Source organism: Scatophagus argus, chromosome 3 (genome assembly GCF_020382885.2).
Source record: "Scatophagus argus isolate fScaArg1 chromosome 3, fScaArg1.pri, whole genome shotgun sequence".
In the NCBI taxonomy this organism is placed as follows: Eukaryota; Metazoa; Chordata; class Actinopteri; family Scatophagidae; genus Scatophagus; species Scatophagus argus.
In genome coordinates, this window is record NC_058495.1 from 19,916,240 (window position 1) to 20,052,391 (window position 136,152).

At 43.0% G+C, this 136,152-nt stretch overlaps 2 protein-coding genes across 3 annotated transcripts; one reads left to right on the top strand and one right to left on the bottom strand.

The window, feature by feature from the left end:
* The first annotated feature begins 29,160 nt into the window (after positions 1-29,160).
* On the top strand, positions 29,161-64,303 carry lrig1 (leucine-rich repeats and immunoglobulin-like domains 1). Its single transcript, XM_046384556.1, has 18 exons — positions 29,161-30,242; positions 41,192-41,263; positions 42,256-42,330; positions 47,699-47,836; positions 48,146-48,289; positions 49,304-49,447; positions 50,022-50,165; positions 51,859-52,002; positions 54,185-54,265; positions 56,091-56,162; positions 56,674-56,745; positions 56,933-57,096; positions 57,348-57,701; positions 58,310-58,591; positions 60,096-60,530; positions 61,103-61,237; positions 61,458-61,739; positions 62,201-64,303. The coding sequence occupies exons 1-18, from the start codon at positions 30,040-30,042 to the stop codon at positions 62,395-62,397; spliced, it is 3,138 nt and encodes a 1,045-aa protein (XP_046240512.1). The 5' UTR covers positions 29,161-30,039; the 3' UTR covers positions 62,398-64,303.
* On the bottom strand, positions 55,877-115,275 carry slc25a26 (solute carrier family 25 member 26). 2 transcript variants are annotated; one of them, XR_006843014.1, is made up of 11 exons: positions 115,102-115,275; positions 113,458-113,614; positions 111,892-112,010; positions 105,565-105,669; positions 105,240-105,287; positions 83,309-83,353; positions 79,311-79,380; positions 76,020-76,084; positions 72,344-72,417; positions 66,529-66,932; positions 55,877-55,895 (listed from the first exon to the last, which is right to left on the bottom strand). XR_006843014.1 is itself a non-coding variant. In XM_046384557.1 (10 exons), the coding sequence occupies exons 1-10, from the start codon at positions 115,132-115,134 to the stop codon at positions 66,836-66,838; spliced, it is 813 nt and encodes a 270-aa protein (XP_046240513.1). In that variant the 5' UTR covers positions 115,135-115,275; the 3' UTR covers positions 66,483-66,835. The 2 variants fall into 2 exon arrangements, 1 of the variants encoding a protein (XP_046240513.1); XM_046384557.1 differs by lacking the exon at positions 55,877-55,895 and having other exon boundaries at positions 66,483-66,932.
* Between the last annotated feature and the right edge of the window lie 20,877 nt (positions 115,276-136,152).

Sequence of the window (136,152 nt, forward strand, 5' to 3'; positions counted from 1 at the left end):
GATAGATACGGAGCAGGGCAGAAAAAAGGTAGATGGGAGAATGTAATGCACATGTCCACGAGTGCCTATGCTAAAATGTCTGTCCGTCTCCTTAAAGCACATATGTCAAACCGGTCCACAGGAGGGCCGGTGTGGCTGCAGGTTTTTGTGCCAACTAACCAAGAGCACACCGTTTGACCAATCAACTGTCTGAAGACGTTGATCAGTTGATTAAATGAGTCAAGTCTGGTGTGCTGCTACTTGGTTGGAAAGAAAACCTGCAGCCACACCGGCCCTCCTGTGGACCGGTTTGACATGCCTGCCTTAAAGCATTTATGTCTTATGACAAATAGGAAACTTCCAGCTCCAGTGCTCCGCGAAAAGTACGTCTGCTTCCTGCCATTTAAGAGCAAGACAAATTGGCGCGCGGTACTTTCACAATTCAAAGTGAACAACATGATGGATTCTGGCAGGGATTTCCTCCAAATCAATAGTCATGGGTTTTTCAGATGGAATTTAGCTGGAACATCTGCTGCCCTGAGGTCTGACCAACAGGTGCTGCAGAGCGGCACAGTGTCGTGAGAACTGAGAGCCCGCTGGGAGCAGGGCAAGGCCAGGTGTTCCAGAGCCCATGTTCATCTGCAGGGGGAATCCACTTTATTAAACCAAGCAGAACTGCAAACTTGATCCAGGACAGAGCAGAGTTTAACACAGGGCCAGCTCGCCCACGCAAGCCTCATGAGGCTCTGCACAGATAGGAGACGGGCTACTCACCAAGCCTATTCTAACTCCCTCATACCCCTTTCTGTCACAACTGCTGATGCAAAGCAATCAAAGAAAGAAAAAAAAAGAAGATGTCTAATAATGCAGAGGACAAATACTGAAACTTTTGCAGGGAAACAGTTTTGTCTGGTTACATAGTCTGCATACTGGAGGGAAATTTACAGAGGGAAAACTATTCAGAGGGAAAAATAACTCAAACGACACATCACCCTGAAATGTTTGTTTTTCCCATTTTGGCGGTATTGACATAGCTGTTCCTTCGTTCCGGCCTGTCCTGTCCTTTCACAAACACACCCAGGTGCATGTTGGGAGTGCTGCAGTCAGCCAACCTTGTTGCTGCAAGCCTTCACCACAGCAACAAGCCCAGCGGAATTGATGATTTTCAACACTTCACCCCGAGGGAGTGTGGAGATCACTGACGGTGGGGACTGCAAGGTGTGTCTACATCAATGACTAAACACTATTTACACACAAAAATAAGATTAATAACTGGATTGTTATCACATTTTCTCAAATCAGGTGAAATACTTCACAAACCCTGGGATTTTAACACAATGCTGACAGTTGCATGTTCCTCCAGCAGTCAGTGCTCAGACATGCTGAGCAAATCGTTTTGTTCATTTGGGTTTTGGTGCCAGAAATGTGGTGTGCTGTTTCACCAAGAGGGGAGAATTGTAAAGTCCAGCTGTTGGGTTTGACAGCTTTAGGGCACAGCTGGTTTCAGTCAGTTCCTGTTTATGTATATATGTGTGTGTGTGTGTGTGTGTGTCTGATAGGTGGGAACGAATGTGTGGATGTGTGGCTGTTATGCAGTTTGTTACTTATTCAGTGGCTTGTATCTGTTACGTCCATTCACTTAATTTTTGCTAAATTAATAACTGACATGATGAGCTTTGATGTTCACCAATTAATTGTGCCTTTGAAATTACGTGCAATTAGGTATGAAACATTACTGAGAGATAAGGAGGTATAAAATCACTGCTTGAAATTTATCATTATGAATAATGACATGGACTTGCAGCTCTGCTGAATATAGCCAGGCATATCAAAACCTTGCTCTCCTTGCTCTGACCTATGGGACTCCAGTGGATGGATGGAGGGAAGGAGGAAGGACGTGTGAGGTAAGAGGTCCTGTCCCCTGGGTGTGGTGGGGAGGTTAGATGAGCCTTGGCTAAAACCCACAGGGATCAAAGGCAACTCAGTCAGACCCAAACACCACCCTCTCCTGTGCTCCTGTCTCCTCTTCTCTCCTCTCCTCTCCCCCATTGTTCTCACCTCTCTTTCTTATCTGATCGGGCATCCACTCTCTCCTATTTGCAATTCTAATGAAAACCAGACACCTGCCCTGCCAACCTTCGCCCCTCTCTGCAGATCCCTGCCACAACAACAAGGAGGAAAAGACAGAGAAGAAAAGAGGCAGAAAGAAAAGAGAGTGGGAAAGAGCCCCTATCAGAAGAGGGATATTATGTTACTAGTAGATTGTATTGTCCGATGGCACAGTGAGGGGAGGAAAAAATGTTCTCTTTCATTCTGGGTTGCTATGACAGGGATCTCCTCACAGTGAAAGGATCACAGTATGATGTTGGCTGTGTTTGAGGGACCTAATCACCCCCATGGGGGGTCTAACATTGACGTGATCCTGGCCTGTCATCCCCTTCCATGTTGGAGGGAAAAGGTGGTGATGTTATGTTAAGCCCACAAGGACTGTAAAGCCATCATCACGGAGGTGCATCCGCAAACCACCAGGTAGCACCTCCGGAGTGACATTTCGACTGCGTCCCCCTAAAGCTTCGTTTATCACTTAGGGTGAATGCATACTATATAATGTTACAGAATGTGTAACGCCTTTTAAAGACACTGTCCCCTCTGAACAAAAGTTCACTGTGTATTCTCCCCGTTACCTTACCTCATCTATCACCACACACAATCTGCACCTCTCCCTGGCCCTCACTTGCTGATAGCCAAAGGTTGAGAGTATCAGCAACCCTAAATGGGGCCTTTAACAGCCATCAGACTAAAGAGAGGAAAAGAAGCAGGTGGGGATGGAGGGAGGTCAGGATGATGCTATCAGTCCATTACAGACCCCTGAGGACAAAAGTAACTTCTCTCCTTTTCAGTCTGGCCTAGTTGTGGCCGGTGCAAGATCACTGCTCTCTACATATGGGTGCCCACACAAAGAGGCTTTAATACAGGTGTCAAGAAGTGCCAGTCATTTCAACTGGTCTGAGGAACAAAGCAACAGAGGACTCAAATGGCCTACCTTGGCCAGTCAAAAGAAAGACCATTTTTAAGTAGACCACATCACGTGTAAGGGTAACAATGCATTGGAATTCAGATGGTTGAATTTAGACCCTAATATCTTGTGGCATTTGCTGTAGCCATAGGAAAGCATGTGTGACAGCCATAAAAAGTTGCAGCAATCAAATTTATTTCAGCTATGAGCCAGCCACTTAGTTTGTTTGCCTCCCAGTAACCCCAGTGCTACTTTACTGGGACAGAGAGAAATGTTTTTGTGTGGGGGCTTAGGGAACAGCTAAGAAAAAAAACAACACACACCTGTTTCCCCTCTTTTAATGCCTTCCACACCCCCCATCCCCTCAGAGCACCCACTGGGACATGGAGAGTGGAGTGTACCGGTTCTTAATCCAGACGAGGAAGGACAGTGGTATTGTCACCCATTTAGAGAGTGAAGGGGACACGTGTCTCACCCTTTAGCACGCTTGAGGGGGTATGCGTGAAGGCAGGCTGCGGGCCGCAGTGGCAGGTGCTGTGACGGATGTCCTGTGGAGTGCCAAAGCAAACACAGGGAGGCGAGGTGGGGTCAGGGTGGGGCACTCAGAAGGGTGAAACAAGTATGGGGAGATTAGTGTGCCATGGCCCTGCCCTTTACAGAGAGGAGAAGGGGAGGGAGAGGTGCGGACAGTGAAAAAGTGAGGAGTCAGGACACGGGGTCACATTCTGCTGCATCATGCCTGTGTGTTTTAAAGCAAGGTGCCAAAGGAACGACCTCAGAATAGAGTTGAGCATGAAACAATGCAAGACACAAAATGAGAAGTCAGCTTTAATATCTCAGCCAAACAAAGAGGCAGTGTTTGAGCAGCAATCAACTCTTCAGCCGCTTGGAACTGCGAGACAACTTTGAAGTTCAGCTTCAACTTGCAGCAGCAGCAGCAGCAGTGGGAGGAAGTATGAATCAGGTAGAGTTTCACTTGCCTCATGTCCTCTAATGGCCCACCCAATCACCAGGACATGAGCATTACACAGAACATGTGCACAGGAAGCTTGGAGGTATTGCTGTTACACAACAGAAACTGGATATGCCTTGTTCGCTAACCTTGGGTCCTTGTCCTGCCCTCAGCCCCCCTTGCGCCATTATAAAGGCGACGAAAGAAGGGCACAGAGAATGTGTGAGCTTCAACCTATTCTGGACCGAACACTGGTGGGCTGTTCCATTGGCTGTAAGGACATATTTGTTAATGAAAGGTTGCATGGAGGTTGTGTAGTGTTTGTGCTGCTAGCCAAAGGTCCTAGAAACATCTGGAAAAGTCTTTAATGTTACCATGGCAATGACATGCAGGGCGTTGAGTTAAGCATGTCTGAAAGGGGAGCGGGAAAACTGGAGAAGTCAAATGTTTAGTCTGCAGGCTGTGATTTTGATCAGGAAGATGTTGGTGCTGAGACAGCCTCCGAATTGATCTGGACTTGTGAGTGTGGGCCTTTCTGTTAAATCGAAAGTGGATAAAAGAAATGGCTGATTAATATTGTTCAAATACACTGTGTTCTATACTGGTGGCCAGGACAGTCATCGCAGGGGGAAACAGGAATGAGAGTAGCAGGTGGTAATATAAATTCCTGTTGCCTTGACCTGACCATGGAACTCAGGGAGCCTCTTAGTCCATTAATAATTTTTTATGTTGTTTTGTCTTCCATATGATAGTCTGGCTCTCTTGCCATTCCCCACTGTAATTTCCGGAGGATGCTTGAGACAAAGCACCACCGACCCTGTCCGGAGGCAAAAATGTTCATAGCAGCTCCAAACAGTCACATACAGAAGGGTTTTAGGCACTGTTCGACTATCTGACAAGCACTTCAGGTGAAGCATACTGATGCCTTTATGTTGTATCCTTTTTGATTATGTATCCATCGTGTACTGTTCCAAGACCAGGATGTCCAGTCAACCAAGCAGTACATGAGCGGTAAACATGAGCCGAGGAATGTCTGATAGAAGTTCAGAGGTCAGAATGAAGCATGCCTTGGCAGGGACAGAGGGACATAGCCACCTGGTCATCTGAGTTAATTATAAATGTTGCAGGCCACAAGGGGGGAAGATGAGCTGGACAGCTGTCTCTCCGGACACACATACAAACACACACACACTCAGGATCACAGCCCATATGCAAGGCCTGCTCTGCTGAGCACCAGATCCCAGGGGCCCGTCGTGGCTGAAAAGCGCTCCGCCGCAGCCAGGTGGAACTGGGGAAAAGTTCACATCACTGCCGCCAAACTCTTTTTTTTTCCACTCTCTCTCAGTCTCTGTTTCTCTCTTAGAGCCTCCCACGGAAATACAAGATGAAGTATGTTCTTTGGATTCATCTACTGTAATTCTCTGGTATTCTCTTGACTATTCTGATAGGAAATAGACCTCAGAGGGCCTTTGGAACAGAGAAATTACTGTTTTATTAAGAGTTAGACATCATTGATTGGGTGATGAAATGAACAGAGTGTAGATCAGTGCTCGAGGGGTGAAATTCTTGCTATTCATACCTTATGAAGTTGAAAAATTCACTCTTTTGTCTCAATGTTAATTTTGACTAGCGTACGGAGAATTCTTTCCAGTAATATATTCACAGGGAGGGCTGCACCTCCTTGTCCCCAGACTACAGTCACAGATAAACAAACACTGACAATGTTCTTCCATTCAAATAGCAATTTGTCGCAGCTTCCCCTCAGCTGTACCCATGGGGATCTGTGCCAACAGGTCGTGCTCAGTTTAATTGTGAAATAAGTGTTTCACCGTGCACAGGCAGAAATCTGAAGCCCCACAGGTGCACACCAGCACACACGCAGTTTGATCGCGTCACGATGATGAGCCACACAGCAACAGAAAGAGGATGCAGAGGTACTGACACAGAGGAGGGAAGATGAAGAGAGAAGAGCAAAGTGATAGGAGAAGATGATTAATGGTAAAGGTGACAGGGAGGAAAAAGTGATGGATAGGAATATGTGTTAAAGAGACACCAAGAGAGTGAGAAATATGAAACTGAACATCAAGCAAGAATTGGAGTAGGGGCGATCATTTGCTGTTACCAGGCATATGTCTTCCTCACAGGTTATGAAATCAGACACACGTCAGATTATGAATATCAGTCACATTCAGCACCTGTGTTTTTACTTGATAATATTTCACTGGCTGAGTGGTGATGAAGGTAAAATGATCAGGGCTGATTATTTTTTGCTGATCTTGTACATAAAGCAAAACGCACTGTCAAGACATCAGACACGCGGACACTGAAAAGTCATGCCGTGGTCCCAGCCAATAGCAAGTTCAATGAAATATGTCTTGGTTTTCGCTGCCAGAGAGAAGAGATCTAGAAAGCAGACAGAGAGTCAAGCTTGAGTTTTTGTGGAGGTATTGTCCAGAAAAGCGCTGACAGCTGAGAAACTGTCCCCTCCATGAAAGAGCTTTACTGTATACAAGTGTCTAGTCACTGGAAAAGCCATTGCAGTAAAGTGGAGGAGTAATTCTGGCAGGGCCTGTCTTTTCACTTAGGAAACCCATAAGAATCCAAGCCCTGAACAGAATGCCTCCCCTGACACTCGTAGCTGAGATAGCAAAGACTGCACGAGGGCCACTGCGTTTGAAATTAACACAAAACATGCTAGCTTAATCACCTTCAAGGTAACAAGGGAATACTTGTGCGTCTGTATGCTTGAGCGCTACGTGTGCATTTTAAAAAATAGTTGAGGTTTCATGCAAATCAAATTTTGATTTGAAGGACGCATGAGAGCTTCCTCGTTCAAGGACACATCACGTTAATACAATACCCTTCCTCCAACCGTCTTGTAGAGTGAATGCCAGGCCATAAAAAAGAAAAATCTAGCATTCATTTCCACTATGCATTTTTTGATTGCCATACCAATCTGCTTCTTCTGAAGTGTAATCCATAAGGATCAGCACAGTTCACTCTAATGTTGTTTGTCAGATCCAAGCAGAGGAACATGCTTAGCCTTTGATTTCCAGCTGCACAGTGACAGCTGGGGACAATCTGCTGTGTATCAGCCATGCCAGCGCACTTCTTCTCACAGGCATCTGCCTTTGAGAAACAACAATGTCACCTGCCACTCACGAGCGCCATTAAACCAATCAGGTCCGCAGGAGATCTGATTAGGTGGGCCTGCCAGCATTTAACTGACTAAGAAAATTAAATGCCCTGCTGTTGTCCCTGCTTATTGTGGTTGAAACCTGCTGTCAGCAGCACACGGAAATTGGCCAGAAAGACGAGATGGATAAGAAGTCCCTGAAGGTAGAGATGTGGACTGATAGAAATGGATGTATGTATTAACTTAATTCAGAAATGTATGTGTTTTTGTTTAATTGTGCAGTAAGTAAAGATCAATAAAGTAATTTACTTGATGGTAAAATAATTTGCTGTGTTATGACTGTTGAGTGTCATCACGCTTGTTTGTCCTGTTTATATGAATTTCAGCAAAAGCAACAAACTTATGAAAAGTGCTGTAAAGTGGAGTCTGTCCTTCAGCTCAGCACACATGTTTCCAGCTTAGCAAGTCTTTGAATTACAGCCAGCCTCATGGGCGCTCTGTAATCAACTCAGAACTTTGAACTTCCCACAGTAAAAAGAGATGTTCCCTGTGCAAATCCTTATAATTACTTTAATCTATCTATTAACATTTTGGAGATGAACACTTTACTTGTGTCACAACTGTCACAAGCTGGCCTTGGTCCCCTGATACCCAGCTACAGCATCCAGCCAGACCCAAACAAAGCAAAAGTGCCGATCAGCTGCAAGTTGAACCCAGTTGTTGCTGGGGCTGGGAGACATGGAGCAGAGAATAAGGAGGGGCAGTGACTAAATGTCCAGTGCTTGGAGACGGGAAGGGGTGGAGGTAAGGTGGCGGCGGTAGGAGTGCAGAAAGGGAATACAGGGGATGGAAGTGATCAGGCTGGAGTGTTGGATGTGGGATCGGGTGATGTTTGGCCAAAGCCTGAGGAAGTATCATATGTGACACCTTCATGCGAGAAGGTTACTCTGGGCGAAGGGAGCCTCCTGGACCACAGGCCCCAGGAAAAGCTGACGGATACACAAAAGTCCACACACACACACACACACACACAGACAAACTCTCTCTGATCACACACACAGATATTCCCTGCAAAAGTCCCATTTGCCATCACACACACTCATTGATTAGTCCATATGGGCTAGCACAAACACAGCAGGTTCTAACAGCTGAGTGGTGAAATTGGAGGGCTCCACCCAAACAAAGCTTAGCAGGTTACAATCAGTTCAATAGTCTGCTGTCCCTCGCAGGGCCTCGGGACCACAGGAACTCTGCACCATGTGCAAAATCCTAAACAATCATTTATAGTCTCATCAAAAACACTTACACTCACGTCATAGCAAATATTTGAGCAGGAAATAATAAGATAATATAAAGCAGAAGTCTCTCAGAAAACAACTGAAACATTTGGCATATCAAAAGACAGGCTTTCCATATGATGCAGGAAGCATTCCTAATGCAACAAGGATAAAAGAATCACATTAATCACGAATGTCAGCACATGTGCATCCATCATTATGTCAAAAGATGAAAAGGAAACTTTCTGTTTTATCTATGTATATATCACTCTTTTATCCACCTATCCGTATTGGGTCAGCTTTAGCACAGCTTTAGATTTAGCACTCAGATTGTGTATACAAAGATAATTCTGCTAAGCTTACAGAAACTCCTCATCCTCTAAGTGTCCAATCAGCAGGTGGTGGTCTGGCGATTGACATCCAAGCGAGATGTGATCACAAATAGCCCTGCCTCTATATTCCACCTGGAGCTGGCCCGGCACTCGTGACTGACAGCTCTTCTCTTAATAATTCATCCGGCCCTGGGTGTCTGAAGGTCAGAAGATCATCTGCTTGGGCGCTGAGGAGAGGTGGCACTGTCATCAAATATTCATTGACCTGCTGTACTCCCAATACACTCTCAAAATACACAATCTCCTTCACTAAACACAGCACAGATTCACACCCAGCAGCTTCAGTGGAACAGCAACAGCACTAATACTGTCTGCCTGTGTGTGAGGGTGGAAGCAGGGTACTAAGGCTGAGTGGCTATGAGAGTATCTGAATGTGTGCCCTGTCTGTGTCTGTGATGGATTTACACAAGGGAAGTGTCCAGTCTGTATTTTTCTCACATTTCTGCGTATTGGTCATAACAGTTTTCTCCCTCCCTTTGCATTCACTTGGGAAACGTTAAGTCACATGGATGCAAGAGTGGTGTCACTCGTGGAAAGGAGGTTTTGAGTGCAACAGAGATCATCTCAGGTCCATGAGAATCCCTGCGGGTGTTGAAGCAAACTGCATAGCAGAGCAGCAGGAAATTAAACATACTAATATTTAACCCTGGCTTATCAAGTCAGGGTGTTAAATGGTACTAGAGTGGTGAATGAGATGTTGGGTAGTTGATTCGGTGTCAGCTTAATTGGAGTTTGTTTGTGTTTGGGTTTTTTTTTTTCCATAATGGCACATGAATTTAAAGAAATGTTAATGGCCAAATCTAACATTACAGTGGCAAAAAAAAGCCAGAGAGACTTGTTGGCAGCACATTCCTGACAGGCAAAATTCATAAGTGATGTTTTTGTGTCCTTGTTGTATGTTCCCTAGACTCTTTTATTGTTTGTAATAAGACTGAGATGCAAGGTAAAATGGTGTATGAGGGCAAGTGAGGATAAAACTGGAGAGAACTAGAGAGAGAGGTAACATTCAGAGAAAAAACTCAGAATGTCTGCCATTAAAATTTACATGAAAAAAAAATCACAGATTTACAAGAATAAAACTTAAATATTTTCGACATTATAGCCATAAATTTACAAGAAAAATATAATTTTATGTCTGGGAACCATATCCGTTTACTTTGCATCTGTTTAGTCCAACATTCAGTCTGGCTCAATGGCAAGTGAGCTTATTTTTGTTTTGGAAAACTATTGATTATCCCTTTGCGACAAATGTTTAAAATGCTGTAACAAACACCGGAATCTTCCAGAGGCATCAATCAACTTTCACATCTTTTCTTCGGAGTAAAATAAACCTCCAAAAAGCTGAAACTAATTGTCTGACACATTACAACTCTGAAAGTCACATCTCTGGTTCCAATTCAGAGCAAACTGCTGTTCATATGAAATATTTTGTGAGCAACAAGAACCTCCATATGTGGACATGTCTCCACCAGTCAAGCCCAGCAGCTGTAGAGACGCCAGCAGAACTGATGACCTAATGCTAGTCCTGCTTCATCATGATCACTCCTGAAGGAACACACACACACACACACACACACGGAAATACACAGCCTCTCTCTGAAGCCAAGGCATTACGCTCCACTCACTCCCAGATTTCAGGCAGGTGCTGCTGTTGTTTGTCGGAACTTTTGGCAGCACAGTCTTGGATTTCAGCATTTCGGTGCATCTGTATCAGCTTGATACGAACAATTACATGTTCGTAGTGGTATGCTGCAGACCTAACTCACAAGACCTAACTGTTCCAGTACAAGATTTCTCAATCTGAATGGGAGAGTCTATGAATGCTTCACGCCTCGAAGTTCAAAGTTCAGGGTTGATTACAGAATGACTGTTTGCACATGACAGAAAAAAGCTGCATTCAATATCTTTGTGTGCGCGCTTGTGTCGGCAACTGCATGTTGTTATGGACTTACGTGAGTGCACATGCAGTATGTGTGGTCCTTCAAGTGGTTATTCCACAACACCAAGGTGTGAAGGAAAATAGCGGGTTTCCAGGAACGAGCCATGCACCAACATTTTGAGGTTCTGCTGCTGCTTGCACACCTGCAAATCACACTCAGCAGCTGAAGACTGAGATCACGGGAGAGAATATTGATTCACTTAATGTGTGTGACTGGAGTAGGAGTGCATGGTTGTGTGCGCATCTCTCTAACAATTATAGTCTGACTGTAAGAATTTTCCAATGTAAATTACTAAGTTGATTATTTATTTTATTCATGAGGCAAGACAGGGATTGTTCATCATGCAGTAGTTGAGTGAATATGTGCCTCAGATTGAGTGTGCTCATGCGTGAGTGTGGAGTAATTTTCTCCTGCTTAGCGGCTGATGAGTTGCGCATGTTTGACTAGAGGCGTGCACATTGGAGGTGGATGTGTCTGCAGTGACACAGTTGGTGTGGTGCCAGCGAGTGGAAGTGTGTTTGGGGGAAGAATGAATTGGAAAGGAGAAGACAGGATGGAGTAGTCCAGCTGTCTCATGTTCAGAAACACAGTCTACCTCAATAAACCACTGGGGGCACATATCTGTATCGCTTCAATACCTCCAATGAGGTCTCTAAGTTTATGTGAAGGATTCTCATCCCACATATGAAAATCAGCCAACACAGCTCTGTTCACACCTTTTATATAAACATTTGTCAAGCAGGGATTAGGTGTTACAAGCTAGTTGTATACATCGAAGTATTAGGTTGATGTTACTTTGTGAAATTTATGTGGCACAGTATGATGTAATGTGCTGTCATTACATATCCAGGCCATGTATTCACTATTTGGCACCTGGTTGGAGTTGCCACAGTTACATTACTTGGTTTGATGAATACAAAAGCAAATTTGCAACCAAACAAAAACATTTGTACATTGAAATTGCTAGCTGGTAAACCTGTGTGACTATGCATAACAATTTCTGAGGCATGCAAAAAGTCACAAGCTCACAATACTGCAATACTGCAAGTCCGCTCGTAATACATGTAAATATAATGAATGTGTTTCATTTTGTTCTTGTTTGTCCAATCTGAAAAACTCACTCATCACTCATGTGGCTTATGTCATTCTCACAAAAATCTAACAAATTCTCTCTGCATTCAGGTGTCCAGAGAACAAGCGTGACAAACGACTGCACATTGTGTGAGGATAAATGGAAGATATGAGCAGTTGTGTCGAAGCTCAACGGATGGAGCCACAGGTGTTAAACAGCTAAGCGCTTTAGCTGCTCCGGGGGAAAAGATGTTATTGAACCAGGAAGGCTTCTCAAACAGCCCCTCTCTGCAGGGCAACTCAAAGCCCAGGGGTCGGAGGTCACCGTGAGCAGCAATGGAAGCCATTTGTTTGGTTGTCATGGCTCAACAGGTGAGCCCTGGGTGGGGGACCGGGCTTCTCAAAACATCTCACCCGGCAAGAAAAAAAAATAGCACCACAGGCTCAATATCAGGAATGTCCACCACACATGGTCACTCACTCAGCACACACGTCACAACAACCCGTGTTTACCCTTATTCCACCCCATGTTCACACTGCTCTGTTTGCTTTGAGCTTTGTGAGGGAAGGCTGCCCCTCTAAAAAAAAAAAAAAAAAATGCTGAAGCAGAGAGAAGGAAAAAAAAATGAAAGAACAACCATGGCCACCATCGGTGCACAGCTCAGTGCTTGTTTTTGTTTGAATGTCACAGGGTCGAGGTTCTTTTTCCCCCCACTCTTTAGCTAAGGGAGACGCCGAAGCTGCACCTGTGCTTCAAGTGCCTCCGGACTGGTAGCTGCCCCTGTAGCTGGGTTGTTTTGTGTAGCCTAATCACACGCTGAACATGTTGCCGCACACATCTCTCCTCCCTTCAGCCTATTGTACAAACTGTGTAGCCAGTGAAGCATTTTCTATAGAAGCTGCACAGTTCATTTATACGGCCTCTGGGTGACTTCCATGTCTTCACAATGAGGCCTGATTGCTTGTTGGCCACAAGTCATTTAAAGCCAGTTTTAAATTACTACTTTTAAGGGCAAATGATTTTGTGTCAATGGTTGCAGGCTCCATAGGTCTATAATGTCTTTAAGATGGGGAATACAAAATCTTGAACAAGTAGAAAACCTAAAATACCTGGTCTATACAACATTTTAGGTGTTAAACTACAAGCAATAATAGGATGTAACTAAATACACATACTAAAGTACTTAAGATATTAAGAGTTGACTCACAAAATACTTTATCACTTAATAAAATGATTCATTGAAACACATTAAACAATCCATCAGCATGTAAAGGACTTCAAACAGCTATGATATTAAAATGCTGCTTACATCAGTAATAATGTATGATGTTTAGCACTTTTCATTGATACTAGATTTTAATATAAATATAAAACAAATAGACAAATAGACAAATCACTGCATGTAATAGATTCTATATAGTATTACAACCTGATGTTTGTACCCACCTGGACATTTTGCTCCACTTTTACTGGTCCCTGTAGGCTTTCTTACTTTTTCAGGTGTTAGATATGTAGTAGTAAATATTTATAGTAAATATAGTTATGTTAGGTGTTAGATAGATAGAGTGGTCAAACAAATTCACAATGACGACAGTATTGTGATATTTATATTTAATATATCTATATGTTCTAAATTCATCATTAACTTAATTTATGATGTGTTTTGTCTCTTTTATGGCAAATGAATTATATTAATACGAGTGTAGAGAAGTGGAGGGCAAGTCTGTAACCATAACTCTAATATATACACTTAATCAGCAAAATTTTGAATACCTTACTTTTATTTGTATTGAAGGTTTTTATTTTTTCATTGCACAATTGCTAGCATTACTTAAACCAGTTATATGAGTACTTGTTCCACCGCTGGCAACCAGCTGAGAAAGTACGTTCAAAGACACCAGAAAGGCTGCCTAATGGTTAACTCCACATAGCCTGCGCTTTCAGACAGCAGATCAGTCGACTAACAAGCGTGAAGTTATGGTCCGGAGCAGAACACGACAGCGTCTTAGATGAATTATCAGAAGGGGCCGTGACTATTTCAAAGCTGTAAAAACAAGGCGGTACACATGAACACATCTGTTGTGAGTGAGTGTGTGTGTGTGTGTGTGTGTGTGTGTGTGTGTGTCTGAGCGAGAAAGTGAAAAATTTAACAATTTCAGACCAAGAAAAATATGTGGAACATCATCATCATCACAATTTTCCAGCAGTCCCCAGGCACAGCAGCACATATGTGGACACACACACACACACACACAGATGTCCTCGCCGTCGTCTCGTCTCGATGGGCTCTGCAATAGAGATAATTATGTTTAAACACAGCCGTTTAAAGATAAATGAGCAATAGTAAGTAATGATGGCTTGTTTCCCATCTGTCTGCTCATCGCTCTGCAGCTGAGCCTTGTGAATGAACATCAGTGTTCTGAACGCACAGAACTACTTCAGAGCCTCAGTTTGTCTCACTCATTACAAGCACTCAATATCAAGCAGCGTGTGTGGGTGTGCCGCACACTCACAAAACCACCCCGAATGCCATTAGAAAAATCTCACCTTGAAAGAGAAAGACGGAGAATATATTTTCATGCTAAAAAAAAAAAAAAAAAAAACGTGGAGCGAACGCGAATGAGAAACAGAAAGGATGGACTTGTTGATCTTTGTTACCACAACAGTATTCCTGGTTCTGACTCATGGGCCTGTAAACCAGATAGCGAGAGAAGAGTGTTTAAGGAGGAATGCTTTGCAGGTTGATTGAAACCAGGCCATCGAAAAGCAGGAGAGTGTTGTTGGGTGATTGAAAAAGCAACTGTGCAGAGGGAAAATAAAAGAAGGTCCTGGGTCGAACAAGGGAGGCCCTGAAAAACATCCTGCACGCACTCTAACAGAAACTTTACAGCTTGTCCCTGAAAGAGCGTGGGAGAAAATGGCCGCCTGGAGCCCCAGCCACCTGCGTTGATGCGTTTGTCTGTTTTTGTTTGACTTGGTTTCGTCTCTTTAACCGTTTGTTTCCTCTATATCTTTCTCCCTCCTTCACCTTTTCTTTTTCTGTGGTGTTTTTTCTTCCTCCCCCGTCTTTTCACGCACACAAACATACACACGCCAAACAGGTCTTGGGCGTGCAGGTGTGAAGGTTGTGTAAGCAAATTATCCCAGGTGCAGATCAAATGTTTCTGCCACGACAAACGCTGCACTGCATTTCCACATTCCAGTACATTATTAACCTTCTGTTTCATTCTAATGGTTTGAAAAGTCAGGCACTGAAAGGTGGATTTGAACATCTGATACATCTGTTGTTTGTGTCATTCGATACAGAGGCTTCAGAGATTTCTTGACAAGGTTAAGCTGGCTGTAAAATCTGTTTGGAAAGAGAATGAAAAACAGTCACTTAACTTTCCAGATCAGCTAAGTTCGAGCGAGGCTTGTGAAGCCACCAAATCAAATCCTTGCATTGCGCTTACCCTGCAACTGGAAAGCACATAGTTAGCAGAAAATTTGCATTTGATGAAATTAGGTGAATTTAGATGCTTAAATTGTCGCACAGAGAAGGGCAGGCAACTTTTTTGTCTGCTGAATCAGACCTGCGTTTAGAGGAGCAGACCACAACGTGATTGATAATCTTCTAAAGAGGAATAAGATCGAAGAGGCAGGCTTGACTTAGACACACAGGCTCCCATCTGACAGTGTCTTCCACAAAAGCCCATATAACTGTCCCCAGACGCAGAGTTTTCATTAACCCTTGTATTATGTTACGGGTCAATTTGACCCATTTCAGTTTTCATGTTGACCAAAGTACTGGTTATCCTTTCTTTTTCTTCCTGCAATTTTGTGACTTTTCCTCATCTTGGGTCATGAACTGGTGTGTAAAATCTGGACTCTTTGATGTGTAGTAAAATGTCTGTGCAGAGTTTGTATACGAAGATGATGTTGCGGGTCATTTTGACCCGGACACTTTAATGTGGGTAAATAGCTGTTTAGATCCAAATTAAACACTTTGATCTCTTTGATATACTTTGTTTAGATTGCCAAATTATTTGTATTTTGAAACAGAGGCCCAGGTGTGAGTGGAGGAGGAACTTTCTCACCCTTGTGCTTGTCACTGTTCTCATGTCATCTCTTTGACAAACGCACCAAAAATGAGCTCCAGAAATTTACAGTTGAAGAAACTGTGGCACTGATGTTGAACTGGGATAGTGATGCAGAGGAAGAGATTTCAGAGACAGAGGATCTTTCAGAGACTGAGGACAATGTTATTGATGATCCAGATAGTCAATTTTCTTCCGATGAGGATTCAGAGGACGAGTCTGCCGTTGGATCTCCATCAGCTGAAAACCAAGGAATGCAGCAATCATCGTCCACAGAGGGGACATGGACATCAAAAGATGGTAATATAAAATGGTCAACATCACCACACCAAAGCCGAGGTAGACTGTCATCTTCCAATGTCATCAAAATGACTCCCGGTCCTATACGATTTGCTGTCACACGAGTTGATGATATTCAATCAGCATTTCAGCTCTTCATATCGCCAATAGAGAAGATTATACTGGACATGACCAATTTGGAGGGGAGGCGTGTATTTCAAGAGAAATGGAAGCCACTGGATCAGACTGACTTGCATGCTTACATCGGAATTCTGGTATTAGCTGGAGTGTACAGGTCAAGGGGAGAAGCAACTGCAAGTTTGTGGAACGAAGAGAATGGAAGGCCAATCTTTCGAGCAACAATGTCTCTGGAGACATTTCACATGATATCTCGTGTGATCCGATTTGACAACTGCGACACAAGAGCTGGTCGACGTGAAAGAGACAAGTTAGCTGCGATCAGAGATGTATGAGATAAATGGGTTGAAATTCTGCCTTTGTTGTACAATCCTGGTCCCCATGTTACTGTTGTTCCATTCAGGGGGCGCTGTCCTTTCCGACAGTACATGCCCAACAAGCCCGCCAAGTATGGCATCAAAATATGGGTAGCTTGTGATGCAAAACACAGCAACATACAGCTGCCAGCGCAAGACTGCCCGTTGGCCCTTGGTGATTTTCTATAACATTGTGGATGTGTCTGCTTACAATGCCTATGTCCTGTGGACTGAAATCAACCAACAATGGAATGCCGGAAAATTGTTCCGACGTCGGCTTTTCCTGGAACAACTCGGCAAAGCACTTGTTACTCCTAATATGCAGAGTCGAGCCAGGCCACCTAAAACCCCAGCAGCTGCGGCTGTCATTGAAAAGGTCAAGCTCACGTCACCCAACCAATCTGTAATGGATCCATTAGATACAGGTGTGAAGAAACGGAAGAGATGCCAGGTCTGTCCCCCCCGAGATGACAGTAAAACAAGTACCTGTTGTGTGAAATGCAAGAATTACATCTGCAGAAAGCACACAATTACATTCTGTCCATCGTGTGGAGAACAATGAAAATGTTGAACATTGAAAATGGGGAAAGTCAAATGACAAACAAAAGTGTTCGTGAAGAGAGGAAAATTAAAATAAAGATGTTATTGGTTTTAAAATTAAATAGTTCTTAAATATAGTGTTGGGATTAAAAATATATTGTATGTCTCTTTTCTATATGTTCCTATAATCTAAAATAAAGATGTTATTGGTTTAACCTGTTTTTGTTTTACTGTTAGTTGATTTACACAGTACGGGTCAAAATGACCCGCAACATAATCAACGTCATTTTTTTTCAACATAATACAAGGGTTAAGCCCTGTGGAGTTATGGATGACAAACTGGCACTGTGGTGCATAACTCTCTCACAAGGAGAGGAGGAAGGCAATATGTTTCATAAATTCAGTGGTGAAGCGAACTTCTATGTGGCTTAATGGACTAATTTCCCGTCACATGTATTTAAATTGAGTATTAAAGGTTCAGTTACAGAAATTTGTGATGCGTATTTTGAAACCTAGTGCAAATAAAACCAAAATTACATCGGTTTTAGTAGCACTTCGGGTAGGTAACAAGAGTTGTTGTTAGCCACATTAGCAGTGTAGCTCCATCGATGGCAATCTTTGTCTTTTTGCTTGGTCAGTCAACCGCTTTATGAGAAGACAGAAATTGTGTGGATTGTCCACACAATTTCTCCAGGACATTCACTGTCCACAGAGCATAAATCTTAATCGCTTTTATTATCTCCTGACCTTTCTTTTAGTGCAACAAGGAGTGAAATATTTCTACACCTCCTGGATGAATAACCACAACATTTTGTACAGACATTTTTGGTTCTCAGACAATGAATCCTATTAGTGTTGGAGATCCCCCAACTTTTCCTCTTCATGTGTGGTTTTGAGTGAAACATCTCAACATGTATTAATTGGACTGCCATGAAATTTGGTACAGACATTCATGTTCCCCTCAGGAGGAATTGTAATAACTTTGGTGCTCACTAAACATTTCATCTAGGACAAAACTATGATTATTTCTCCAAAACTTTGGTTTCTATCCAAATATGCGCAAAACCAATGAAATTCCAATCAGCCTCAGATGTTGTTTGTCTCTTTGTGCCAACTACCAAATGTTAGCATGCTAACACCCTGAACTAAGATGATGAACATGGTTTTTTTGTTGTTGTTGTTGTTGTTGCTGCTGAAAAAAAAATCTAATAGGATATAGACTGTAGGGGGAAATATCTCTTTACCTTCATGCATCTTCCCACATTTCTTCATCGATCGAGCAGGCATTTCCTGTCCAATCTGTCAAAGCCACTGATGGAGGGACAGCAGTTGACTGACCGTGTCTGCAGGCACGCACACACATATTCACACCTGCAAATGGGTCAGAAACCCGCAGACCAAATGTTCATTCGCATGCCTGCATGTATGCATTCATGCATGTTGACATATACACACGCATAACACGCAGGGAATGTGGAGAAACACAATATGGCAAGCATGCATGGCCGTTGAAACCCAGCAGACAGCAAAAGTAAACATACTGTACACTCACATTGGGATCGAACTCATAAACAACATTATATAAGCCACAAATAGATGTCTGTTGTAATTAATTTTAACTCTTTCTGGTTCATTCAAGCTAAATGTGACACTGGAAGCAGGGGAGGCCCCATTCCAAACACCTCCAAGATGAAATCTGAGATGAATGTTTTTAATCCAAGAAATCAATCTTCTCTCCTCAGTGACTGCCAGACTTCAGCTCTCTGCATCTCACATCAGCTCCCAGTTTGATTTCCACTGCAAATTTCCTGTTATGGTCAATCTTTAATCAACCACGGTGTGTTTGACTTGGACGCTCGTCACAGGTGTTGTGAAATGGATTAAGCTGAGGAAACAGTCCGAGATATCCAGCAGAGGCTGACGTGCTCAAAACAATATTACCATTCGTTAGAAGATTACTGTAAGGTTTATATGTTTAAAGAAAGAAAGCAGGCTATAAAGAGAGAGCGAGAGAGAGAGACAGGGATAATTTGAGCGTCTGCTTGGAGTTAGACATGCGGATCTGTGGTACATCTGCCTTGTCATGCTCCTGGCCTCAAACTGCCTGAGGTGCCCATGCTAAATAAGCACAACAAATTCAGCACAGGAGGGGGCAGGGTGTGTGTGTGTGTGTGTGTGTGTGTGTGTGTGTGTGTGTGTGTGTGTGTGTGAACAGGAGTGGGGAACATTGGGCAAGTTTGACATGTAGCAGCAGTTTACCGGCAAAACTAATCACCTCGTCATGCCTGGGGTGCAAAAGGTTAAATTGATCTGCAGGAGTGAGTCAAGATGGAAAAGATCCAGACTTGTGTGAATGACAATCCTTCAGCTGTCAGTGGCTGTAATGAGCTAATGAGGAATAAATGCAACCTGTTGAATGACTTCAGTGGTGAAGTATAGCAATGCTTACAACACACGTCTCAGATATCCATATTTCACTATTAACCTGATTTTAACGCCTCTCGTCCTGCACAAATTCAGCCATCTGTTGTGCGTTAATAGTTACTGTACGTATTGAGCAACCCAAACCACCAAGAAACTTCTAATTCATGGGTGTTTTGCAGCCTTTTTGCATCACTCCAAATGCTACCATCCAGTAGAGGACTCAGTTTTGAGTGTGACATATGGAAGACATTGTCAAGATCTTGTGCAATGCTAGACGTTAAATTATCACATTTGATGGAATGGCAAATTGGATTTTGCAAACTCGTTTTGCATGAAGTGTCAAATTAGTCAAGGTGCTGAGGAATGTTAATTTAGATTGCATGGATGGCTCTTACTTTTGGTTTTTGAATGACAGATTTATGATTCGCTCTAATGAGTTTTCCTGTCTGTCCAATGACGTGCATATGATGCTTATCTACGTATGCGTAATAGAGAGGCAACGTTCACTCATGCACAGGCTCATGCATTATGTACATCTATGTGAGTGTGTGCATTCGCATGTATTTTGGCTCTACATGTGAAGTTTTTCACGTGAGTTTAGCGTGTTCAGCGTATTGGATTTCTTGAACTCCAGCATTCTTCCAGCACCAACTCCAAAGAATCAAGTGGAAGCGCATGCTAAAATGCTATGAGAACTTTTCCAGCTGGATGAAAAAAAAAAACCCTGATAGTTTCTGGCTTTCCTTTCACTCCACTTTATCTCTGGTGCTTACTCTTTTAAGGGAGAGTCTTTTTCCCCTCATACCTGTGCCTTGCTCTTTAACTTTGACAGTATTTTCAGGAAGGATGATGCAGGGCTTGCAGGCCTCAAAGCTCAGCTGTGTGGCGAGAGGTCCCCCATGCTGTAAGGGAACTGGACGGACATCAGAAGCAGTGAACATCTGCTAGGTAGTTTCAACTGCACCTTTAAAATCTGGACCAAACTCAGAAAAGCTCAAAAGGCCTTTTGTTATTCTCCATTTGCTTTGTAATAAACAGATGTAGATAAATGAACTATATTTTCTATACGCTATAAATCTCTATCTCACCCCCTTCACCACTGAAGAATTTAGAGAAGTCAATCATAAAAATGTCAGCAATTTCCCATTAAATTTCTTAATTTCTTATCTACCATTAAAGATTCCTGGAAGTTTTTATATTGATTGGATATAAATTATAATATACCCTTCAGTACCCTTCAGTTTCACAACTCAAGCTATTTTCTGAATATAATTTGATACAATTCAACTTGTTTCATTTTGCATTTGTAGTTTCAAGAAACTCCTTTCAGTCAGTTTAAACAGTTGTCAAGAGATTAGTAACCTCCTGATTACACAGTATGAATTACAGTCCACAACAGCCCCAGCGCTGAGTGACTGTGGTGAAGGGTGAGTACTGTAGTCTCTGTAGATGAGGCCTTAAGCACCTTTAAATAACTGGGTTTCTAATAAAGCCTGAAAGAGAAGAAAACTGTGAACGTGTTTGCTCTGTAGGCTTTAAAATATTTAATGTCCCAAGGAATCCTAAAAGTAAAAGCTAAGTGTGGGTAATTTTCTTAATCCTGATTTTCACTCCCTGTCTGATCCCTGCAAGCGATTTTACATAGTTTTAAACACATCCTGTGCTCCCAACAGCCCAACGATGAAGGCAGGCACACACACACACACATGAACATAGCCCTCAGTGCTGCTCTGTGGGTCTTAAGTGTGCATAACATGGCAGCCATTATCCTATTAGCAGCAGCAGAAGCCTGGGGGCACAGAGAGGGGTGGGGAGGGTGGAAGAAGCAAAGAAACTGGCATCAAAAAAAGGGAGGTACGATCAACGGAAGAAGGTGAAGCAGCAGTTCATGGGTATAAGGAGGGAAGGAAAGAGGAAGGAATGAGAAGGGGAGGAAAACAAACTGACATAAGCTTAGCAGCTGTGGCAGAAGAAGGGCAACGGCAATACCACTGATGAAACTAAACCCTTTTTCCGTCATATATGTGGACTTTTTAAACACGGGTAAACTCTGGCAATTGACAAATTGAGTTTGCCGATGAATACCCGAGAATACTGCAGAGTCATTTGAACCGGGAATAACTGCCAGTTCAACTCTTTCTCACTGAAGACAAAAGTCAGATGTCAATGGGGGGTTAGCATTTTGTGTGCGTGCGTGTGTGAAAGGGGTACATAAGGATCAAGACACAGATTAATAAGGTATGAAGGTGTGTAAGAAAAGACAGATGGCATAGAGATGACCGTACATTAAAAATTAGCCAGGATATTCTCACAAGAATCCCCAAAAATCCACTTAGCGCTCGAATACCTGCAGCGTGAATATCGTTACTACTGTACCAGGCCTGCATTTGAATGCTTCTTAAAGCACATCATTTCTGGTTGACTTTAAGCAGATGTCATGCCGAGACTGATTTGGCCAGCATTCGCAGATCCCAGCTCCAAAGTCAATCTTCCCTTTGAGCTGCCAAAATAATGGACTTCTCCCACCGCTTCATTTTAACATGCTAATTTCCCTTATGACTGATTAAACCAAGCTGCTCTTCTTCTCTGTCACAAACCAACCTCAAGAGCTCAGCGCACAGCGGGGGCATAACGGTGGGCTTATGCAAACTCTTTACCCTCTCTCTCCTCCCTGTTACTCCTCCACCCCCATATCCCACTTTTCCTTTTTTCTTCCATCCCTTCCTCTCTAACTTCCATTCCTCACTCTGTCTGTCTCCACATTCAGCTACCCGGTCCGGGCTCCTTTCACAAGGTCTCTATTGAAGCCAGGGGAAAAAGGCTCAGCGGCAGCAGCTGGCCGCTCTTTTCTCCAGGGCAGGTATAGAAGGGCTGGGAGCTCTCTGCATGAGCGAGCCCCACTCCTCCGGCTCCATTCAGCTCCTCCTTTGCCTCAGCTATTCACCAAGGCCCTACTTTGTCAGGAGCGGGGGAGCACAGAGAAAAAGGAGAGATCACCCTTTTCTCTCTTTGTACTCCACATAGCTATACAAGCGTTCCCAAAGACTCCGCTAATGAGTTGGCCTCCACAGTGTTGTGAGCAGAGAGGGAAAGCAGGTTTGTGAAAGAGAAAAGGTTTGATTAATATGGGTTCATTCTCTTCACTGATGGAACGTCAGTCTTGTGTTCATTCGCCTACTGGGTGGTTTCCTTTGTATGTACTTTTGTGTTGTGTATGCCTGCTTTAGAGTATTTATAGGGAGAGCTCACCAATTAAAGTTTTATTAAATGCACAAGTGCAAACGCAGTGAACTGTTTTACAGGATCACAGTAATTTGCATCGTTCAGAAGGAAAACTTTTGTGTCCGAGCAGTTCTCAAAAAAAAACAAAAACAAAAAAAAAGTCTCTCTTTCCTCTTTCCCCAGTGACTGCAAAACACACACACACGCACACGCACACACACACGTTACGCCATCGGTTAACACACCATCTAATTGCCATTTCTCCACAGTTAATAACACACTCCAGATAATGTAATGACGCCAAATGAATTGCTCGTAAACATATACAACACACAGCAAGGGAGAGGCCATATGGTCCACCGTGCAGTAAATGGGTATCCAGTTACTTCAAATAAATTGAATTTTCCACCTCTGGCCTGTGGTGCCACTGAGCGTGTTTGAAGACCTAATTGAATTTAGACTGGCGGACCATTCTGATGTAGCTGGCTAATTAAGCCACTGAGGGGATGTCTGTGCTGGGCTTACATGTAGCCAACCATGAAATGTGACAGGACAGAGGCAGGTCTGCTGATTTTATATTTCATGGGTTAAGAGTTAAATGGGAAACGCAAAGGTAGAAAGTGGCTTTTCTCCTCTTAGAGTAAAACATGCAGGGTTGCGTACAGAAAGGTGACTGAGTTTAATAATTCTAAACAGCGATAATTAGATTCTACGTAACAACAAAAGCTGTATTTAAACCCTTTCAGACACTGAAGAGAGAGCAAGCGAGAGTGAAAGGCAGAGAGAGAATCAGATGCCTTCTTGGTACAAATGCATTCACACTAAAAACACAGAAACAAAGAGTGCTGGCAGACAAAAAGCTGGTTGGCTGCTGCAGCCGTGCAGCACAGAAGTCACCTTTCAAAGACTGAAACAAGCACATTCCTCTTCTTGCCGAGAACAAAAACTGTTCCGGGCCATCGCTTCTTTTATGAAATATTCTATTGACAAGGCCTATTAAAACAACCATAGCCAAATACACAAGAGAGTAACCCTTCCCCACCCTGCCTGTCAAAGAAGCTGTAAACCAACAAGCCACAGCGTCAACTTTGTCTTCGCAGGGTGAGGATGTGAGCAATGTAGACACAAGTAAACACCTGTTGAAAGGACGTGGAAATTTTGGCCCTACTTTCAACAATGCATACCTTCAGCGGGGCTGACGCTATAGTTTGATGTGTGAGTATAACAGACAGGGCGAGCACTTCTGACCACGCCTACCTCGTGATGGAACAGGTTAGGGAGCTGGTGTGGTTTGTCTCTAATCGCTTGCCATTGGGCCGCCAAGCTGCAGGGCTGACAGGAACTTGGCAGGGCACAGCCTGATTCACCCTCTTCATTAGATAAACACTGATGAGAAATGTAAATGTTAGCACACACTTTCAAAATAGATTTTTTAAAAAAGGCAACACAGGGAGAAGAAAAGACAGAGCTGCGTGGTGTTTGGACACCTGCAGATCATGTGCTGAACACTAACAGCCACACCACAGTTGAGCCCTTTCTATAAAGACATCATTTTGTTTTCGCCTCCTCCGCTAACAGTTGTTGTTTAGTTTCATCACCTGGGTGTAATACCTGCTCCACCTGAGCCATACTGGCCAAGTTTCCATAAAATCCAATGACTCATTAGAATTGCTCACTAGAAAAGTTAAAAGTTTACTTTACAAATTACAAAAGAGTGATATTATTACTATAACTACTAAACAATTCCAAAATATTTTACACATATGACTTATTTTAAAGAACTGCGATTCAACAGCCCTTATTCTGGGAGTATTTACTGATGACCAAAAGCTAACTCAAAGTTAACCCTGCCTACCAGGGGGTAGTGCTAACAAGCCAGCTAAGAACACACAACATGTAAGTGCAACAACTGTTGCACTCACAGATTATCGTTTGTCATTTTGATTGGCTGTCAAACCTCAAGATGCCAAAGAGAGATAGAGGGGATTAGTGTCAGAATCAGCTTTATTTGCCAAGTACGTGTGACCATACGAGTCAAATTCCTTGTATGGTCAAGCTTACTTGGCAAATAAAGCTGATTCTGATTCTGACACTGTGCTGCTCGAGGTGTGCCTCTTCTTAGCAAGACCATGATGGACCTCACCTCAGAACTGTTTTGGGTGTCTATTGCTTAATATAAATGAACTGAAACCATCAGAAGGCTCAGTGCACAGTTGCCTAAGGAAGACCACAACAGGTGAGTGTGACCAATGCTGTGGAGGACACAGTGGATCAGGTAAGGCCCGCATCTTTCTTTCCATCCACTGTTTGCAGCAACCGAAGGCATTCAGGTTGTGTTGCAGCCTGTTACTATCTGGTACGGATTAGTGGAGATTAAATCCCATTAGCCTACAAACCATTTTACTAGTCTTACCTGTGCTGTGACATTTTGGTGGAGGTTAGCTGGCTTCCCCCCACCTCCAGTCCACACAACAAATGCTTACACCGCCTGTTACTGAAAAAGCAACACAGTGTCATTCCACCTATTTTTTTTAAAATCAAATCCTAGAAAGGTCTTTTGATCCTATGAAAATCATAAATGTACCATGAAGCCGAAAGAAAAATAAAAGAAACAGCTTTTAAAGCAGATTGTGTTAGAAGAATTTGTATACTATCATGGTGTCCTGTTGGATTTTCTCTTTCTCTACATCTGTCTTGCTATCCTTTTCCCACTCATGTCCTCCCCCAAACCATAGGCCTCACATCACCACACTTAGCAGGCAACCTGGTATTGACAGAAATGCCCAAACTGTTCCTGCTTCCCATTAGCAAAGCATCTCCACGCTCCTGCAACACCCGTTAGCCATCCCAGTCCCAGTATGATGAGTTGGCCGGGTTTCACGCCTCTCCGTTTTATAGCTGATGAATAGCTGCAGCAGATGGTTTCTTATCTTTGAAGATTCCAGTAAGATGAGCGTGATGAATTGCTCCAGGATGGTGAGCCCTCTCACCATCCCTACCATCATGCAGGAAAAAAAAAAACCTAAAAAAAACAAAATGCATACAATATGCAGTTGTCCCATCAAGTACACCTGTGAAGCTTCATTTTTCTCATACTAGTCCCAAAATCGACACGTCTGTATTAACACTTTCACTCCATTCCAGCTGTGTAAACACCAATATGGTTTGTGTTAAAAACATCTATACAAAAAGGACGAGAGCTCATCTGGTGCAGTCATTATCCTCATTACAGTACACTCTCGTGACAGGCTCATGTCCACTCATCAGTCACAACTTCACACAGCAGCAGCAGCAGCAGCTCAGGGAAGAATGGGTGCTGTGGGAATATGAAGAGCGAACCAGTTGTGGTAGTAGAGCTGTTAATGCTTTCCTTACTATGTGAACTCTTTATGGGACTTGGACTTTCTCAGAGTATAAATCAGTCTATGCCCATCATGATCCGATGTTGATATTTTAAATGTCTGATCCCTCAAGGAAGGATGTCTGTGTCCAAAAAGACACTTGTGCTGTTTTTAAATTGAATTTTAGTTTTAATAAATATCCAGAAGAAACTGGCTAACATAAATAATAAGCTGCAAGCATTTTCTACCAAAGACCCCTCAACCTGAGCTTGATGTATTGTGCAAAATTTTAACCCGGTATTTGCCTGCTGCATTAGTAAAGTTATTTGTGTGCTAAGTCACCCAGGGCAGGTCATCCACCAAATAGATCACATTAAAAGACGTGTCAACAGTCCTCTCAAAATAGATCTCCAAAGTACCTGGTCCACATACCCTATCTTCTGAAGGAACATCAAAATGCAGGGTTGAACATACACAGGATAGCTGCAAATTTAGACCTCCTGTCCCTTGTAACTTGTAACTCTGAAGATATGCAACGGACACACACGGCCTGAAATAAAGAGTCGAAAATGAAAAGGCAATGTGTGTAAAACTGTGAATGGAAACGAATATTTATAACAGTTTCAAGAAGAAGATTTGATAGATAATCTTAATTCTTTACGTGCTGCAAAAAACATTAATGTAATTAAGAGTTAATATCAGATATTGAGAGAGAGAGAGAGAAAAGCTTGTTAGACAAACTGCCGCTTAAATTATGAATAATATAGTATTGGTAATATTATATAGTTCATATGTAAGTGCACTTTTGATTGACATTCGACCATGTTTTACTTTCTTATTCAGACTGTTTTTTTAAAGGAGGTATTCTTTGTAAAGCCCATTACTCAGTTTTCCATGACCAGTGAAGTCATGTTTTAACAGGGTCTCATTTCTCAGATATTTTCCTTGCTTCTGAGAGCTGGAGGCCTCACCTGTAGGCTACTGTGCTCACTCATACACGCATGATGCAATGTGAAACCTTCTCCTAGTCACTGGAAAAGGAACGAGGAACTGTGCCACTAAACTGCCTGCAGTGCTGCAGGTGCGAATATCTGAGTCCTCACTACTGTGATTAATTGCAATGAAATCTGGGACTTCTTCCAACACGAAGCGGTCACAATGGCCCTGACAAAGTCAATCAGTTCGATCTGTCAGTGCCAGGAAAGAAATGTGATCAGAAAAAAAAAGTGTTTGTGGGCCCAGGAGGCCACTGATTTATCACAGATGTGCATTTTTGAGACAACACTGACTTCAACATTTGGGAAGAATTTTGTGCTATCATGTGGCCATTACAGGGCACACTCAAACTGCTGAAAGGATTGGGATGGAAAACCCTAACCCAAAAAAACACAGACATGCATGCATGCATGGGTGTGGCTGCACAGATAAAAATACACACCTTGATAGCACACGGTCATGTACACAGATGCTCAGACACACCTGTGCAAGACATCTACTTTTGCTCAATACACACAGACACTGATAGCTGCACAAGTAAAGGACTTGCATTTAAAATTTGACTTAAGTAAAAGTACTACCAGCAAATTGTAGCATATTATTTACTGTATGTAGAAAAGGCCCTTAAATGTCCAGAGTGTAGGATTTCGGGGGATCTATGAGCAGAAATTGAATATAATTTTTCAAATTTTGCTTTTAAAAAAATGTTAGCACATGAAGGAATCACTGTTTTCATTACCTTAGAATGAGCCTTGAATGTGTGTGAATTTACATTCACATCGACAAAAGATATATCAAGAGTTACAGAGCTGCACACACACACACACACACACACACACACACACACACACACACAGACAGTCGTGTTTCCACTTCTGGTAACAATACATAGACGTACATTAATTTCCAGGAGACTTATAATAATGAACAATAAACATTACTTGCCTAATCTTAAACTTAACCTCTTCACTCTAAGTTTTTACCCTAATATTTAATGATTTACAAAATTTCACTCCTTTAAAAGTACAAAAATATTAATATCAGAGTATCAAAGTACCAAGTACTCATTATGCAGAATTCAATGCATATTATATTATTGGATTGTAATAAATGACAGATTAGAATATGCATAACTTTAATGTTGTAGTTGGTAATTTAAAAGTTGGGCTAATTTCAATTATTTTCCACAGTATTGTACAGTTTAAACTCAAATAATATGTCAGGTTTTATATGTTGATAACATTTTGCCTCAATAATCTGAATTTGTCAGTTAACAAGTAACTATAGAATATGTATCAAACAAATGTAGTGGAGTAAAATGTACAATATTTCACCCCGAAATGTAGTGGACTAAAAGTATGAAGTACCGTAACATGAAATGGAAATTACTCAAATAAAATGCAAATACTTCAAAATTCTTTTCCAGTACTCATGTATTAGTTACTTTCATCGCACACATACATCAGCTGACCTTCCACAGGGCTGCTGAGTGAGACCGTTCTCGTTTTGCACAAACAAACCTACCAATACAATAGCAACTGAGGGCAGATTTAAAGCCAGTGAACTGAGCCAAGTTAGGTTGAGACCAGTTGTTTTATCCTACATATTCTCTGTCTGGCAATTAGACGAAACGTAATGTTCTATTTACCATTTCCTCTCTGACTTTTTCTTTAACATGTAAAATCTTGATTTCGGTCTCGCTAACATACATTTTAAATGGCGCTGTTACGGCATTCAAACCAATTATGTTATTATGGCTTGTTATAATGCGATTACAGAGCTTGATCCCGGTGATTGTCTCTTTAAGAAGCAGTGAGAGTGAGAGGAGGTGGTGCGGTTTCACACCCCGGGGTGGGAAACATGGGCGGGGCCAGCGACCGCTGACTGACAGTCGCCTAAAGACTCTCCAACTCCGCCGTGCACCGAGAACCCGTAACGACCAATCAGGTTAAGTGTTGACCCGCCCATTAAATCACAGCAGCCAATCACAGCGAGCCATGGGAAGGCCCTGGAATCGCTGTTGTGCATCCAACGTGGGACTACGGAACGATCACAGAAAAAAAAAGAAAAAGTAACTCAAGAAAGGAAAAAACTCATGGCGGTGGGTGCACGGTCGGAAGGAGGGGGCACTCTATTTTGCTATTAATCGGATCGTCGAAATTTTGTGACCACAGACTGCACCTGATAAACTGTCTGCTGAGTTGTGCTTGAGCGGATCGTGTGTATTTCAAAGTTGGATTTACTCGACTGCGGTGGCGAAGCGCTGGGAAGATTTGGACGATATGCAGTGCTCGGCTTGAGAGACCAACGCTGGAGTTTTCGGGACTGTTTCTGCGGCTCTTAACTTATTTGCTACGTCTTTAACTTTGGACAGGACATTTTTTTATCCCCGTCAGAAGTCAACGAGTGACCGTTTCGCTGAGTTTTAAACGGTTTTGCTTGCGGTTCCGTTGATCAACAGTGTTTTTTTTGAGAGAGCTATGCGAGTGCCCTTAAACATTATGCAGTTGCATGTTTTTAATCATGTCACCAGAGGCAGTTATCCTGTCGAGAAAGTAGTTTATAGCCCTTTATGAACGCTCTGTGTCAACTTACATTTAAGTTCAGGGCGACATATAAATTCGCTGTAGCCTGCTTTTGTTAATCTGTGAATCCCCTTTGATTTTTAGCCCGCATCGGACACCAGAGGAGAAAGTTGGACCTGGGAACTTGTGTCCTAAATGACTGTCATTGGGATGGAAAACGTTTTACTGCGCCACAGTTGTTTGTGCTAGCCTCTGTAGCACAAGAAGACAATTAATGTGCTATAAAAGCCACTCGGTCTGTGCGAAGCTACATTAATATACCACCTTGTGGGTACAAGGAGAGAGCTCAGCGGCCGCGCTATTAAAACTGGATACAAAATGGCGGCGTCCCTGGGACGATTTGGACATGTTTCTCGTTGTGTGTTTTATTTAATTTTGTCTGCTGAACTGTTCATCAGTTATGGATTGAGTTCAGACTTGCCCTGTGCCCAGAACTGTACCTGCAGCGGGGATTCAGTGGACTGCAGCGGTCTGGAGCTGACAGCTACGCCTCTGGACCTTCCAGTCCGGACTGTTTCCTTGTAAGTAAACCGCATAGTTGCCCCAGCCTATTTATTGACCAGCCCATAACGGGGTATCGGTGTTGGTAAAGAAACGAGAAGAAAAGTGTACGTTAGCGTAGCGAAACTTTTTTTCTCCCCCCCCCTCAAAAGGCATAAAATAAATAGCAAATATACTCATGTTGATACGGTTTTCTCTCAAGGAATCCCGTCTGAGAAGATTTTTGTGGTTCTGCTTTGAGTTGCTTACTTGTCTGCCAACTATTACAGGAAGAGCGAGACCAGCTGTCGGAGTACTTGTGTTTATTCCTTCTTTAATAAGAGTTAGATTTGTAGGAGTAAAATTAAACCTTTGCTGGTTTTTGTTCAGGGACCCCCCCCCCCCTTCCTTTCCCCCCTGTTACCCCATTAAATGCCCCCTCCCGGAGGTCCCTGCACCCTCACTCTGGAAACTAATGGAGCAACAAACCACCGGCACTATTTGCTCACACACTCCTGGCATATCACGTTGTAACTTGATTAAGTTTGTTTGTGCAATTTCTGAAATGAGTTTTCACCTCGTCTTTCACAACGGGACAGCGGGCTAGATGGTTTCTCAATTGAGTATTACGCCTGGCCAGACCTAGCGTTTATTTCAACATTAATTTGTTTGCACCGCTTTTGTAAAACTTATTTAATCGTGCTTGGTGATTTGCATTTACAGTAAATTTAACAGGTGTGGTAACAACTGCAAGAACAGGGACGTACCCAAACACTTAGTATTCTGTCAGTGGACTTATTTATTGTATAAAAGAGCTCTATATTGTCTCCCGTTTGTTTGAAAACTTTTCTTAATGTGTCTGACTGTTATCATAGTCCCTTAAGACCATTTTCCCGTTTTGAATTTCTGCTATAATGAATTTTGTTTCTAGGTTATCTTACGTAAAAATTGAATTAAGTCTCAGAAATGTAATTAAATATCACAGGTCATGAGTTATCATCTTATGCAGTCTGAAATGGAAAAATTTGTGTGTGTTTCCAATGTTGGACTGAACAAACCGCCCCCTCAGGCTAAGTGAGTAAATAGACTCAAACATGTCATAACTAATAAAACTCTGCTTTATTCACTCATGACAGGTATTACCTTAATTCCCTGTTTCTGTGTTGCTTGCCATAGTTCACAAATTAAATTTCTTGCAAATTAAGAAGTATCCTCAGGACAAGACAGACTACAGTTGAAACCCTGTCTGGCAGCTCATTTAGGAAATGAGCCAATTTGGGACATTTTTCATGGAACATCCTCCAATGTTTAGGGAACTTCATCACTTATCAAGCTGAATGACACAGTTTATTTGCAGACAACAAAACTCTCTGTCCTACCAATCAACATTTTGGCTCTTACATTGCAACCACTTGGAAATTTGGAACCCTTGTTGACAATTAGGCATCTTGTTACAGAATTTTCAGCATCTGTTTGTGTTGCTGGGAATGCGGGGTTAAAGACCAAAGACCCAAAAACTCCTCTGGCTCCCAGGTTCTTGTGTTAGGTGGTTTGTCTTCCCTTGGGAAGTGAGGAATGCAACTTTTGAAAAGTCCTCTGAAAACATGAATAACGGCACTTGTGCCCGGTAGCCTCATTGCCCTGAAGCACCACTTAGCCAAGTTCAAGTGTAGACGCTGTTTATCATGCATGTACGCAGACACACACTGCTCCCGTTGTCCTTGTGGACAATGGACAACGACTGTGGGACAAATGTCCTGTCTGAAACAGCTGCTCTAAAGCTTTTGGTTTTGCCTAAGTATAGGGTCCTTCCTGCGTGAGCCTGTGTCTTGTTCCAGGTCCGCTTCTGTTATCTCGGCCAAACCTTATCTGTCAAGATTTAAGGACCCGCGGTCTTGTTGTTTTCAAAGGGAATGGCTTTATGGCTTTGAATTATCTTTTAAAACACCTAGGTTGCATATTTCCACATCACTTAAGACAGTCACATTATGCTGGCAGGTAACTCAGAGAGAACCAGCTCTTTGCCTTTGCAGTCTGTAAACGAGCCAGATTATCTAATGATTACTGTAAACTCAAAGAGACAAGTACGGACAATTTCACTTGTGCTCCAGTGTGATCCTATTATAAGGTCCCTCATGCCAAGTTCTGTCCACTTTAGTGGGCGACATTACTTTTTGCATTGTGGCCTTAAAGTTGTTATTTTAGTTGACAAGAATGTATGTGTATGCAGCCTATGGGTATTTGATACTCACAGATGAAAGGGAAAAGGTAGTATTGTTGTGAATGACAGAGGTTGCGTTACAGTAACAGTTTTATCCTGTCAACAGAGCTGGCTGAGACTGTGATCTGTTTGCTCAGTGCCTACATTTTAAACAAAGTGCATTTGTCCATCTCTGCCTTCAGGCATCTAAGCCAAGCAAAATCAGTGTGGAATCGGCCGTCTCTGTTATGTTTACCCCAGGGAGGGAGCAGCAGCAGCACCAGCACCAGCAGCAGTGGTGTTGATAGGGAGGACAGCATTCATGGGTGTCAGAAAACACAAGCTTTCCTCCAGCTCTGATGTAAGACTCAAAGGGATATCCCAGCAACCTGAAACACCTGTTGGAACTGACTGCTAAACAAGTAGCTAAAGCATACGACTGCAGTTCTTAATCAACAAGAAGCCCCTCAATTAGTCATACACATACGTGTGCTTTGTACGACTGCTTACGGGCTCTTAAAGTCCTCGATGTGCTGCTTTGCTGTCTATAAAAGTAGTTCAAGCAGAGATGACAAATCCAACTTAAGATAAATGGAGATTTCCCACCCTTTTGTGTGGGTGCAGAAGGATTGCTCTGTCATGCGTTTGTTGCAATTATCTTTATACAAGCTCTTAAATTGGGATTACAGTAATGAACGTAGTAGTACCTCAGCGCCTGCATTTATACAGCAACTCAGAGCGGAAATAGTTCTTAAGAAGAGTCGTCATACTTATACCAGGATGTTGGAACATTGCAGTGTTTTTAGTAGTTTTGTGCAGGTGGCAGATGATTATGGCTAAATGCTTTACACGTTTTGGCACACGTGGAAAGGGAAAATGCCAAACGTATTAATTAAACAACACAAGCTACTTCTTTTAAATGATTGTTTGCAAGTTCTTGCATTTTACCATTTGAGTCATCAAGAAATTCCCTCTACAGCGGCAATGATGCCTCCTCCACTGTTGCTGAGATACCTCCCTCTCTGTTTAATACATGCACATAAACATAAAAGGAATTATGGCTAATATACAGCAAGTGTTGTGTGAGCCTTTGGACAAGGATGTATTCCCAGCTTTTAGCTGTGCAGGCATAGCTTCTGATGCGTGACATCTGTCTATTTTCTCTAATTTCCTTGCTTCAAATTATTGAGCACGCCCTTTGACTGAGAAATGCAAGATATGATGATTCATTTCAAAAAAAGTGGCATTAAATGGGTGTAGGAACTTCATTATGCACTCTCACCTACAGCTGTGACGTAGCACTGTTTTTAGCCACTTTCTGAACACTGTAGGAGTGATTCTGCAAACCGTGATGTATACGTGCCCAGGGGAGGTAGGTGGCTAGAGGGCAGGTGTTGGCAGTTTATCCATCAGTACCAGTCCCATGGCAGCAGGGGAAGAAAAAAAGCACTAATGCTTTCCACTTGTCAAAATAATCTCCCTTCACAACCCTGATTTTAATAGCCCCTAGTGAGAAAGCGGCCTTGATGAGGAATCAAGGAAACAAACATGTTAGTACATCCTGATACAGTTGACTGAGCTAACAAGAAAAGATGGTGAAGGATTGAGGCTAAGTAGGGTCGTGGGGGAAGAGAGGTGGTCTTACTTGAAGAAAAAAAAATAATAATTCAACATTAATTCTTTGATATTGGATGAAAACAGGCTAACACTTAGCTGTATCAAATATTGTCTCAACCCTGTGATTGCATATAAACTATATTCGGGGTGAACACTTGAGGTTAAAGGGAAGCAGTGGTTTCTTTCCCACATATCCTTTGCTGTTTCACATCAGCGCTCCTAACATTTAACAAACGAACCACCAGTCTCTGATGTTTGTCCATTGTTTCTGATTGATGAATAGCCTAATAACATTCAAAGCAAGTTTAGTCTCACAGTCACATATTCCCTCTCAGGAGTGGTGCCTTATCTTATTTGCAGCCACGGTAATGTGTATAAAAAGCATTTTTGCCCACGGTGCCACAGGCGTAATGGGATTTTGCAAGTAAATAAAAGCATGAACATTAGTGATTTAGGCTCAAGATTGTTGTGGTTGGATAGAGATAAAGCAGATACACAGTGTCTGTTTGCCACTTTGCCCTGGTCTTCTTTTATGTCAGACTGTAAAAAACGTTTTTCTCTTCTTTTTTTTTTTTACTGTTACACAAAGAAGCGGTTTTTGATGTGTTTGTCAATGTTGAGTCTGAATCACCAGCTTTCTGCAGCTTTGGTGTAAAGCAAAAAGAAGCCTGATCTTGACTAGTCCCTTTTGTAATCCAGCATTTCTCAATGGTTTCCCAGGTTTCTCAATGTGCTGGTCGTAATGTTTGGTGTACACCAAACCTTCTGCTGCGACTCAACCCCAAGCTGCAGCCTTAAACCTCACAGTACAGCCTTAATGTTAAACACCCCCCTTACAGTTGGTTTTGGGTGCTCCATGCAGGAAATGGGTTTGTGTTGGTGGTTTCCTGGCAGGGGCTGGGAGCTCAGCCGGCTGGATGTGAACTGGTCGGCAGAGGGCGGGGCTGCAGATCACCTGGCCTCGGGGAATATGAGGGGAGGTGGAGGGACATTTTCCGCCCACTGCATGGAAGTGTTGTTTCAATGTCACGGTCTGCTGCCACTGCTCCCTTCAGGCTGGCTGCTTAGTTGGTAAAAGTCTTGTCAGTGGTCAGAAACCTCAACCACTGTCACACATGTTGTAGCGCACTGAGAAAACCCAAAGGAAATGAAATATTACAGGACTGACTGCTTGAATGTCACATACTGCCAGACACAACTCATTTATTTTTAGGTTGTGTTTTACCTCATTTAACCTATGAATAAGCATGCAAATATAATATGCTGCCGTAATACAATGCTTGCCCAAGATGCAGTGTTTCTGTCGTGGCCATTGCCTGCTATTAGTTTGAACTTGATAGAAGGGAAGGTTGTAATAAGAACATTAAACTGTACTAATGCCTCTTCTCTTGCTTAAACAGGTTCACATTTCATTTCAACAGTTGCAGGAGCGATGCGGCGGCACTCAGCGGTGCTCAGCCACTTGTGGTTTCTAGAGCATTTCTTGCTACACAACCTTGTAATCTTGTGGTGTTTGGAGTGATTATACCGAGTTGTTGTTGTTTTCCTAGCCTTGTGACTCCCATGTCTTCTTGCTGATATTTTTAAGTAAAATGTGAGAGTTTGAAAGGGTTTAGGCCGATGTTATCATTGGCACTGATTTTTATCAGCTGCTCGTCACTTTATCCTCTCTTATCAGACTGTTGGTGTTTAATGTAGGTTCGTAAAAGTACAGGAAATTCCTATATGGAAATTTAAAGTGGCAGTTTATTTTTTATTGCAAATGATCCTCTTTCAACTGTTTGAGATGATTCATGCAAAAACATTCACAGTGAACAAATTAACAAGGAGCAGCTAAGGATGAACCCCTGCTCTAATAACAAGAGATAAAGTCTGACATTAACATGAAGATATGGAATGAGCTCATGGCCCCGTGCTAGCGTTAATGACAATCAAACAGCTGCTGCCACAAGTCATCCTACAGGAATCCAGTCAGTAGAATAGATGGCCCTTTTGTGAAGACACTTTAGGGCGCCAAGTTTTTTTTTTTTTTCCACCTTTCCCTCTCCCCCGAAGTTGGTGTCTACAAAGTGGGCTTGATCGATGAATCATCTGTGAGTTCTCTACATCTGGTAAGAGTTTGGAAATCTGGAGAAGATGTTAGAAAAAAAAATGTGACTTGGACCGAGAGGGAGAGGTGCTGTGCAAGAGAAAATAGGCAAGCTGTTGAGAATTGAGTCAAGCTTTGAATGCTGGACTGGGCCCCCCCCCCCCATACCAGCCTCTGTTTTTCTGATACTAGAGAAAGGAAAGGAGCATCAGAGCTCCACTGTTTATACAGCCCTACATTCACATGCACTTAGATTGTAATGATAGCACAGTCCACTGTTGAGACACTTGTTTCGCTGCTGGTTTGAGTGTAATTATCGCAGAATTGTTCTCTGCCAGTATAATAAACAACAAGTAGGAAAAAAATTGACTAATGATCCTGTCTTTCTCTTTGCTTTGAAGCTGAGAGGTCAGCTGTCTGCACCGCACTAAAACAATAACCCCCACTAAAGACATACAGTACTTTTGTTATTCTTTTAGATTAATTGGGGACACTCATTTCCTTTAACTCATAATGAAGTAATCTGGCATCATTTGTAAGAAATTACACTGTGATCACGCTAGAATCCAGTGTTAAATGCAGGAGTGTGTGTGTGTGTATGTGTGGACAGTGTGTATACATACATATATGCAGTGTGGACAGCATGAGTGTTATTGTGCTTCTCATCTGGAAGAGTCTGGGCTGGCGTCGTTAGGCTTTGGCTGTGGGTTCACGCACAGCCTCGGGCAAGTACAGACCCTTTTCCCTGACCTTCTCCCTGTTTGTTTGGAGTGCCCCGCTGCATCCCTGACTTCAGCCCCAAAGCAGCAGCGTGAAGAATGGCGGTGCACATGGACCCAAGATGTGGCCCGCCTTCCTGCCTCGGAAAACTTCAGAAACTGAGTCACGCTCCTAGCCTGACCGATTTCAAAGGCTGTAGCAACTCCTTTGTTGAGCTGTGTGTGTGTGTGTGTGTGTGTGTGTGGGTAGTGGGGATCTGTAATGCAAATGGCGAAACCATCAGCACTACGTTTCTGTGATCTTGCACCTAAGTTCTCTTTAACTCTCCCGAGATCTTACAGGTGTTCTGTTCACATTTGAGCTCTTCACATTTATCATTATTATTGCATATCTTGTTCGTCGGGTTGTGCTTTTAACCTTGTCAAAGTTGATAAGATATTGGCTTTGTTCTGCCCGTTTCCTTCCTCTGTTTGACTGGTGTGTAAAATGGTGGCCTGGAGCTGGTGTTGGCTTTGTGTACACTCTCACTGCAGTTGCCTGGCTATAAACTCACTCTTAATGACAGGAAGAGTGTGTGTGTGTGTGTGTTAGTGTGTGTCTGGTTGGCCCTCAGACACTCAGGTTATTATTTGACTAGTTTTATGATGCTCTGAAATCGACCACATTAAAGGGCCTTTGTCTCCCAGCTGGACTACAGAAGGCTCATCACTGACATCACTTCACACTTACAGCGAGCAAAGTTCACACTGAATTTATTTGTGATAGAAATGGGAAAGATAATGATGATGTATCTCTGTATGTGTAAGTCCCTGCTCTCTTCCTCCCGCCCCGTATCTCCTCTCTCCCACACACGGGCCGTGTGCTGACTTACAAGCATGGTGACACATGCTATGACATCACTCCTGTACTCCCAGTTTTCCTAACTCCCACAGCACCCATAATACAGCTATTTTTTTTAAAGCCTTTTAATGAGTTTTATGTCAGATCAACTATCTGGTCCAGCAGTGATGGTCTCCTGTGGGCTCTGAGCCCTGTTTTGCTTACTTAGACAGTTTGCTTAGACGGGCCTTATATGAGTTTATCATGTAGTCAGGCTGAGATTAAAGCTAATGTTAGACGTTGCTCATGTATCCATCCAGTAGTTGGCTGATGATCAGCTGATCTTGCAATTGTTTTTGTAAGGCTATAAAAAAATAAAGATAAATGCCTTTTCACAAGTTAATAGGGTCACAAAGTAACATTTGTCAAACAAACAGTCCAAAGTTATGGATTTAGAATGGTGGGAAGCCTCATGTGGCAGACAACATTTTCCTTCTTATGAGTGTTAAAGAAACTAACTAAATTGTTTTCTTTTGATTTAAGTAACTCACTAACTGTGACTTAGCTTCATGTGGATGATTATTTCTAGCATTACCTTTTTTGTGGTACTTTTGTGTCACAGCCTTGATATTTTAGTTTTCAGCTGTGTTTCACAGAGAAGCTTTTCCCTCTGATATTGAGCAGTCACTCAACATTTGTGGTTGTTGTTTCCTAATGCGGGGAGGCGTTTGGGTTGTGGCGGCTGGGTGGGGTCGAGGGATGTGTGAATGTAACTTTTTATCCCCGTCCAGCCCTTTTCCAGCATGTCTTTCCACCTCTGTTGTAGTTAGATGATACACTTGAAATGTTGGCTAGTGCCATTTAGAATAGACAGTAACATCAGTCAGTTTTAATTTGAGCATGATGACTTCAGAGGAGCTTTGAATGGAGAGTTAAACCGGAATAATCGTTGCATGCGCTTACTTATGAGTGGTGAATTGATCAAGTGACCATTTTAAATGATACAGCTGAGTGCAAGAGCAATAATGAGATCATCAAACTCAACTCTTCTGATTAAATTGTCTTTTAAAGCCGTGGATAATTTAAGTTTAAAATGAATGTACAAAATGCTCATCTGGCTACAGAGCAGCTTTAATTCAGTGAGAAAATTAGAATTTGGCGCAGTATGCAGCCCTAAATTATCACACGCTTTCTTCGGTTAAGTACCTGGCACAGAGTGCTTTTGATTTTGATCCTGCTGACTAATGTCAAACAGTCGTGCCTATTTGTATAAACTAGTTGTACCATACAATGGAATGCTGTGTTTGAAGCATTAAGGCAAAGTGCTTTGTAGTGTTCACCATGATTAATCACAGTGACTGTTCCCATCTCGACCATACGTCCTGTTCTGGCTGGTTGAATTATATGATGTAAACTATTGGAAACAAAAAATCTTCAATGCAGAAAAAAAAAAAATTCAGTGCAATTCAACAACAACAGTAGGTTTGTTTCTGCCAGTCTTTGTGTCTGCATCTCTCAAAGTCCAAAGCCCTAATGACTTCTAGGCTTCTGATCCCCGCTTGGCAAACTCTTCCAGAAATGGCATGATCTTAAGGTCACTGTCTGGAAAGCATTAACCACGGTTAGCACCAAAGTCCCCCTCCTTCCACAAGAGAAAGGGGGGAAGGGAGCAGGAAAGGGAGGGAAACCAGTGTTATCACCATTGCCTTATACAGTAGGTGTTAAAACGCTGTGAAACTTATCTAATCTAATAGAGAACATAAATCTGGCTGAATGAGACAGAGAGAAAAAGGCTCAGTTGTGTAAACATCATAGGTGACTGAGGAAAAGGCACATGCATGCTTGCGTACAAGCACAAAGGACCAGTTTTATTTGTTTCTGTGGCCTTTAGCACCAGTACGGCAGGTTTGGCTCTCAGACGTGACTTGCCTTTTTTTCATCAGTAGTCCTTTTGTTCTGTTTTGCCCTTTTCTTTATGTTAAGCTTTGACTTTTGTTCCTATGAATATGTGCAAAGCCAATTTCTTCCAGCTTTTAAATGCTCTTGCGAGGAGGCGGTGTTCCTGGATAAATCTTTATTTGCTTCAGCGCAGCTTCACTAGTGAGATTCCTTCACCAGTTTTGTGTGTGTGTGTGTTAGCTGAATCTACCTTTAGACAGAGGTGTTTCATAGAAAAGCCATGTGGATTTTTCACTTAGCTTCACCATAACAAGGTAATTGCCTCCTGTTTCAGAGAACGACAGTTTAGTGATCTGGGCCACAATGGGAGGTGCCCCATTAAATGATCATAACACAGACACACATGCACACTCCCCTGTCAGGTGCCTGGAGGGCAGACACAGGCTCTGCTATTATCTTGTCACACACATACGCAAGGAGAAAGCTTTGGGGAGGGAGACTGTCATTATCTGCAATCAAGCACAGAAGACAAGAAAGGGAAATCTGTCAAGTTAGGCTCAAATTGAGATTGATGGAAGTAAATAGTGTTAAAAAGAGGAGTGCATATGATGTACGGTATTGACCCAGCCTCCTCACGTTAGCTTACTTAAACCAGCACCAGTTTCTTTAAAATAGTCAGTGACATAAAATAACAGTAAAACCCCCACCCCTGAGCCATAGTGGGACAAGAGGACGAAGAATGTGTTGCATCAGGTAACAAAAAAGAGCACCCGGTCCCTGGGAAAGAGCGGCCATTTCTCGGCAGGCCTGTGAAACATTCCTGGGTCGTCTCTCACGTCTGCACAGAGGGATGGAGGGGCAGGAGGCGGGCGGCTCGGAGCTGTGGGCTCTCTTTGTCTCGCCTGGCCTAACCCCACCAACACACAAACACAAACACCACTGTCACTGCAGCCTCCTCTCTGCCAGCATGCAGGCTGAATGCCAGCCAGACAGGAGGAGTGTTAGGTGTGTGTGTGTGTGTGTATGAGAGAGAGAGAGAGCGAGAGAGAGGGACAGAGAAAGCATGTGTTTATGTGTGAAATAAATTTGATTCATATGGCGTGGGAAGCTCAATCTTAAATGCAGATGTGTGTTAGGTTCATACACCCACACCCACACACACACACACACACATACTCCCCCTCCTTTTCATTCACTCTCTAACGATGGTAACGGTATATCACTGGACAAATCACTCTAATAAGCCCCGGTACAAGTCAAGTGCCAGCTATTAAATACACTATTAGCCTAAAGTGCAAATTGACTGCTGCAGATGAATAGCCTGTGGGTTATGTTTGGAAAGTGAGCCACGGGAGAGAGGCACTCTGTATCGATGGTATTGATCTGGCTCTCCGTTGAAGGCCAGCTGATGTACTGCAGTGTTTTCGGGCATACTTAATGTGGACGGATGAGGCTGTTTGTCAAATGGGGGAGATAATTGTTGCTATCGATCAGGATTCTTATTTGAACTACTTAACAACGGTTATGACAAGTATGATTCAAAATTCAGAAAATCTGCTATTTGCTATTTGTTCTCTCCCGTTAATCATATATGAATTTGAACTACTTTTTTATTCACATATTCTTGTCCTTTTTTTCTTTTTTAGAAATCTTGGCAACAACAAGCTGACCGCCATCAGTACCGAGGCTTTTGACAACCTTCCCAACTTGAGAGAGCTGTAAGTGGTCACCAACAGAACACTCACGCATGTACGCAAGATTTCCAGTGAAGCAATTGACAGACAGCCCCAAAATACTTGCTAATGAACTTTTGTATTTTGTTTTGTCATTCTTTTTTTCCCCCATCTGCTGTAAGTGTTAAACTTCAGATGTAACTTCGTTTCCATACCCTGAGTGTCAGTTGTTCTACATTTTTATCAATGACTGTAATTCTGACTAACATCCACGGATGCCACTCTGCTTCCCAGTACCATCCTCGTATGTGTGGCCTTGAACTAAGTCCAATTGTGAATAAAGTGGTGGTTTTCTATATTAAGCCTCCCCCTCGACCATCCGATACTGTGGCCAACACTGGCCTTGTAAATATTTTATATGGTGAGGAGAGGGCTTGGCTCTCTGTCACTCAGCGCCAGTGCACAAGGCACATACACACACATACACAAGCTAACAGATGATACACACACTGGTGACATCTTTGGCAGGCCGTGCGGCCAGTCATACGCTCCACGACATCTGTTTTACTGCCATGTTATTTTTGGGTTTTAAAAGGATGACTTGCTACTTGCTCTGCGGGCAGACGTGACAAGTCGAGTTTGAAATCTTTTTTGATTTATGCGACGTTTGATTGAATCGTGTGATTTGGCGTGTGGAACAGCCCTGATAGCACTGTGGCATCTCAGCTGGCATGTACATTTTGTGTCGACATTGCAAGTACAGCTTCATAAAGATTCTAGTTTTAGTTTGACACTGACTCTGCTTTTGTGGCAAAACTTTGGATCTGTTTGTAGCCTTGCGTAATTTCACCAGTAAGGCTGCTGCAACAACTTCCTGTGCTCACAGTGTTTGTGTCTACTACTTGCAAAAATGCCTCTGTTGTTGCCCCTGACCTCATAACAACATATCATTCTTGTACGCTTCTTTGTGTTGTCCTTCAGGGCACAGTTTTGTTCTCTAACCTACTATTGTGTGTGTGTGTGTTTGTCACTTTCAGGCGGCTGGACCACAATGAGCTGACCTCCATACCAGATTTAGGACAGGCTGCCTCCAAGATTGTATCTCTCTACCTGTGAGTACGCCTCGTATTTACTGCTTAACATGCTACCAAAATTATCTGGCCCTCTGCTACTGTATTCTTAGGCCAGTGGCCTCTTTGAAATGCTCTTGAAATAGTCTCTTGACGTCTGTGCAGGATCCATATGCCTTTGCATCTGAGAAGTAAGACTGCATTGATGTGACATTAGCCATGGATACTACTCCAATTACATTAAACTAGATCAAAAATCCAGTCCACGCTGGAGCACTGTTGGTGTAAATATGGAGCTCTGTCACGAGTGATTAGTCTGTGGTCATGTAACTGACTAGTCTTATTAGCTGGCCCATGTGCTCTTGCCTACAGTGATTGGTGCTGGCTGTCTGGAGTATCAGCTTGTATGTAGTTCCGACTTGGTTTCTTTCAGTTGTGAAGCAGTGCCTGTGGGGACTGCCTGCACAGGCATCTCACTGGGGATTTACTGCCCTATTTGGGAGGGGTGTGTGTCTGCTTGTGTATGTCACAAACATGAGCTTGGTAGTTCATAAAGAGTCTCATTTGAGGCAAGAAAGTGTTATGATTATGCTAATACAGGTGAAGTTAATATTCCACAAAGTCAGATATAAATAACTAAGGTGCTGCTTCAACTTCTTAAAAGATTATTTGGGTCTTGAATGTCACCGCTGTACCAACAATTTTCTTTGTTACTATGATGCTCAAGAATGTCTAAAGGAATGTGAGGCACTCAAAACAAATGCAGTACAATGAGAGGTTTTCTAAGGTTAGACCAAAATGAGCCAAAGATAAAAATCCAAAGGTTTGGGCCAATATGAAAGTGTACTACAACTGTTAAAAACAAAATAAGTGCCACAGATACTCTCTCTCTCTCTCTCTTATTCTCTCTCTCTCTCTCTCTCTCTCACACACACACACACACACACACACACACATGCAAAAGTAAAGTCATGACAGCGGTCCACCCATATCATCTGTTGGGTGGACTGTTGTTTTCCAGCCTCCCATACTTTTTTCCCCTCGTGTGACCAGGGGACATTCTTACACCTCACTCAGCCCGAAACAACAAGTTAAACCCCTGTAAGCTAGTCTTGTGCTAACCATTAGCTTCGCCCTGCGTGTATTCCTTTGACTGACAAAAGTATGCAGCTGCAGGTTCCTGTAATAGTGGTCATGATCGGCGGTGAGCACAGATTCGCCTTTTCCTGTGTGTCATCAGTCTGCTTCTCAGAATGTATCATGATGCACTAATGTGGTCAGAACCTTTCTGTAAGCTCTGAACAGTTGGTTAGATTAAGGAAACCTGACACCTGTCTGGTAAAAATCAAAGTCATCAAGTCATCTTTGCAAAAGCTTTGAGCTGTTACTGTGTGTCTTTTCAGTCTGGATATGTTGGATTTATTACAAATTCCTGTTCACATTGCACAAATTATGCAGAGTTGCAGCCCCCCCCCCCCAAATGATCAGGGTGGCTTTTTTTGGCCTGACTTGAAGCCTGTTGCTAAGGGAAGGCCTGTAGGCCTGATGGGAGTGGAGGCTGGAAGGGAGGGTCGTATCTTTACAAAGCCACACAGCTGAAGTGAGGGCCTGCTGAAGCTCTTGCACCTGCAGCTGTCAGTCACATGGCTTACAGTAAAATGGGTGACAGTGAGAAGGGGAGGAAGGATGAGAAAATAAGGAGGGCGGACGGGATGGGGGATGTGAGTAGTATCAGATCAGGGTGACATCAGCACATGTCGAAAGGAAGAATGAATAAGGAGAAGTAGTGGAGGAGGCAGCAGGAGGGCATGCAGAGGCAAAGGAAGGAAAAGAGGGGAAGTGAGGGCTGAACTCATGCTCAGGGTTATTCCCAAAAGTGAATCCTGTGTGTGTGGGTGTGTGTGTGTAGGAGTTTCTCTGTATGTGCCCTGGCTGAGGTAGCAGTATAGACTGCAGGGCAGTGTTTCTGTGCCATTGGTTGAGATGGTCTGGAATGTTGTCTGACTACAATTTTGCTTGAGACACTGACACACACACACACAAATGGACAGAGGATCTGCAGTGAACTCTCCATAAGGGCCCATAGTATGCGGTTGCTTGTCATTAACTAACATGATGCTCCGCCCTGAAGTGACAAAGCAAGTGATACTTTTAGTATTGTGTACATTAAATAGCTTTAGAAAGTTATCGGAAGTTTAAAAGGAAAAAAAAAAACACTTTTGTTGTAAAGAGTTTTACAAGGTTTCATTGGACATGTGACAAACTGGTTATCCATTTACATATATTGTCTTTAAATGCTTCAAGGTTTTTATATTAATTCAGCAGCAGTCAGTGTGGCTGATGATGATTAACCTTTTCCAAGATAATCATGACGGTGTAATCTTATCAGCACATGGCCATTTAGAGCTATCTGATTCAGAATCAAAAGTTTGTACTTACAAATAACTTACTGGATCTCTTGTATCTAAAATAAATAAAACACAAGAATAGGTTAACTAAGAAGGGATAGGTAGCTCTTTTTCTGGGTTTCTTTCTTCTTTCTCTGTTTTTCTTAATCTCTTGCTTGGTTGAGAGGAGACTTGTCTTTTGCCATTTTGTCTGTTTGCTGTAGTTTTCATCCCTTTCTCCTTCAGTGACATGTCTGCATGAATTCATTAGGTGCAGATAAGCCTGGCTAGATGGTTGTATTGTTGCAGCTTCGACTGTTTTGTGGAGCCAGTCACTGTCACTTGCTTTGACATCCATAAACCAATCAGAACAAAGCTCTTGGCATTTTGTACCTTAAACTGAAAACAAAAGTCAGCTGACAAACTAACCACAGGTCGCACGCTCAGCTCCAGTCCCACAATGCACTTGGTGAGCCCTGTGGCATCCCCGTATACTCCCAGAATGGCAAATAAAAAAGTTTTAAAAAAACACACGAACAAAGTGACAGCAGAGAAACACAAACTTTCCCATTGTTTTAATTGCCTGCCCAGTAAACATCAAAGGGGACCTTTACAACAGCTCAGGGTAGAAATCATATGGCCCACTGGATGATCTGATTTTGAAGTAATTCTCCTTTTGTCCTGACCGACAGCTTCAAATGTGAAGGGACGGGCCAAACAATCGCCCCAAAAGATGACACTGGAACGGAAGAGTGGGCATGCTAGTGTAAACCGCTGCTGCACTTTCCATACATCAAAAGAAGTGTCAAAATGAGACCAGCTCATGATAATCAGATGGTCAATGGTACAGGGTAATGAGATTTGGAATTAAGCAGAATTGAGGCTAATAAGACCCCTGGACATCAAAGGGAACGAGTGAGATTTATCAGAGATGTCCCTGGCCGTATGATAATCAGTTTTTATAAACGCTACTATTGTATGTGTGGACTTCAAACAGGCTGAGGCGCAGCGGCTTTAGCTGTCTCTCACACACAGCTGGGCTCTGACTGTGGGTGGGAAGGAGGGGGGAGGTGGGGTGGTTGAGAGGGGGAGGAACTACTTGGTTTGAGTGGTGGAAGGAGAACGGGGAGAGAGAGAGAGAACGAGTGAGAGAGGTCAACCTCTCCCACCAGTTTGAGACTGATCTGTTTTTCCCAGCGAAGGTCACCAGCTGTTGACCCCAACTCACCCCTTCAATCTTTCTCCTCTCCCCCCTCATCCCTTCTCCTCCCCCGTTCCCTCCCGCCGTCCTTTTCGCTCAGGCTCACTGTAGCCACTGTCTGTTGCTCTGTCCCATGTGTGCATTTGTTATTTGTGTTGTGTGTCTGTGTGTGTGTGGGTTTGCCCAGGCGTGCTTGCATGGCTCATCCTTAACCATTTCTGCCACTGTTTGTTCAGGTGGGCCACTGTGGTGTGACACCCCCCACCCCCCCACCAATAACAGTGCATGCATGTGTGTGTGTGTGTGTGTGTGTGTGTGTGTGTCCATCTGCTGGCTGAAGGCTGGAAAGGAGGGACTGACCTTGTTTTGACGAGTTTGACTGGTGGAACACCTGCTCTTACTCTGACACACACACACACACAGTCATAAGATGTTAACTTAGAATAAAAATGCTGAGATTTAATACAAAAGGACACACAGAGGCTGTTCATTGAATGTTGTGAAAACCTCCATGGGTCCTGTGAACTGGTCTTAAGATAAAAGATTGACATTAAAGTTTTACTTGTGATGCAGCTCACACTGTGACAAAGGGTCAGTGCTAGACAAGTAAATAACTGCCAAACTTCTGAGAAGACAACGACCACGTGGGTCATCAGATTTTGGCTAAGTGGATCCCGGGAGGGTCAGCCCCATGTTGGAAAATGGACCTTAAACACAGGTCTTTGGTGTGAAAGAGAGAATAAAACATTCAAGACCAGCACTGTGCCGGCAAGGCAGTCAGTCTGAATGTGTCTCTGCTCTTCAGATGACATTTCTTCATGGCTCTTTTACGGGCTATGAGAGAGGGAGAAAAAGTGTGTGTTTGTGTATGTGTGTGTGGACAAGTGGAGACTTGAAATGAAATTCTTATAATGATTTGATGTAATTCTCTGATACATTTGTGAAGTGTGTGCAACTAGAGTCTATGCTAACAGTGACAACTAGAGTGTTATGGATGTGTCCAACTGAGTTATGTACAGAAAATTCACGAGTTGATATCCATAGTTAGTACCGTTAGTTAGGCATGTGTCAAAGGTGTCACCCAGCAATGTCTTTCATGTTTTGCTCGGATAACACTGACCTTAAGACTCCTAACGCACTCACGTCTACACAGGACACACACAGACACATGGACCACAAAATGGATGTCGCTGTGGCGAGCAGTGATCCTGTGATCCGTTTCTCTTTACTTTCTCCTTTTTTTCCTTCATCTTCCTCTCTCCGTCTTTTGAAATGTGGGGTTTTGTTGCATCTTTTCTAGATGGTGGAACTTATGTTTCTTTTTTAGCTTCTCAGTAGTTCCCATTCCTTTGTCTTTAATTGATTTAGAGGCCCAGATTTCTTGAAAATCGCACAGCCATCTCATCATTCCATCACACACTTAAGCACTCCAAAATCCCCTTTTAAGTGGCCCTGGTTGATCACTGAAGCTCCATTTATCTAATTGATTTTACATCTTAAGTCTTGAGAAGCACAGGTGTTCTTGGAATTGTTTAAAGAAGGCCAGCCTCTGTTTGGAAGCTCTTACAGTACACATTTTGTGGTGAATGAAGACCACTTTGTTCTGTGTACTTTGCTCTCTTTGTGCCTGAGAGTGGGTTTAAAGAAGCCAGGGGATTTGAAGTGTCTTCCTTGGGTGAAGGGAAATGTATGCTAGAGTTAAATGGGGTTATATATTCCCTTTTAATGATGAGTAGTATTTTTGAGTAGTATTTTTTCAACCACACCTAATGCCTTTCAACCACACCTAATGCCTTTTTATGTTTTTTATGTTTTTTTCTAGACATCATAATAAGATCCGCAGTATAGATGGAAGGCGGACTAGAGAGCTGGTTTCTGTGGAAACCCTGGACCTGAGCAATAATGACATCGCTGAGCTCAGAGGGCACTGCTTTCCTGCAGGCCTCCAAATCAGGGACTTGTAAGTACAAGTATTTCTGTGACACACAATACACAAATCTTTAAAAATGAAGGTAAATAAGATGAAACTTTAATGGTTCCTGTGGGTTTTTATAGCAGTCAATATTAGAAGAAAAACAGTGCACGCAAAATCCCTAACATCTGTATCCCAAATACAATACTAAAGCTGCACAGACTGCATTAATGAAAACAAATGAGGAGGAAAGTATGTAAAATAACTCAAGAGAGACGGAAACTGGACCATTTCTGAAGACATGTTTGAGGTTTGTTGTAAATCTCTTATGTCACAGTGTGTCATTTCTGTGTTCAGGTACCTGAGCAACAACAAGATCAGCATGTTGGAGCTCGGAGCTCTGGATCATCTGGGCTCAACTCTACAGGTCCTGAGACTGAGCCGAAATCGCATCAGCCAGATCCCCGTGAGAGCCTTCCAGCTCCCGAGGCTCACCCAGCTGTGAGTACCGCTGGATCTCATCAGTTAAACAACGTAGTTAATGTGCTGACAAGTTTGTGTTTTGATTCTGTCAGGACAGTTCAACCTGCGAAAACGATATTTATTTTCAGCCTCAACACAAATGTCAAAAATCGGTTTTCCAGTTGTAGCCTTTAGAGACATTACAGAACTGAAAAGAATTAAGAGTTTGAATATGGAGTGCCTGTCCATCTGTGTGTTTAGCATTTGGAACGCTTTTAGTGTGAGCTGTACCTCTAGGGGTGGATAAGGTCTGACTGAGCAAACACCAGAGCCATATTATCTGTGATTTATTACCTTCTTCAATATCCCCAAAGTGGTTAGATCATTTCCCCACTATGTGCTCCATTATCTTTGTCAAACTTCCCTCCAGCGTAACAGCGAGGTCGACCTATTTGTAGCTCAACACCTCCATTCTAGAGTGCAAAGGGACTCCCATAATGGGAGTCTCCCCCATTGTGGCTCCAGTAGCTTCCCCAGGTGATTTTGTTGGACAGGTGGCCCCGGTGACACTGTATCTTCACACTGCAGTGGTGATGCACATCATACACAAAAGAACCTGTGCGGATGTTTATCTTTGCCAACCTGAGGGCTTTTACCGCCTTCACATAAGCACACATACCAGATGTACAGACTCACTGTTACATGCATAAGGTCAGAAGTTGACTCTGGGTTATAAGCTGAAGTCTGTGGGTATACAGTGCTGGACCCCTTTGAGGAATGCCTGTTAGGCTGAGGGTTTGTTAACTGCAAAACCGTCCGACACCAACTGAAGCGTGCAGGCTACCGGATTCTTTGGTTTTGACTTCAATGTGATGGATGCTGATGTAGAATGAGGGCAGAATATTCTTGAGTCAAAAGAGCGGAAAGAGAGTAGAGAATATTTTGACAAAGTTTTAAGTAAGATTAAGTGCCACACTGATTTCCACCCATGATCAGTTGCTGATTTAATTCATGCGATTTATTTACTTTTTTGTTTGCCTGTCCACCCTGCAGTGAGCTGAACAGGAACCGTATTCGTCAGGTGGAGGGTCTGACCTTCCAGGGACTGTCCAGCCTTGAGGTCCTCAAGCTGCAACGAAACAGCATCAGCAAACTGACTGATGGGGCCTTCTGGGACTTGGCCAAGATGAAAGTCCTGTATGTATATAAAAATAAAAAAAAAAAACTGAACCATTCGTCAAACATAACAAATTTGCATAAAGTTAGATATTTAAGGTATTTAACATTATGTGAGTGATGTGTTCCACAGCAGAATTATAAAACATATAATACCTAACTGTGAAAGTCTCCATCTGATTTATGGAGTGTAGTTGCAGCGCGTAGCTTGGAATCAGCACTGCCTGATAGACGAGTCCTGTATGCACCAGTTACTGACTATTACAGGAATGCTCACCTACCAAACCTTAACAAATAAGATCTTTTTTTTTTTTTTTTTTTTTATTTACTTACTGGAACCTGCTCACTATCACAACAATCACACCTTTTCCCGCTGACCCGCAATTTTTGCATTTTACTTCAATTACATGCAAAATAACGCAGTAATGGTCACAAATTGCGCTGCAATTTTTCAGAAATGCTGCTGCAAATTTAGTCATTTCACGGCACAACAATTACCACCAAACTCCTGCCTATTGCCTGTGAACCATTGTGTCCAGATCCTCAAATTCCTACTTCCCGATTACACTTATTTTGCTCATTTTGTCTCTTGCAGTCACTTGGACTACAACAGCCTGACAGAGGTGAACAGTGGCTCCCTGTACGGCCTGACCTCCCTGCAGCAGTTATTCCTCAGTAACAACTCTATAGCCCGCATCAATGCTGATGGATGGAAGTTCTGCCAGAAGCTGAGGGAACTGTGAGTACTAGCATTTAAGTTAGCCTGAGCACTCAAACTCTCATGCCAGATGTTCTTTTGCCAAAACCTTTCAGGAGAAAGTGGTTTAAGTTCCTAAACCTGGAATGATAAGTACAACAAACAGCGTTGTTCAATTTAAAGAATAAAAGTTGTGTATTTTAAACTTAACCCCAGCTGCAGTGAAATTTTAGTCTCTTGGGATTTAAACCCCTTGTCCTATGGCCTGAGAATCTACATTCCCCGCCCCCATTTGTATCATCCATCGACTTTCTGAAGGGTTAAATGACATTGTGCTTTAACACTCAATACGCTACGTTATTGTCAGAATAAGCCTGTTTATCCCATAATTAGAGCTGAGCTCAACAGCACTCAAGCCCTTCAACAAGAGTTTTTGTAATCAGTTCTGAAGCGCTGGGGTTTGGCAAACCGGCGTGTAATCCTCTACCGCCTGTGTTGTGGTAATTACACTGAAGGATCCCCTTCACAGCCTTTGTCTACTAACTTTGCGAGTCTTTCCTGTTCTGTTGACATGACTGTCTATTGATGCTGTAAAGTGCTTTGCTCAGCTGAGGCGTTGCTAACTGCGAGATCGCCTGGGGTATCTCTGGCGCCTGTTTGTTTTATGTGTAACCGTCAAAAAGGGTAAAGACGTACATGGTGTTCATGTTTGTTCTGTGTATCTCAATGCTGTTTCCTGTATGCTCATCCGTGAACGGCTGATTGGTCCCGGAGTTGTCCCTGAATCCTCCTTGTGCTGCCTGCACCAGTCAACAGTTTTATGATTTTTTTGGGATATTTTTTTTTTATTAACCAGAGTTATGATGACCCCTGTGGCGATGACTGAAAAGAGTGACACATCTTTATGAGGACTCTCTTATTGCGTTCCAAATGGGCGAGGTCGGGCCGGTCATCAGGGAAAATCTCTGCACTCATGACTGGTCAGGCCAACCTGAATCCTGGCCATAGAGACAGATAGCAAGGGCCACGGAGAGCGCAATAAAATGCGCAATAAACCACACGATACCTCTGACCACTGTTTGAAAGACATCAGTATTGGATTTTTTTATTGGAGTCTTTATCAGCAGATATTCCAAACTATTTTTGAATCATTTTTGCCGAAACATTTCCTCACGTCAGGTGCCATCATGTTACTAGAGGAGTATTATTTCTTTCCAACTTCCTAAAACAAATGAATCTGCTTGAAATCCATGTACTGTTCTCATCCTATTTGGATTTCCTCCTACCGTGTAAGAAAAGATTTGATATTTTGAAGGCTGCAGTACACACGAGTGACAATGTATTCCCCTGGGGTTTACCACATTCTCAAGTAGGCTTATAAGTGGAGGTTGTGGACATGTAAATTTCCAACCAAGAATTTCTTTTCTTCCCTGTCAAACATTTAGGATCTCACATGTGCTCTAAGGTCTGCTAAGCCCATTCTCAGTCAGCATCTTGTGGTGAAGAAAAAGGCGAAATGGAAAAGCACGTCACAGAGTGGCAAATAGACATTGAATCAGCCGTGAAATTTAAGTTTTAATGACGTCGCGAGCTGCCTCAGCGTTCTGCCAGCCTGTCATCTCCTTCCAGACCTCACACGGAACATTTTTTTTCTCCCCTATTTTTTCCTTCCTTTCTCTCTGTCTGCCTCTGTCTTCTTCTCTGTCTGTGTCTCGCTCTTTTCCTCTCTCTCCAGGAATCTGTCGTACAACAACTTGACTCGTCTGGATGAAGGCAGTCTGTCCGTGCTGGGGGATCTCCAAACTCTCCGTCTGGGCCACAATTCCATCAGCCACATCGCCGAGGGAGCCTTCAGAGGCCTCAAGGCCGTACGCATCCTGTAAGTACAGCCCCTCCCCGACATTACCAAGCCCAAAATGTTCCCCAACAGGCCACTTGTTATGGTTTTGCCCCTGCCCCTGAAATTAAGGCTAAGATGTGCCACTTGGGAGCAGTGAAAGCTGAGATGTTCAATATTGGTTTTGCTTCTGTGATATTTGATATTCACGTAGTCCCTGTGTTTAACTTGAGAGAGCAGGAGCTGTTTATTTTTCGAGACAGGATTGATCTAGATTTGCATTCAAGTCTCGTCATGAGACTTTTTTTTTTTCTTTTTTTTTAACTTTTACAAGGTGTTCATTCATCACTATTGCCATGGTTTATGTGCCAACTCCTTATTTTTCTTTTCTTTCCTCACTTTGTTCCTTTTGTCTGGTTTTGTTTGGGGGTTTTTGTTTTTTGTCTTAAACACTGGTTCCCAACAAACTTGGATCTGAAAGTGTTCCTCGCATTTAGACGCCCCAAATAAAGACAGAGGTTTCTTTTCCTGCTGATCCACCTTTTGCACAAAAGGCCCAAACAGGCCTAAAGAATGAAAAGGGGGGAATGAAAGGGAGAAAGTCAGGGGATAAATCCAAGAGAAAGACTTGGGGGTCTTGGGTCTCAACCAAGGTCCTTTTGGCTATGCCTTCCTCCTAGCGAGAGAGCCAGAGAGGAGAGCTGTGCCAGAGCTTGCTAGACAAGCTCTCTCTCACAGCTGGGTAACAAGCCAAGGCACATAAGACCTCTGCTGGCACACTGGGTGCTAGATAACCAGCTACAGAGGGAAACAGAGGGTGGAATAAGGCGCTGAGTTTGTGATCGTCCTATCTCAGCCCCTCTCTCATGTTTACTTGGATACTTTGTTTCTTCTTGTTTTACCTTTTTAAAGCAAAATTTCTTCCCCCACGTTAAGTGTATTCTGTCATCTCCTTGTGCTATCCCCAATACACACACTATCTCTGTCTTGACTTTGCACGATCTTTTCTCTCATTCTCTTGGATCACTCCTGCACTCTGTGTCTTTGAGGCAGGCCTAATCTAATCAGTGGAGGGAAGGACAGGCATAGGCTGGGCCCTGAAAAGGAGCCGGGGGAGCTTTAATTGGGCCTGCGCTGCTGGTCGTGCCGACATGGGGCTGGAGCCTGCATCGGGGTGTGAAAGCTCCAAACAAGCCAGCCTGCCCTCTAATTCGGCCACGGGGGTCGTTGGCTCATCGGGGGCCCCCCTCTTCAGTGCCCAGTCTCCCTGCTGTATGGCCCCCACCACTGGCCTTGCTTTAACAAGGCAATGGCCATTCACATCCAGCCAGCCAGAAAGAGTAGGAAATTGGCAGCTCTCGTCCAGTCCAACTAAGACAGCAGCGGCCAATGGAGACTGAAAAGAACCAGAGAGGGATAAGAGATGCTCGGAAAGCAAAGGGAGGAGGTGGAGAGTGCTATTGTGGAGATGGTCGAGGGTGTGGCCGACCGTCAAGCTTCAAAGGCCTTTCTCAAGTTTGAAAGAAAGTCTTTTCATGGTTCAGAGAAGTCCTTCGACTGTTTTTCTTTTCAGTTACCATTCAGAGGGCTGCTTCCTTTGCAGCTGTGACTTCACCTACATAGGTAGTTCTGTTGACCTTGTGAGGGGAAATCAAGTGCATTCAGTCCCCCCCCCCCACCCCCGGACGCTCTAAAAGAAGCCATTTTGCTGTTCTTCCTTTTCATTGAACCCATTTTATCTGTGCCCGGCCTTGGCTAAGCTTACCTCCTGACCTCATTAAGAGTCATGGCTTTAGTTTTGTCTGTGCCATAACGGCCACCATCAGAGAAACAAAACCAACTGTTTGGTCTCATTGTTTGGTGACATTGTTTTCCTGCCAATTCTTCCACGCCATCATGAATTATACATGTGTTTCCCAGTGCTGGGTTTACCTTGACACACGCACATGTTCACATGCACACTCCTTGCCCACCCCTCTAAGGAAAGAATGCGCTTGGTTGGCAGAGCAGAGCGGCAGAGGGGCTCTCGAGGCCAGGTGCTGGGGGTGGATGATGTAGGGAGGGAGGCAGTGTGGGTGAAGGGGTAACCCGTGACTTCCAAACCATCCTTTGCCAGGGCTGTGTAACGCTTCAGCGCTGGCAGGCCCTGTCCCTGTTCTCCTCCTCCTCCCCCCCTCCCTCCTTCTATCTTTCTTATCCCCCTCTCTTCTCTCACTCTCCACAGGGAGCTGGACCATAACGACATCTCGGGCACAATAGAGGACACCAATGGGGCCTTCTCTGGATTGGACAGCCTCAACAAGCTGTGAGTGTCTCCCCTCATTCTGTCTTTTATTTCCCCTCTCCTTCTCTGTCGACCCCTCCTCTTCATCTCTCTCTGCTGTTCTTCAAAACCAGACAATCAGAGAAACAGAATTGAGCTTTATTCTTGCATCCAAAGTTTTCCTTCCAAATCCCAGCTCAGCTTTCGTTGCCAGTCAAGATTAGCTAGTCCAGTTAATGGCCACAGAGTCTGAGACATCTGTCCCCTCAGGATCCCACACATCACTTTGTAGGGAAGTTGTTGCAATGAATTGCAGGACCCCTCTTCCTTTTTTACGAGGCTCGTTCATGAAACATTGACGGTCTTTTTTTTCTTTTCTTTTTTCTTTACTCCTGTCACCCTGTGGAAGCTCAGGCCAGTTTGTCTCCAGTTCAATCTGGCTTTCATCTTATGATTTCATTGTTTCACTGTAGCTTTATGGCCAAGCTGTGTTCTCTTTGCTGCTAATGATTCAACAAGGAGATACATGAATCATTTTTTTATCTGTTTTTCATTATTGCTCATCGAAGTTTTCGCCGAAACAGTCTAGTAAAAAGTTCAATGTCAAAAGTTGGCGAGCTGAGAAATTATAGCGGACGTGGAGTTTCTGGCACTGAGCGGCAATCATCAACCTGCAGGATGAAAAGATGATGTCCAGCCAAGATGGTTCCCAGTGTGAGTACCGCTGGAAGAGAAAGAACGGGAGAACGAGAGAGAGAAAAGGGCTTTTCTTCGAGCTGGCAGGGGTTCACTCCCCAATGGGCTTATTTCTATTTCTCCTCCATGCCTCCGCTCCTCCCGTCCCCTTTCCCAGTCCTTGTTGTTTGGAACTGAGAGAGGGTGAAATTGAGGGCTGCATTCAGTCATCAACATCAAACGCCTCACACACCCCGCCCTCTGACCCTGCCCCTTTTGTCACGGCGTTGGCGGAAGCGGCCCGCTGCATCCCAACGCTGGCAAAGCGAACCATGGGAAAAAGAGATCCAGAAAAGAAAAAGAAGGGGTGAGACATCAAAGTGTCCACCATACACACTGGGTTTCCTAAAAGCAGCTTGTGAATGCCGCCACATGGGAGGGAAGTGGAGCTTAAAGATCTGAGCCAAGGAAAACGATGGCGAGATCTTAGATTTTATTTTTTTTTTTAATCTCCTCAAAATAAAAAGTTGAAACTGACAAAGTAGTCCTCTCATCGTCCTTGTGACATGACAGACGCTTGTTTATGTGTACATGTGGATGAGTTCGAACACTGGGGTCTTCATTGTAAAGCAGCCAGCCGTGTCTCCTCTTCCTGTGAAGTGAAGGCTACAACAGGAGAGGGACGAGCGGAGGGGGGGAGTGGCAGCGGGGAGGAGGGGGATAAGGACCCCAAGTCGGAGGGAACAGCAACTCAATTCTTGGCTCAAAGCAGTCCTGACAGGCACAGACGCACACTCACACAGTTTGCACGTATGTCTTCACAAGCTCTGCAGGGTAAAAGAGCTAACGTACACACACACACACACACACACACACACACACACACACACAGCTCTGCCTGGTCATTGCTATTAAATTCTAATAAAGATAAAAGTGGTCTTTGAAGAGCAGCACTGAGCCCAGATGCCCCCCCCCCCCCACACACACACACACACACCTTCCAACCCCATCCAGTCTCCCTCACCCTTCCTCCAGGCTAATCTCTGCACAGTTCAGATTTCCAATGCCTCAATCCCCTCACTCTTATCAGATTCAGCCTTGCTAATTGTGCTTCTCTCCCTCTCTTGCTGTCTCCCCCCCCCTTCCTTCTCTCTCTTCATCTATCGACACCCTTTATGTTTGGCAATGGCAGGACTCTATTTGGAAACAAGATCAAGTCAGTGGCCAAGAAAGCCTTCGCAGGCCTGGAGACCCTGGAACACCTGTGAGTATCCAACAGTGATTTGCTGCCCTCCCCCCCCCAGCCAGAGAGTGAGTGAGGAAGAGAGGGTTGGGTGACGCTTGTGGTGGTGGTGGTGAGGGTGTGTGTTGCCAAAAGTAGTTGGCAGAGAGCAGGCTGCTAGCAATTTAATAGCGTCTTTGTAAAAGGAGAAGACAGAGGCTTTTGCGAGTGCCCAGCTGCTTCGCTCTCGTTAGCCTAGCGCAATCTCAACTTTGGCCTTTCTGTTTTTTTTTGTTTTTTTTTTCCCTGCCTCTGCACAGGAACAAAGTTATTGAACATATGGCGAGCTCCATGGAAGAAATGGAATTCCTATAAGCACTTTTACAAGCCTCTGTCAAATGAGGTTATGGCGGGTTGCAAAAGTTGGCACGTATCGTCAGATATGCTTATACCTTGCGTAAAAGTCAGATCCTTGCACACGAAAACCTGCGTCTCTATGTGTGTTATGGCTGTAACTTGTTTACATTGTTGATGCTTTGTACTGTACCGACAGGAACTTGGGAGACAATGCTATTCGCTCCATCCAGCCCGATGCCTTCAGTAAAATGAAGAACCTCAAAAGCCTGTGAGTTAATATCGATGTATTTGCACAAATCCACACACGCAGAAAACAGCCAGCAGCGCACACTTCAAATCGATTAGTCCTATTGGCATCCACACACATGCTCAGAAACACATATTCAGTCACAGATGCAACAGATGTGATCTATACCATATGTTACTTACCCCTCTCTCCCTCTCTCGTGTCCCAGTCTTATTCAAAGCGACAGCTTCCTGTGTGACTGCCAGCTCCACTGGTTGCCTGACTTTTTGGTGACACACAGCTTGCAGGCTGGTGTCAGTGCCACCTGCGCACACCCAGAGAGCCTCAAGGGCACCAGCATCTTCCAGGCTCCATCCAGCAGCTTTGTGTGTGGTGAGTTATGACAGCAGCTCTGTTTTGTTATTTACATAGATGCACGTGTTTGTTTGTGTGGTGTTGTGTTTAATTCTGCATTTGCACTCACACACGTTAATGGATGCTTACATGTGCCATTTATACACAGCCAACAGAGACCCACTGTGAGAAATTTGTGATGTTTGCTATTGGACCACACGTTTTAAGCTTCATTCTTAATCTCTAACCACCTCTTTTTTCTCTTCCTCTTCATCATTGTGCACCTTCAGACGACCTCCCAAAGCCTCAAATCACCGTGCAGCCAGAAACTACAGTGACAGTCCTTGGAAGTGACGTACATCTCACCTGTACAGCCGCGAGCAGCAGCTCCTCCCCCATGACCTTTGCGTGGCGTAAGGACCAGGAGCTGCTTCGCCACGCCGAGACGGAAAACTTCGCCCATGTGCGTGCTCACCACCAAGGAACTACATCTGATGCACCAGCGACAGGTGGAGGCGTGATGGAGTACACCACTATCCTGCACCTACGGCGTGTCACCTTCGCCCACGAAGGCCGTTACCAGTGCATCATCACCAACCACTTTGGCTCCACATACTCCAGCAAGGCCCGACTCATCGTCAATGGTAGGTTGTGTATTTTTAAGATGGAGTTTATGTATTGTAGTCATAAAAAATAATGTCAAAAAAATAAGAGGGGAAAACAGAAGAATATTAGCGATCCAGTGTCATGTTAAGAATCTCTGTTGAGGTGTGTGTGATTGCATCATTTCCACCATACAAAATTCCTGTTTCTCTTTCACTTGAATAAACTCTTCTCTGTCTGGCTCGGGCTTCCATCTCGACAAGGATGGTATTCAGAGCAAATCGATTTAACTGCATGTCAGTGCGAACAGGGGCCACCTCTCCTGTGCTGTCACTCTGCTTTTCTGCAAATGTATTTCTGTAAAAAGTATTTATCTCGAGCTTGGTTTCCCGCCCAAGTCTGCGTCGGATCTCCGTCTGCTTCCTTACTTCATGATGTAATGGCAGAATTTGTTGAATTGTGGGCTTGGATTCAAATGCCAGCACCAGCTGTGATAGTTTGGGGTAAAAGAAACTGAATATGTGTAAAGCGCCATAATCTTGAACAACTGCTGTCCAAGTTCTTGACCCAAACCTGATTCAGTCGACTTCCCCTGAAAACATAGAAGGTAAAGAAGAGCTGATGTAAATGTTGTGTCCTCTGTCCACAGTTCTCCCCTCCTTCGTTAAGACTCCCAGAGACAGCACCATCAGGACGGGCCACACAGCCAGGCTGGAGTGCGCCGCCGAGGGCCACCCGGCACCGCAGATTGCCTGGCAGAAGGACGGCGGCACGGATTTCCCCGCCGCCCGGGAGCGCCGAATGCACGTCATGCCTGACGATGACGTGTTTTTCATCATGGACGTCAAACCGGAGGACATGGGCTTATACAGCTGCACAGCCAAAAACACAGCTGGCACCGTCTCTGCCAACGCCACCCTCACTGTGCTGGGTAGGAGCTGCGTTTGTTTCTTCCTTGTAGTTTAACCAAGTTGGCTAGTCTTTGACTCGTGGTCAGTGTAAGCCGGTGTGGAGAATTTTCCTGCATGCCTAAAATGAACACTTGTACATAGCTCTGAGCTCAATCAGGAACCGGTCAGTCCGAAGCTGCAGAATGAGGGGCTTTATTTTTTTCTTTTCTCTGCAGCTGTGGCCTTGCTGCAGGTCAAGGGCCAAAGGCCACAGTTGGGGGTCAATGCAGGGATGGTGGGGAGGCGAGAGGGGCTCACAGAGGGGTGTTTGTTAGGCATTCCCACCCCCACCTTCTCCTCACTCAGTGGGAGGGACAGTCATGGTTGCTTCACTGCAGGCCTCAGTGCTCCCAGTTTATTGGCTGTTTTACACTGTTAAATCAAACAAAACAGACCTGCTCTCCTATAACCACCTCAGGTCATAGCTCATCTTTGTCCTTTGTCTTTGAACTGAGCCAAGCAGTCCCCTGTTGAACAGAGCTACAAAGAAAAGCGAGGGGTTTCCTAACACAGTAGTTACAAGTCTTAAATCCCATCTGAAAACCCCAGAAGCAACAGTTTCTATAATTGGCATAGACCGGCAGAGGAGGTATTTCAGTGACACATCTGAATGTTGTGTGACTTGTGAGACTTCAGACTTCACACAGCAGTTCAAGCTGAGTGCTAATCCACTCAGCTATGTAAAATATTGAAGCCAGTGACCATGCCTGTAGACTGAATCTGTGATGTTTGGGTTTGAGTGACGGGGGAAGGGGTGGTGAGGGGGGGGGGGTGGCTGCAGTTGAGGGGCCCCTGTCTGGAAAAGAGTGGCGGGGGAGAAAAATGGGAGCCAAAGAAGAAGTGGAATGGAGGAGTCAGTGTGTGGGGGAAGGTAGGCAAAGTGGGATTTGTAGAAAAGAAACGGGGGAGGGGATGGGAGGGGTAGTAGAGATGAGGGCACTGACAGAGAGGGAGAAAGTATTGATAGAAGAGCGAGGGGTGTCTCAAGTGGGTTAAGTGAGATCTCTTAATCTGTGTATGTCCCACTGTGAGGGGAAGTGCTCAGTCTGAGAGGAGAGGCCCACCTTAACGCACACACACACACACACTCAGTTCATTGTACTCCATTCATCAAAACACGAAGTTGTCTGGAATGAAAAGAAAACGATGAAAACATTGTTGTGAAGAGGACTCTGTCCCAGCTGATGTAATTAAAGCGTATGGATTTGTCAGCATTGCAGATGTGACCTCAGATGTATAAATATGATTGTTAGATGAGACTGTCATTGTGAGATAAGCTTTCAGCGGTTGGATGTCAAACACAGACGATCACACTTTGTGCTCCGTCTGTCCCGCTGACTCATCAGTCCGTAATCAATACTGTGAACAAAGTGAGCTGAAGCAGAAACCTGAGAACAGAAACCTAAAACTTTGATGTCACGGAATAACAATGTAATAAACGCTGACCTCTCCGAGCTTCTGACGAGTCATTCCTCCCCTCCACAGAAACACCCCACCTGGCCCAGGACCTGGAGGACCGCAGCGTGGTGGTCGGGGACACGGTGGCCTTGCAGTGTAAGGCCCTAGGCAGCCCACCGCCACGCATCACCTGGCTGCACAACGACCAGCCGCTGCGCCTCTCCGACAGACACCATTTCACCCCGGGGAACCAGCTGCTGGTCATCGGCTCTGCCTCGCTGGAGGACGCCGGCCGCTACACCTGCCTCATGTCCAACACGCTGGGTACGGAGCGCGCTCACAGCCAGCTGGTGGTGACCCAGCGTCGAAGCCCCTGCGCGACGCCGGTGGGGCCAAGCACGGTCACTATAGGGATCATAGTCATCGCTGTGGTGACGAGTATCGTGGTGACGTCGCTCGTGTGGGTGTGCATCATCTACCAGACGAGGAAGAAGAGCGAAGAGTGCAGTGTCACCAACACAGGTGAGACTGGATTTGTTCTGTCCTACTAGCATGTTTAGACATGACAAGATGGCAGTTGGGTGTGTGTGTGTGTGTGTGTTTTAACTTAAAAAATAAAAGCAAGCGCTGCATTGGTGCTGCAAACGTTTATGAGCCCAGGGTTACTTGTTCAAATGTTTCGTTCAACCAAAAACAAGCAAATCTTCACATTTGATAAGCTGGAGCGAGTCAAGATTTTCCAGTTTTGCTTGGTTAAAAAACTGAAACAATTAATCGATTATCAGTTAAGTCACATTCAATTTTCTGTCAGTAGATTAAAGCTGATTATTTTCATCATCATTTCCATTTCAATTGTTGTATTCATAAATATGCCGGTCAATTCAAATTGCTTGTTTTGTCCTAATAACAAAATTCCAAAATATTTAAGAGACGATGAGATAGTGAAACCAGAGAATTTTTGCAGAGGAAATCACTTAAATAACTAATCAGTAATGTTTGCCAGTAAAGATCCATCAGTCAGTGCGTTGTCGGAGTTCTAGTGTGACAGCAGTTGCGGCTCTGGTTGTAATGTCTTGTGTTCTCGTCACTTCCAGATGAGACGATAGTTCCTCCGGACGTCCCCAGCTACCTGTCCTCCCAGGGCACGCTGTCCGAGCGGCAGGAGGTGTGTATTCGCGTGGAGGCCGGCGGTGGACCTCAGCCCAACGGACACGTCCTGGACGCCACAGGTACCTGCCAACTAAATGTTTGTACTCCACAGCAGCTTCTCCCACTAGCGAAGTCGGCGCGTTGCAAAATGACTAAAGGAGTGCCGCCGTCTGCGAAGACCTGCTCAGCATCAGAAATAATTACAGCAGACGTCCTTACCGCAGTGTTGACATACAGTTGTTGGTTTTCGGTTTCTAAACCATTTATTTTCTCTCTCTCTCTCTCTCCCCCTGCCTCCAGGTTTTGATGGTGCAGTCGTGTGCACAGATTGTATGGAGAACTCCAGCAGCTACTCCAAAGACCCAGACTACCTGACTCATGGGTTTGGCCCCGCTGGAGGCATGGAGTACCAACAACACTCGGCTCCCCCGCCTTACTCTCACCGTCACCAAGGCGAGCAGCACGACGCAAGGCCACATTCACCTTCGCTCTGCAACGGGACACCCAACGGGATCCGAAAGGACGTTCAAGAATTTCCAAAAAACCACAATACGTTACAACAGAACCAACATGAGAGAAAAGGTAAGACTGACTACTTTTCAATGCTTTAAGGCAAGCAGCAAACAGTCTCTGCTGTTCTAGGAATATCATTTATATCAGGTGATGCCATGACAGTCTGTCAAGGCAGATTCCATTGAATGTGATTGTTGATGGATTGGTTCCTGTCATGGTTTGACGGTGCACCACAGTTGCACCGAGCCCAGAGCCCCTCAGGATATCTCTCTGAAAACACTGTAAAAACGCACTGAGTTCTCACTGCTGCTGTTGCACGTCTGGACCTGTTCTGGGATTCAGCTTCTCTAAGCGAGGAGTAACACCAGTGGAATTGGCCTCCAAATACCATTTCTCACCTCCACATGTCAACGCAGCCCTGTGCATACATTCCACTGCCTGTGTATCCTAAAGCTGAATGCATATTTGTCTACATACGTGTCACGTCATTGACTTTGCCTGTTTTTCTCTTCCATTTCTTTGTTCATCAGCGAGCAGAGCGGGACAAACGCCAGCGTTCTCTCCATCACAGGAGGACTCCTTCCACAAGCCGGTGAAGCTGACGAGCCGCGGTTGCCTCGACAGTGACTGTGAGCCTGAGCTCAGGCAGACTCTGCTGCCCAACGGACACCACACCCTCAGAGCCTCTCAGAATGAGAGCACCCCCCAAAGGAGAGCCAGCGACTAGCAGGCGCTCCATCCAGCCCTAAGGCATCCACTCACAGTAGTGGAGTGGACTTACTTTTTTGTTTTGTTTTTTTTTTTGCACTGGGAAATAAACTGCTACCTCATATCGAGGCAATGGATCCTGAGCCTCCTGGATCTGGACTGAAAGGGAGCACCAGGAGGCGGAGGGGTAGAAAGGCAGGGGGGCATCCGGAGTGTGAAGGTGGAGCTTGTGTGGGTGGCGTCCCATCTGAGCGTATCAGCTGTACATAGTTAAAAACCTTCATTTGGGAGGTGACCAATTAAAAAAAAACAACAAAATTCTAGCTCCAAAAAAATGTGACTTGCATTTGAAGCATGTAAATGTAGGGAATCTTGTAAAGTATATTAAAGTGCAGGGGAAAAAGAGAAAGAGAGATATACCTTTGAACATTTGACTGTACATAAGAGTTTTCTTATATTATATATTATATAACTTTTACAAAAGAGTATTTGAATTTATGTGCATGAAAAAGAAAGGAGTGATGGTATTTTTATTTTTCTTCAAAAAAAAAACCAACAAAAAACAAAAACAGCCTTTTTTCAGCTTTTACCAACATTCAGCTGCGGTGCCTTATTGCATGATCAAAGAAAACTCAACTTGTGATAGCATATATCAAGAGACTTTTTGCGAGAGATACTGGTACACTCCTTATAGCAAACAAAAACAAACACTTGATTGCACTTGAAAGTTTTTTTTGACAAACGCTGCCAACCACGGCCTTACAGAAACACAACACATCCACTGTTATCCGTATGAAGGAAGAGCTTCGATGTCAATTATTTTTGGTGCGTCAGAGGGTTCGAGCTGGGATATTTGCAGGTGGTCAGTTAAAGCACTTTTTTCTGTTCACTTCATGAACGAGCAGATGGCGTACATGATGTCTGCCAATAGGAATGCAGGAACCTCCTCTGTGTGAGGAGCCGCTACGCTCATTTTGACACAGTGAAATCAACCGTTCATACTGTACCATTAAGGCTTTGGCAACTGTTTCACAATGCTACAAGTTACAGCAAAGCTGCTCTGATTTAGCTGGGACAAAATATTCTTTGTACTCCGATTTGTTTTGTTATTTGTCCAAGAAAGTAAACCCCCCTCCCCCTCCCCCTCTTGGCAAGTTCGCAACCAAATGTGGCTAACAGCTGTCAGTTGTTCATGATGAATCCTACGCGCACTCAACATTTACTTTGCTGAACGCTTAGTTATACCATTCTAATGCTATGAACCTTAAAGACCGAGAAATCGGCCAGAATGATGTGTTGTGTCATCCTGTTACTGCTGTAATGTGCCTCAGCAACCACTGTAGTGCGTTCGCAGGCAAATGGCCAGTAATCTGCCTCTGTCACATCACCACAGTGCAACAATAACATTATCATCGCCACAGCTGAATATTGTCTTGTGTTCTGAGGAAACTAAAGGTGTGGTCTCATGCTGTGAAACAGGGAAGCTTGTGAAATGTGCTCTAACCAAACCTGGAGGATTAAATGCAGTCAGGACTGTCATGATCCCTGGATAAACCGGCTCAGAAATCAGGCAAAGCAGTAGTCACATTGTCTAATGTATGCATGCGTTTCGCCAGTGTGCGCTTGTGTGAACCGTGTTTGTTACCAGTGGCCTTATCGAGGTAAACTGGAGGACACGCTCCTCTGGTTACCCCTGATAGCACCTATCAGAGATGATTTTACCAGCAAGACCAATTGGAGCTCCCTGCTGGGAAACCAATCCCAGCATGGCAGATAAAAGGGACAAGAGGGCGTGAGGTGCAGTTCATGTTCAGAGTAATTTATTGAAACAAACTGTCTGAAACCGTTGTACCAATGTCAAAGCTGAAACAGTGAAGTGTCTAACATGGCATTGAAGTGTCAATTAAAATCCAATTTTGCTATTATTGCAAGTGATTTGCTGTTTTTTTTTGCCAGTGTATCAGAATGAAAGGATGTCTCAGTGAATCACAAACAGCTGAGTTAGCGTTTAGCGCCGTTCACATGTCACAGCGGTTATGGAGAAGCCATCAATTCAAATGGAGCATGCACCAAGACATGAAATCCAGAGACCTTGATCTTCAAAGCAGTGAAGCAGCTTGTGCTGGACCACAAACACACACACACACACACACACACACACACACACGTACACAAAGATAATCTTCCAACCAGGAATGTGTCCTGGCTCCCTGAAGCTCCAAAGACAGCGGGCATATTTTTTTATCCTTCTGCAGACTCTTTAAAATATTTGCTATCGAGTCAGGGATGACTGAGGGTCAGCGGCTGCCCAGAAAGTGCATTCCAGGTGGCCGTTTGCCACCAGATGACTGACATGCCTCTGGCCGTGGCCTCCACCAATCACACGCCGGCCCATTGTTGTCTAACAGCCTACTGACAAGCAGCATAACAACCTCCCACCTGTGAGGCCATCCGTCTCCCCGCTGCCCCTGACCGAGTTTACCTCTGCGGCGACTGCACGCACAACACTGGGCTGATCCACTGAAATCAAAGGGGGGAAAGCACTGATACTGATGCATATGTCATTTAAATGACCTTCCTTTAGTCAGACATGGAGAAGCTATTTGTTAGTCTTGAGTTATCTTGGATAACTCTTTTTAATGGAGCATCATATCTTACCTAAAATTATTGATCAGCATTTTTTTTCTCTCCACAGAATCATAATTTCCCGCATAAGGCCAGTTGCATCTACATCTGTCGTTCTTGTTGTACTGACAGAACTAACGATACATAAGTTTTTAAGTTTAAACAAATCACACCAAAAAACGCATTTTCCCCAGTCAACCCCAGCTCCAGTCCAGTCATGCAGAACCTTTTGGGTTTCGGCCTCAGCAGCCGACATTCCGGAAACTTGGCAAATAAAATCAAAAACATCTGCACGGCCAGATACCACCAAGAGAGAGTGGGAAAATATGCTGCTCGCTCCTCATGCACACGTCTTTGTTATGGGCTGTTGTCTCCAGTCAACTGTCTAAAACTTAAATTAGTTACCCTAATTTAAATCGATTAAAATGCTCTCTAAAAAACTGCTTTTCATGGCTGCATAACTAACTTCTTCAGCAGTAGTGCTTTATTGTGCTAACCCCTTTTTTTAACGGACTATTTGTACATTTTAGGATGAACTGATATCCTAAAATGTACAGATTGATATCCCTCTCATACCTGTGTGGTCAATAAGCAGCTCATCTCAAAGGAAGTCACAGCGTGTTCATCAGCAATCTTTAAAGGTGCTGGTAGGCAGATTTAATTGGCGTGCTAACTGTTTCCTCCCGCTACCAGTCTTCATGCTAAGATAAGCTAAGAGGGGCTACATATGACCATACATGCACAACAGTGGTATCATTTTTTTTTTCAAAGCAAATAAGCCAATTCAAAACAAATGTGTTATCTTTTCATCGCTCATTGGATGGAATAATGAATGGATGTTTTTCTAAACTGTAGCTTTGGTTCGTTGATGCAATTAACAAAGTAATAATAGATAAACATCTACTTTCACAGGTTTGAGATTATGGACTTAATCCTCAGATTATTTTTTTTAATAAAAGCCTCAAACACAGATTAAGTCAACTTCAGAACTTAAATCATGATTATGTCGAATTAATCATGCGAATGAGTTAACTCCACGTACAACAAATGAGGAGGTTTTGTATAAGAATGAACACAATTAGATAGACAAGCGTGGGGGAAAAAAACTAGCAGGCAACCTTTTACAGTAACCTAATAAAAATACTGCAAAATAAACACATGGGAGATAAACCCCAAAACGTAATGCAAAAGCTTGTGCAGGACACCTGAGGCTCCTTATAAAACTAAATCCTTGTTAATTTAACAAAGTGTTCTATTGTTGAAGGCGTCTTGAGTATAAAATTAAAGCTCTTACAGGTGGATGAGCTCAGTTGTGCTCCAGTGGGAATGTAACAATGGTGAGATATTGCTGTGTCTGTCCCCGGAGGGTCTTTAACACAGGTCAGCTGGCTTAGCAGAGAGGAAAATATGGATAAAACACTAAAATGATCATGAAACCATCGAGAGGAAGCCTACAAGCCAAACGAACCACCAAACTCATAGCATAAAAAGAGACAGTCTTTAATACCATAACTTATTGATGCACACACACACACACTCAGCTGCAAAGATGCTTCGTGGCTAGTCTTGTGTGACACAGTGTGGCTTCATTTCACCTTAAGAACTGTGAGCTCAGGCTGTTATACTCAGTCTGCAGGGCACTGATTGGGCAGGAATGCAGCACCCTGGGTAATGCGATCCGCCTCACGGACGACTGTTGCCCCAAGCACCAGGTGTTCCTTGCTTCCCGAGGGCCCCACAGCACGGGGGTGCAGGGCTGCTACTTCCAGACACACATCCCCTGCTGTTCCTCCACCAGGTCAGGGCTCAGGACAGCCACAGAGGACGGGCTGCTACAGCAGAGTGCGGCGGACCTTCTCATACGCTCCGAGGAAGATGAAACCACCCACGCTGATGAAGGTCACCCTCGGTATGCTGCCCGCAAACAGACTGCAGAAAGGGAAGAGAAAGAGTAATACATGCTAAAACATTTTGGTATGACTAACATTAAACTGTGAAGAGCATAGTGATGTTCTGGCTGTATATTTGTACTGTCACTACTTTTTAGTGATGTTGAACTGAACTGAACTGTTGACTCAAAAAAAGACAAAGCATCATCTCTGGTGTCTTACAGCTTCATTTATGACTAGTTTGTTTGACTTGGTCCTTCATAAGCCGTCCATAGAAGAGGTCACGTGAGAGGCAAGATGTTTACTGGGTCTGAAACAAATCTGCACGCTGAAAAAAGGTTTTATCCTTCACAGCAGAAGATCTAGGACTTGGAAATTCATGCTAATTTCTGCATTTAATTATCTCCATGAAGAGGCAGTGTAGCTCAGCTCAGACTGTATCGTGTAGTCATGTAAGGCTCCGCTGATGGACAGTATCTGCGACTGATTTACGGCCGGGGGGCCTCGTGTTTGGGTGCCGAGGGTCCATGGGAGCGGGTCAAACACATGAGGCCTTGTTGGTGGAGCCATTTTGCCGAGAGCGAGAGGGGCCCCGAGTTACAGCGACTGAGGCCCAACATGAAGCCGTTGACGTTGCTGGGGTCAGAGGATGTGATGAGCCATGAGAGAGAATCCGTCTCCCAAGAACCACCAACAACCCCCACCCTCCCCACTGCACACAGCTGTTTTTGGGATTAAGCTTCAAGCCCCCACCCTAAGGCCTCCCTGGAGCTCTCACCCCCTCCCTCCCCTCCCCCATGCGTGACTGATGGCCGGATGACATCCACACATGTCCCTCTGCTGTCCATCCATCCATTTCTCTCTGTCTCTCTGTCCAGCGACGGCCCCCTCAGCTGGCTCGGTTGTTCGGGGGATTTCTCCTCCGTCTCCTTTTCTTGCTTCGTCATCCACTTCTCAGCCACGTGCTCACTTCGTCCCGTCTCTTCATCTGCCTTTTCGTCTCTCCTTTTTTCTCCCCATGCATGTATTTGCCTACTAACACCTTCTGGCTGCCAATACACCCCCACGCCCACATGGTCTGGCCCCATCTGGGCCAGATGTAACGGATGAGGAGCGCTGTGTGTGTGTGTGTGTGTGTGTGTGTGTGTGTGTGTGTGTGAGGAGAAAGTACGCAAAACCGTCTACGCACACCAAATGTCTGTCTGCATTCATCATCTGCGTGGGCGTGTGCGTTAGTACTTATGTTTCTGTCCATTGTAATTTTACAAAAACTTTTGAGTTATCGCAAATGTCTGTTTGGTTTTCATCAGCTGCGCTCCAGCAGATCCTGTAGCGGAGATTCCCCAGTAGACCTTTTGCATATCAGACATTTTGACCTGTCACACTGAGAAAAGCACAGGTGTTGCTAAAAAACATTAACAGTGACTGTGTTATATTCATGTCTCCCAGTTAAACAAGACAGACTGACAGTGAGGCTGTTCACAGCTGGTATGAACGCAGTGATTGGATCTCACTTCACACAACTCTTTATGCAAAATAAACATGTAAACATAGCCAAGTGCTGGGACGAGTGGACGCAATGTTTTTTTCCTCAAAAGAAAGAAATAATTTAATGTTTGACATATGCTGAATTTACAAAAAGGCCCCAATGGTTAAGCATTTGTCAGACATGTAAGGACAATGTTTTACATGAGACAGTTTTGGTATGAGGTATCACACGCAGTCGGTAGGATGAGAGGCAAACATTTTCCTCCGCATTCAAACACGCTCGGAATTTAAGCAACTGATCCTAGTGCTCAAAACGATAGAAAACTTAAACTAACACGTGTTTCCTCCAAGCTAACAGTGTCATAGCTTTACCGTGGAAAATGAGAGACGTCTTCATATCTCTCAATGGGGAAAATCACTTGTATTCTTTAAGGTAAAATGGAGGTCTTTGTCTCTATTTGGAAACCATTCATTCATTTTATGGAAAATGACAACAGGTCTGAAGATTTAGAAGAGGCTGGGGAAGGGGCAATGTTTCAGTTATAAATGGCTGGCTTAGTTTTTATTTATCCGTTTACTGTATATACCTATTATCAGTAATTATTCTTGCTTTATTTTTCTTCTACTTCAAGAATCATCACATGGGTTGCGTTTTTTTTTGCCTTTTAGTGCCCTACATTTGGCTGATATTTCTGGATACTTCCGTTAAAGACCTGCATCTTTAATTGGAAATTTAAGAGTCAGGTCTCCAACGGACTTGCTGCTTGCAGGTCACTTTTGTCAACTGCAAAGATGTACAAGGTGCCAAACATGACAGGGATCTCTCAACCATCCCAACCACTCACGTAACTCCACGTTTCAGAATACCCCGACCCGGATCAGGTGTTTCTAAAAGGTGACTCGGTTGGGGGTCAATAAATGTGAGAGACACAAAGAGTGTGTGTGTGTGTGTGTGAGAGAGAGAGAGAGAGAGAATCCAAGTGTGTTTGTGCTAGCACGGACGGGTGCTTTCCATCACCATCTGCTGAAACATAAGCCACGGGCTCGCTCCAGGCAAGTACTTATCATAACTTACACAACAATATCACATGTGATCCAAAGCTAAATCAAAATTCAGCGACAGAAAGACATAAAAACAGCAGGACAGTTAAATGAAAACACAACAAGTCGTGACATATTCCACTCCGTGTCCTCATGTGATGGGCCTGATTGCCGGCAATGCGGAGGAAATAAATGATTTTAAAATCTTGTTTTGTCTCAGCTCCGGACTACCGTTACATTCCCGGTCTGGGATCAGGTCCACCTGCGGACTCTGAGACGTCAGAGCAGCTCAGATATTCCCCTCAGCTCCCCCGGGTACCCTGACTCACTCTGACATCACAGCCTGGACAGCCACTGAGAGCTGTCATCCCTCTATTGTCGGCCAATCAAATCTCTCGAGGAATCGGACTAAATATAGTTTCAAGGCATGACAGGAGAGCGCAGTGGTGAAGTCAGAGAAAATGTCTTGGCTGCAGTTTAGAAACATTCTTCTTTAAGAGCACCAGCATGTGAATGCGGGAGCATATTTCTGGCACTGGTTTAGGAGCAGGAACAATGCTGAGGTTACAATAAAGAGCCTTTATTAGTTATGCAACTTTTTCATAGGATAATTTAAAATAGTCTAACAAGTCTGACCTGTCTGGGTCAAAACTGAGGGTGAGGTTCTATACATTCCTTCAGTAGGGGGGGTGGGTCTTTCTGCTACAAAAGGTGGATCCGTTTGTGTTTGCATATGATTTGTTTAAAAGATACTCAGTATTTCCCCCTTTGTCAAAACACCTCAGGAACAGAGCAAAGTCCCAGTCAACTCACCCGACTAACAAATGTTGTCTATGTCAGTGGTTCTCAAAGTGGGATCTTTCAGGGGGTGTAAAAGAATTCCAGACTGGGGAACCTGGATAATACCGATTAACCAGCCGGACCAACAGATCAGTCAGTAATGCCAGAACTTCTCTTTATGTGATAACAAAATGTGGAAAATTGCCAGCTTCATCTTTTGTGTGAGAAGCACCGTATCCTTTGAACACGTTTAAAATTAATTCCCTGCATGACATCTGTGCTATCTGCTTTGAAACTGGGAAATTGTTAATATTAAAAGGCCTTTCTTCAATAGAGTGAAACTACTGTATGTAACGCTGTAATTAAACATTTAATTTCACCAATTGTCTCAAACTGTGTGTTTTTTTTAATTAATATTTACTGTTAACTGCTGTGTATTCACATTGTAGGAAGATGTTTCCAGGTTTCCATGAATGCAAATATGCTTCACTGCCTTGTATGGTGAAAAGGATATGGATGGAATAAAATCTCCACAGAAATGCTCTAAAAAGCAGAAATACTACTGGTTGGCCAGAGAAAGTTGCTCTTCACTGTGTCATCAGTGTGCTGAGTCAGTCATTGACGTCTACTACACAATGTGACCTAAAACTACACTGAACAGAGTCGGTGAAAAAGGTTCAAACTGCTCAGCTTCATTCCTTGCAAAACAAAAACTGGTGAAGTACAATTAAGGTTTGCCACAAATTCCCAGAGTCTCTGTTTTGTTGTGTGTATGCGGTATAAACGTGTCATTTGTGAAATTGTCTTCCATTTTGGTTTACGTAAGGCACAGAGCAGACACAGCCCGGAGGACATGTTGCTTATTAGTCTTTGTTTTGACATGTTTCCTGGTGCAGTTTGCTGCTCGCTGAGGGGGAGGCTGGTGTTAGCTCCACCGCTCTCTGCTAACCTGGGGTCTCTGGGGCATGGCACACACATGGAAGCACTTTAGAGCTTCACTACACTGCAATTGGGCCTATTACCATAATTACAGCTTTAAAGCCCCAGCAATTTGTATCAGGCATGCACCAGCGCAACCGCCAGGCCTTTGGCCCTGCGGAGCAACAGGCCCCCTCCTTTTACTTTCTACACACTCTCTACTGCCTTTGCTTTTCACTCTCGCGTCTCTCTCGATCGTCTCTGCTTAAATCAATATCAGGGGAGAAGGGGATTATTCAGGAGTTCCTCATGTTGGAGAGCTTATGGTGAATGTTATGTGTGGGCTGTACAATATGAGTGAGTTTTACAGCTGGCCCCAGAGGATGGTTGGAGGAGATAGAGGGAAAAAGAAAGACATCAAAGGTAGCCGTGTGGTGCAGAGGTGGGGGACTGGCATCAAAGAGCTCCCTCTGCACATTACCACTTGGCTACTGCCACAGCTGGGACAGTGGGATTTAGGCTTTTCCATGGGGGCCGGCCAACTATCACCTCATTGAGGCCGTGCAACAGTCTCAAACGTGATCTTTATTAAAACTGAATTCTGGGCTTTCACTGAACGTTTGAAAGCGGTTTGTAGGGAATCACCGTTGGCTCATCTTAAAACAAAGAGCCGAAACGTAATTTTTCCTCTGATTTGATTCCAGCACGGCAGCGTACACAAACAAACAATTACACAGTGGTGTGCGTTTGTGAGATACAGAGATGTCCCACTGGCGTTTGGCCTGGTCCCAAACCAAATCAGCTCTGAGCATTAGGCTGAGGTGCATCCTAACTAATACACAAGCGGGCCTATTATTCATCACGGCGAAGGGTTTGTTTTAGTGCTGGCAGCCCTCTACGACCCCATTAGACCTGGCCTTTTGTGCGGTGCGCATTATAAACACATCAAAACACTCAAATAAACCCGTCCACTTGGCCCTTGTAACACCTTAATCAATAGGACGGCACTGCTAGCAGGCAGGAAAAGCTTTTACGCATCTCATTTTTCAGCTGCAGCTGTAAATTCGCGTCCCACCCCCAGAGTGGCGACTGCGATAGCGTGAGAGACGAGGCGAGTTAAATCAAATCATGTGAAACAAAAGGCTTTTAAATGGGCTGGGATAAACAAAAAGGCTGTTCAGTTTTAAACAATCACAATGGTCTTTCTCCAAAGTGAGGACTCACCCTGTAAGGCCTCGGCTCTTCCACACCTCGTAGAGCACAAGAGGGATGTTGCCGCTCGCTGTGGTCGACCCGGCCTAAAGAGAAGGAGAGAGAAAATAGAGGTGTGACGACTGATGGATCGTCTCCTTGACTTCCTGCTCCTCCAGCGGACACCCTGTTTAGTCTTCCTCAGCTGAGCTTCCTTCAGCCCCCCCATTCCTCCCCCCTCCTCCTTTCATTCCTCCATCGCTCCCTCCAGTTCTCTTCACGGACAGCTGTGTCAGCGAAGGTGACACCTCATACACCCACCCGGCTGTTTGCCCACCCAAAAAACACACTCAACGAGTTCTCCTCGTCTCGCTGTACACCCGTCAAGTCTAGGACTTTTATTTACACAATACGGCTTAGCTGGCCAGCGAGTTTTTAATCCATCACTGTGGAGTGGCGGAGGAGTCCAGGAGCTGCAGGACAGGGCCAGCCAGGGTTAAGTGAGGGTGGGTGAGAGACAGGCAGTGGAGGCCATGCTAAAACAAGCAGAGGAGAGGAGAGGAGAGGAGAGGAGAGGAGAGGAGAGGAGAGGAGAGGAGAGGAGAGGAGAGGAGAGGAGAGGTGAGGTGAGGAGAGGAGAGGAGAGGAAGGGAGGGGAGAGGAGAGGAGAGGTGAGGAGGGTAGGGGAGAGAGGAGAGGAGAGGAGAGGAAAGGAAGGGAGAGGAGAGGAGAAGAGAGGTGAGGAGGGGTGAGGAGAGGTGAGGAGGGTAGGGGAGAGGAGAGGAGAGGTGAGGAGGGTAGGGGAGAGAAGAGGAGAGCAGAGGAGAGGAGAGAAGAGGAGAGGAGAGGAGAGGAGAGGAGAGGAGAGAAGAGGAGAGGAGAGGAGAGGAGAGGAGAGGAGAGGTGAGGAGGGTAGGGGAGAGAAGAGGAGAGGAAGGGAGAGGAGAGGAGAAGAGAGGTGAGGAGGGGTGAGGAGAGCAGGCAGGAGGAGCATGTGTGTGGGTGCATCCAATCTACGCCACAGCTCACTGAGCATGTAGGAAACAGTTTGCGGCGTCCGCTGTAAATTGTGAGTCCCAGATCTGCTGAAACGAGACACAGACTCCCGCATCTTATTCATGTGAGGACAGGAGGAGGGAAAAAAGAACAAAAACACACCCCTATTCCTTGTGTTTCTGTTGGAGACAGGTGGCTGAAAAATGACTCGTCTGACAAGTTTTCTTTTCCTTTACCGCTGTGGAATGGTGGAAGGAGGGAGTGGAGGAAGAGGGTGTCCAAAACACACACACACACTCACTCACACACACTTTCCTTGTGTAACTTATGCTGACATACAAAAATGTCTTCGTCCAGCTCAGTCTATACGTCTATCTGGCTTATGCTCGTGTGTGAGAAGCGAGAAATTAGCTTCACGCTGACCGTCTCAGCTCAGTGACGGTGATGACTGGTATTGGGTGTTGGACCTGCTCCGGCGTTTGCCACGGTCGGTTCCAGTGGAGGGCAGTGAACACGACATTAATGGCAGCTGTGAGGTACCAGCCCGAGGAGACGTTCAGTGCTGTACAGTAGCAGCATTGGAGACGTGCAGCAGCAGTGCGGCGTGCCAGGCACTCCGCCAGTGCTGCAGGCAGGGCCGTGCGGCAGGAGTTCCTGCCCAGGAGGGGCTCCGCACGTCCAGCTGTGCCCTGGACGTCTGCCTGTTTCAGTCCGGTCTGCGCCAGGCTGCCTACCGTACAACACCGCTCTTTCATTCTGCCCGCCTTAGAAAAGAAACAACCTTCTGCTTTGCTGCTGTGGGACGGAAACTAATGTGACAAGTTCCAACACCCACATTTCCTCCTCGTCCGATCCAAACCATCCATACCCATCAACAGCAGCCCTGCTCTCCCTCCGTCCGACTGTCTCTGCTCCTGCCGGGACTTGTCGTCCTTAGCTGCTGTGGGAGTTTGTACAACTAGACTAAACTTAAGTCTGACATGATTTAAAAAAATAGTGACATGTTACCTTTTAAGGTGAGGCACCACAGGTGGAAACGAAACTTAAAATGTAATTTTTCAGATATTTCCATGAGATTTCCATAGTTGATTGACAGAAAATGAATTTGTTCTGCGTTCTCAGTTGTGAGGATTTGCTGAGTAAACTCAGTAAACTGTCTTTGGTTGGCTGGTCAAAACAGGATGTGAACATAGGAAACTGCGATGGGCATTTTTCACCATTTTCTTACATTTTTGAGAATAAATGATCTTTCATTAATTGAGAAAAAAAATCTGTAAATAAGAGTTAGTTGCAGCCCTAATTTTTTTTATACCTGCTGTGTCAAATTAAGGATGGAAAGACAGGGTTTCACAGCTAATCTCAAGTAACATATCGCTACATTTTCCTTGTTTGTTCCTAGTAATTCTTTTCAACATGCCAGATTAATGCAGCCACCACATTCAGCACGCTGCTTTTATTATGTTAATAGTTATGGTAAATATTATGATAGGGTAGTTTTCATTTTTAATAAAAAGCAAACACATAGGAGTGTAAATGATCAAATAAAAACCTTACAAAATATCCTAAATACAACCAGTTAAACTATTCCACAGAACCACACAGAATGAAAACTGCACACTGCAGAAATCTGTGAAAATTTTATAGCTTGTTTGAAGGTAACCACGTTAACACTGAAAGTATTTGTACCTGAATGGATTTTAAACACAAACTTCCGGTTTGACTGCAGGAAACAGTTTGAACTTTACCATCCTGGCTTTAATCTCAAATACCCACGCTGGGGTCTTATCAGCAGAGGCTATTAAAGTTTAGCATCAGCTTTTTTTCTAGTTTACCTGTGGCGCATTAAGTTAATCAAAAACTTGGCCTTATAAAGTTATAACAGAACCTTGTTGAGGCAGCACAGGTCAAGTCTTCTGCTGGTGGTAAATTACAGCCGCTGCATTTCAAATAATGTTTACAGGAAGGTTTTGTACCGCGCTGTTCCACCTACGGCCAACAGCTTCTCGCAAGAGATCAAGACTCTGAGTGTTGTGTTAATTCCAGTATCTTGTTAGTTAGTATGGGGGGGGGGTGCACTGTGTCTTCTCGAAGGACAGTACGTGTGTGTGCATGTGTGTGTGTGTGCGTGAGAGAGAGAGAGAGAGATTGTGTGGGGGGGTGGGGGCGACTGGGGTAACTCTGAACTCACTACCCTTCTCACACACACAGAGCACAGAATGAGGGAAGCCAGACATACAGTCAGTGAGCCAGGAGTGAAAGAGGAGGTGGAAGGAGGGAGGAAGAGGAGGGGATGTCACTACAGAGAGAGGAAGAGACAGAGAGGGGGACTGTTTGAGCAGAAGTCTTAACAGGAGGGACACTGGCCTTCTGCTTCACCTCTCAGTGACAAGCAGCCTTGAGATGGAAATTCCTCTGGAGCAGCAACGGGTCCTCAGTCTAACACTAACCATGCACACAAACATGTCCTCCCGACACTGTCCATAGTCCACATCAGATGATAGATGTGTGTGTATGTCTCACTACTGTCCCGGTGCTACCTCAGCCCGCTCCGTCCTGTGCGCTGACACTGTTGAAATTTGCTCAGGCTGCAGGGCCGCTCAGCCCTCATGCCTGCGAGGCATCACCTGACAGCAGTGTTTAAAAGCCGCTGCCAGAGGAGGTGGTGCTCGCCGTGTGTGTGTGTGTGTGTGTGTGTGCATTTCAGTGTGTATACCTTTGCTAGCATGATCCTGGTCTTCGCCACGTCAAGAGGAGTGGTAACAAACGCTGCTACTGCACCTACAAACACACACACACATAGTGCAAATATAAAATGTCCTGCCCTCTGCTCTCACACGATTCCTTAAATATTAAGAAATAACATAATAAAGACCATTTTCTGAACCGCAGACACTGTAACATATTAATTCAGCAATAAACAGTGGAACTCTTGGCCCTCTGCACCATGAAGTTCATAAAAATGATAATATTACCCATCCGAGACCTTCCCCGTTATTAGACCACAAAAACCAGACAGACACACTTCTGCCAACCCCACACACACACACACAGATGTAGCATGGAGAAAAAAAACAAAAACACACACACACACACACATTCGGATACATTCAGATGTACAAAAACCACCAACACACATACATATTCAGAGCCACAAGCGCACACACCCTCCTCTGAGTTTTACAGAGCAGTTACACCCCAACTTCCCTCTGTCTCTCCAAGTTGGAAGCTGGATGGGCGTCACAATCCGGGGTGTCCCCACTGAGCAGCAGTGCATGTCTACGTGAGTGTGTGTGTGTGTGTGTGTGTGTCACTCTCCCACACACACAGCAACTTTTCTCACTGAACAAATCCATATGGGTCACTGAGGAGAATGCAACTGTAAGTGAGCTGAAGAAACAGAGTGTGGTGTTACATTTTACAGGTAAATGCTGCCTGATTATAAGAGTGGATTTAATAATAAAACTTGATGTGATGCAGGTGAGACCCACACCAGACGGTGATGTAATCTTGTCTCGGACTGGGTAGCTGTTTTTTTCTAGCCTGTTCAAACGGGGTCAAGAGCGTCGTAAGTTAAGGCAGAGTACTGGTGGAGAGATTTGGGATGATTAAGTGCGCCTGTGTGAGCATTTCCAGTGTCAAGCAGGTTATGTATGAGTGAAAGACAGAGTGTGAAGCACGATGTAAGGGGAAGTGACTGAAATTTGAGGATCCCTCTTGGACAGCAGCTCAGCTGCAGAGGGACGTGAACTTGATTCCTATCCTTGGACCCACGCCCCTCCACACACCCCCCACACCACCAGCCAACCCCCTTTAGGCTCAGAGTTGCCTTTATTCTCCCAATTTCACTTTTTTCAATATGTCCCAATGCAGGCTTTGAGCTAAACACAGTCTGTAAATGTCCGTAATTATTTACCATTATATTATAATGAGCAGTTTAATCTTCACTGGCTTTACAAAAGGTTCAGCCCATCTGATGAGGAGAAGTGCTCTGACTAAAAACATGTGTTCTCAAACTGCTCTGCTCCTCATTTCATAGGTCTTTTATGTTTTTTGTTTTTTTTCCTATTCTTGTCTCAGTCTGCCACCCACTCATCCCCATCTCCTGTCTCCTCTTTCTCTGCCTCCATTCTCATTTTTCCCTCTTTCTCCTCTTCTTCACAGTATGAACTGAGTCCTTGTAGGATGGTGCAGAGCCACGTCTCAGCTCCTTGGGGTTCTGATTCCTCATCCCCTCCTCTCTCCTTCACCTTTATCTCCAATCTCTCCTTCTCCCCTTGAGCAGCTAAACTCTGCCTCTTCCTGTCCTGTCTGGCATGTTGTAGTGTTGTAGAGTTATGGACTGAAAGCTATAACCGTCCAACACGAGCTGCTCTGCGGTGCTGTTCTTCTGAAATATATATTTTGATTGTGGTTCTGCTTTTTCATTGTGAAAAACAGATGAAGACAGAGTAAAAAGACAGATGATGTGAGGCATTTTTCCCCCCAAAGCTACAAAACTGAAGGAACATGCTATGTTGTTACATGCCCCTTATATTATTTTAATGTGTTTTTCCCCTGCCAGTGACTTTCTATCAACTTCATGCAGGAAAATTTCATTTTTCCTGAATGCATTAAACAAAATCACAAAGTTACATGTAAAGGAAGCTACAAAACTCCAAGAGAGCAAAATATACAATAAACCAGTTAAAAAATTCTGATTGATTAGGCCTCTGCTCGAAATTATGTGATGTCACCAGATTGGATGGACCAATAAGAATGAACGGCACAAGGGAGGCTGTAGCCCGACCTCAACAAAGCATCATTATGGAGTGGATGATCAGGACACTCAGCAACTAAACAAGGTTTTTTGGTCCGACGTGCATGACAGATGTCCTGTAATCTGAGCTTGTCGCTCCAGAACAATCTTACAGTTTATTAAGTTTATTAGTGAGTTTGTTATGATCTTATAAATCATTAAGAAGCTGTCATAACACATTGGAGAAAAAGGGCAACTATTGTTAAGTCCCAGAGCTCAGTGATTACTGAACTTACTTGTATTCTCCATCAGTCAATATTCAAACCTGGCAGCTTCTTCAGATGTCTGTCACTGGCATTTAACCACAGTAAGCATATCTTTATATCAAAAGGTCTCATCTGGCTTACCTTATTAATATATCAAATTACCAGATTCATACTGTCATGATTTGTTTATACTTTTTTTCCTTTTTATTAACGATACTTAGTATTTACAACCTATTTAATAACATAGCAGCAGTCTCATTGTAGCAGAGCTCCTTCAATTAAAACACAAAATCATCAAAGACAGGCCCGTGCTTCTAGCCTCTCTCTAACTTTATTCATCCCTTGTGTTTCATAGCTTGATTTAATTCTCTAGAGTTGCTTTCCTTTCCTCTAGTTGTGTCCATGTCTTTGACTCCTTTTCAGCACTTATCTCTGTCTCCCTCTCTCTCACCCCCCCCTCTCGTTTAAACCACTTCAGGCCCCAGTGCTCAGGAGGTCGCACAGCTGCAGGGGCCCATACCCAGGAACCGTCCCCCTCTCGTCCGTGCTCTTCCCTCCCCTGGTTGTCTGTCTCTCCCCTGATGCTCATCCAGTCTAAGGTGGGACCATAAAAGTCAGCTATGGCACAATTTTTGTTGGCTGAAAGGCTTGAGAAGTCTGATAATAAGACTTTTATGAGACAACAATGCAAAATTCTGCAATTTCAGTGCTGTAAGAAAGTAATGTTTATGAAAAACGCCTGGTCTCGTTCCACTCTGTTCTCTTTTCTCATCCAATCTGTTGTGCAGGTGAGGATGTGGTTTGCCAGCTGAGCTCACTTTTCTGGAAGTTCAGAACAGTGAAACTTTGGGTAAATTTCCTGGCCATCTATATTCATTAGTATTCACCCACCCATCCATCCATTCAGCCATCCTTCTGTCCCTTCCTTACTTCCTTGCACCCTCCCACCCCATCTCCTCTCTCTCTCCGCCTCTTTCCCAAAGCAGCAAATAATCCCCTGCACCTGCAAAAGCTCCGCACACTGCAGCCTGCCAAGAGTAGAGCGTGTGACCTTGCCTCCATGACCACAGAGTCTGGGAGAAAGAGAGAGAAATGTTGAGAGAGAAAAAGAGGGTTGTCGGTAGAGGGGGGATGATGAAAGGGAGAGAAAAAGAGGAGAAAGAGGGAGGGAGACAAAGAGAGAGGACTGTCGTTAGTAAGTGGAGATATCAGACACATTGAAAACACATTGTGAACCTTGGTCCAGTCTGGGGTCCAGGCCTGCGGCTGGGAACTGGGCTGTCCGGCTATTTTTGTGTTGCCTTTTCTCCCCAGTGATGTCATGCTACTTGTTTCCCAAGAACTGGGACTGGACAAGAGGGAGACGAGAGGATATGCTGCAGAGCTCCCACCGTATCACGCTTTACACATTTTGTCTCGATGCCATCATGTTTCAGTACAGTAGGTCAGAACATAATGCATACACATTATACACATCAACACATCATTTTACTTATTAATATTTATCTATTGAAGCACTAAATTATACAGTGGCATCATATAAATGTACAATATACACCAGGGGTCTAAAACTCAAATTACATTGGCCAGGTTGTTCTGTGCAAGCGGGGCTTCATGCGCAGCCCACAGGAAAAAAGAGAGAAAAAATTAATCTGCAGGTAAATAAACACAGTGTTTAGCAGGGTACTGCTGTTTGAAACTGAGACAGACAAAAGAGGCAGTGGACTACATGTAAGATGCACCGTTTCTCAGGGGTTGCGCTGGGCCCCTCGCTTGCAGTGAAGAGGAAAACTTAATGCTCCAGCATACCAAGATATTTTAGACAATGCTATGGTTCCAACTTTGTCGCAACAGTTTGGGGAAGGCACTTTCCTATTCCAGCATGACTGTGCCCCAGTGCACAAAGCAAAGCTCCATAAAGACATGGTTGGATGAGTTTGGTGAGGAACAACGTGGCTGGCATGCACAGATTCCTGACCTCAACTTTACTGCAATAATCAAGCCTTCTCTGAAGAGTGGAAGCTGTTATAGCTGCAAAGCTGTCTGTGTATTTAGAATGCGATGTCATTAAAGTCCCTGTTGGTGTTATGGTCAGGTGGCCCAATATTTTTGCCTACATAGTGTAATTAGCTGCCTAAATGGCAGCTCAGCAATTGAATGGCTGACAGACTGCAGTTGAAAGAAGGCAACACGAGAATCCCTCGAAATTCCATCACTGATACATGTCACAGCTACAGCTGGGGGTTGACAGGCGTAACATTTTACGACTCACCCGGTAACAATGAGGCAAACTACTTACACTAATAAAATAATGGGTTTAATTGGAAATATTTGGAATTTGAACGCTTGACAGTGCTTTCAATGCTGCCAACGCATCATGTCATTATTCCGACCTGCACATTATTCTGAAATTCGACAAACCAATTAGTATTTACTCAAGTCCAAATTACCTCTCAAGAATTACACAAAATTAACTTCTTTGTATATTGATGAAGTGATTGCACAGCTTCACAGGTCATACAGGGTCAAGCTAAAGAAAAGAGATTGATTGCACAGCATTTTGTCAACAGAGTATACAGGAAAGGAATATGTAAAATTAAACTGATGTCCAACGCACAAAAACTGTGTCTGAAAACCCTCGCAGCACAGGACTGCTTACCCAGATGCCAATAGCTACTGAGTGAAACCACCTGGTGTTTTTGTTTGGAGTATGAACTCTTCTTCTCTTTTCCTCCAGCGACTAGTTTCAGCAAAGCAATGAGGAGACCGTCCACGCAACGTTAGGCTTTGTGTAAAATGCATGTGGACAGCTGGGCTGCCTCGGGCGCCGAAAGGTATGATTACTTCTCGGGGAGAGCAATTGAGCAACAGCATGGAGCGATTACTAATATTTTCTTTGTCCATTCTCCCCCTGCGAGTTTAATCTGTTGCATGTTATCTCATTCCCCTCCTATCTCGCACATGTGCGGACCTCACGAAAACCATGTGTGCATGCACACAACACATGCAAACACAAACAAGTAAGCACACGGAGAGAGACAGCGAGGAGAGGAACTGGCAGGCAGCGTGTACGACCACAGGATGCATCATGTGTATTCCATTAGAGGGCAGATTAAAAAGGAGATTTTGTTTTCCCACATCAAAGGCCCCATGCTGGGGGATTCCTCTCTGTCTCTCTGCATCTCTGTCCATCCCTTCCTCTTTGTTTCATGAATAAATAATGAGGGGGCAAACCTGGCAAAACGAACTTTTTGACCTTCGCACCCTCGTGTCAGGGTCAGAGTTTGCACCTGGGCGGCTTCCCACAGGAAAGAGGTGGACCGTGTGCACGCGAGTGTGTCAGGACATCACGTATGTGTTTGTGTCGCGCGTGAGGAGACGGCATCTGTAAGTGCATCACACTGGTTAAATATGTATTCCCATCATGCCTCTGACACACAATTCCTTGAATTTTTTGTGGCTCTTACTTGGTGTTCAATCATAACCTAGAAGTGTTACACCCTCCTGTTTTTCTAATGTTGTTTTTGAGGTCAGAACAGATGGGGGTAAACTGTCGGCCCTATTCTACAGCCGCTGTTTGGAAAAACAACTGAGTGAAAAACCACAATATTGTGAAATTAATGTGTGAACGAACAGTGAGAATTACTCTTTGGATATTGAGGTCTGGTGTGAAAAACACTTTAAATCTGTGCAGTGACCAAAGTGTAAAATTCTTGCAGATGCTGTGAGATGTGTCTGATGAATTTAGAAAAACTTTGTGCCTGGAATATGCCTCTCAATAACATCCCAGGATTTCAAGGATGCATTGAATGCACTCGGTGAAAGGATTTGTCACTCCTCTTCCATCAGTCCTACAGCAGTTGGTTGGCTGGCTGGCTGGCTGGTTTTCTCCCTTTCTGATTCTCTCACTTGACAGCTGTGCTGGCTCGTGTGAAGTAAAAAAAGAAAAAGGCCATAACGCAGCACATTACTATCCCACAAAACAGATGGGAGATCATGCCACACACATGCACTCTCTCAAATTCCTTCACGCTGGCATTTTTCGAACTAAATCAAGTCATTCTTGTTTATGAAAGCCTCTGAACATCTTGGTGGTCATTCCAAAGGATTGGCAATAAAAACCTGTTGCAAGCAGTTCCTTCTCCTTCCATGAGGAGTCAGCTGGTCTTTGCCTTTGTAACCGAGGAAACGCCTCATTAGCTATTGAGAGCACTTTGTTAATAACGAGGGTACATCTGGGAGGACTGGGAGTTTGGAAGCCAGTGGATGGAGAAGAGGATAAAGAGAAAGAGGAGAGGAGAAGTCTAGATTCCAGCAGCTCAGCTCTCCGCCAACGGACGTATCCAGATGGCCTGGAGAGAGAGGGCCTTTGACTGAGGGACAAAGAGACACTTGTGGATGACAAAATCTAACTCTCACAAATGTACAGATACACACATACTCACACACACACACACACAGCTGTGCAGCTTATTGTTCGTCTTAGCTCGGCCGTTAGCTCCTAACATTGATGGAATGTTTGACTGTCCGCCTCTCGCACCCTTGAGACATGATGTCACTCCGACAAAATGCCGTCTTTTCAAAGAGAAACAGCTTTTCGTGCTTTCAGGGCCGCACGGTGAAAAGAGAGACGGCGAGGAAAGATGATCTTAAGAAAGAGAGGTGGACAAAGGCTACAAAGACGCAGATGTACAGGACTTGTGATAAACTGAAGGTGGGTTTGATGGTAGCCGTGACATCCCATTAAACCGGGGCACAAAGACACATTTTCGCCTGCCACCGTGATACAGGGGAATACAGAGGGTGAACCTGCTGTAAATGTGTCAAAACATAAGCACACTATCATAACAGATTTATCCCTGAGAATAATTCCAGTAAATAATGCTACTGAGGAACGGTGGAGAATGAAGGGATGACGGGGGACAAAATAAATGGACAATAAAGACGGAGAGGAGAGTTAAGTCAGTTAGGCAAATATTTATGGAAAGATCTGATACATACCTTTAAATATTCCCAGAGTGGAAACTGCACCAGCGAGAACGGAATCTGAAAAAACAAGCAGACGGAGTTTTAGTCATCAGGATTATCTCAGCGTTAGTTTTTGATGTTCTGGAGGATCACGTTTCACCTTTGAGTGGTGAAATTTCACCTTTGAGTGGATGGATGGAGAAAATTCAGCAAAAAGGAACAGAGTGATGGTCGGAGTTCGACTGTTGCTACTGGAAACACGAAATTGGCTCAGATAGGAAGTTACAGCGGGAAGAAATCAATGGAAGTGCCAAAGCATTGGGCACATGACACACACAGACCACAAGCACACACACACACACACACACACACACACACACGTGTATCCTGTCGTCTTGCGCTGCAGGAATGGCAGAGTAGGACAGGAAGGAAGTGAGGGAACAAAAACAAAAGCAAAGAGAGAAATAAATAAAGCGACACTGGGTTGTGTCATCAGTCTTTGATCACAGAAACAAGTGGATCATTCATCCATCTGTGCCGCCTCCTCCAACATGCTCCATCAGGCTATGTTAGCACGTCGGTTAAAAACTGGACAGATCCAACTCTGAGTCACCAAGACTACACATGAATCGTGTTTATGCCTCTTAACAAGCTTATTAAGCACTTAGTTCAAATGAGCTGACCTCATATAAACACACAATCTGATGTAGATTAGTATAAAGGGTATCTGCTGCATCTGCTTTGTGAGAACTGAATACAAAACTATTTAAGATCTTCAGAATGTCCCGGAGTTTTACTGCAGGCTGTTTTGAAAACAAAAGAGATGACAGCTGCCAAAACGCGTGTAAACTCAACTGAGCATTGAAATGAACTGACGTACAATCGTATTAAAAGTAAAATAAAAAGACATGTTGGTGCACAGTGGTGCTGCGTATGGTTAGTGCTGTCGCCTCACAGCAGTCTGGGCCCTTCTGAGCAGAGTTTGCATGTTCTCCCTGTGCGAGAGCTCCGGCTTCCTCCCACAGTCCCAGAAACATGCACATCAGGTTAACTGGCTACTCTACATCGCCCCTCGGTGTGAGTGTGTGACCGTTTTGCCCGTCAACAACTTCTACTGAAGTACAAGCGCCGATCACACAAAGAATTCAAGTGTTCTTCCATATTAATTTGATTAAAATAAGACAGTAAATATTTTATTGAGATCAAGATTCAAGAAGAAGAGACAGTTTATTGTAATAACAATGCCCGATTTCACATTTAATATTCACACTCATGTTAAATTTCACACAGAAGTACACTAAGTAACACTAAAAACTCTGTTTCCGACTGTTCCTTTGTAAAATCTTGTAAAAGGGAGTTAAATATGCGGTAACTAAAAGAAGCTACGGTTTTTGTGCTTTCAAACAGTGCACTTCACTTTCACGAGAGAAAAGAGAAGGATTAACGGATGAGTTTGACAAATTGTTGGCTGAGGTTACTGGAGTGTAGACCTCCCCAAACCTGAACAGATCAGGAAAGAGATCCCACTGTTACTCCCGGTTCTCATATGGCTACGATTTGGCTCCCATGCAGTTAAACAGAAGTTTTTCTTCCTCTAACACAACTACTCATAATGATGTTGTTAGTGTATAACATGCCCCTCACCTTTGGAAATAATGCTCGCACAGTGTAGTTACAGCTTACATTTGCTGCATACGTTTAAGCAGTGCACCCATAATAAACAAATACTGCAGACAGAAAAATAACTTATTTAATGTATTCTTTCTTTTTTTTTTAACTACAGCCAAATCACACATTTGACTCCTGCTGGATAAAGCAGGCCTGACACATGGAGCTACAGAAATGTTCCAGTGGAAACTCGTCTTGCCCATCTGGTCTACCCGGACAAACAGAAGCAAATTCTCTCTCTGAGGATGATCTGAAAACTTCATTTGATGCATTTCTGGTGTCCAGGCCACCGCTACCGGAGTATTATACAGCAAAGAGAGAGCACACCTCTGTTTTTCAGCTGTGGGGAGATGAGAGAGCCTCCAAAATGAATAAAAGTGCACCTGTGTTTTATTGGCACCATGATGAGTCCTGCTTCTTTCCAGGCCAGGAGGAAAGACAGGGTAAAAGCAAGGACTTGTCTGGGCAAAACAGGCCTATTAGATATTTTTATTTAACATTAAATAAGCCAGTTAAGTAATTCTTTACCATACTTGCTCAGATTTGCTGGGGGTTATATATCCACTGTGCTGAGGCTGATGCCCAGCATACAGACACAAGCATCATCTAAAAAATTATGATGCCAGCACCCTTAAAATGATACTGATAGAGGACTTAATTTGAAACCTTTAGGTTCCTTTTGTCTCCATGCTTGAAGAGGTGCTTCATCACGTTACTCATACCCGTAGCTTTCCCTGAAATAATCCTTCCTGCATTTCCTGCAGGCGTGTAGCATAGAAATCCTTTGGAATGTTTTGGTGGCGTCTCGGCGCGGTGAGCTGCCAGCTCCATTAAGCACACGGTGCTCGACTTCGCCACACCATAGACTGTCTGGGTTATAACTGCTGCGGTTCTGGACCAGTCACAAAATGCATTAAACTGAAGGACTCTTGCAGTGACTGACTGCAAGCAATCACTGCTAAATCAAATAGTAATATTTTCCAAATCTGGGTACAAAGAAGATACTGATTTATTTCAGTAGATACCTTAAAGGCATCGAGTACACATAGCCACAGTTAAAAGGGATTAGGTTTGCATGACTCTATACAGTTTTTTTAAAGGAAATCCTGCATTGTTTATCGCTAATGCACACAAAAGTAAGCAAAGGACTTTCTGAACCGAAACAAGTGTGTAGAGAGAAAGAGATAGAGAGACGGGTTCTGCGGAGGATCTGGAAAGACTGATCCAACAATGATTTATGAGTTGGTTTGACACCCCTGGCACACTGTGCTTGCAGGACGGGTGTGTGTGTGTGTGTGTGTGTGTGTGTGTGTGTGTGTGTGTGTGTGTGTGTGTGTGTGTGTGTGTGTGTGTGTTGCTTGGCAGGGATGTAGCATCTGAGATCCACACGCAGTCTGATTAAAATTGATAAGCCTTTCATTTATAGTTAAGGGAGGGCTGAAGGAACACACGTGCGCACACACACACACACACACACACACACACACACACACACACACACACGCACGCACGAAACATGCATAAACCAGACTAGATGTGGCATATGGCAGAATCCAACCGCTTGTGTTTGTTTAATAGAGTTATAACACCACACATACAGGGTAGAGATAATCACTGCAGTGTTATTGTTTCCAGTTGTAAAATAATTTCTTCTCATCTCACATCAACAAGCTCCAACCTACCAAAGCAACACTTCAACCTGATGTTGGCGTAGTGATGGAAGGAGTCAACAGACGTAATAAATCTCTCAGCTCAATGAGGAATGAGGACAGGTAGAGACAGAAAGAAGCGGTGAAGAAAGGAGTTTGGACAAGTAATCCATCTTGCTCTCCTTCTCTGTTCCTGTCTTAGACCAGTGCATCATCACACTGTGAACATCCCAATCAAAAAGTGACACCGAGTCTTTTCATTTTCTATCAAGCTAAGCAATACTCGCATTGTGTTACCCGCTGCCGAAAGGTTTTTCACCACAGCTGCAATTCTTGTCTCGCTGCTCTGACTCGCACTAAAAACACAAACAAGATTTTGGAAAGAAGCCAAGATGAGAAGTTTTTTTGTTTTTTTTTCTTCTTGCTTTTGCTGTTGTTTCCGAGGTGGGGTAACCTTGGCGATAGACTCAGGCATCACCTTTACACCTGAGAGACAGAACGTTGCATCTATCCTTCCCGTCCCTGTAGTTTTGACTGAAGAAAGATGATTTAAAAACAAAAATTTGTCGCCAAAGGAAGATGAAAACGTTATCAGCAATTTTTTACAGTCAAGGTTGATATCTTTAAGGTGTGATAAGGAGTTTTAGGTTAAGTTACGCCCTTCAGACGCTGTTTTTATTTTGAAATTCCATCTAACAGTCACGAGAAAATTCCAGAAAATGTATTTAAACCTTCATGCATGCATAAGAAGAAAAAGACAAACCGTCACACAACACGCAACTGTGGGAACTTAAGATTTTTGTCTGAATCCTCAGGCAAAACAGCTAATCTCCCCACAACATCAGAGATATGAAAAGCCAATTGTTAAGGAATTATGTGTGACTGCAATTATTCAATTGCTCTATGTGCAAGTTCCTTAGAGCAGATTAAACTCCCACCCCAAACTGTGCTAGAGAAAAAATACATTAATAAAAATCACGATCTTGCTTAACCGAGGGACAGATAATCATCTTTGTAATTAAATATGGCAATTAAATAAAACAAAGGCTGTTCCACTACCTCCAGTTTACTGCTCTCCCTATGCTGTTTTATCTCATTACATCTGTGGTTTTTTAATCAGTTATTAACGTGTTCAGGTGTTTGTGATTTGATTTGTTTGTTGTTTTGATTGGCTGTTGATTGTGGCCCTGCTTTAAAGTATACAAAGTACATACATTTTTCAAAAACTTGAGACTGGATTAATAAAAAATACATGAACTGTAGAAGCATAGATTGTTTCAATACAAGTTTTTCTATCAAGAAAATAAAATGCAATAAAATAAGCTTGAAAGTCAGTGAACAGCAAGCCAACCATCACTGAACTTTCATTACACAAACAAAGAATCCTTTTGCTGTTGCTTGTGCATCTTGTGACTGAGCAAGTCGGGGGCTCAGCAGTAAGCTTAAGGACACCTGAGGGACCACCTGGTTGTAACTGCTTGCAGGTGCTAAACTTAAAGTCAAAAGGGGACATTTTCTCTGACCATTACGGCAGCGGGCGAAGCGCATGGTTTTTATATTCTAGAGTTACAAAGAGTTCACCCCACAAGTGTTGAGGGCACACTTGAACCTGAGCTGTGTCATGGTAGACTAGCACACAGCCATGCAGACGGCCGGGGTCGTGCTGCGCTATAGGCTAGCACGAAGGCAGCCAGGCAGCATAAAATCCACGCTGCTCTGTGGTTCAAACTGCTGAATCTGCCTTGTATAATGCCTCAGCTACCGTGGCCTATTCAGTGCCATGAAGCCAAGCTAAACTTGCATCGGATGTATGTGTGTGTGAGTGACAAAGTGCATGTGGATGATCTCCAGTCAATCCAGAGTCAGTATATTAACTCTAAAAAAAAAAAACCAGACAGGACGTTATAAATAAAGAGAAGTCTGTCAGGATCACAAAGAAATAAACAATCAGAATCCCTTATTTATATCATCAAACTTGCAAGGCAAATAAGAGAGAGCATGTTTTCATCTTGTTTCGGAGTGTAATTTCACACAGACTAAATGTGTAGCTGTTACTTAAATCATCAGTTAGCAGAAGAAAAGACTACCCTGAAGGCAGAGCAGCACACATGTTTATGTCCATTGAAAATGACTGAGGTTTTTCTCTGCCTGCCAAAACTTTACTAGCTCACTCAACTCCAGCTTGAGCCAATCAGCGCACTTACATGGCCACATGAGCAGCAACCGAATCATAACAATAACCAGGAAAATGAACACACCCAGTGCGTTTAACACGCTGTTGAGGTCTGCGGACATGATCTGTCACTGGACGTAAAAATCCTGACACAAAACACACACGCAAAAGTAACAGAGGGATGAGTAATAATTTCTAAAGCTATGAAACAAGGAGGTTTACATTGTAGAAAATGTAAATATATGGATTTGTTCATGCAGGCCATCAGCATAGCTCTAGGGACAGCATTATTATTATAGATTTTTAATTTTTTAATTTGTTTTTTTGACATCATGATGGGCTACTTGCTGAAATTTTACAGACCAAATATTTTAAAAAATAAATCAACTTGGTGACATTAACAGTGAGCTGCAGCCCCATTTGTTTTCCCCATCTCACTCCTCCAACCCTAAGTATATTGAGGAATTTTTGAGTAAGCAAAACAACATCTCTCCAATTAGGCCAGACCCTGCACTCGGTTAATTTTACCTTTTAAGCCGTTTCACTCTGGACCGAAGCTTTGATGAAATGATTCAGCAAGACTTTGCTAAATCCTCGCTTCACACAATTGTCTCAGCCTGGGTTTCACATGTCTATTCTTGAATTTCTGGCCCTCCAATGCATCCAGCTATCTAACTATATCTTCCTCCTCATGGTCTGCATCAAACCTCCAAACCTCAAATCACCCCCCTCTCCATCTACCAATACACCCTATCAACCCTACTGACCACTCACCTCCTCTGATGTCTTGCTGCACTCCAAAGTAAATACCACAAATCACAATTGGTTAACTCAGTGGTGAGAGATACACTCACGTATCATCGTATACCCTTGTGTTGTTGAAATCACACCACAGTATGTCTCTGCAGCTTGGCCGCAAAGTAAAAAAGAGCTCAGCAGCATCTGCTCCCAAAGCCCACAAACATCTGTGTCATCCAGCTGGCCTCCAGGGACAGGATTCCACTGCTGGTAAACACATGACCAGCTCTCTCTCACACACACATACCTACCATCCTTGTGTCTTACATTTTGGTATGAATATGTCTGAATGCTTAATCATATCTCTGCTGGTGTGCGTGTATGCGTATGTGAAGAACAGAATTTTATGACACATGCTGTCAGTGATCAAAGGTGACAGTGCCACTTGCTGTCACTGTCAGGTGCTCTATTATAGGAATATACAGTATGGAGATTGGGTCTGCTGTGTCACTCTGCTGACAGTACTCCGGTTTTTGTGTGTGTGTGTGTGTGTGTGTGTCCTTGCCAACTGTATTAGCGCTAACTTCATTAGTATTCAGAGAGGCTTTGGGCTGTCACAGGTCCTTAGGCACTCAGTGGAGGGCAGGAAAAACACATGTCAAAATATATTCACATTGAGCCTGATTGCAGGCAAGCCAGTTGGCTGCAATTTGACAAATGACTTTTAATAGGTCATACTGCAGGCTCTGCATACTGATGAGAACTTAGGAGGAGAGAGAAAGACTAAGAAAGACGTACATTGAGATGGAGAGACAGGCAGACATAAGTATAGATGGCCAAACCAACAGATGAGACATTATTCATCTTTCCCAACAGATTTCATTCCAAAATGTACCTCATCCCTTAACATTTTGCAGTTTCCTCCTACTACTTCCTACTACAATTCAAATGCTTTCCAATAAAATGTGACAATGTATCTCAGCATGTCAGAGACTTTTACACAATGGGCAAAAGAAAATACTGTCTGGCTAATAGATGTCTGTTAAAATCAACAACAACTTCAGGAAACATTTGGTCAATCGTTTAACCACCACTTTGGCCCTGTGATTGACTGGCGACCAGTCCAGGGTGTACCCCGCCTCTCGCCCGTGGTCAGCTGGGATAGGCTCCAGCTCCCCCACGACCCTGACTGATAAGCGGTATAGAAAATGGATGGTTTAACCACCACTGTAAACTCTAAATTTTTGATAAACAGTAATTCTGCATGACTTTGCCAAAAAACAAATTTCCTGAAAACGCTCATAGATGCTACATTAAAATTGCACTAGCATGTCGCTTAAGGTATCGATGAGACAATGAAATGCGTTCCAGGAAGTCCAGATTTTACGTTAACTATTTGATCTTTCATTGGGACGATCACGAGGTAAACTGTAGAAATGTAGGATTCACGTTAAAATCTACAAACGATGTGCGTTTGCATCTGTTTGACTTGCTAACGCTGTGCCTTGCTCGATGAAGTTGTGCTGCAGTAAGAGCTCGGCCGCGAGAAGTCGCCTAAATTTTTATCTTGATTGAGGCAAAAGTCTTGTGAAAAGCAGAGCTACGATTTCTTCTCTAGATTTCTACGCACATATAAAAGTTGAACGCATGCTGAAAAACTCTTATATGGATTAAAAAGATATTACACGCTAAATGACATTGAGTACTATCATTACAATCGCAGTATGCACACCCTCCCAAATGTTTCTGCTATATTATGAAATCCCACACAAACAACAGCATTCAGAGAATCACTTTTTACACTCCAAGACACTGTGGTGAAGTCTTGAACCCAACAATTTACGCACTTGCAGCTCATTCTGTCCTGCTCTTCCCACCAGATGTGGAGCAAATGAGTAAAAGAGCAAATGGTCCATGAGCCAGAGAACTCTGCTGGATCCTCTGTTAGTATTTGATACTGAATGACCATTCCAAATCCATTTGGCAAAAGCTCCTAAACCCAGGGATATGGAATTTACCAAATGTACCATTTCAAATGACACCATGTGTACTCAAATTCAATATAAATGCAAAGCTAGAATTACTGCCTAGTGGCTGTAGGCCTCGGCCAACCAGTTGCAGTTAACATTTATGCAGTGGTACAAATCGTATAACAAATGGTATAAAATGTTGGGGATGTAGAAATGATCACTATATTGACATGTTTGATTCCAACAAATAACTTCCAGTGAGAAACATGCTGTCTTCACTTAGACTATTTTTTTACAGAGGACTTATAGGGCCTGACCACCACAGTTTAATCACTTCATTCTTGGATCAATGTGGATGTTTGTGCCAAACTTGGAGAAATTCCCTCAAAAAGTTCCTGTGTAATCGCATTCACAAAAGTGTGACAGACGGACAACCTGAAAACTTAACACCTCCAGCCCTCCACAGTGTGCAGGCATAATAAAATCAACAATGGCTGCTTTTGCATGTTTAAGTGGTCCCGCTACGAAATGATGAGTCACTACAGAGTTAAGGGTGAGATAATAGCATCACTTTTAAAGTTTAGTCAACATTTTATTCAGAGCCTTTCACAGCAGCAGTTTATCCGCTGCATCACGATACATCACTCCCAGCATTGCACTTGCACCCTGAAACTATTTTTTTTGTTAGTGCACCTGCACCTTTGTTTGTGTGTTTCAGTTCTGTGCCAAGAACTGATTTGAATTTTGTTTTTTGTTTTTTTTATGGCAGAGAGAGAGAGAGAGAGGGGTAAGGTAAAAAAGCTGGGAGGAAAGAGGGGAGGAGAGGAAAGGAACTCTTAAGAGAAAGCAGATGGGAGTCAGATGGTGAAACGATCAACAGCAGCCTTATTCAAAGTGAGGAATAACTGTGGACCATGTGAAGACCAATGCACACACACACACACACACACACACACACAAAAAGATAATACACACTGGCCAGGCGGAGCAAAGCCCTGAGTCTAAGTCCACATTTATTACCTGCTAATGCAACTGGGCTGAAAGCTGGATTCACTTGCCAAAGTCATACAAGCACACGCACACACAAAAATTCAGACACACCCACATTCCACCTACTGCGTGTCACGAAAGTATGATGTGGAACTGACTGTGGTGACACACTGATAACAGACAGTCAGATCAGATTTTAATATACTGAAAGCTGATAAAGTCATTCATCACGGCAGACAGACAGGAGGCGTTGGACACCTCTGTGAGTTACTGTGCCAAGTGTTCAAGCTCAATCTTAGAAAGTCACTGAGCAGGAAGAAGCCAGACCTGTTTGCCTGTCAGCTGAAGGACAATCTAGATGAAAATACGGAGGCAAAACAGGCAAGAGCACATGTAAACAAACATACAAAAACAATCGCACAACTGAGTATGTGCCAGAGACCCACACACAAATATGCACACAGGTGTGTTGCTGGTTAGTGATACTTTAATGAACTATGACAGATATGCAATAAGGATGAATGTTGCAATACCCTGCTGACTAAACGTTGTGTGTGAGTGTGGGGCAGCAATTATTCCCCTAAAATAACTCCAGTTGGACTGTTGCTGAATACTACTTCTTGCTGAGAGAAGAAACAAATCTTTTTAAGAATCTTTTTTATATTAACGTATATAATAATAATATGACAAATGAAAATAAACATTTTCAAAAATCTAATTTATGCTCCTCAGTTCTGTCAGACGTCAGAAACAAAGTGTTGAATTGTTGTTAAAGATGCTGGTCTATATTTTCAATGCAAGATCTCATTATATAGCAAATATTAAGATTTATTATTTTTACTAACAAACACTGTTTTTCCCTAAAAAGAATGTGAATATTTTATTTTCATTAACATTTCACTGAGGCTGATTGATGCCAGTGGTTATAGTGTTATGGTGTATAAGATAAACTACAGGAAAATCTCATTTTGCTAGTTTTTATTTATAACTTCAATGATATGAAGTCTAGTGAACACAGACAGAAGATGATATCACATTATGATCCGGCTGTATTACCCTCCAAACACAGCAAAGTAATTTAAGGATACGATTTCAAAACACAACTAGCTACTGCTGTGCAGGCTGATTAAATTTTCCAAAATCATTCATGTTTTGACTACATATAGGCCCGTTAGTTGATTCCCTGTTTTGGGCAGCGCTATGTTATGTTTCTAAACACTGAACACAAGACGTGCATGCACATATGAGCTAATGTCACACCTGGTCACTGGGCGCTGACGACACACGTTACACCCGGCGGTGACGCTGCAAAACCCGTGGCTAAACATAGGAACACAAGAGGAATTTGTGTGTGCACAGTCCAGTTCGAGAGACAGAGGGAGACTGAGAGAGAGAGAGAGAGAGAGAGAGAGAGAGAGAGAGAGAGAGAGAGAGAGAGAGAGAGAGAGAGAGAGAGTGTGTGTGTGTGTGTGTGTGTGGCACCTAAGGACCCCTCAGGGACAGGGGGGTTCAGGGCCTTTTAAATAAATAAACAAACACATAAATAAAGTTAATCGATAGAAGGAGCCTGATCCGGCACTCCGGGCCTGTGTTTGGCCTCTCACTTCATAGGAGAGGCCTGAGGGAGAGACGGGGGGGATAAGCGAGGGGAGGGAGGAGGAAACTGAGAGTGCCAGAGAGAAATAGAAAAAGAGGGAGAGAAGGTTGGATTACTTCCCTCTTGGCAGTTGTATAGTGGTGGTTAGTGGAAGCCAAGGCCTGCCCCCCCCCTTAACAGAAAACAGACCCCCATATTCTCTCTCAGTTCGAGTGCACGCGTGCACACACACACACACACCTGTCTTTACACTCCCCTGAGGCACACTTCACACAAATCATATGGCTATCCAAACTTAAAGCGATAACATATAGAAAGCATTACTCCCCCCGTGCTCAGTGCAGTTCCTCAAAACCTAAATTTGTTGGAGATTAGGGATTGTTAGAGGCTGTGCAGTCAGTGCGCATCCCGCAGCCTGAGCACATGTCCCTTTAAGGCCTATACTGTGGAACCATGAGGAGTGTTCTGCCTTAGGCAACTAGCAATCACTCATCTCAACCTTAGTGCACTTGCTGAAGAATTCCATCTGACGGTTTTGAATGCCAAGGGCAGCGCGGAGTGTGTGTGTGTGTGTGTGTGTGTGTGTGTGTGTGTGTGTGTGTGTGTGTTTGAACAAGCCAAACTAGGAAGAGGTTTGAGTACCGGCACATCTCTTGTGAGCAAATCAAATCACAGCTGGCCAATAGTTCCCATAAGCTGCCGCAGCCAGGCGAGTGAAGGCACAGGGCAGTAATATTCCTGACAAATTAAGACTTGTTCTGAGGTAGAGAGAGAGAGAGAGAGAGAGAGAGAGAGAGAGAGAGAGAGAGAGAGAGAGAGAGAGAGAGCATTGGAAAAGAGGGAGGAGAGGTGGCGGAGGTGGTGGAGAAACAGTATCCTGGCGACGATTCAGGAGCGCAATTCCATCGACATGAGAGAAATGCTTCCCAGAAACTCTGAATAATATTTATGTTGTGCTTGTGATTTTTTTCTTTCTTCCTCCCACCTGTGTGCAGCTTGTTGCTTCGAAATGGACACCTGATACAGCAGAAGAGGCAAAGGCACAGAGAAGGAAAACACAGGCTGCCTTATCAACAGACACCCGAAGCTTCTTTTTTTTTTCTTCTTCGTCTTTTTTCTTTTCTTTTGCTCCACAGCCTTTAATGAAGGGATGCCAATTACAGGCCTGCCGCTGGTGCAACAATAAGAGTAAAACATTCAAATGTGTTGCAAAAAGTTTAAACATTATTATCGGGCCTTAAAAACTCAGGCTTGAGACATGTAAGCATGTCTTATGAATGTTATAGTTGACATTTTCAACATCCTCACAGTCGGCATATGCATGCAGGGAAAATAAGCTATGTTTAAAACATACTTTACTGGTTATATATCAAGCCAATGAAAGACTTACTGTATTCTTTCATTAAGTTAAAAACATGACAGTTTGGATCTGTCACAGCAACTGACAGATGACATCCATGGTAGAGTGCATATTAGCCAGTGAATAGTGGTGTGGTGGACACAGGATGCCCTGAGGGCCAACCAATTAGCTGCTGACAGGAGAGGAGATGTATGGCTGCCTGAGGACATGGCTGAGGCTACAAGTGAGACGTGGGAGAGCTGACGGAGAGAAAATTACTGGTGCTGTGAGCCTAAGATGGAGAGTTAGCCTAGCTACACAGCTGGTTGAGAAACATAGTACTGAACAGTTAATATTTCTTACAAGCAAGTGATTCCTGCACTGACAGCTGCAGCTTATAGAGAAACATGCTTTTCAAAATTATCTCTCTTACTTGGAGTGATAATCCTGGGCTACATTGTGTGGCTCTCTGAAATGGAAATGTAGCATGGGGAACATTCTTGAGGACTTCGGTAGATAAAAAGAAAAAGATTTTAAAGAAAAAAATCCAGTCAAATGGTTCCGACAATGCCAACCAACAGCATGGAACAAGCGTGTTATCAAATGCTGTTGGGGAAGCAAGTGCAGACAGGCTATTGAATGGAAGCAAAGCTGGCAATTTAATCAAGACAAACTGAAAGGACTAACAGGAGAAACCTGGTTATTTGTGCAAGCTACAGACCACTAGGGAACCAATATGAACACCCTGGTTGGCAGAAAATCAACAGCAGTGCTTAACTGAGCCACTGAGCCACTAGCAATGCTAACCAGAAAAATAAAAACTGACACAGCCAGCAGCAAACAAATGGGGTAACTTAGCCAAAATGGAACACACAGCACTAATCAACAGAACCAAACCCATTATGGTGTAGTTATCTTAACCATGGGCTGCATATTTCCGTCAGACTCTATTGCAGTGCCACCACAACACAACACAGACTTTTAAATTCTCAGACAACCATACAGAAACAAAACTCGATTACTAAGGGCATGAGTGTATAACCAAATGTGTGTGCATACAGCCAACAATGTGAAATCAAGAAAGCGCAGGTTAGTTCAGTTGCTTTGAATTTTGCCCATACTTACATACTACAAAAAATGTGGTAAATTTGACAGAAAATGCATTTGCACGTTAGCAGTGATTTACTGTAACTGGGCACCATCACATCAACGCAGCATTTGTGATGGATACTGAGTGTTTTTATGAACAGTTTTTAAAAAAATGGCGAAACTGGCTAGAAACAGGAGGTATTGTGTTTTTGTATTTTTCTGAAATTAGATTTTGTGTTTGTGTCTATAAATACACATAACATTCAGTAATGACATGAGAGTTTCCCTTTAAATGAAAGAGAATAAACTACTGTAAGGTAGGCAGTTAGGTCCAGAATTATATCTCCATCATGGCACACACACATTTGTATGAAAACATACATGGCACACACACAAACACACAGACTGTGTTCTCTAGGAGCAGTGCCGACAGCAATAAAACCCAGAGTCATTCCAGCCAACCAATCACTGCTCGACAGCCAACTGAAATGTTTCTCTCCCCTTCTGTCATTAACAGAAACACATCTTATCAGCTAAAAATCAGATGGCAACAGCAGCAGCACAGCTGAAAATAACAGAATCTCCATTGTGAGAGAAGTGTATCCCAGGGGTGACGCAACCACTTTGAAAACACAAACACAGATAGATGAGTTAGTCAAACAAAGCCATGCATGGACCTAATCAATCTGTTACGGACCTCGACAAAAGGCTGCGAAACATAATACTGAGCTGCACTGATTTTTTTCCCCCCACATTACTAACAAATCCCTTGCACCAATATTTAATATTTAGGCTCCTAAAACTTAAACACTATGGTGCTATGCTAGCGGTTTAATTTGCACGTCTTTATTCAGTCCAACATTGCTTTCCTGTTTTCCATTTTCTGGTGACCCTCTGGAAGTCAACCAGAAAACTTGAAGCCGCTAGTGGTACAAGAGGTGTTCACCAGTGTGATTAGGATTCATCCTCTGAAGATTTTTCTTATCTGAGCCAAATTTCCTGGTAATCCATCCAATATTTGCCAAATTATTAACCTCAAAAGGAAAACTGCAAACCTAGTGCTGGCATTGGATGAAAAGCCAGATGAGCTCTGACGCTTCCATTCCTCAAGTCCTGCAGCCAGTGAGAAAGCAACTGGTTTTACAAGAAGAATGCTCTTTAGATTGGTAAAGACTTTCCCATTGTTCACATCCAACACAAACAATGTGACATCTTCCATTAATCTGACACGGTTTGAATTACTGTTGTGGTATAGCAAGCACAAATATTAAGCCATGCAACCGCTTGGCTCACATAAACAGCAGCTCCAGATTGGACTGGCGTGAATGTAGATGAGTGATGAATTATGATTTGGTTTGAACTCCTAACCTCTGCTGGGGTTGAGTGAGGCGAACGCTTGTGGTGCAAGTGACACTTTATATTTCTTCCTTCTACTGGACATTAAGCAGTGACATCACAGTGTGACCCCTGACATTCAGGTGGTTTGTTCCAGATGCTTTTGGAGGATGGTTGTTGTGGCTGAGGGAACAGGGGCAGGCATATTCCTGGGTGGTGTGGGGGGGCGGTTGCTGCTTTTGGAGAACCTCATGTGACTGTCTGAGAAAAGAGTCACTTATGCAACAGAAAAAAAGCCCTGCAAACTACAAAACAGCCCTGCAGCTTGTAATATGATGGAAAAATGTAACTAATGTAAGCTGCCTGTGTCAAAAATGATTTACATTAGAAAAGCCAAATGAATTCACACAGCATCACATTTTACATTGAATTGAATGTTACTGTAAATCTGCAGAAATGAGAGATGGAGCTGGTTTCGGAAAGGAGGTGAGAAAAAGAGAGGGATAAGGATGTGCAACTTTCCTCTCAGGAAAGTGAAGTAATGCTGTAATTAGCGGGTGCTTCCACGTGTCTGGCTACTGCACCCATTTATCCTCCTTCCACTCCCTCAACTCTCACGCTGTCCTGTCACTCCAGGATAAAGTGAAAATAAAACATCACCATTCTACGTAAAGTGGATCTGATTGAAGGTTCAGCTTATGTAAAGGCTTCTTACAGTGCCTTCATAATAGGCTGATTGACTGAGATGGCTATTACAGCAATTAGGCAATTCGGTATTATGTTACTCTAATGCCTGCTAAACTCAAGTGCAACAGCTGTCCAATTCAAGTTAAATCTGCATTGCAAGTATTGCTGTCGGGGGAATAAAGCATCACACTCAATCTTACGTCCTGGCAGCACCAGATTCCAACATACAGGAGCATATTCTTGACATGTATTTCCTTCCATGTGACATACAAACTACTGCCGTCCTTTTTCCCTCCATTCCAGACCTTCTCCCCCATCTCCGTAAAATTCCCTCCCACCCTTAGTCCCTTGCCGGGGCGTCGGGGCTGTGCATTATTAGAAACACATGTGAAGCACTAAAGCTTTTCTGCTCGCATTGAGACAAACACGCGTGAAGTTGTGGGAAGCAAACAGGGACCTGGAGAAACTCACTGACTAACATGGCCGCTCTGGTCATATCGACCCACATAGACACACACAGAGGAGGAGGGGGGGCATAAAAACAGACACAGTTGCACAGCTAAAACAACAGTGTCTCTTTCCTGGAAAAATATCTGGCAGTAGACATTGGTAATAAGTCCACACGCAAAATCCCTGCATTACAAATTATAGCCACAATGATGGATTTTTGAGTGGACTGAAGAGCTCAATGGGGACAAATGTACTTAACAGTGTAAGTGTGTGATCCATGGCTCTCAGTGCCACAGGCTTCCAATGTATCATCCTCAGCAGGGAAGCACAGAAAACCCTGAATTGTCGCCGGGCCAAGTTTGCACTGAGCAGGGAGGCACATGTGGGGGTCTGACAGCATGGCAGCTGACTCCTTAAGCACATCCGACTGTAGAAGTCATTAATAAGACCACATGTTGATCTCAAGAAGGTTTCTGAGGTTTAGCCAGATTTGCAGCAAAAGCCACCATGCCCAATGTTCAACCAAGAGGGACTGCATGTATCAGGGTGTATGTAACATAGGTACACGAGCCAGCAAGGATGCAGGATGTGAAGATATAGTTGTATGCACACAAATACACTAATGTAAATGACAGGTGCTGTCATCCATCATCCAGAGCGGCGGTGGGAGTAAAACATTAATGTCTGGACTGATGTGTGTGGTAAAGCGATAGAGATCATCCAGTGACAAAGAGGAATCGTTCTCTTTAGCTTAAGAAGGCCATCACTCTTCTAACAAGGATCAGAGTGACCCGCAAACAACTCAAACGAGGGCACGATTCAAAGGGGATAATACATAACTCAAGCATGTTGACAGATAGTGATTCGTCAAAGAAATGAATACTATTAAAGCTCACAATGTGGACAGACACATCAGGCTGGGGCCTCCCTACAGCTATGGTTGTCTGCCTGTGAATTCAGTTGTTAATGTCCTTCTTTCTTTGGCTGGCAGGTAGTGGGCTTATCAATTAGCTCAGAGAGCAGATGTATTAAGGGTGAGATTACTTCTGTTGATTTTCTGCACCTGATCGAACTGCCATACATACTTTTCTTATTGAGAAGTGCCAGCAGACTTCCAGACTGTGTCATCGGGAACAACCCTAAGAACAAAACTTGGACAAGATCATCAGCAGTTTTGGTTGGCTGCTTGATGGGGTTCTGCTTGTGCTAGCCACTGACGGTAAGGCTAATGGTAAGTCGAACTACCTCTTTTGTAATGTTGGCACGTTACCCCCCTTCTTCCCCAAGCCTGCTGAGATAAGTTTGAGCTTCCCTTGCAAGCTTACATTGGAATAACCAATGAATGAATGATTTACAACAAGGATTCTTCAACCTCTGAAAGTAGTAGCAGTGATGAGAATGTTTAAGAAGGCATGTGCCTGCATGTACTGTCTAATTCTCTATGTACAATACTGTATGTATGTGCAATCTAACTGTCCTATACAAGACAATACATTAATGGATGACTGACACCTTAGTTTTATTCAATACCAGAGTAACACTTTAACACGCATGGCTACACACACTTCTATAGGTTAAGTCATGTCAAGGGTCAAATTTTAAGAGGTCAACATGTTGTCTCAATGATCACAGTGTAAACAGATAAGGTGGCACCAGTAGCTCACATTCTTTTAAACATCCGCCTCCATTTTTTAAACCAATAGAACCAAACTAGATTTCACTGACAGTTTTACTGGCTTGTAAAGGCTGACACAAAATATCTATAACTGTGTAACTGCAGCTACAGACGGAAGATGGACAACTTGTTTCCCAAATGAAACAAGAAAAGGCACAATATGAGTGAGCACAGTCAGCACATCTCAGTGGTGGGCATTACATTACTTTTTCAGTTTAACATTTTCCTTGGTTTCATATCTGTTTTTTTAGTGGCATTTTCCATTTAATGTAATCCAGTCTTGTTAAGATTTTAGGTGCTGAAGTCACTGGTTTGCTCTCTGGCTCTGAGAGACTAATAGCAGCTGCTTCGATGGGGTCCAAGTCCAAACACAAAGCAGGAGGAAGCCTCCGCACCTTCACACGTGTCCCACAAATCCTGCCTTTCACATATGCAGAGAAAAATAAACACTTTTAACTTCCACTGCCCTGTCTCTCTTCCATCTTTATGCTCTGTCTTAGTCATATGAGGGTGTATAAACATGAGCCTCTGTGGATCAGTGCGCAGAGACAGGATATGAGAGCGATTCCCCTCACCTCTCCCTTTTGAACCTGCGTCACAGACACTGAGAAGTGGCTCCTTTCCAAAAAAAGGTCAAGCAGGGGTCAACTCTGCTCTGCTCTGCTGCATGCCCGTTGATATGGTTTCAACCTTAGCATCCCAGCAGCTTAAGCAGAACTCCCTCACTGCATGTACTCTGACAGTCATAGCCCGGTATGCACAGCACAATAACTACGACGTCAAGGCAGGGTTGAGGCTGCACCAACCCTACACAAAACACGCAAACTCCCGCACAGATCCAGCCTGTTAAAAGCTGAATACAGTGTGACTGAAACCGAACTAGGGGAGTAAACAAAAGAGAAAATCTAAAACACTAAAGTGAAGGCTCAACTAGGACCCTGAGGGAGGGAGCAGAGGAGCCCGGCAAGGATGAGGATAATGACAATGACAGAATGTGGTAGGGTCAGTTATTAGTCAGTTAAGAAGTTAGTCAATTTTAAAATTGAAGCACGTAAGGTTTTGAAATGTTAATCAAATAAATATTAGGTTATGAATATCTGCTGGTCTTCCACGATATTAAACAGAATGCCCAAAAAAACAAGTTGTGCCATCAAATAGCAATAGACACTTTTTACTCCTTTTCTATGGACCAAACAACAGATTAATCGATGAAAGTAGCTGTCACATCTCTAGTCTGACTAGTATCACACATGAATGGTAGGCCTTTCCATTTAAAATATACCAGCAGTCATCAAAACAACACAGTCTTCATCCCTCCAGTAGACTTTCAGAGACTTGGAGAATCCTGGAGGCTTGTGGTAGCCCAACACCTCGCTAAAACACTTTAAACTGGTTTTTCCTTTCATTTGTCACTCACGTGTAGCTCAAAGTCAACCCCAGACATGCTCTGAAACTGATCATTAAGAACCTTAAAATCACATAGCTCCAGAAATCACAAAGATGGAGTGATGTAATTTGGCCTGTTGGTACCAGTTCAAGCCACCAATCCTTTCCTTACAGACAAACCCTCTGATGCAAGAAGCAGAGAAGCAACCAGGGATTGAAGAACAGAGGGATATAAAGGAAGCAGAAGTGTGGTGTGGAGGAGCCTGGTTGGAGAGGTGTTTCATAAGTGGTTTGACCAGATCCTGTACCTCAGGTTGCCAGATCTCAGCTGTTGGAGTAAAGAAACTTTAAGGTTGATTCAGAGGCTGACTAAGACCAGTAAACTGTTCAGTTCTGCTCAATTACCTTCCTTTTCTGTGTGCTTACCTGCTTTAACATGAGAAAAAAATGGATTCTGATAAAGTGGCTTTTACGCTGAGAAGGTGAAAGAATATAAGAGATATATGTAGTGTGACTGCTATAATCAGTCAGATGATGTTCAAGGCTCCTCAGTCGACTATGTCAGGCACAGTTATCCACCTGTCCCTGCACAGTTCTCACACCACCACATTACTAAATCACTATCTAATAACCCATCTCAGGCTCATTACTCAAACTCAGATTGGAGCAGTTTAAATCAAAGATCCAACATCACTTCACAGAGCTGAAGATCAGAAAAATAAAAGGCTGTCCATAAAAAAAAAGCCATCATTTTCACTGCAGTGACTGCTGCTCATAAATGTCATAAAGCTGGATTGGAGAAATGGGGAAACAGAGAGAAAGGAAAAGAGAAGGGTGGGGAAGTATGGAGGGAGACTGGAAAGAGGGGTGAAATGAGAGAAAGTCAGCCGCAACCATCCACAGCAGTGCTAATCTTATCATGCCATCTAGTGGTGAAAGCTAAAAAGAGAGACCTGTTGGAGTTTCAACTAGGTGATCCTGCTAAAATGACAGGCTTCACCAGATGAAGAAATATGAGCAGAGCCTGGACTGACTGCATTTTCACAAAATTAATACAAATTATCACCCAGACAACACAAACAGCTCGAATATTCGACTTTATGCGCTTACTTCACATCTTGGACAAAGTATTTCTGATGTTTAATAATTATTTAATAAGCACTTTGTTTCTTTTAGAGCAGAATAAAGTCATTTTTCACAGCGTAGTTTTATTCACCACAGTCTGAATCTCATTGATTTCAAGCTCTATTCAGCTGGAACCCAAAACATGCTGACTCAGCACTTGACAGCTCCTGAAATTCAGGATAAACAACAGCAAAGATTAATGTGATGAAAAAGAAAAAAATAAATTTAATGCCTATTAATCAATAATACAGAGAAGGTTTTAAAATAAAACTTACTACTACAGTCCTGATTCCAAAACTGATGAACTTTTTTTTAACTTTAATTTGTAAATATACACTAATTCTGAATTTGATACCTGTGACACATTCCAAAAAAAAGAAAAAAGAAGGGCCATGTTTACCACTGTGTTGCATGACATTTTCTTTTAACACCACAGCGTTTTGGAACTGAAGTAAATGTTGAAGTTTTGAAAGTGAAATTCTTCCCCTCTTTTGGTTGATATCCAACTTCTGTTTGCTCAAGTTTGTTGTCTCCATTGTCCCGTTTCGCTCATAATAGTACACATATTTTCAATTTCAACTCTGTTATTATGGAGCCACGTAATTGTATGTGGCCTTTGCAAAAACTATTTGAAATGGTTGTTGGATATTGCTGATATATGGATTTCACTTTGGCCTTTGTCATGTTTATCAACAATGGTTTTCAAAAGCGTTCCTGAGCTCATGTGGTAATACTTCACACAGTCACTGTCAGTTTTCAATTCGGTTCGGCCTGAGAGATCGTCAAGTGAAGGTCATAGGTGTTCATGGTTGGTTTTTGGCCTAACCCCTTACGTGTGAATCAGATCGCTACACCTCACACCTCCATTACTTCAGAGTACAGCCCAGCCTCCTGTCACATCCCGCACTCATGTGATATCATGCCTTCTGAACCCTAATGAATACATAGCACAGAAAGGACCCCAATTAGTAGGGGGAGGGGGACACCACATAGCACATAAACAAACTTATCTTGACAGGGTTGCTTGGTCAAAGGAGCGAGATGTACGGATTGCGAAGAAGGCCGAGAGAAAATGAATTACCTTCCTGACACACGTCAAAGCCAATCACCATGGAGCATCCCTTGCCGTTCCCGCACCCCCAAATCCCTGCCGCCACCGTTGCGTTTCATCTGCTAGTGTTAGTATGCACACAGGCCGTGAGCCAGCCTCCAAATGTATTCATTTATTCAGAGCCCCTCGGAGAAATCACAGTGTCTTGTTGTCCTTTTTTTCCCCGGCTGTCCAGATGGAATTTGCGTGAATAACATCAGTTTAGTGAGGCAGAAAATAAGTACAGGCTAGCACAGCAGAGGGGACTAGATTACACCCTCATCCACCTCCCCAAAAAAGGGATGGAAAGACAAGTGTCACCTTCATATACTTCTTTCTCCCTATTTGCTTCTCTTTCTCATTTTCTTTTCCAGTTCTACTGAAACTTATCTGGTGGGAGGAAGGCTAAAGGTTAGGGATCTATAAAGCTTTTACTACAATTATCTTGTCATGCACTGCAGGTGCAACTAAACAGAAGATCATGAATCAAAGAACTACGGCAGCTTTTCCATTACAAAAAGGTGAGTGGCCATCAAGAGAGTGCAGCCCAGTGCTCATTTATCCTTGTTTTGTTTTGCATTTATAATGTAACTAATTGCATTAATTAATCAGATGTACTTCTTATAGGAGGAAGAGCATCTTGCACCAGTAACTGAATGAGATGAAAGAAAAAAACAAAACTGTAAATCAATATTTCCAACCACAAAAAAAGCCCAAGAGAAATTAAAATGTATTCAGTCAGAAGAAGGGAAAGCCTCAATATTCTTCCAGCCTATCAAAAAGAATCCACTACACAGCCTTCAGTGAAGTCAGTAACTGTTTTATGTATAAACTCATGAAACTGATTTCGATAGAGTCTGTAAGATGTGCTTTACAAATGCCTGAAAGTGAACTTTAATAAAGACAGAGATAAAAACTGTGTCAGCTGCTTTGGAACAGCTACTGGTTGCTACTTCAGTTGTGATCGTTATCAATAACGAATAAAATAAACACTTAATCTTACCTCTCTGAGAACCGTACTCCCGTATCCTCTGTACAAGCCTCGGAAACCCTGCTCAGAAAGACCAGAGAACACATTTTCACAAACACACATTTATTAAAAAACCACAGATGTATGTTTTCCTTTAAAAAATCCTCAATGACATATCCATATCATTAGCATGAGGAAGTAATACAAGAATCCAAGTTGAATATTTCACAACAACTACCACATGAAAAGTTCTTTAATTTTCATTCATTTCTATCCTTCTACCGTATTTTATTCATCAAAAATCATCAAGTTGTAATAAATCAGTTCTTCTTAAAAAAAAAAAAAATCTTTCATGTACCTCTTCTCTGAGTGTAGCCAGCAGCATGCGGTAGGTGGTGGATGAGGGAGAAGCCTGGGTCCTCTGTTTTACCACCTCTGTGGGCACTCGGATCAGACACGCCACCTACAGGATGGAAGAGTACAAGTAAACAAAATGGCCCAGGTTTACTAGCACATGTATGTTCTTGCTACGCGGCAGGTGGCCACGGTACAGCACGGCCTGAGGAGAGCATTCACATGGCGCTGGCAGGCTAACGAGTGCTTTAGTTAGTGTCCAGTTGGGCCAGTTATCAAGCCAGTGCACACAGAAGACACGACACCTGTGCAACAGGTAAAAGGGTCATCAGGCTGACTTTGAACATGCACCTCCATCAAACATGCGGATGGATCCAGACACACACGCACACCTCAGTTACCACACTCCCCGCCACAAGTTCCAACCCATCCTCCATATGTCAACGAAAATATGGACTGCCAACAGCTAGTGAAGACAGACATGAATATTTATGCTTCATAACTCCCATTGCCCTAAAGGCAAGCAGGCGGGCAGGCACAGCTGCCCACCTGGCGACTTGATTTCCCATTTATCCTGCATCGAAGCGGAAATACCGGCAAGCAATCTTGCAGAGCGATTGGTGAGCCGCCCCCCTGCTGTGACTCCCCTTGTTCATACAGATGCCAGTCTGCTGGTGCCACCCTTGCCACAGCATCACGATGTCGGGAGAGGAGGAAAAAAAAAAATTACGAGTGACAGAGGAACTACAGTAAAGACAAAATTCTCCCCTTTCTTGTTTTGCTCATTGTCTGTTCAACTACACACACAAATTTGGGCATTTGGGCACCATCAGAAGTTTTAGAAGGGATGGGCCCTTGAGAATCTGAGGCTGCACTCTAAGAAGGGAAGACGGCTACCCTGACAGCTGTAGGAGGGCTCAATTCTGTCAGCCACTCGTCCTTTGTGTCGTCTCTTCTGCAACATACCAAGGACGGCTTATGTGGATAACAACGTGAATGCATGTGGAGCACAAAAGGAGAAAGGATAAGTCAGCTGTGCTGGAAGTCAAGCAGAATCACAGCCTGAGCCTGAAGAAGACTTGACAGATAAATCGTGGGAAACTGCACAGTTCTTACTCAGTGTCTCTAAAAATCCTACTGACTACTGATTTTTATTTTGGTTCATTTCTCAGCTTTTTTGTGACCTTCACTGTATCGGTTTTGCTGCGAGACAAAAGGAAGGTTCTTCTTCGTTTCAGAACACATTGAGAAGATAAACTTCATTCTCTGTACATAAGAGCAAAAACAAAAGACCTGAATGAGTGTCCATGAAAAATTCAGCACAACTCTTATTGGCATTTCAGGCAAGTATAACCGTAGTCTGGTTGCAACCTACCATGGAGCAACAGTACCACCAAGTGGCTAAATTTTTATCTTCATCCGCTCCCTGTAATAACTAAGTTGGCTGCATCCACCTCAGAGATCTCACTTGCTCTCCCTTTGGTCAAGTTACCATTCATAATACATTGTACATCATGTTTTCCCCAAACCAATCCTCCAAAGGACCAGAATAAGGCAGCTAAATAGAAAGAAAGTGGCTATGACAAGTAATTACTGACGTAATTGGATGTGGGGCCTGGAGTTGAGACAGCCTTTCCTCTCCTGTCACTGCAGAGGGGGAGGCAGAATGAGCCAGACATTATACCAAATAAATTAGGGACATTGTTTATTTGGAAGTAATTTGCACGCCTGGGGGTGGTGAAAAGGATGTTGAGTAGATGGAAGACAAAGTGTGCAGCCTCCAAGGCCATTTCAGATCTCTTAAAAATCAGGAGCAAATGGGGGAACAATGGTGATGAATCAGGGCATGATAACAGAGGACTGGGGCTTAGAGAAGTCTTGATAATAGAGTTATATCCTTTGTGGAGATGTAGCAGTAATATGACATCACATTTTTAAAGAAATAACTAACAAAAAGAAAGAACGAAGAAATAAAAGATTTGGGTGGGTGCCCCACATTACAAGAGACAGGACTGTTGCCTCATGTTTATGAAAAGGCTGTAAGTGGAAGACTGTCAGGATGACAGATGCCCGTTTCTTTACCTGCATTGATTGACCATCATTCTCACGCTTTTCTCTGGATTGTAAACTTATTATAAACCCACTGGCAGTCTTTTAAATTCCTGCTACCATTCATCTTTATTTACAAGCTGTTGGATTCGTCAAGCAGCCTTAATTAGGCGGCTGCCCGCCTGTGATTGGAGCCTTTCTGTTTCCCTTGGCATGTTGTTGTTAATCCAAATGACAGAGCGCGTTTTCAATTTCCAGCACTGGCCGCCAAACAACAAGGTAGGACATAGACGCTCAATCACGGGCGAACCATAGTAAGGAATGGGAAATTAGCAGAGACTCAAAGCACATTATCGGCATAGCGAGCAAATCAATCCGCAGATTGAGTCATTACATCCCTCCGTCCTCCACTGCTTTGCTGGGTCCCTTTCACCGTCCATGGCCATCAGGGAACAGTCCTAAGTCAATCAGGACCGGGATTATCTTTTGGCACCATGAAGATAAAATAGGTAAGAAAAACATACAGGCTGAAACAATTGTTATGGGCCTCAATTATATGGGTATTTTTGCCATTAAAATTTGCTAAAAAGTACCTGCTGCAGTCACACATATAAAGATTCAGCAGGGTAGATAACAGCCAAAACAATGAATAAAACCACTGCTGAACTCACACACTGACGCTTTGCTATCAGTCATGAAAAAGCAAATAAAGAAAGAAACAAAGAAATAGTGCCTTCCCACACAATGTCAGAACCCCACCTTAACAAAGATATCAAGTATGAAACACAGTGAAGCCTGTGCAGTATTTCTATCATATCTACCAGCACCAAGACACCCATGACTGTTCTGGGTTTTTGATCAATCCTTCAATCCTGGCAACACAGTACTAAGAAAGAGAGAAATAAGGGTCAACAAAGAAGTGAAGAAAGAGAGGGAAGAAAGAGGTCAAGAAGAGAAAGGAAAGATATGAGGACAGTGCGGGTCTCCAAATTTGAAACAACAGCCAATAAATCACAGAGCACGGCGCTGCTCGAAGGCGATGCACGGATTATTTCTCAGTGCCAAGCTAAGTGGCTGCCAGTTTCTACCCCCAAAACCTCCTCCCTCTCGCTGTCCCCCTATCTTGTCATGTCACACTGTATTTTCCAGTACATCCTCCCACAGACGAGTGGTGGTGAGGTGGTGCTGATGGCGGGTGGGGCGGGGGTTATGGATGCGAGAAAAGCCCGCCGCCTGGCCTTGACAAATGAGCTTTCAGGGCAGACGTCGAGCGAATGGGAATGAAGATAAATCTGATCTAATGGCTGGATAACAGCCTGCTAGAGCCTGACAGACGCCATCAGCTTACACATTCTTTATGGGAGCGTCCCGCCACTGCAGCCACACAAACATCAGGATTTCTCTCATTGTCTTGACCCTAGTTTAGCTCTATCTCTCCACAAGCTATGACTGTCCTTCCTGTCTCCTTCTTCCTTCTGTTTACAAGTTAGACCAGGTGTTAAGTAGGTTAATACAGAAGCTACATACGCCATGACATTTGAAGATCTCCATCCAACAGCTCTCTTAAATTTATGCATTTTATCTATAGCTAAGTACATATTTCCTGTTACCTGTGATCCTGAATTTAATGAGCTTATTTAGGTCTTGAACTTGAATTTCTTGAATTTCCCTTGGGATTATTAAAGTATCTATCTAGCAAGCTATCTATCTAACTTAACATTTTTAGTAAAAATTATGATCCCTGGAAGACATAACTCTCACAGGTATTTCACATATGATTACCTTGTTGACGTTTGCTCTTGATAGACAGTATAGAGGTTGACTGTTAGGGGATTTTCAAAGGTCAATATGTTGACAATAGTTTGTAGCAGGAACAAGCGGATAGTCAATTAATCAGCTGATAACCCCCCATAAAGTAATTAATGAATAAATATGTTACTCATTTTTATTTTTCTGAGCCACTACTCAAAGTCAGGAATTTCAGTTGAGAAGTTACATGGTGGAGGCTGACACAGCCATTAGCCACATCGTAGCAGATTTCCACCAATACTGATGCTATACTATACCATCGCTATACTATTCCTTCTTACCCTAGAGTACATCTGTCAGACCCAACCCTTGCCTACTAAGTTAAAGAGTGGAAGATCATTTAGATTTAAGTGTGAAAAGGTGTTCTCTTTTCTTTCTTTTAATTCCCATCTCATACTTTATGCAGAACAAATTCTGAAATACAAAGTACCTCTGGGATGATCATAATAGACTTTGACTTAAGTCCATATCTGGTGAGTTAGCGTCAAGTCGAGCACATCATCCACAGAGGGAAGCTTGGGGATGGGATTAGCAAAACAGTAAGTCCAATAAAGCTTCTGTTTTGAATGTTGTGGAGTGGAAACTCTGCTACCAACCGGACCAACTGGATGAGTAGGTGAAAAACAACTAAATGGACTCCTGGGGAAAGGATCATAGGCTGATGAATGGCTCCGATGGGAAAGTCAGACAAGGACCAAATAACAAGTTGCTTCTTCTTCTTCTTTAAGCTCCTGTAAGTCAAAGTCTGCAGCACCCAGCTGCTCCCAGCATAAGAGAGACAAGCAGGAGGATGAGCAAAAGAGAAGTAGGGCTACAACGAAAACAAGTGACCTTATCTTATACTGGCAGAAGAAAACATATGATGAAGAGTGGAAGATCAAACATAACAGTACTGAAAATCTGCTTTGCATTTGCATTCAAGGTGTGTTAACCATTAAGAGTTGGACTAAAGTATCTTTGTGCCTGTTTTTGGAAAAATCGTTTAGTCTATAAAATGTAATAAATGGGTTTCATTTCCCAAGGTCCTGGTGATATCTTCAAACTGTTTGTACTGTCCAAAATTCATTCAATTTTAAAATGATAGAAAAAAGAGAGGGAGAGAATTTATACATTTTCTATCAAATGCCTTTAAGTAACCAATTGTTTTCGCACTATACGTGAGAATTTTGCGCCCACTTGGCCCAGATTTAGTCCAGCTCATGTCAAAACCCCAGTGCAATAACTTTTAATTAAAAGTCATTAGCAATGACTGAGGAGACCCAGAATCATATGTGGCAGCCATTGCATCATAGTGTGGGCATTTGGGCCACGCATAGGGCAGCACCAGGGTAGGCCTTTCATGGCTAAGCCTCAAGATTACTCTCTTTGAACAAGATGTATCCAGTTGCCAGAATGCAGTGGGATGTTGCCCCTGCTCTGCTCAGCTCCACTCCCAGGGATTTGTGCCTTTGATGTGCTCATATCCAGAACAGCAGGAAAGGGGTTAAAGGTAACAGCAACCTCAGACTCACCTTTCACACCCATCTCGTTGGATCCATAGACAAAAAGTGGTAAAATGCATATATTGCTGAAGTGCTGTGACAGCATCTGTAATAAGTTCTGCACTGATTGTGAATCGAATTTGTGCTAACATAAAAGTCCTCTTCTCAACACTGTGACACACTAAGATTCAGATAAACTCAAGCACAGTGCTCCCATGTGGATTATACCAGATGGGAGCATGTGAAATAATCCCTTTTCATAAACATGCAAAACTTGACTAAATTACATCCATCCAAAAGCCATGAATACTGAAAACCGAGTATTTTGTTGAAAGCCATGGTGGTATAGCAGGGGGGTACCCCTCTTTCCATACCCACCATCTCTCTTCCCCGTCTTCATGCCATTGTGAATACGTGCGGCCCCCATATGGCTCAGGTTCTATGGTTCACTGCGAGTGATTGGGAGAGGATGGGCTGAGGAAATTGCGCCGCTGTTGGTTTCAAGCCCGAATTCCCCAGACTAAATTGGCAGAGTCTGGGGACCTGAGCTGGGAAAGTAGATGAGTCAATAAGCAGTAATGAGATCTTATTTACCCAGCTATCGGAGGGAAATGCTGTGAGAGTCCTGAGGAAGCCCCCTTAACTCACTCAGCTGGAGCCCAGGGACTACAGTCAAAACCACATACTTGGCCCCCTACCCTGCTCTGCTGCCCCCTTGCATGGTGGTCTGTGAATTTTGAAAGGCAATAATGTCACAGACATGCCGGTGGAGTTCTTTTGGGAGTGGTGGGAAAGTCACACAGAGGGAAGAGCGAGTTCATAGTAGACCAACAAGTGTAATAAGGCAGCTGGCCTTCTACAAATGGAACAACTGAGAATGAGTTAGACCTATGGAAAAGTAAAGCATTACTACAAAAATAGACCAGCAGAGCAAAAAAAAAAACAAATCAGAAGAGGCAAAAGTTGAGAGAATGAGGGACAGGAAGACTTACTATTTCTCCCAGGGAGGCAGCCAGCATGTGAGTGATGGGTGCCGCGTGTGGTGCCGCTAGCACCCCGCCAGCGCCGAGAAGGGACTTTGTGCAGTCGTAGGTGACAAAGAAAGCAGCAGCTGTAACCAAGCAGAACCACAGCCATTTAAGGCCCATTAGTCAACCAGCATACAGCAATTAATATCCCTCACTACCACTGACAGGGGAGAAACTGAGGTGTGTGTGTGTGTGTGTGTGTGTGTGTGTGTGTGTGTGTGTGTGTGTGTGTGTGTGTCTGTCTGAATGTAAAATGGGGCTAAAAGCTGAGAAAGTTAAGTGCATCTCATGTGGACAGAGTTTTAGTTCCTCCTTCATCCCGCTGGTCATCACATGCTTTCATCAGATTAGTCTTGCAGAGATATTAAATTCATTAGCGAACAGCAGCAAAATTAATGGATTTCATTCAGACCAACAACATATGACTGCGGCATCTTTATCAGTCAGTCTCTGACATGTTTATGAAAAGAGCTGAACTTAGTCACGTTGACCCATTAAATACTCATTTGTGCATCTGTTTGACTGATGGTCTATTGATTATCCATTGCTTCTACTTAGAGGTTGACAGATACATACTCTTATGTTTTATGTTTTGTCAGGAAGGATACCGACTAATATAAATGAAGAGGAAAAGATAAATATCTGTAGTAAAATAAAGATCTTAGAGTCAAAGTTTAAATATCCAGTGATGGAATATACAGTAAATTAACCTACAGTTTACTGAACAGCCATGTACAGTTCTGAAGTACTTGTAATGCATTTGAGAATTTACATTTTTTTTACATTATACTTTCATCATACTATAATTTGGAGGCAAAAAAAGCCAAAGTGATCCTAAATTCTTTCTGTATTTACTACTTCTTCCATTCAAAGGTCTACTCGGAAATACAGTTGAGATGGCAGACTGACTTGGCTCATTTGCAGTCCTATAGATTGAAGCAGCATTGTGCTGAAACTGACGCTCGAGCTGACAAATAGTCACGTCAAAATGTCAAAGAATCTCATTTTTGTCTAAAAAAATAATCCAAGTCCTCTTTATTCCTGTGACTGTACATCATCATCAGGCAATTCCTTCAAAAGTCTGATCTCACCAACAAACAAATTAAGAACAGAACTTGAAATGATTTAATGAGCATGTGAGCGGAGTGTTTGGCTGATACTACAAAACAAAGCAAAATAAATAAATAACTAAAATAAAATACAATTACTGTGAACTATTAAAATGATCTGTTCAACCCACAGCCTCAAACCAAATAAAGTTGCACTCTAATTCATTATCACTGCACTTTTGCCATGACAAGAAAAGAAATAAATGAATGTGCAACAGTTAAAAGACGGTCTAAACACCCAACTCTAACAGCCATTTTATGCGTATCACGGTCAACACAGTGCAAGTGTGGGTCTGAGAAAAACACAGAGAAGAACCTTGGTTGTTTGGGATGTACCTCCAGGAGAACATCATTTACAAACAATACAGAACAGTGAACCTTCAACTGAACATAAATCCAGCTGACACAATGACCGTCTTACCATTGGGGAAGGAGCCGACAGCAGCAGACGGGACTCCAGCGTAGATACCCCTGAAGCCCCCTGCCTTGTAGAAGCCCTGCTGACTCTGCAGTCTTGTCTTAATGGTGTCCAGGGGGAAGAGGGTCAGATCCACACACATCCCTGCACAGCCTCCTGCCTGGAGAGATTAAGATCACTTTGAGAGTTGCAATACACACTCTTTAATAACAGTGGTGGAAGACATATTCAGAACTTATACTTAAACCTGTATTTATTTGTTTGTTTGTTTATGGGCAATTCAGATTCATTGCAGCTGTAAACACAACACTGATATATTAAGATTATTATACGTTATAATTATTATAACCATTCAAATTTCCCCTCAGGGTGATCAATACAGGAATATCATACCTCATTTTAAAGATGATATGATAAACTTCATGGCAGTTGCCTATTTACATATTTCCAGCAGATGCAGGGCAACATAAGGAATAATTTAGTCTTGTTTTCGGCCACATGACGTATGTAAACCCAATATTCATCTTCCTTTTAATTCTGTTTTGGTCTCTACCAACTCCTATAGGAAATATCTGCTTCTTAATGCACCACTAGCTTTATTAGCCAGTTGCTAAATGTGTTTGTCTACTGTGTGATCCTGGGCAGGTAGTATACAGTGGGTTCACCAGAGCTTTTCATGCTGAAAAAAGGCTGCCTAGTGCTGCAGGTGTCGATGCTGATAATATATCCCAGGTGAATCAAAAGAGTAATTATGTAAGCCATACAATCAAAACAATGAAGAGCTTCAAGTAACCACAGCAGTACCACACAATAAACAGAGTGCTGATGTTTTCAGTAAAATGTACATCAAACATTGCCTTTCATTGTGTTATACAAGTGAATTATTCTTACTGATGTATTAAAATGTAAGCACCATTTTAATGCTGCAGCTGGTCAAAGTGGGGCTAATATTCCTACTTTATAAAAATATGAAATAACACAGTAGAGGAGAGTCATTTTTGCACCACACACACACAAATCTTTCCATAACTCATGTCTGTCCTTTTCTTTTACTGACTTGTCATCTCATCTCAGAGGTACTCTTCCTTAAGTCTCATTATAGTCAATTTTCAGTGAAGGGACACAAAAGGTTCCCAGTTTCCCATACACTTGAACATTTAAAACAGCAGTTGCCCCGCCCCCTCGCTCGTGCACACGCAGCCAGCCGTTAGTCCACACACAAAGATGCTCTTATCTTCTTCTAACTAAACTGGTTTTCGTTTCAAAGTATTTATAGTAACACTTTCTGTCCAGCTTTATCCGTGATACTGGCAGGTAGTCACTTAGCAGCCTCCCATAACGGCAGAATATTGTATTTTAGGAGTTTGTATAAAGTAGCTGAGTAAAGAGGATCAGTCGACACACAGGTCCTTGTTGTCAAGCTTCGCTTCTAGTTTGTCTGCTACTTTGTTTTGCAAATAGCTTAATTTTTCAGTGTCTTATAAGCAGAACACGAACAAAACGTATCCACGACTTAAGTTTTGTGGTCTGCTAGTCTTGAACTGCAAGTAATCAACAACAGCTGTGATGAAATATGGTCAACTCAGAGCTTATTTTATGGAAATACTAACTAGCGCCCTGACAAATTGTACAAAATTGCCAACTTACCACCAGGGACGCGACGAACTCTCGTCTCTCCATACTCCGCTCTCAAAATTTTCTCTTGTCAGCCGTGCAGACACAACTGTTCAGCACGTTTAACACTCTACTGTAATCTAAACATGCCTGTCAAGGACGCTGCCATCTTGGCTGTATTACTTCCGCGTGACGCCATGACGCACGTTAGACACGTCGTGTGGACCGCTCTTAAATGATTGGGAGATGCAGGGGGGCCAATAACATACTCAATTCCTAATTGAGTTTGTTAGTTGCCCAGTTTTCTGCAAAAATAGAAGTAGGTATTTGCTTTTTGAGTGCACATAATAACTAACAACTAAAATAACCATCGAACCATAGACAAAAAAAACATTAAGTAATATTATTAGATACCACAGCAGTAATGTGATTACCTTAAAAGTGTGCTTTTGAGATCAGTGTTACTATTGCCCCCAGCCACTTACATCCCAGTATGAGACAATTTTAACACACTGACCTCCTCCATTAATTTAGTGTTATTGTCTTGTCCGTTATTAGTGAAAATATCAGTTGTGTTATTTATTAGTGCACTTATCTGTTATCTTATCTATCAAAAGCTGACTGATGTATTTTCCTGTTCTCACCCGACATTTCTGTCATTTCACTGTCAGGTTATATGCTTTACCTCCATTAAATATCACTCAGAGTTAGGGTATCAATGTGCTGGCTTCAGGGCTTGTGTGTAGAAATAGCAAGGAACAACACAAAACAAAGAAATTAATGAAAAAGAAAACCAGTACCAGTACAGTATCTGTGCTCATTCTGTGATATATAGACAGCACAGTATCATACCTGTGAAGACATACACTCTATATGTCTTTTAGTGTATACGTATAATTTAATGTTTATTCATGATTATACAAGAAAGGGAATGCTGTCTGGTTAAAAGTTCACTTCCATGCATCTGACTCCATCAGTCTCTGGCAGACTGACCACCTCTGGGCTCATTGATGTCATGTGATGAGTTAAATGGTGGCAAGTCCACCTCATTTGGCCCACAGGTTTTGAGGGATGCCTGGTGGCTGGTGATGTGAACTGTTCTGTGTCCTGGACCAGCAAGCTGCTGTTGCATCCTACTCAAAGATAAAGACGCAAAAATATTTACTCTTCTCGTTTTAATGAAAGCCATACAATTACACCTGATTATCCACTGTGTGCGACACTGCTAGCTGAATTTGTCGGTTTCACAAGTTGCAGTGGACCTGAATGAGACTCTGGTGTATTTGTGTCTGGCTGTCAGAATGTTTCTCTGCTTGTTGCCAGAAATGGAGGACAGAATGAGATTTGGGGAGAGGAACCAGCTGAGGACACAAAGACACAGTTTAACACTAATTAATACTAGTTGAAAACACTCATTTAACCTAATTGGAGTTTTTTAATTTCACCATAAATGTAACCTTACTGATTCACATACTGACACAATGCAATTTTCTTTCCTTCGTTCACACACTTGTGTTGCCGTTCCATAACTGTAGCCCCTGTGTCTCACCTCTCCCTCGTGATCCTGTTGAGTGAGTGTGCTCAGGTGAGTGTGTTCTTTTCCAGTGACACTCCGACTGGGTTATTTATGGGCTGCTGTCAGCCAGACAGCACCTCCTATTAGGGAAGAGCAGGCGAGGGGCCACCACCTCTTTATTCAGCCCGGACCCAATGATGTCTGGGCTGAGTGTGCCCAGTTTGAAGCTCGGTGCTCGTCATCCATCTTGTTGAAGCGGGTCTCACAGGGATCCCATTGAATGTGAGCCCCAGCTGGATCTGGACCAGGCTGCTGTCTCTGCTGTCTTGATCTGTATTAGGCCCAAGGACAGCAACAGCATCACTTGCACTCGTGCTTCTCACGCTTTTATTGTCTCAGTGCAGTACTTCATAAGATCTACTAAAGAGTGTGAATATTTTTCTGCATGTAAGGATTTCTGTGTTGCTCTGGCGTATTATTTGCTAATGTTTTACACCACTGAAAACATGCAATGACAATTTACTAGATGTCATTGTGCTTTTGTGCATTCACCTTATAGCCTATCCCAAAGAAAGAATTTGTCCCTCCATTCAGTCAGTGCAGAGCATTAATTCTATACTATGCCTGAAATTGATTTTTCTTTCTTTGGGTGGTTGTTGAGAAGTTTTCAGTGTCCAGAATCCTCTGTGTACTTCATGTAAAGCCATTTATCACCCTGACACAGCATGTCCTTGGTTATTGGAATTTTTGTCATCTGTTCTCCACTTGCTTTATTCCCGTAAGTCTCAATGGACTCTTTGCAAATCTGAAGGTGGCATTAAAAATGTACAAATCATAGAAGTTTCTTAACAAGACTCAACCAGTCACTGTTGCTATTTTTATTAAATGTGCTTTCGTGGACTGTACTCATGTGACTGGGCTTCTGAACCATTTATATATTTCTTCAGCATGATGAAAATCTCACCTTTTACCTTTGAACACTTAAAAACTGCTGATGTATTCCTGAGTGACTTCAGGAGTGGCAGGATTGCAACTTACAGTTGGAGTCCAAAACTGGTCTGCGCCAACATGGTCCATGGCTTTTTGATGAAAGCCTTGCAAGCAGCAGATGAATTTATCCATAGAAGTTCATTCAAAGCCAGCTGGATGAAAGTAGGAGTGTTCAGTTACCCCTTTGTAAGGTCAATGAGAAGCACCCAGAGTCTGGGCAGATTTGCAGGGAGCACCATTGATCTTGACCCGCTCAGAGTATGATCTCAGAGATAAAAGCGAGGAGACGAGAGGGGAACTTATTCACTGTCAGCCACAAGTCAGCAAAGGGCAATTCTAGCCCGCAGGCTGTCTTTGAAAAACTGAAGGGCAAAAGCACGGAGGATTAAGGCACGATGTGGGGAGGGATAGAAATGCAAGTAGACATGAGGGTTATTGTAATAACGCCGAGCCAACATCTATTGGTTTCGCGCTCCTTTAGAGGCGTGTGTGTTAGGTGACAGCCAGAATGAACTCAGAGTCAAAAGGTTATGCAACTTGCCCAGGTGAGAGGGTGTTCTGAGTTCTGCTTAAGTTTTTTAAACACTTTTCTGCTTGTATGTGTGTGTGTGTGTGTGTGTGTGTGTGGTGGGTGCGCACATGCACACACATTTACGTGTGTGTGTTATTTCTGACAGGGCAGATTGCTTACATTGGAATTCTTTAAATGAATTTTCATTACCTTCATTTTAAAGGTCCAGTTGCTCCGTTGGACACTGTTATGGACCAACAATTGTCTTTATTTTTTTTCTCCTTGTATGTAATTTGAGAAAGCACCATCTGTAATGGTCATTATTTGTGAGCTGAGAGGAACACACATCTTGAAGCTGACACGGTGATATTATTCATGAGACAAGTTGGTCGAGCAGTGCGGTAAACTTCAGCTGAAACATAACTCCTGCTCATTAGCCGGCCTAACATTTGCATCATTAGGACACTGCAACAGCAGGGGGAGGAAGAAATGCGACTAAGCGGCTTTCACACAACTCTTTGTTTTTACTCTCAGGATGATAGGCTACATGAGTCTGTGACAGGGAGGGAGAGCAGGAGGGTAGGGAGGGTGGGAGTGATGCTCCAAACGAAGGGACGTGACAGGAGGAGAGAAAAGAGGAAGGTGAGATAAAGGGAGTAAAGGAGAACAGAAAGGTTAGCGAGAAAGAGCAGAATAAAGGAACATTCATTATAAATTCACTGAATCGACAAGCTGTCAGGCTGCGCTGCCGTCCATGTAGCGTTTAAGCCTCTGCTGCACTATTGACTCCTACGTCACACCCAAAACTTCTCTCCTCTTTTCTTACCTTTAGTTGCATCCATATCACCTGTTTCAGCTCCATGCAGTCTGCTCTCTGGATTGACCCCCAAGAGCCCTGCAAAGCCATGCCATCATCCCGTCTTCCCCTTCCCCTTTCTCCCCCTCGGCCCTCTCATCGCTGCTGGGACACTGGTGAAATATGAGCTGCCTGTAGCATATTGATCCCACGCCTAGCTCCTAAACCTAAAGATAGATAGATCACAGATAAGGCAAAGCACTCCTGATGCCTTCTCCTCCTCTGCAGCAGCAGCAGTGCCAATGGCTTCACTGGTTGATATTGATTGCAACAATCAATTTCACCACAATGCGCTCTGATGGATTCTGTGCTCCTGTTGTCGTTGTCTCGGTAAGAGTAGATGAGGGCTGTCACACGAGCTGAACTGTGATGGTCAAGTGGTCAGAACGGTTGTCGTAAGCGCTGTATTAGCTGTCCAGGGGGCAGTGGCCACACTAGAAGCATCAGCTGTCAGGATCACTTTGGCACAAAAGGGTTAAGCTTTGAGGATAATATGTTATTGGTCAAATGTTGATTCTGACACAGCAGTTTGGTTACATCTTGATATTTATGGGTTTATTTGTTTGACCTGCGTCATGATGCAGGTAGGACACAGGTATCCGTGTATTTACTCCTACAGTTAGTTCTACAAATTAAAGGACAAAATACACTGCTTTTTTATACTCGTACCTGGTCAGAAACGAGTCATGGGAATTTATAGAGGGTGCGCTTATTTAAAGCTATACAATGCAAGGTTTCCTATAAAACAATTTTATACAAAAATAATCCCTCTCAGTCATCACTTGTGATTCACTAGAAGTGTGTGACAGTATGCGTATCTGCAGATAACCTGCTCTGTGTCTGTATTTTTGCTGTGTTCGGGATGTTTCTGAGAGCCGATTGCGGAGAAAGACAGTTGATTGCTGTTACTACACTTTTGACTGGCATGTTTACAGATGGTAACCAATAATGCATAGTACAGTATTTCTTTAATTTCAAACCTTATGTGTGTAGTTTAATAAGAATTGTGTTTTTAGTCACATTAGCAATTGAAAGGTTGTTCTGTTGGTTAATTTACTAGTTTAGTGACTTCAAGCTGAACTATCAACCGGTCAAATTTGCAAACTGTCCTATAATTTGGTGTGTGTGAGTGTTCAGGGTTAATAAACCAATGTTTGCATGATGACATGGCAAACTAGGATGATGAACATGGCAAACATTATAACTGCCTTTTAGAAGCACTCTGTTGTCTGTTTAACTCACAGTTAGATGTGTTGCAGTCTGCTTTAGTCTTGTTAAATAATACAGCACAAAGTAATATTTTGATTTAAACTGAAAACATAATTTGCACTGGCCTCTTGTGCCTCACTCGCTTGGTCCTTTACAGTCATGTACAGTATTATGCATAAATATTTCCCCACAGTGAGTAGAGTGATTTGAATAGATTTGTATAAACACAAACACGTATTTAGAATAAAAATAAAAAAAATAACTCTTTAAAAGTTATTACAGAATACAACCTCAAAAAAATGTTTTTTAAGAATATGCTGTGGCAGAATGTTGTGGAGGCATTAATGCAGTGTTAACATTTAACCTTACAAATAAAGATAATTTTAAAAAAATATATGTGTCTGATAGCAAATGTGATCTGAGACAGATCCAAGCCAAGAGGTTAAAGAAATGTGCTGACTGGCATGAAACAGGAAACAGCCACAGCAAGCGACTTATAGAAAATTATCATATATGAGACAATATGGTATCTATTCATCACAACTAGTGTGGCTGACTTCTTCCCTCCGCTGGTATTCACTGACTGGCCTTTCGCTGCTCTGGTTTTTAGTCACAGATGACACTTGCATTTGTCATGGCCTTAGTGCTGAGGAAGAGAAGGTGAGAGCATCCAAACAACAATACTTCACAAAGAGCTCCACAATGAATCATGGGAGCTTTGTTTACAGCCTCCTGCACAGTTTGATGAATCGCTTCAAGTTTTTTGCTTCTTTTCAATTCAGATTTTTGCATTTTCTTTTGAAAATAAAACACTAAAGTACCCTATGGATTACACACATTCAGCAGGTGGTGGTTTGATGAAAAGTGGGGAATGGTTCTCATGCTTGACTGATAAAACAACAACATTTGCTACGCAGAAAGGGTTCAGCGCTAAACTCCAGATTTCCTTTGACTTTTTCCTCTTCTTTGTAAAGCATAATGCGCTCCTTTCCCATTAGAGAACACGTTTGTGTGATGCAAGTCTCACACACCTCGTTGACTCCACTATTGCCAATCTGCCTTTGTATCTGCAGTGATGCATATCCCTGTCAAGCCTTATTGCCGTCTAGTGGCTGATGCCTCAGTACTGCTCTAATGCTCCACAAAAGCTCATGCAACACTGTACAGCATTCTCATGCATGACTTTGTCTCTTTAAAAACTCTCATTTCTCTTTCACATACAAACTTGAAATTCACTTTGGCGTACAGTGCCAAAGATTCAAAGAAACTCATGATGATGTTTAACGATCAACTAAATACTTGTTGTAAATGAGCAAAGAGAAAGTTTTAATACCTTGGAAGCCATGGAACATTAAAATCTCACTAGCCTTGTATCAAACACTGGGAAGAAAAGTCTCATGTTTTCCTCTGAAGAGTTTTAGGAAGGGGCCTGTGTACTGTTTGCTCTTCTAACTGAAAGTTAACCAGATGTGCAATTGCTAAACAAACCAGTGACTCACCATCCTTGAAGTCTTTTCTCTTGTAAAACATGGGAAAAAAACAAAAAACTCTTTGCTTTGCATGTTTTAAACACTGCAGGAAAAAAAGCAAATTTTATCTTTGCATGGCTTGGAATGAGCAGGTCTTTGAGTGCAGTATCTTCCTAATTACATTCTGGTGGATCAAGCTGTAACGGGCCTACCACTGCCCCCTGAGGCCGGAGGGCAGAAATCATCCAGTTCCACTACGGCTGGTGAGATAAAGTGTACGTTTTTCCCCCATCGGCCAAAAAGGGCAACACTGAGCCGTGGCCACTGCGGACGAAATTGACAAAAGCATAACCAAATGCATTTTAATGTTATGTTAATGTTACTCTATGGCTCCCCCTGTTTCTTCATAGCCACCACACGTGTAGCACCTCTGCTACAACTACCTAGAAGCAGATCTATGACATTAATATGTAAAGAGGACAAATTTGGTATCCCTTTGCTTTCATTTAAAACTTCATAAACTCTACATAAACTTGATGATCCTTCCATTGTTTTGTCTTTTCACCATACAGTACTTAAACTTCACCTGTGTGGCACCAAGTATAATTTCCACAACTACACTTCAGTGTGCACAGCTTAGTCAATATCCACCAGTGTCGTGTGGATCCGAGAGCTCACAACTGATGTGTGACCTCCCAACAGCCTGCACTGTGCTAGAGGCCTCTGAGGACCAGATTTGAACAAGTAGATTTCATATTCGATGGCAGTCATTCCCTCCAGGTTGCTGCAGACAGATCAATAATGCCGGTCCGCTACCTCAGCCAGAATGAGAAGTCTTGGAGTGGCTCTTCTGGCAAAAGCATGTACCGATCAGTCTGTATAGATCGATTCAGGACATGAACATCAAATGGTCGAGGACAATGGTAACAGTGTGGGCTGCAGGTAAGTGTGTGTAGGCCTTTGAATGTACTATGTCTGTGTCTGTGAACTCCATGAGGGCATCTCTGTCACCTCCTATGTAGGTGAATGAAGATGGAGGAGCTGCGTTACAGTAAAAATATGCACGAACATGCTCGGGCAATCCAGTCCTATCTGTTCTGTCTGTGGAGCCTAATAGAAATATGGATCCGTTGTCGTATGCTCGCTGTCACGCTGACATTTGATTCATCCCTTCATGAGCTGATACAATCTGGCATCAGCATGACACACTGACACTTCATGACGCTTTCAGGAGAACTCATTGGAGACAAATTGTTACCACGAATGTGACAATTTTCACGCTGCTGGGAAACTCATAGAGGAAACCTATTATCTGAGCATGAGAGATGACACTGTAAACATTAGTATGGCCCTCTTCTCACCATATTCACCTTCAGCTCAGAGAACTTTGTGAGGATCTGAAAATTAGAGCATCATCCAAACTGTGATAGTGATCAACTTCACACCCTGTCGCAGGCCACGATTATGATTCAGCAACATAAATGTTGCATCAGGTTGTCCCCTGCTTGCAAATGATGACCTTTCAAACAGCAAAGAGTGAGCACTGAGGGAGATGCTAACCTTTAGATTTGAATAACATCTGGACAGCTTGGGCTGCTTTACTGTAGTATCAGAGTGCCACCTAGTGGTCAAATGGTACACTGAAATCGTATTTTGTGTGTCATATGGATAGTGTTTGATTAGGCATTCTGGAGTGGAGTCATCTGTAGTGACAATGATTTTATACTCTCACAAAAACACATTTTGGGAAATAACTATAACATCATCTAACGTGAATAAAGAGAAAGGTCACACATCAAAGCAAAATATGTGTCTAACCTGATTGAGATGCTCTTTAAAAACAAAATATTATGTGGATTCATTAACCCTGTATTCATAATTCATATTGCTCCAATTTAGCAGTTGTCATGTGTTATATATTGCTTCTTTCCACCTTCAACACATGGGAACATTACTGTCAAGCCACTGGGAGGAAGAAAGTCTTTTGGGACCAATGTACTTGATTGTGTGATAATAACCTATTAACATGCTAATTTAACAATTCATCTTTGAGATAATTGCCCCCATCAATATAATGTGAGTCAGCTCAGCCTTTTTTTGTGAAGTATAGTTTGGGATTTTAAAAATGTCTGCTTGATTGTGAGGACAGGCAAAATAGCACAATATTGGCTGTCTTTATGATATTTGCATAAGAGAATGAATCTAGGATTCCCTCCATGATTGGTAAGGATGATTTACCAATCTCCTGCTGAATGCTGTTTCTTGTCTCTAGTCAAGTCAATCAAGAATCAATGAACAAAACAGCCACTTTAATGGAAGTAAACTTGATCATTAATCTGAAACTAATATGTAATATGGAGGCAACCTTCATACTTGTTCTGCAGCTGGGAATTTCAGTGTGGCAGCTTTTCCTATTCTAATGCGATCTTGGTCAGCACAACATGTTTCATTTTTCATTCATTTTTACGATTTCTAACCTTTTGCAACACCATCTGTATTGTGCCTCCATTTAAAAACCTTTGCTCATAGCAAGCAGCTGATGTTAATTGTCTCACATCACTACCTCAGAACCAGGGTTCTTCCAATACTGTTACCAATATCACAATCAATGTTGCTGCACTTTCAGTAGGAAGGAGGCAACGTGCTGAAAACCCTCAGCATGGAGAGCACAGAGGAAGGTTGGGGGAGCAGCTCCCTGTGGGCTCCAGAGCTGCTCAGAAGCTTATCAGAACTGAAATCCTGGATCCTTACACGGTGGATTGTAGTCTCCAAGGAGGTACAATAGACCACTCGGAAAGCGTAAAATGAAGAAAGATGTTTCCACCCAGGTGCATATGGCTTTAAGATACCACAGTACATGAAATGTTGCTGCTTGTGGCTTGTTTGTGCAGATTAATTACATTAATTATCTGGAGTTATTATATTTTTGGTAAATTATTATTTTACAGCAAATAATTGAGTTATTTACAGGGTATATATAGGGTATTATTCTGGTGTAAGACCCACCAGAATAGCATCTTTTCTATGTCAATGTTAGAACAGTGGTCACTGTTTTCAAAAATAAGTGATTCAAAGTAAGCTTGAGCAAAGGACCCAATTTCTTACCTGATTTACCTCAGTAAAGAGTTTCTTAATGAGCTGTAGGTTTCAGTCGCTAGTTATAAATGTTCTTCAAGACAGCATGACGTTTATTGTGTAAATTATGGCCTCATTTAGAGACAAACAGATTTTAAGGCAAGGTATGCTGTAGAGCTTGGCTACCTTGTGCTTCACAAATAGCTACCACAATGTTCTCAATCAGATCAAATCAGGATGAAGTTCCATCTTCCCATCCAAATAATGTCACTTCTGTGTCCATGAAAACAAGATGGGGACAAACGTGTTGACAAACTCAAGCCTCCAAAAGTAGTAGCCTGCAAACCAGTCACAATGGCTCTGTTCACTATTGATGGACAATATTTATGTGTGTGGACAGAGCCACACAATGTACACATTAACTAAGTATTTCCACTTAATTTCCAACTCATAGATTGGGAAGGACTGGACCAAACCACCCCACTGTAAATAAATAAAACTAGCTCCACTTTGATCAGCTACAGCGTTAAAATGCAGTGTACACATCGATAAATCAGTATCTAAATCATCCAATAATGCTGTATATAATGTCACTCAGAGGGGACATTATACAGCAGAAATTTCATTTTTGATTCAGTTCACTGTTAACATTTCTGTACTAGTACTTGTAAAAGTGGGACTCTAAATTTGCCTTAAGGTAAATTTTTAAGGTACTTCAGGGTTCATTACTGCTTAAATGGGACATTAGGGTATTATCACTTAAGTGAATGATCTGAATACTTCTTCCACCACTGCATCCTACCAACCTGTCACACTGACAGATCATAGCCTCAGTGACAGCACCATTCGAGACCAATGTAATTACATTACTGCTGAACAAGGCAAGGCCCCATTACCTTTAACAGCTCGTTTACAGGCATAACAAATTAGTGTTAATGGCTTGGACCGTAAACATCGGTAATTGCACTCCACCGGTACATTTCTTCCAGTGTTTTATTTTTTTGCTGGGTGACCATCATGTGTCTCTCCATCCTAATTGGTCTCTTCTTCTCTCTTCTTTGGAAACTCCCATCACCTAATTGTACCAGTGATAATGTTCCCAGACGCCTGCAGGCCTACTGAAAATGACTCAAATGATGTGTTCAATAATTACTGAATACAGTATAATAGACACTCTTCACTGGTTGGATATGAGCAATCAGCACAAGTGGTATGCTAGAAATGGCTGGTGGCAGTGTTATTATGCATGGCAATGATAATAAATGCTTATAGTATTTTTCTAGAATTCCTCTTTATGGCGTTCTTCCCGGAGTTTACTGCTTCATGCTAGGAGCCATATGGCAATACCTGTAGTCTCCAGCAGAGAGTGCACATGTCATTCTGTTCAATTGCAAAATGTTCTGTGGATGAAACTAGGAATCTTTGACCTCAGGATACTAAAATGTTTTCCTTTAGACTGTTGATTTTACTACTATGAATCCACTAAAATGCCATGTATCATGTGTTACTGTGAAAGCAGGAAGCTCCTTCTGGTGCCCAGCACTGAGGTCTCATGAGTTCATACAAAACACTGACTTTTGGAGGAGAACATAATTCATGATCCAGTTTCAAGCTTATTCTGGCCCTAACCTGATCTTCTTCCATCATTCCAGTCATAAATCTCCATGTCAGTCACTGAAGTCCCTTGAGGACTGGGAAAAAGGGAAGATCTAGTTTTCTGGTTGTGGAAGAGCTGATCCCTGAACTGAACACACACAGAGGTCAAGAAAAGTTAGAAGGCGTAACGAAACAGAGCTGAGATTTACATCCCTTTGTCAGAATCAGTGGTTGGTATGAGGACGGCAGACGATGTTAGAATCTTAAAGTTGACCTGTGAAGGCAGGAAATAAGAGGCCTGGACAATGAGGATGTGGACGATTTCAGGGCATAATGGTATGAAGTGAGAATTTGAAGAAGATAACAATGGCAAAGAGGGCTAACAACGAAGCAATAAAGGATGAGATGAAAACATGATCAAATTTCTTAACAGCTGCTTTCAGGAGCAGAAAGAGCAAGAAAGCTGGCCTGAAGTAAAGGATGGAGAGTGATTTTTTACGCCGTGCCTGTGGCTAATGGAGTCAGATAATGGCTGGGGCCTGCTTTCATCCCAGCTCCAGGTTGTTTAATTAGATCAAAAGCTGATAAATGAGTCTTGACTTTCAAATGAGCTTTTCAAAGGGTCTGAGATTGGAGAGATCTCTATCCTCACTGATAATAAAGTTGGCCCGAGTTTGCAATTCATCAGGGAATCTGTACAAGACTGGGAAGGATTTGTTTACAAACACAACATGTGCTCTTTGCCTCACATACACACAGATACAAGCTCCTGAAATTCAGCCATGCATAAATAAAAGAAACATATACAGTACTGTATGTAATTAAGGCACAGTCATTTAACTTCACATATAGTGTGTTTATCCCACTGCATGTGAAGCAATAACTTGGAAATATTTCCATTCATCAAAATGAATCTTTCTATACACAGTGGTTTCATACACTTTGGGGACCCTGAACATGAGCTTGTAATACCACAGATATTTAATCTGTCTTTCTTTCTCTGCTCACCTCCCATCTCTGCTTGTCTCTGCCCGGAGTCTAATCCTCTGTGACTAATAGGCTGAATATATGAGGATTATTTTTTTTTTTACCTGCCCAGAGACACAGTAAAAGAGAGAGATGAATGGATACATTAAAAGCTGATCTTTTTTTGATGGCGTGACAGAGTCGTCACTGTCCAGCGCCTGAGCTGGAGAGTCATTTTAACTGCTCACATGTTGAAAATGAACTCTGGAAGCCATGATGGTTTGATGTTGCACTCACATGCACTTTCTCAGGCTTTACGCACAGTATGAGTTAGAGGGACTGAGTCAAGCTATAGTCACACTGATGAAGACATTTTCTGCATATAAACTAATACAGTAAGTTCAGTGAGACTTTTCAACATATGAAGAGATTAATCACTCTGATCTCTGATCCACTTTGCTCTGAGGCTTTCTGCTCAGTGGAAAGTATCTCATATATTTAAGCTGTCTCTGTTCTTTGGATAAGAAAGTCTTGCAGTTTGACGTGCTTATAATCTCATGGAAGCCAACTTAAAAATACATTTTCAACAACCACTGGCCCATGTTTTGCATGGAGCTCTTTGTGGCCTCCGATGAAATGAGGTCCAAAATGAGCTTCAGGAATTAACAACAAGGACACAGAGAAAACCAACTGATCATAAGGCAAAAAGGAGAAACATGAACATATGTGACATTATTCCAAAAATAAGGGGATAACAACAACATACATATATTCTCAGTTTAATCAACAGTATGACTTTGCTTTGCATTATTAGTTTACAGCCATGCTAGCTAGCTGACTCTGTGAGGCTATACATATCTTTGCTTTGAGTTAAATGCTAATGTCCATATGATACACACACATGTACACACAGGGATAATACTAACGTGCTGCGATTATTAAATATAATGTTTATCTACTTCACAATCTTAGCTTAGTGTAGGAACATGCTAACAACACAAGGTCCATCTGAGGATGAGGATGCTTTACTTTTACAGGAGTTCATCAAAATGCGTTGCTGGGATACGACATCTGGGAACCACAATGTTTAGACAAAACTTAATTGGACTTCCTCCAGTAGCGGTTGGGTGATGGGTGGATATTTCAGTCTAGACCGATGGTCACGGCTAAATAAAAATTTCTGTACTTGATCTTAAGAAGAGTTCTATGGAAGCTTTTTGCAACTCTTGTCGCCGGTCATGTGGAAGAAATCTTTACTCAGGTCATCAATTTTTGCATGACCCAACGCCTAATTTAAATTTTTAAAACAAAAAAGTGCGGCGGTAAAAACTTTCTCATGCTCTCTTGCCATATGGTTCGTTCTTTTAATTTTAGCGGCTTTAGGTTGTTAAGATTGCATCAGTGGACAATAAGATTGTACAAAGAATGAGCCAGTAAAGCTTATGTCTGAAACCAATGGGATACAACAAAGCTAATCTTATTAAACAATTTCTATGGTAAATATATGCAGTGATCCCCCCTCAACTGGTTCACATTGTAATCCCATCAAAAGGCTATGGACAAAGAGGAGAATGTGCTCCTCTTTCACCAGTCTGACAAGCTGAATTGTCCCAGACAGATCTGCTAATGTATTTCCACTTGAGAGAGTGCTGTTGGGGTTTGGGATAACTTCTCTTCAAAATAACACAACATAATAGCCATTGGATCGGAGAGCTGATTCAGAGAGAGAGCTATTAGCATATGATTACTCCCTCACACTGTGGCAGGAGATGGCAGCACCTTAATTCTGCTCTTCAAGAAATTACAAGGTTCGTTTTTCTGCAGTATCTCGTTCTTGAGATAATTTAACTATGATTGGTTTCTAACAGTTATTACTAAAAAAAAAAAATCCTGTGTTTGGTTGTGAAGTCAGTTGTAAGAGCTTAAGAAATGAATAACTGTTGTGTGTGAGGTCTTAAGTTTTTACTAACCGCTTGTTAGTTCCAAGCGAACTATTTACTAAATAAGGTTGCACCATTTAAATGTCTTTAGAATTTTGCTAGGAAACATCTCAAACAATACACTAAAACTAATGTCAGTATGAGTAAAAGCTGTTGAGCTAATCCCAACACATTATTCATAACAAGTAATTTAGGATATATTGTGTAGGTTTTTATGATATAAGAATTAAAAAAACTTCCCAGTTTTCAATCATAATCATATGTCATGTCAGATGTACCAACCATATTCCATTAGCAAGGCCAACTTCTTTTACTCTTCAGTCGCAAAGGGTTATATATATGGGAGGCATTGCTATCTACACAACAGTTATTGTATTTAAATATTTAGTTTAAAAGTAATCTCTACAAAAAAAAAAAACAATAATAATAATTTCGAGATGTGTAAGTGAAAATACAGTACCCTGTGTAATACCTAGTACGATCACTTGAATTAAATTGTTTCATGTCACAGAGGAATTGCTCAGTAATGTGCACGTCCACAAAGATGACCACGTCTCACAGTAAACTCAGTCCACAGGGATCTCATTTACTCTGCTTCTCAAGGTTTCCACCAAGGGATTTCTTAGTGAATACCGACTGCTCGCTTCCAAGTCTCCCTTACACATGGACCTGCTGTCCAGCGTATAAGAAATAATTCTTTTTAATGAATAACGGAAAGCACAAAACACACAGAATTCTGTTTATTTTGCTCAGCCTGTCTGCCCCACATGTGGATGCATGTGGAGTTGGTTCATGGTGGGTACAAATGGAAGCACATAAAAGCAGGAACATACTTTTACAGAAGGACACACACACACACACACACACACACACACACATCCTCACACACACTGTCCTTTTACCCAGTTGTTCCTCTGTGTGTGTTCATACATGCTACCTTTCCACACACTTTCAATGCATTTGTGTTGTTTGTTTTTCACTGCCTCCACCCTACCTTTTTCCCTCAAAGGCGGAGTGCCCGAGATAGGGTGTTGATTTGTGTGTGTGTGTGTGTGTGTCAGAGGGATTAATATCAGTAATGGCAACAAAGAGCATTTATTTGACCATATGTTGAGCAGCCACTTCACTATTGATGGTAGGAGGATAGGACTAAAACAGAAGAAGTAAATCAAAGAGGCAAAATGCACTATGGGGATGTAAGTACTGACCACTCATCTAGAGAGAGAGAGAGATTGAGAGAGAGAGAGAGAGAGAGAGAGAGGGAGAGAGAGAGATGACAAGGATGCTAAATAAACCACATAATCTCCACTCTTGGCCCCAGTGGCACAATGTAAGCCCCAGGGCCGAGAGGTGTTAAAGGTATTTTATGAGCACGTTTATAGAGATCGAAATGTGTAAACTGCAATGACGGAGGACCGAGTGCAAAGGCATCTGTGAGATTGTTGTTTTGTCTGGAGGCATCAGCAGCAGCCTCAGGCTCTGAGAGCTGAAAGTTTATACCACCGACAAGATGTTAGCAGGTGGGACAAGGGCTAAACTAAAAGTCACCAAGAAGACATCAAATAATTTTGTTGTTGATAGTTTCTTTCATTTTAGGGAGCTCTTATTATATTGAAGCATGTTCAAGAGTTTGATATTCCAGTAAATTTGGTTTTAATTATTTATTTGTTCCTATAAATAAAGAGCATGTGATGCCATGATTGACAGCTGAACCTTGAGATGATGAGTACTGGGGAAAGTCGATCCCACAGCTCCATCCATACAGTCAGTGTGTCACAGTTCACTACATCCACCGCATGTTCCATCAGGTGGTGCTGGAGTCTTTTGGGTTAGAGATATCATTTACCAAGCATGTCAAGGTTAAAAACAAATATAAGCACTTCATGTTTAAGAACAGATAAATAGTAAAAATACACACATGAAGTGATCGCACTGCTTCACTTTCAGCCATATTTCTCAGTCACAGTTATGAGTTCAGTACTTTAACTGCATTTATCAAAATGCATGTGAGATGCCTCATGTTGACATTAATGAAAAACTAATAGCATGCTTAATAATATGATAGCTTAATTGTAATATATGGCTGTTTAATATTTGCATCATTAACCATTAAGTTATGTGTTGGACTTAAAATGAGATTTTAGTTGTTTGTTTCTCTGTTTTTGGTCACTTGAAGTAGGCAAATAATTGCCGCCATTATGTATTATTTGAGTTATTTTATTCAGATGAGTATGACATACAGATACCACAATGACAACTGCATATCATGGACACTATGTACAATAGTTGTAAGATAAAAATGACATTCTAGTTTTGTACCATGAATTACTACCAGAAAAGCACTTTTCTGACTCTCCATGATAACAGTCCAAACACACATGACCTCGGGTCATGTGAAAATATATTCAGCACAGCTACAAAATCACACTATCAGTATAAAATCTTCCCTCTGGGTCAAAGAGCAATGGCTTTTGCTGGCCTCATTATTTTGCACCATTGAAAGAACAACACAGGGAGAAATCCACTGAGGAAGAGATGATGAGATATCTATTCTGCCTTGAAAGATGCCTATAGAGTTTGCAACCACAACAGATGTTGTGCCTGAATTAAACAACTCACTTTTTCCTAACTAGACTTTTTCGCTCTTGCCCCCATTATGATCCCACAGTCACTCTCATACAGCTGGATGCAAAAACCAGCACATAAATACAAAAGAATTTCTCTGCATTATCTGGAGCCAATACCAATTTTTAATCACTGACTGAAAAAGAAGTAGGTGCATCAGAGGTATATATATATATATATCAGTATTCTACTAGCAGCTTTTATTTGTGTACTGAACCTCTTAAGAGTGGTCTCATCAAAGTAGGTATTGTCCTTTTAAAGCAATAACAGTTCTATTGGGTTAGTGTACATTTGAGCAGGCCAGTAAATTTCTTCTCCAAACTGACAGTGAGTGTATTCCTCCAATAAATGACACAGTCATGACAACTCGCCTAACAGTGATAATGCAGTCTCTCACATTGTCACAGTAATGACATCTTGGCCTAAGTATGTCACACATATTGCTGCACAACACACACACACACACACACACATTCTGTCTATGCACATTTATATTCAGCCATGTATGAGCCATAACTAAAACCATGACAACAGAATTTCCCCGGTGGGCATCAATAACTGTATCTTAGCGTTCTCTTCCTTCATACGAGAAAAATTCCACACCATCTCCTCTTTTAATATGAATCTAAAAGAGCACACACACACACACACACACACTTCATGGCTGAGTCAGTGCAGCAGGGGTGCCACATTGGATCATAGTGAAAGCCAATGAAGACCTGCAGCTCTGGAGCTCATGGCAGGCAGAGATTCAGCATCTGAGCGAAGCAGCTTCCTGAAGAGGACAGTAAATACAGCACAGCACAGACATCTCCCACCACAGTGCTGCTCATGCTCGCTCAGTTGGATCACTTTGTTTCCACCCTTAGACGAAAAGCGTAACGAGACAGTTGTGTTCGAGGGTGTGCAGTTAGTGTGCAAGTGCTGCATTTACCAGTGTGTGCGTGTTATGAAGTATGTATGTGCATGTCTCTGATTAGAATCCACATCAGAGCCCAATAAACCCAAAACATAAAATATTCACACAGAGCCAAAGTCCAAGTGGGCATAAATGACTCTGCAGCACCTCAGTGGTGTTGTTTAACTATGCCATCAGAAAGAAGATTACAATTCTCACTCTCTCAAACACAATTTTCAGCCTCTTAAATGCACGCTCTTTTCTAATGCATTCTAATAAGAGGGTCCATTGCCAGTCCTGACTGCTCAGTAGGCATGTTCTTAATCCATCCATTTTCTATACCGCTTATCCGTGAGGGTCGCGGGGGGGCTGGAGCCTATCCCAGCTGACTACGGGCGAGAGGCGGGGTACACCCTGGACTGGTCGCCAGTCAATCGCAGGGCCAACACACAAAGACAAACAACCACACACTCTCACACTCACACCGAGGGGCAATTTAGAGTAGCCAATTAACCTAATGTGCATGTTTTTGGTGTTGTGGGAGGAAGCCGGAGAACCCGGAGAAAACCCACGCAGGCACAGGGAGAACATGCAAACTCCACATAGAAGGGCCCAGACCGGGATTCGAACCTGGAACCCTCTTGCTATGAGGCGACAGTGCTAACCACTGCACCACCGTGCCGCCCCATGTTCTTAATGTTACCCATAATTTTACAATGTAACAATGCACCAACAGTGACTCAAGAGAATGAGATGGATGTTATTTGCAGCCATAGCGGAGGTAATCATTCATTAGATAAGATGCCACTCGATTTACATAACTGCTAAACCACAGCACAACTTTTGATATTTTGGTAATAATCCTAAATTCTATTATTCATGTTCTGAATATCAAATAACTCAACTTGTTAAAGGTTCAAAAGAAGGTTTTACAATATTTTTAGTTTCATTCTTACAGCTGTCATCAGCTTGTATTCGTGTCGGTCACAATGGATTCCAGTAGTGACAAAAAGTGTTAAGATTCCCATAGAAATTTTTCAGTCACTCCTACAACATAATTCACTTCTCAACTCCATAGCTTTTTATTCAGAATATTCCAAGCAGTCATATTTCCCCCCAAAATACAGTTAAATGCAGCTCAAACCTCATGCATGACCTTTTTATGTTTTTTTAGGTGCTCGTATATTTTCCACCGAGATACTACGAATGCATGGATAAATGATACGCTTTAAAGTCAACACATTTGAAGGACCTCTTTTGTTGGAGCTCTGTTTTGAATTATTGTTCACTTCCTGACTGCCGACTTCCCTGCAGTTGAATGTTCTCCCAGGCTTTTTCCCTCCCTTTCCATGTGAAACCTTATACAGTCTTGACATACATAACTGGAGCATAGTAACAACCCGGCACTCTCGGGTCCCGTGGCCCTCGCCCTACCAGTCCACAGTCGCTCCCTCAGGGGTGCAGTTCACTCAATCGCCCCCTACATCTCCTGGACTTCTGCCAAGTCTTCATTCAACCAGGGGACAGCAAAAAAAAGAAAAGTTTTATTATTCTAGAAGGCCCAAATCAGAACATTACCTTTTCCCAGATATCTTACCAAAAAGATTATAGACTGCAGTACATGCTAAATATGTATATTTATGACTGACGAGGTAGCCAGAAACATGATTCCAAATTGCTGCTAATGTTTGCTCTGTGCCTGTAAATAGACAACTGTTTGCCAACAAGGTCCCCATAAAAAAAGTCTTAGGGTTTAACTTGCCTTTTTAATGTAGTCACAGTTCATGTTTGAACTATTTCAGGTGACCAGTTGCTGACATGTATGCAGCACAAACCTCTTGACAATTGCTCATTACCCTCTCTAATAAAGTAATAAAATCTGGCTAATAACACCCACAAACAGAGTTGAATAAATGCTTCTCTAATGCAGTCTGAACGAAAAGTTCCACGCTTCGCAAAGCACGTCAACTACCGTGACCCGGATGACTGAGAACCCACATCAAAATGCTTCACAAAGTTACAATAAGATATCTTACAAGGCTCTTGCACTTGACTGCATTCACTTGTATTGGTGTGGCTGTTTTCTGTTATCATCTGTTCAAACCTCTTGCATATGGCGCAAAGTTGTGTTTTGTTATGTTTTTGATCATTCAAAAATGATTGCAAAACAATACCTGAACTTTTTCTTGTGGCCTTGATCAAATCACATCCTGTATTTTGCTTAGAGACTGCAGTGCATTGCTCTGTACTCATCATCAATAACAACAACAAAAACAAACACAGTGCCCCAGACAGTGAACCCATGACACAACTTTTATTCATGTCAGCTCCACCCTCCTCTAATCAGCGTTGGGCTCAGGCACAAAGCCTGAGTCTGTGCTACACTGCAGACTAACAGTAGCTAACGCTGCTGCAGGCAGGTCAGCTGCCTTTGAGTGGAGACAGGATCGTGTTGTTTTGTTGATGCACTTGTTCATCTGCCTCTCTTTATACTTTCTGTCTTATCAATTATTTACTTTGTGCATTTGTGTTTGTAAATCCGTTAGCGTAGCTGTTTTTGTTTTGCTACTGTCAGTCTTCCTGTTTAATAGTGCTTAAAGTAGGTATTAGTATGTCTTTTTTGCATCTAAGTGTTGGCCAGTGTGGAGCCCAGTATGTGATTATAGCTATTGTGCACTTGTGTATTCATCAACAAATCTAATATACGTAAAATTTTTATTTCATGTTTTTGGCTGCAAAATAAATGGTAAATGAAATAAATGCATAAAGGTTCATGAATGCATACAAGTCACGTACTTAAAAAGGACCGAGTGCAAATCAAAAATTTCATATTAAGCAAATATGGCAATTCTTCATTTTTTTGTACAGTCACTCACACACCATATTCACGCACTATATAGACAAAAGTAATGTGGCACCTGACCATTACACTAACAGAGACTTTAATGATATTGCTTTCTAAATACACAGACATTAATATGGAGTTGATCCCGATCCCACCCTTTGCAGCTATAATAGTTTCCACTCTTTTGTGAAGGCCTTCCACAAGTGTTTGGAGCGTTTCTGTGGGAATTTTTGTCCATTCATGCAGTAGAGCATTTGTGAGGTCAGACACTGATGTTGGACCAAAAGGCCTGGCTCACAATCTTTGTTCCAGTTCATCCCAAAGGTGTTTGATGTGGTTGAGGTCAAGGCTCTGTGTGGGCCAGTCAAGTACTTCCACACCAAACTCATCCAACCATGTCTTTATGGAGCTTTGCTTTGTGCACTGGGACACAGTCATGCTGGAATAGAAAAAGCTTTGGCTTTCACCAAACTGTTGCCACAATGTTGGAAGCATAGCATTTCCTAAAATGTCTTGGTATGTTGAAGCATTAAGATTTCCCTTTGCTGGAAGTCAGGGGCCAAGCCCAACCCCTGAAAAACAGCACCA

Excerpts from the sequence above, each read along its gene's own strand:
- lrig1 (XM_046384556.1), top strand. The coding sequence starts at position 30,040 with ATGGCGGCGTCCCTGGGACGATTTGGACATGTTTCTCGTTGTGTGTTT. Across the intron at positions 47,837-48,145 it reads GGCCTCCAAATCAGGGACTT|GTACCTGAGCAACAACAAGA; the intron begins GTAAGTACAAGT and ends TTCTGTGTTCAG. Across the intron at positions 54,266-56,090 it reads TTGGACAGCCTCAACAAGCT|GACTCTATTTGGAAACAAGA; the intron begins GTGAGTGTCTCC and ends TGGCAATGGCAG.
- slc25a26 (XM_046384557.1), bottom strand. The coding sequence starts at position 115,134 with ATGGAGAGACGAGAGTTCGTCGCGTCCCTGGTG. Across the intron at positions 105,288-105,564 it reads TGGCTACACTCAGAGAAGAG|GGTTTCCGAGGCTTGTACAG; the intron begins GTACATGAAAGA and ends CTTTCTGAGCAG. Across the intron at positions 66,933-72,343 it reads AAGAGCCGAGGCCTTACAGG|TCTGTTTGCGGGCAGCATAC; the intron begins GTGAGTCCTCAC and ends CCCTTTCTGCAG.